The sequence below is a fragment of the Pyrus communis genome, chromosome 15 (genome assembly GCF_963583255.1).
Source record: "Pyrus communis chromosome 15, drPyrComm1.1, whole genome shotgun sequence".
In the NCBI taxonomy this organism is placed as follows: Eukaryota; Viridiplantae; Streptophyta; class Magnoliopsida; order Rosales; family Rosaceae; genus Pyrus; species Pyrus communis.
The window spans coordinates 23939905-24068662 of record NC_084817.1 but is presented as its reverse complement, the minus strand read 5'-3'; the positions used below and the strand labels follow the sequence as shown (position 1 = coordinate 24068662).

General features: G+C 37.0%; 15 protein-coding genes and 1 long non-coding RNA gene across 20 annotated transcripts in view; 12 read left to right on the top strand and 4 right to left on the bottom strand.

Annotated features, from left to right (window-relative positions):
- Nucleotides 1–3593: 3593 nt before the first annotated feature.
- LOC137717253 (septin and tuftelin-interacting protein 1 homolog 1-like) lies at nt 3594–8894 on the top strand. 2 transcript variants are annotated; one of them, XM_068456556.1, is made up of 3 exons: nt 3594–6603; nt 7946–8101; nt 8367–8894. In XM_068456556.1, the coding sequence occupies exon 1, from the start codon at nt 3802–3804 to the stop codon at nt 6427–6429; it is 2628 nt and encodes an 875-aa protein (XP_068312657.1). In that variant the 5' UTR covers nt 3594–3801; the 3' UTR covers nt 6430–6603; nt 7946–8101; nt 8367–8894. The 2 variants fall into 2 exon arrangements, with proteins under 2 accessions (XP_068312657.1, XP_068312659.1); XM_068456558.1 differs by lacking the exons at nt 7946–8101; nt 8367–8894 and adding an exon at nt 7454–7935.
- A 23188-nt stretch (nt 8895–32082) lies between these two features.
- On the top strand, nt 32083–32652 carry LOC137717226 (uncharacterized). Its single transcript, XM_068456519.1, has one exon. The coding sequence runs from the start codon at nt 32083–32085 to the stop codon at nt 32650–32652; it is 570 nt and encodes a 189-aa protein (XP_068312620.1).
- Nucleotides 32653–37238: 4586 nt separating this feature from the next.
- On the top strand, nt 37239–40059 carry LOC137718633 (NAC domain-containing protein 35-like). The gene is made up of 4 exons (XM_068458181.1): nt 37239–37467; nt 37577–37837; nt 38019–38287; nt 38896–40059. The coding sequence occupies exons 1-4, from the start codon at nt 37455–37457 to the stop codon at nt 39784–39786; spliced, it is 1434 nt and encodes a 477-aa protein (XP_068314282.1). The 5' UTR covers nt 37239–37454; the 3' UTR covers nt 39787–40059.
- Nucleotides 40060–49352: 9293 nt separating this feature from the next.
- Nucleotides 49353–54421, top strand: LOC137717950 (PHD finger protein ALFIN-LIKE 7-like). Its single transcript, XM_068457461.1, has 5 exons — nt 49353–49828; nt 49948–49980; nt 51128–51356; nt 53649–53775; nt 53913–54421. Exons 1-5 carry the CDS (start codon nt 49732–49734, stop codon nt 54186–54188), a joined length of 762 nt encoding a protein of 253 aa, XP_068313562.1. The 5' UTR covers nt 49353–49731; the 3' UTR covers nt 54189–54421.
- Nucleotides 54422–55869: 1448 nt separating this feature from the next.
- On the top strand, nt 55870–58436 carry LOC137718543 (uncharacterized). Of its 3 annotated transcripts, none has more exons than XM_068458094.1 (8): nt 55870–56007; nt 56121–56221; nt 56403–56461; nt 56533–56627; nt 57408–57516; nt 57782–57795; nt 57907–58008; nt 58109–58436. In XM_068458094.1, the coding sequence occupies exons 1-8, from the start codon at nt 55915–55917 to the stop codon at nt 58247–58249; spliced, it is 714 nt and encodes a 237-aa protein (XP_068314195.1). In that variant the 5' UTR covers nt 55870–55914; the 3' UTR covers nt 58250–58436. The 3 variants fall into 3 exon arrangements, with proteins under 3 accessions (XP_068314195.1, XP_068314197.1, XP_068314196.1); XM_068458096.1 differs by having other exon boundaries at nt 57777–57795; XM_068458095.1 differs by having other exon boundaries at nt 55878–56007; nt 56124–56221.
- A 150-nt stretch (nt 58437–58586) lies between these two features.
- Nucleotides 58587–61942, bottom strand: LOC137718542 (heptahelical transmembrane protein 2-like). The gene is made up of 4 exons (XM_068458093.1): nt 61616–61942; nt 61402–61488; nt 61204–61291; nt 58587–59485 (listed from the first exon to the last, which is right to left on the bottom strand). Exons 1-4 carry the CDS (start codon nt 61840–61842, stop codon nt 58796–58798), a joined length of 1092 nt encoding a protein of 363 aa, XP_068314194.1. The 5' UTR covers nt 61843–61942; the 3' UTR covers nt 58587–58795.
- A 1975-nt stretch (nt 61943–63917) lies between these two features.
- LOC137718714 (pentatricopeptide repeat-containing protein At1g14470) lies at nt 63918–66648 on the bottom strand. Its single transcript, XM_068458256.1, has one exon. The coding sequence runs from the start codon at nt 66533–66535 to the stop codon at nt 64223–64225; it is 2313 nt and encodes a 770-aa protein (XP_068314357.1). The 5' UTR covers nt 66536–66648; the 3' UTR covers nt 63918–64222.
- A 1233-nt stretch (nt 66649–67881) lies between these two features.
- LOC137717901 (protein STICHEL) lies at nt 67882–75229 on the top strand. The gene is made up of 6 exons (XM_068457406.1): nt 67882–70740; nt 70941–71157; nt 71755–72303; nt 73157–73862; nt 74477–74561; nt 74663–75229. The coding sequence occupies exons 1-6, from the start codon at nt 68566–68568 to the stop codon at nt 74768–74770; spliced, it is 3840 nt and encodes a 1279-aa protein (XP_068313507.1). The 5' UTR covers nt 67882–68565; the 3' UTR covers nt 74771–75229.
- Nucleotides 75230–75618: 389 nt separating this feature from the next.
- On the bottom strand, nt 75619–80775 carry LOC137718213 (2-C-methyl-D-erythritol 4-phosphate cytidylyltransferase, chloroplastic-like). Its single transcript, XM_068457714.1, has 12 exons — nt 80499–80775; nt 80281–80369; nt 80098–80178; nt 79841–79896; nt 79342–79421; nt 79132–79214; nt 78343–78420; nt 77699–77767; nt 76968–77036; nt 76845–76891; nt 76291–76381; nt 75619–76110 (listed from the first exon to the last, which is right to left on the bottom strand). The coding sequence occupies exons 1-12, from the start codon at nt 80641–80643 to the stop codon at nt 76036–76038; spliced, it is 963 nt and encodes a 320-aa protein (XP_068313815.1). The 5' UTR covers nt 80644–80775; the 3' UTR covers nt 75619–76035.
- A 262-nt stretch (nt 80776–81037) lies between these two features.
- LOC137717741 (uncharacterized) lies at nt 81038–82436 on the top strand. The gene is made up of 2 exons (XR_011065823.1): nt 81038–81343; nt 82159–82436. It is a non-coding gene; the product is annotated as an uncharacterized lncRNA (long non-coding RNA).
- Nucleotides 82437–85329: 2893 nt separating this feature from the next.
- On the top strand, nt 85330–93057 carry LOC137716754 (methionine S-methyltransferase-like). The gene is made up of 12 exons (XM_068456133.1): nt 85330–85576; nt 85858–86051; nt 86164–86370; nt 86515–86610; nt 87405–87593; nt 87671–87859; nt 87950–88186; nt 89160–89294; nt 89721–90041; nt 90217–90396; nt 91439–92404; nt 92525–93057. Exons 1-12 carry the CDS (start codon nt 85330–85332, stop codon nt 92789–92791), a joined length of 3228 nt encoding a protein of 1075 aa, XP_068312234.1. The 3' UTR covers nt 92792–93057.
- A 1270-nt stretch (nt 93058–94327) lies between these two features.
- Nucleotides 94328–95213, top strand: LOC137718802 (18.1 kDa class I heat shock protein-like). The gene has a single exon (XM_068458338.1). It carries the CDS (start codon nt 94514–94516, stop codon nt 95135–95137), a length of 624 nt encoding a protein of 207 aa, XP_068314439.1. The 5' UTR covers nt 94328–94513; the 3' UTR covers nt 95138–95213.
- A 1883-nt stretch (nt 95214–97096) lies between these two features.
- Nucleotides 97097–97471, top strand: LOC137717225 (uncharacterized). The gene has a single exon (XM_068456518.1). The coding sequence runs from the start codon at nt 97097–97099 to the stop codon at nt 97469–97471; it is 375 nt and encodes a 124-aa protein (XP_068312619.1).
- A 6786-nt stretch (nt 97472–104257) lies between these two features.
- Nucleotides 104258–113608, top strand: LOC137717969 (uncharacterized). 2 transcript variants are annotated; one of them, XM_068457492.1, is made up of 16 exons: nt 104258–104554; nt 104685–104818; nt 104984–105041; nt 105712–105927; nt 106614–106889; nt 107149–107283; nt 107373–107498; nt 108451–108492; nt 108591–108698; nt 109228–109370; nt 109475–109598; nt 110560–110634; nt 111443–111796; nt 111879–111971; nt 112805–112909; nt 113046–113608. In XM_068457492.1, exons 1-15 carry the CDS (start codon nt 104333–104335, stop codon nt 112865–112867), a joined length of 2169 nt encoding a protein of 722 aa, XP_068313593.1. In that variant the 5' UTR covers nt 104258–104332; the 3' UTR covers nt 112868–112909; nt 113046–113608. The 2 variants fall into 2 exon arrangements, with proteins under 2 accessions (XP_068313593.1, XP_068313592.1); XM_068457491.1 differs by having other exon boundaries at nt 112780–112909.
- Nucleotides 113609–123087: 9479 nt separating this feature from the next.
- On the top strand, nt 123088–125139 carry LOC137718771 (zinc-finger homeodomain protein 3-like). Its single transcript, XM_068458307.1, has one exon. The coding sequence runs from the start codon at nt 123711–123713 to the stop codon at nt 124827–124829; it is 1119 nt and encodes a 372-aa protein (XP_068314408.1). The 5' UTR covers nt 123088–123710; the 3' UTR covers nt 124830–125139.
- Nucleotides 125140–128158: 3019 nt separating this feature from the next.
- The window catches only part of LOC137717847 (protein root UVB sensitive 6-like), a 5698-nt gene continuing 5098 nt past the window's right edge, over nt 128159–128758 (bottom strand). Inside the window, exon 13 of the mRNA XM_068457334.1 lies at nt 128159–128687. Within this exon, the coding sequence (XP_068313435.1) occupies nt 128631–128687 (57 nt within the window). The 3' untranslated portion in view covers nt 128159–128630. The remainder of the gene's footprint in view (nt 128688–128758) is intronic.

Sequence of the window (128758 nt, the reverse complement as noted above, 5' to 3'; positions counted from 1 at the left end):
TTGTTTTTGGGAACTCACAAGCAACTTCCCAGTGGGTCACCCATCATGGAATTGCTCTAGCCTCCTTCTCGCTTAACTTCCGAGTTCCTACGGAACCCGAAGCCAGTGAGCTCCCAAAAGGCCTCGTGCTAAGTAGGGATGAGAATATACATTTAAGGATCACTCCCCTAGGCGATGTGGGATGTTATAATCCACCCCCCTTAGGGGCCCGACGTCCTCGTTGGCACACCACGGCCAGGGTTAGGCTCTGATACCAAATTGTCACATCCCGCCCCGGGGCGGATCACTTCCCAGACCCGCTCCACCACCGTAGCACGATATTGTCCGCTTTGGGCTTACCATTCCCTCATGGTTTTGTTTTTGGGAACTCACGAGCAACTTCCCAGTGGGTCACCCATCATGGGATTGCTCTAGCCCACTTCTCGCTTAACTTCGGAGTTCCTACGGAACCCGAAGCCAGTGAGCTCCCAAAATGCCTCGTGCTAAGTAGGGATGAGAATATACATTTAAGGATCACTCCCCTGGGCGATGTGGGATGTTATAGGATCCTACCCATGTGGGCATGTTACGTAGGATTTATTGAATCCAACGGCTGTGGTCGAATATCATCAAATTTAACAATAAAAAAAAATCTAACTACCCAAATTTAAATACAACGGCTAAAATAATTAAAAAAAATTATTTAACTTAAAATTCACCCAAATTTAGTGATTTTTCAATACTTATCGGAATCTAAATATTTTTGGGTTAAAATGTTCATAAATTTAAATTAGTATAGTGTACATATTTTTTTTTAATTACTTAAAAGAAAAAATTAGCCTAAATTTATTCTTTAATAATCTCAAACTAAAAAATTTAGGTCATAAGGGTTGGATCAGAAAAACCGTTTATGGGTTAAAACCTAAATTTTCTAAGCTAAAAATTTTAGATTTTAGGTTAAAACTTGGATGTGGTCTAAACATGGTAAACTATGATTTTGCTTTTCTATTATCATTCTCGAGAACATTTGTTGTATAACTATTTTTCCGTGATTGCTCCATTTGTAGCCATTATATTTGAGATGTGTAGATCCGACAGCCACAGAACACATGAATAACTAAACAAAAGAATTCTAGAATTGCATCCTTTCCTCTCATTATACATGGAGCACATTCTTTGTGTCACATCCCGGCTCGGGTGGATCACTTTTCGACCCCACTCCACCACAGTAGCACGATATTGTCCGCTTTGGGCCCTGACCACGCCCTCACGGTTTTGTTTCTGGGAACTTACACGAAAACTTCCCAGTGGGTCACCCATCATGGGATTGCTCTCACACGCTACTCGCTTAACTTCGGAGTTCCCATGGAACTCGAAGCCAGTGAGCTTGCTCCCAAAAGACCTCGTGCTAGGTAAGGATGAGAATGTACATATAAGGATCACTCCCTTGGGCGATGTGGGATGTCACAATCTACCCCCCTTAGAGGCCCGACGTCCTCGTCGGCACACCACGGTCAGGGTTAGGCTCTGATACGAAATTGTCACATCCCGCCCCATGGCGGATCACTTCCCGAGCTCGCTCTACTACTGTAGTACGATATTGTCCGTTTTGGGCCTCGATCACGCCCTCACGGTTTTGTTTCTGGGAACTCACACGAGAACTTCCCAGTAGATTACCCATCATGGGATTGCTCTTACGCGCTACTCACTTAACTTCGGAGTTCCTACGGAACTCGAAGCCAGTGAGCTCCCAAAAGGCCTCGTGCTAGGTAGGGATGAGAATATACATGTAAGGATCACTCCCCTGAACGATGTGGAATGTCACAATCCACTCTCTTTAGGGGCCCGACGTCCTCGTCGGCACATCACGGCCAGGGTTAGGCTTTGATACTAAATTGTCACATCCCGATCCGGGCAGGACCACTTCCCAGGCCCGACTCCACCGCCGTAGCACGATATTGTCCGCTTTGGGCTCCAACCAAGCCCTCACGGTTTTGTTTTTGAGAATTCACACGAGAACTTCCGGATGGATCACCCATCTTGGAATGCTCTCGTGCGCTACTCGCTTAACTTTGGAGTTCCTACAGAACCCGAAGCCAGTGAGCTCCCAAAAGACCTCGTACTAGGTAGGGATGAGGATATACATATAAGGATCACTCCCCTGAGCGATGTGGAATGTCACACTATGGAATTGGAGTTGCTTTGTTTTGAAAGATAACAACAGAATTCTGTAAACTTGTTAATCCAATAGTTAAATCACAACGAGCAATATTCATTAACTTAGGAGTTGCATTCAATCGTCATTTTGAAGGTTTGTGAAGTTAGATGGAGTTTTAGTGGAGTTTTATTTTAACGTTTTAGCATGAAAATGAATTTATTAATAATTTTTTTTTAATTGGTAGTAATGTCATATTATACTGGCTGTAAATTATAAGTTAAGATAAAAAAAATAATTTATATTTTAAATTTAAATTGAATGTGAAAAAAAAAGGTCTACGGGGCTCAAATAAAAGTTTTCATTATGAAAATCTTGTAGTTTTTATAAATAAATAAAAAAACAAAAGGAAAAACGGCGACAAGTTGGTGTAATCAGCAAACATAGCCTAATGTCTCTGGGAATCTCTTAGAGCATCCCCAGCGTGGGGTTTTGCTCGGGGGAAGGGGTCCAAAACGGAGGTCCGAGGGCCAGGCCCGTGAGGGATTGCCAGGCCTTGAGCCCGAGGTGGGGCTGACGCCAGGGTGGCGTCAGCGCATTATTTAATTTTTTTTGTGTCAGGCGCGTGCACCCCACCTGCGTGTGGGGGCGCGTCGCCGACACAAAAAAATTTAAAAAAGCAAGTGTCAGTTACTGTTGGGAAGCCACGTGGCTTCCCACGGTGCGTTAGATCCTAACGGTCACTTAATGTGGACTGTTAGATTTCAACGGTAAAAAAAGAAGAAGTCAGATTTAATATCCACCGTTCGATCTGAGATCAACGGTGGATATTAAAATGCTTTATAAATTAAAAAATAAATGAAAAAATAGTTTTAAAAATCTGAAAAGTTACCGTTGTGACACGTGGCACAATCTGGAGCGTTAGAATTCAAATTTTTTTATATCCAACGGCAGAGATTAATTAATTGAATAAAAATTTAAAAAAATTTGTAAAAAATTCAAAAAAATATCTGAAAAATCTGAAAAAAATTGTAAAAAAAATTGTTTTTACTTTTCTATAAATACCTTCTCATTATAATCTACCTTACACAACAATTTCATATTTTCTCAACTACTTTCAATCACACGTGGCGCAACGAGAACGATTAAATAATACTTCAGATAATGACACGTGGCTCAACGGCAGAGATTTAATAATACTTCGGATAATGACACGTGGCGCAACGATAACGATTAAAAATCTTATCCGATATTACAATTAAAATTATTTTGTATTATTTTATAAATAAAAAAAATACTAATATTTTATTGCCTATTGCCAGGCTATTGATGTGTAACGGTCGAGATGCAAATTCTATTGTCAGGGCTACTTACTGTTCATTAAGGGCAATTACTGTTCATCATTAGGTGGATTAAATAGTGTATTGTCAGGAGGGCTCCAACGCTGGAGTTGCTCTTAAGAACGGCCGAGACTGCCACCGAAACTTCTATGCTTCCACCCTAAATCACTGCATCCATAATTTGCTTTGAATTTACACTTTTATTCCAATTTATTCGGATTTATTTTTATTTTTTGGTCAAAATTTATTATGATTTGATTCCCCAATCACCAGTGTTAGGGTTTTGGTGATCGAAATCAGAGGTACAATTTTAGGGCAGGGAGGGTGATGGATGATTATCAGGAGATGGAGAGGTTTGGAATGGAGAAGGATTACGAGGACGGCCAGTGGATCGGCGGGGAGTTCTATTACCGCAAGCGCAAGGACAAGCGCGTCCAAACCAAAGACGACGTCCTCTACGGCATATTCACTGCCGATTCCGACGACGACGATGACAACGACGGCCCCAGAAAACGCAGGAAAGACCGAAAGGTCGACCTCACCAAGCCCGTCAGTTTCATCCCCACCGGAATCGTCATGCCCAACCAGGAGGTCGACGACAATTCAAAGCAGCAAAACGATGATAACCGGCCTGGCCTCGGCGCCACCATTGGCCTCGGCTTTGGTGCCGCTACCGGTTCCGGTTTAGGTTTTAAAGTTCCGAATTTGGATCCGTTGGGGGGCGAGGAGGAGGATGACGACGACGAGCAGAGTTTTTTGCCGACAGCGTTTGGGAAGAAGATAAAGGAGGGAGCGGAGAGGAGACACAAGGAGAGGGAAAAGCTGAAATTGCTCAAGCAGACTAGTAGTCAGTCTCAGGGTCGAGGAGGTTCTGAAGAAGGCCAATTTGCAGGATTAGGAGCAAAGGGCGGCGGGGATGGGGGTTTGGGGGCCTTCGAGAAGCACACCAAGGGCATTGGAATGAAGATGCTTAAGAACATGGGCTACAAAGGAGGCGGACTTGGGAAGAACGAGCAAGGCATTCTCGCTCCTATTGAAGCCAAGTTGAGGCCAAAGAATATGGGCATGGGTTTCAATGATTACAAGGAGACGGAAGTCAAGCGGCCTAGCTTGCAAGAATTGGAAGCTGAAAAGCCGAGCAAGCCTTTGCCGGATGCGACCTCCGCCAAAAAGAAGCCTTCCTGGAAGAAGAGGGCCGCTGCCGACAAGACTGACAAGGACCATTATGTCTCTGCCAAGGAGTTGTTAGCCCAGAAGCAGGAAGAGGGCACCGAGGTCCTTGTGCACAAGGTGGTTGATATGCGAGGACCTCAGGTTCGAGTCTTGACCAATCTGGAGAATTTGAATGCCGAAGAGAAAGCCAGGGAAGAGGACGTTCCCATGCCCGAGCTACAGCACAACGTCAGGTTGATTCTGGACTTAGCTGAGCTTGATATCCAGAAGATTGATAGGGACCTGAGGATTGAGCGGGACACGGCCATCAGCTTGAACCAGGAGAAAGAGAGGTTGAAGACGGAGGTGGCCAGGCAGAAGCAATACCTGGATAGCTTGGAGGATATTAGGACCGTCTTGGATCGACTGGGAGAAGAGAATAGCATGGGAACGTTGACGCTGGACTCCCTGACAAAGGGCTTTGGTGACCTGCAGAAGAGATACGCTGATGACTATAAGTTATGTAACTTGTCTTGCATTGCCTGCTCCTTTGCTCTGCCTCTATTTATTAGGATGTTTCAGGGCTGGAATCCTCTTAGAAACCCCTCGCATGGGTTGGATTTAGTATCTTCTTGGAAGGCTTTGCTTCATGGAGAGGGGGAGAGAGAACAGTACTTGGATATTTGGGATAACTCAATGTCCCCTTACACCCAATTGCTTTCCGAGGTTGTAGTACCTGCCGTTAGGATTGCTGGCGTGAATACATGGCAGCCCAAGGACCCTGAACCCATGCTTCGCTTTCTGGAGTCCTGGGAGAAATTGCTGCCTCCTTCTGTCCTTGATTCCTTATTGGATATGGTAATCTTTCCTAAATTGAAGGACGCAGTTGACTTGTGGGAACCTCACCGGGACACTGTTCCCATCCATGTGTGGGTGCATCCGTGGCTACCATTCTTGGGACACAAGTTGGAAGACTTATACCACACAATACGATTCAAGTTGAGTAATGTTCTGGGTGCTTGGCACCCAAGTGATGGATCTGCCTATACTATACTCTCACCGTGGAAGAAGGTGTTTGATGCCGCGAGTTGGGAACAGCTTATGTATAGATTTATAGTACCCAAGTTGCAGCTTGTCTTACAAGAATTCCAAGTGAACCCTGCAGATCAGACGCTTGATCAATATAATTGGGTGATGAGTTGGGCTTCTGCCATTCCAATTCATCTAATGGTAGATATGATGGAGAAATTTTTCTTCACCAAGTGGCTACAGGTTTTGTATCACTGGTTATGTTCGAACCCGAACTTTGAAGAGGTTTTAAATTGGTATAAAGGTTGGAAGGAACTCATTCCTGAGGAGCTTCATGCTAATGAAAGTATCCGGTATCAGCTTAATTGTGGTCTTGACATGATGAATCGGGCTGTTGAGGGTATGGAGGTGGTCCAACCTGGTTTGAAGGAGAATATTAGCTACTTTAGGGTGCTTGAGCAAAGGCAATTTGAGGCACATCAGAAAGCAGCAGCACAGGCAAACTTGGGTGGTACTGCTCAAATGGATGGCATTGGTCACGAGATGAGTTTGAAAGATGTTATTGAAGCCCATGCGCAGCAGCATGGCCTGCTATTTAGGCCTAAGCCTGGGAGGATGCATAATGGTCATCAGATGTATGGCTTTGGTAATGTAAGCATAATAGTTGACTCTCTAAATCAAAAGGTATATGCCCAAACAGAGGAAACTTGGTCCCTTGCATCCCTTGAAAGGTTGCTGGACATGCACAAAAATTCACTTACAAGGAGACGCTGAGTTTGGTAAAGGCCTTTGAAGAGTTGAAGGTTTGTGGCGGCTCTGGGCTGAGAATGGAGCTGATGCATTAGGTTGTAATGCAGCTTGCCTAACCTTGGATCGAGAACTAAAAATTAACTTGTCATACTTTTTTCAGCTCGTCTTTGGAAGCCGGAATATCTGCTGTAGGGAATGGTATTGCAAACTCTAACTTTTTGATTTGTCATCTTAGTTTTGCAGTTGGATTCACACCAGTTACTAGGTTGTATTAGTACATCTTGCTATTATAGTACCAATGATTTTGAACATTGCCCAGTTTTCATTGAAATGCCCTGTTTTTGTGCTTATAATCCAACCTAACATGCATGCATGATTATCAATGTTTTGAGTGTGCTGTGATTTTTTTGGACGTCTTCATAATAGAGGAGCTTATGCAGTTTTTAAATGTAGCAAAAGGTTGAAGGTACAGTGCATGATTATCAATGTTTTGAATATGTTTATACTACCTCATCACTAGGAATGACCAGGAGCGAAGTTTTAGCAGATACTACTAGTCTTACTCATACAAGTTAAATATGTTTTGTTTTTATGTCAAAATTATATTATGACAAACGAAATTTAAAGGCTTAAAGTAAGATAAGGAGCCAAGTGAGTAAAGATTTGTGGGGGTATCGTGGGATTTTCGGCTTCTTTAGTCAGTCTATGTCTCAGACTCTCAATCTAAGCTTCTATTAGCTGATCAGTGCTCTAGTTTTCTGTTAATTGTTATGTTGAGTAGTCTTTTTGTGGTGCTGCTGTTTGATGTTGTGGTTTAGGGTTTGTACAATGAGGTTTGTACTTTCTTCTTTTATTTTTATAATACACGTTCTATGAGACACCTCTAGTTTAACTTTTTTGAGCTTTTAGCAGCTGCAGAGTAGTATGGGTACTTTAATTTAAAGTTAAACCTTAGCATGTAATGTGTTGGCATATACTACGCCTCTATACTTGCTGCACACACCTCAGATGTTCCTAAATTGTATAAATATTCTTAATTGGCTTGCAGTTACCGGATTATAGTTCGAAAAGGATCTAATTACAGTGCATCTGATTATTAAAGAGTTCAACCAGTTTGAACAGAGTGATATATTATCGGATACTGGCTTTAAGAACAAGGGATGAAAAGAACAACAATAAGGAGTCATATGGTGATTTGTGTTTGTAGTATTGATATGTTTTCTGTATGTATGTGATAGCAATGGTCCTCCTGATACATACATGCAGACACACACATATGTAATCCTAGTTTATGTATTAAAAATGTTTGTTTCTTTCTAATGGTTTATATATATTTTTTAGATTCAACAAGATTTGCTGTAAAACATGTTTAGAAAAGTTCTGCGATGACTTTTGTGAAAGAATCAAAGCTTGACTACGTTGGATGATTTGGAATGTAATGGTTTCTTGTTTTTTTTTATTTTTTATTTTTTTTCTTCTGTAATTGCTGGTCCGGCTCCTGCTGCTATCTGAAATGCCACCTCTGCTCCAATACATAAAGCAGCTCCAGCTTGAAGCTATTGTAGCAGCTCTGTCCCATTCATCACTGCTTTTTGTTAAAAAGAAAAGAGCTGCTGCTCTCCGATCTAAGTCCTCTCTCTAGTCAGAAATTGCATAAGTTAATCAGGATGGGTCGACAGGCTTTCCAAACCTCCAGGTATCTTCGTGGGATGTCATTACCTCTTTCTTTATTCCTGAGACATTTACAGAGGTGAAAGTGGTAGCAGACTAGTAGTATTTGTTGCCATGATGTCTCGACTCCCCACTCTAGGAAACTATCATTTGTGACCCTAAGCTGCAGTTATGTGTAGTGATCTGCCCTAGTTTATGGAAATCTTAACATCTACTGACCTTTTGCATGTTTATGTTTGTCGGTAAAATTCCCCTTGTTGATTCCTTCATCATCTTTCTCTTTTTGACAGCGGTACAGTATGTGCAATAGCTTTGAATTGGGATGTAAACTCGTAGGGACGTCACTTTGAATGCTCTGCCAAGACTGCCATTAAGTTTGATTGAAACCACACAAATCTAGTGGCATTGGTAAAAATTTGAGAAAGGCTCTGTGAATTGATTTTAGACTTTGGGAAATAATGCTATCAAGCGTTTATCCAATGTGTTTTGTTGGATGACGAGGGTCGAAACGTTTGGGTTAGTTGTGTTAAACAGTTTGACTCATTGGATGGGAAAATCCTTTGCTATGGTTGTTGCGGTCTCAGTTGAACGCATTTGGCTGGAAAGCAACCATATGTAGGATCTCAAGATCTCCAGTTTGTCTGAAAAATATCGTCTCAAGCATTCGTTATTGGTCGTGCTCTCTACACATTCTCGGAAAAAACATGGAAATTTTTGTTTTGTACAAGTTGGAAGATGGTTATTGATTAGGTACCAAGTAAACTTGTCCCTTATTTAATGACTAGTTTTGGAAGTTGCATTCTTCTCTTGCTCCGAAGATAGATGAATAGAATCTTTGGGTCAACTTGTCCCTTATTTAATGACTAGTTTTGGAAGTTGCATTCTTCTCTTGCTCCGAAGATAGATGAATAGAATCTTTGGGTCGGAGAAAACTTCATTTGAGGCCCAACGTCGCCAGGAATGAACAAAAACAAGACCAAAACGGTGTGAATCTAAGGCGGACCGGACAAAGGGGCCAGAACAACTAACGTAAAAGGATCCTTCTGGATTTTGGGGAAGGGAAAATTCAATCGGTATCCTCCCGTTGGCTCATCCCTCTCTAATATTCTGTTCTTTTCCCGAATGGGTAAAACTTGCATCCCCCGATTGGGTAATAAGATGTGCTAGTAATATTGTCTGGAAATTAAAAAAAAGTTGACTTAAACATGAAACCCCAAAAATATATCTCATGAACAGAATCAAATCTAGATCTTGCTAAAGATCATCTTTGCCTGAAAATTTCTCGAGCAATCCAAAATTCCCAAAAATGCATCATTTTTCCATTTTTTACACCATGCTTGATGCTTGAGATTGCATCATTTCATATCAAAATTGAATCACTCTATTTTCTTTGTTTTTCGGGAGTTATTATTGTCACCAAACTCCTTCCTGGTCTGAAAAGTAATAATGACCAAAAAGACGTGCAAATGACTATTTTGAAGTTCTAGCAACAATTGCTTATTTCTATTTGTAAGATTTGTTCATGTCTTCTCTACAATATATTAGTTAGTAAATTGAAGCGGAGGGGCATATAGTTATCACATAAGTACACGTGTTCTAGAACAACGGATGAGTCAATATTTTATTATATATTTTACCCTAATCTTAATATTATTTTATTGGTTATTTTGTGTAAATTTTGATACCTTGAATTATATTTCCAATGTAGGACATTCGATTTCCTCTTGAGCATAAAGCATTCAAACAGATGAATTTTGGAGTGATTCCAATTGGAGGATATTCGTTAGTCTTTCAACGTGTTTGTGTCAAAGTTTCAGACTTTTATATTAAGCGGTTTAATTATGGCGATGAAATAAATGAGCAATGCGCAATGTTGTCAAAGTGACGTTTTGAGCTTTCTAGCATCCATGATGATGTCTTTTGTGTTCGAGGCCTTTTGCAAATTATGTTCGGGACATCTTAAGTTTTAATTTTAGCCATTTTGGGCCTGTTTTGGAGCCCTAAAGATCCAGAAACGTGGAATTCTTTGTGGCTGGGTAGATTTTCCAAAGTTAGTATAGGAATGTATTTCCTAGTTATCTTATTCTACTATGTTTCCTAGTTTTTAGAAGATCTTTTAGGGTTTTATTTTGTAGTAGTATAAATAAAGATATTTAGCCATTAGGTTTTTAAAGAAGGAGAGGAGGATAACACACACTATTTTGGATTGACGATTGAAGTTTATTTTCAAGGTGTTTTCTTTCCATGTTCTTAATAATATTTTCTTTTATGATTGTTCGTAACTAGTTTCTTTTTAATTTGCTTATGATATTATGCATGCATGTTTTGAATTATTAATCACCGTTTTAAACTATCTAAGTGTCTTAGTGATTTGCGACCATTAGGATATTTAGAAAAGTAATTTGATGCAATTTTGGTCGGAAGGTTCCCTGAAATTGACGCTGGCTTCTTGTGGTTAATAATTGTAATTTCACTTAGGATGAACACCACGTCTTAAGGGTTGCATGGTTTTTCAAAGAGTTTTCATAAAATTTAATGAGTCCTTCATGTTCATATTTGATCTGAACGTCCGGACGGATTGCATGTTAGATATACGTTCTATGTTAGAGGTTCCAAGTAGGACATGTATTAGGAAAACCTGATCTTCAAATGTGCATGGATAATTCATAAGTAAATTGTTAAGGTGACGGCGGAACCCTAGTGTTTCTTTAAATTGGTTTCTAGTTGATTTATTTTATTTTATTTTATTTTATTTAAATTCGTTTTTATTATTTTAAATCTCAAAAGTAATATTTTCCAAACTTTGTTTTAAATAATTAATTAAGAGTTGATTTTAAACACAAATTATTCATTCAATCCCTGTGGAAAACGACCTTAATTAGCCGTTTATACTACAACTACCTTGTACTCTTACAAGTATTTTTAAGTGTTTTTATCTCTACTTTTGCAGGTGGTAAAAATCCTATCAACAACCAAAACTGCTATCTGACCAATTTCACTTTTTTTGGTTGATCGGGACATATACTCCACGTGTGAGACTAACCATGTCATTAGCACTAAAATGATCCTCCTCCACTTATAAATGAGAAATCTTATGTTAGACTCTCACGTATAACTTTAGCATATATCTCCACTTTCTTGTACAGATTATTATATAAGAAAAAAACTATTGGCTTCACCTTTTAAATGGTTGTCAAGTATTATTGTCTCGACCACCAATAATTAATGAACTTTATATAGAAAAGTAAAAACACACTGCTAGTCCCTCACATCGCAAGTTAGGCCCATTAATTTAAGAGGTGAAACTACCACCACCGCTGCTAGGAGAATTCATGAATGCTTCTTTTTGGCTGTCAAACCAGGTATGCTTTGTATTCAATTTGCAATTGTGAAGTTTTTCTATACTACCGCTGATGATTCAACCATTTATGAATCATCAGCATCATCAGGATCGATGCTTACCAACAATATCTAAGCATGAAACGGCATTGCATTAATCAGCACCATCCTCTTTCTCTACTCACTGCATGCAGATTAAGCTGCTGACTTAAGAGACTACGTATATATACGTACATTTAAAAACGATCAAAGTTACATAAACTTTTAAGGGCACTAACCAGTAAACTAATTAGTTGAAAGATTTCTCAACTCAACCACGATGGCTCTCAACTATTTCTTTCTTTTTTATATTGCATGTCAATACTTCTGTTCAAATTAAAATTTTATTTTGATTGTAATAAGAAAACATTTCATTATTGAGTGTGTTCTGGTGGTGATGGCATGATGTATACATATCAACACAATCATCTTTTTTACTCGATCTTCTACAAAAAGCAGTAGTTACGTTCCTACAAAAGTAATTAATTGCTTTGTATACATATAATCAAACACAAACCTGGCTAAACAAACTGCCTAGAGGGTAAGTCAGTTCATCATCAGCTCCAGATTTTTGGATTTAAATATGACATTTTCTGTCAAGTTGACATTGCTAGTACGAATTAATCACACTTTGCATCATGAGAAAAGACATGATACCGATGGAGTATAATTGGCAAAAAAGGAGGAAGCCAAGCAATGCAGCGGTATAGCAGTGTCAAGTGTTAAAAAATTGATTACAAACTATAAATTATTCTTCTGTTGACACAAATGAAGGAAGAATATTATGTATCTGCTAAGACCAATAGTGGTAACCAACTTTTACTGGTATAAGAGGAGAGGCCACGAGTACTGAAGCAGACCTAGTTAACAAAATTATTTATAGGGTTTCGTTAGCATTTATTCATTGTGTTGGTTGATCATTAAATGCGAGGGGACGTCTCTCCGTAAATTACGCTCAACAAAGGTTACACCTTTACTAGGTTAGCGTGTTTTCCACGCCTCACCTAATGGTGTCCCTCATGCGGGATAACGTTCCTTAACCAAGAAATTCATAGCTTCTCAATGTGACAAGACTTTGTCTTTTCTTTCTTTGTTTAAGGGGTACCCAATAGTAATCTACGCTTGTACAAAATTTGTTCATCGCATGATATATTACAAAAAGATTGCATTTTGTCAGTACTTTTTTACTTCAGAGTTGCAAAAAGTGTTTTTATAAAGACCTGATTCTAAAAATAAAAAAATAGAAGAAAAACGGATAAGCAAGCCTAAACTCAAATAGAAAAAGGGAAGATGTCATATTTCATTCTAGTAGAGAAACCCTAATCCATAAAATATATAAATAAAAAAAATCCTAACATAAAGCTGTAAATAAAACTCACGGGAATCCTACCTGCATATATTATTAACAAAACAAACAACCGAAAGAGGCCACCGATCGCTCCCTCCGGTAATTTCTCAATACTTACAATGGTTCCGAAAACGCAAGAAGATTGATATCGATCCTCGGCCTGCTTAGTTAGGTTGCTTGCACCTTTTTTTAGCCCAAACAACAACTTTAAATGGTTTGTCAGAAAGTCAACACGAGATCAGGGTCTGGCTCTGGTCAGATGGTCAAACAAGCACTTGACTGTTTAATTAATTAAGTCTATAAATACCCAATAAATGAATGGATGAATGGATGGTTGGATGGATAGATGGATAAATCAAACGGTGCCTGTGGACCCTCCCATGTTCTCTTGATCGCGATCATAACCTGTCAAGTCACCTTCCCGGTCTTTTGTTTTTTGTCCTCGCATCTTTCTGTTCGATCGGGTTGTGTATCAGTGTATGTGTGTACAAAATGGCAACAACAGGGACAGGGTATCTAATCGCAACCCCCACTCCACTGGTCACCGCACAAAATCAATGCAGTCCATTTGCAGAGGTGCACTAGTTATTAGTCGGCAGATATATGATAAAGTTATTATTATTATAATTTTGTAGAGCTACGCCTCTGCGTACGTACAATGACATATCTCAAAGAGAGGAGATAACTACTATTGTACTACAGAATGCTTCCTCTTTTTCCTCTACTTCATGCGTGTGTCAGTGTGTGTACACACATATATATATGACGAGGAAGTTGTGCGTACAAATATATATGGTAGTGATTTTGTAACTGACAAGTCCTTTTGTTTTCCAATTCTGCAGTTTTGTTGGGCATATGTGCATGGATTGCGCACACATTTATTTCAACAGTCAGGTCTGGTCTTCCTGGTGGGGTTCTCGTCACCGCGTTTGGATTGTGATTAATTGGCTCCAAGCTGTGGTCTTAGACGACTGGGATTAGAAGTGAACTACCAAACTTTGATATATTAAGTGCCATTATGATACTACCAAACTTCACCGATCCTTCACCGATCCCTTCCCCTAGCAAAGCTTGTACAATCTTTAATATCTAAAATACTGCGAGGACAACCATACTTCCACCTCTTACTTTAACTGCATTGATGTAATGATGTTGGCTATTACTACAGGGATGTGCATCCCCACATAGACTTATTTCAAATTTAAATCCACCGGTTAAAAAAATTAAAATAATTTTTTTCATAGTGTCGGTTTAGTGTCTTTCAATATTTATCAGAATCTAAATATTTTTAAATTAAAATGTTCATAAAATTAAATTATGATAGTCTACATCATTTTTTTACTTTTTTTAAAGTTACTTTAAGAAAAAAAAATTATCCTAAATTCATTCTTTAATAATCTTGTACTAAAAATTTACACATAAGGGTTAGAGCAGAAAAATTGTTTTTAGGTTAAAAATTTTATATTTTAACTCAAGAGTTGGAAATGGTCTTATAACATAAAATAAAGAACAAAATAATTTCTCCCGCACTGTTTTTTGCTCATTTTCTTTGTAGGCTCTGTATTTTTTGTAAGAAAAAAAAATTCTTACATAGAGAACTCTCTATAAATCATATTGTCAAAATGTAACCTAGGAAGTAAAAACAATTTGTGATGAAAATTATCAAACCAAATACAATTTTGGCTATAATTGTGTGTCAAATTAATTACCAAAATTATGCATATGTTGAAGAATAAAAAAAACCTCGCATAATAAATAAATAAATACATATATATAATGAATAATTTCACTTTTGATACCATTTTGATGAAATTCTACACATGTACTGTTGTGCATGTGGTCATATGTGAGTTGGGGGACGATGTCGATGTTCTTCGTCTCTATAGAATCTTCACATATGCTTCTTACCTGGTGAATTACAACAGGAAGTTTATATGAGGCAACCACAAAGTTTTGTCAATGCTATCAACATCCAAATCACGAGTGTAAGTTAGTCAAATCACTTTATGGACTTAAACAAGCACCAATGCTTGGAATTCCTAGTTTACTAGTCATTTACCCTCTCTTGATTTTCAGGCTTCTCAATCAGATTCTAGTCTATTTGTCAAATATGATGGTGATAATCTGGTAGTGCCATTAATATATGTTGATGTTATTATACTGGCAAGTTCCAATTCTTCCAAAGTGCAGATAGTTATCCAAAATCTCAATGAGGTGTTTAAGCTTAAGGATACGTGAAAATTGAAATTCAATACATTAAACACTTGGATTGTGATTAAAATTTTATCAGGGAAAGAGTACAAAAAGGTGAAATTTAGTGGTTCAATTTTTGCCTACTTTAGAGTGGATTGCATATGTTCTTACCAAAGGACTTCACAGCCATGTTTTTGCTAAACAATGTTCCAATCTTAAGCTAGGTTACTCTAGTTACGATTGAGAAAGGGGGGGGGGGGTTGTTAACATATTTACAAGTGTCTGTTTGTCATTGGTTGTTTGTAAAATGATAGGATTGCCACAATGGCAGTTATCCTGTTATACATGAGGTGTTCATGAGAGATTGGTTGCCTAAATTGTAAACAGCCTTAGGCGCGTGCTTAGGTTGGCTTTGCATAGCTTAGTATATAAGGAAATCTCTCATTCTTCTTTTTTTGAACAACCTATATTATCTACACTAGATGGGTGGGGGAGTGAACTAAGCCTCACAAAATGAGCTAGCAGTAATTTAGTTCAAATTCGGCTGTGGCATGAATCGAACCTAAAACCTCTCACGTACAAGTTACAAGTAAAACGGAATACCAATAGACCGTAGTAGTAAGTGGTAAGGAAATCTCTCTTTTATTTGTGCAAGGTTGTTGTTTTCAATTAATCGAAAAATGTATAAATTTGTAAACTAAATGATGTGTCACTAATAAGAAATAAGCATTAATTAACACTTAAGTAATAACTTGATCATCAACTTTCATATCATTTGGTTTATTAAATTTAGTCTCCCTAGCATGACTCCTTAATCACAATATAAGGAGAAGTTAAAAATTTCATCTCATATCATATTCTCTATTATGCTCCTAGGATAGGAAAACATTTTTTTTGGTCAAAGGATAGGAAAACATTTAGGAGCTCCCAAATTTAAGGAGTGAGAAATAAGCTTTTAGCATTAGTTATGAATGTTTCAATAATATTTTAAATAAGAACTTAATTTCTGTCGGTTAACTACTATGACTACCTAGTTTACAAAGTATGGTTGGAGTAGAAAATTTTTAGAGAGCTCCTAAAATTTTTAGTATTTTTAACTAAATTTTGACTTAAAATAGAAAGTATGATTAAAGATGCTTTGAACTTTCTATCTTTACTGGAAAAGTTAAGAGCATGTTTACTTATTTTCTAATGTATGAGAATGATACCTATAGTTTCTCAGGTATGGGACAAACCCCTCTTGATAATGATACAGGATTAAAATTGGATATCGCATAACTAATTTTAACATGAGACTTATTTACTTTTACAATTTTTGCGTGCTAGTGAATGCAAGATGTCAATAAAATGATACCATACCTCTCGAACTCATTCCTCGTAAATGAAAGATTTTTCAATGCAATCAGAAAACGGGATGGTACACCACGTGTCTTTATACAAGTGGTAAGATTTTTGTGTTAAAATATTAGTAATTTAAAAAATAAAAATTTTCACCACTTATATAATAACACGTGGTGTACCATTTGTGTTACGAACACAAAAAAAAATTTCTCTAAATAAATGGATATGCCATTAAAGAAGAGAGAATGAGTGGTGGGAAAAGTTTTCTCTTTTCAAATGAAACATTATTGTTTATTATTTGATTGTCGTTCTATTTATTGTCTTCTTTTATCTTGATGTAGCTACATATACATTTGTAACTTTGAAAAAAGAAGTGTTTGAAAAGCGGATTTTCTTAATAGAAATAAGATGAATCTATAAATATATGCGTGACCACAAGGTATCGGATATAAACGAAATAAAAAGAAAAAAAGAAAAAAAAAGAGGAACGATCTAGCACGCAAAACAAACGAAAAAAGTAGGAAAGATCTTCATATACATAACAATTAAGTTGTGGTCATATACTAATTATGTGTATGTTGTAGTGCACAAATACAGACTAGTTAGTAAGTTACAATTAAAACGTACATATCACTTCATTTTCATCAACTTCACAATCTTCTTTTTGGACAATGAACCACTCCATAATTCATTTTCTATATGTCCTCAGTCAAGATAATCCTTAATTGCAAAAAACAATACTTAGCCATTTTATTATAGTATCACTAGTTCATTCTATATATTGGAATTGTTTCTCCACTTATTTGGTTACAAGTACATACGTCCATAACTACATATATTATTTCAATTTTGGTGAATCACTAGTAGAAAAAAGTTCATCTACCACGGTCAATACCCGTGATAGATTGCAATCCACCATGGGCACTGTGCCCTTAGTAATTTGGATGTGATAAAAAGTCTTAGTTTCTACCACGGACTATGCCCGTTGTCAAATATGAGATAAACATAGATTGTGCCCGTGGTAGATTGACCGTCATAAAAAAATTTCCAAAAATAATAATAATAATAATAATAAATCATTTAATATATAAACAAATTTACTACACTATAATAATTACATAAACAAATCGCAAAATTAAATATTACAAACTGCACACTAAAGCTAACGATGAGTTATATACTAGAAATATCAAACTATCCACAAAGTATCAAATAGGCCTCCAATAACAAGAACACTTGAAGACTTCAGATTTCTTTCAACATCACCAAACAAAGGACCTTGAGAGTGAACTACTGCCACTAATACTTGAGCCTCAACAATTGCTGCCTCTCTCTATTTGCATGGACATAAGCATATGGATCACAAGAAAAAAAATGTTGTACTCGTATAGGTGGAAATGTACATTTGATCTCAATCAAGAAAAGTCAATAGAGTTTCTGCCTCTAAACCTTTCTACTCATGCATTCCATTGCAATTGAACTCTTACAAAATTATAATAAGAGGAGTCCCTTGAGAAAAGATAAACACATGATTAGATTATGAACCTACTAAATAAAGCCACTACGTATAATTCTACAAATATATACTATACAAGATTAACCAAACCAATGCCATAAACAAAGATTTTTTTTATAAACCATAAACAATAGTAACCATATCAAAAGTAAAATCTAATAAACAATAGCAAATTGAGAAATTGAAATTATAAAAATATACAAAGGACGCACTTGTAGAAGTTAAACATAGAATCACAATTTCATCAATGGTGAAGATTCGCCGCCCAAAATTTAATTGATCTATATGATTCACTGTAGTGCAAAATAGCATACATATCAAATATACCTCAATTCATTGTTTTTCCTTCCTTGTTTTATTTATTTTTTAAATGAAAGCTTAATAATTCAAGAGTAACTTGCAAATTGTAATAACCCTGAATTAACAAAAGCAACAGTAAAAGAAAAAGAAGCATTAAGACCTTAAACTAGAAAAACCCAGCCACTTGCAAAACATCTATATTGGCAGAATTAGCCAAATTTCAACCCCTTTTTCCTTCTTTCTACTTCTATTAGTCACTATAATAGCAGTTCGCCTACAAAAGGCCAAAAAATTAGGAACAAACAAAAATAGGTTCAAAGATAGCATCGTTGAGTCTTCGAGGACATCAAAATTGAAAATGAGAGCGGGACAAATTGAGGGAGATCCTTCACATATAAATTTGTCAGAAACCAAAACTATACAAACAATTCACTTATCAAAGAAAAACAATGTCTCACATCAGTAATTCAAAGTTAGAATCCCATTATCGTACCCCGGTTAGCACCATTTTCATACTAATCAGAATCCTCAAAGCAAATTCTTTACCAATCAGTGCATACCAACGTCAATTTAAGTTCACAATTCATCAAGAATGCCACTTTTAATAACAAACCAGTTCCGAAAAACAACAGAAAGTGTGAATGTAAATGTACCTCAGTCAGGTCGAGATGCAAATCATCTTTTAAATGGAAAGTTAAAAACTGACAGCAAGCCCTGCAAGGCCTAGGACACCTTGAACAGAATACCATGACAACAGCCACATTGTCAGGGCACAATTCGACCCAATTTCACACTGCTCGTTCTATGCTTGGAGAAGGCATGCTTGCCTCCTAGTTATCAACATATCCCTTTCTCTTGCACCTTATCGTATTGAACCAAAACTAAGTAAAGCTTTAATCTTTATCACATTTAGCCAAAATCGAATTGTAAAAAAAAACATACTTATTCATAATTACACTTTAATTGCAGAAGACGGTTGCGATTTCGAAGAAGAGGGGGGCAGGGCTTTGCAGAGAGAAATGAGTAGTTTGGAGATTTCAGAGAAACCGCCGAAGGAAGCGAATGGGTGAGACTGGGTGGTTGGTGGTATCAGATCTGGAATTGGTATATAGATTGGGTTTAAGATAGAGTTGGTTCTGATAACAAATTTGAGAGTAATATTAAATAAATTAACCTACAACATTCATATACCGTGATTGATTTCAAGAAGGCGCTGTGATTAAATTTATTTCAACAACGGGCTACTCTCGTGGTCATATAAATTAACTGCAACGAGCTTTACTTGCGCGTTATTATTCTAACATGTTCTATTACGGGCCAGTTTTGCCCGTTGTTAAAACCATTTACTCACAACGGACATTAAATGTCCTTGGCAATATTGGATATTCTACAACAAGTCTTTTATGTCCGTGGTGAATTAACTGTGATAAATGTGGTGCTGTCTTGTAGTGAATCTATGCAGTAATAATCTTTCAGCAAGGACTTAAGAAACATAAATAGTTTGGATCTTAAAGTGTATCGTGAAGGGAGCCAAAATTGTAGCACTTAATCACTACATTGTGCGTATATTTTACCTAAAATTGTGGAGGTCTCTCACGGTGAAGCTTAGTATTAACTCATGCTGTAACCCTAAACCCTAAAAGGTGCATGAAATGCATATATTATCATGTTGTCAAACGCGCGTCTTAGCCCTCTCGTTGGGAGCTTTTTGACATGCATTATCATGTAGTTGTTAAACTTTAAACGCAGTGGTAGATATATATAACTTAGGGTAGATTCACACTTAACCACAATTAACTGAAGTCAGAAAACTCTCTCCGCGATAGCCAAAAAACCCTAAGCTCCCCTCTCGCCGCCGACTCCTGCTCTAGGGTGGGGGTCGGTGGCAGCCCCCCCTTTTTAATGACAATCCCAGCTACCTCTTCGGCTCTTCCTCTTCTCCCTTGCCTTCTGCATTTCTATTCCTTTTGACCCTCAATTTCTAGTGTTCTTTGAGCCTTTGTCTCAACTTCCTGAACTTGTCTCAAATTTGGGCTTTCATGCCCCTTGCTTCCTCAGATGTGTCTTCCCGTGGTCAGTCCTTCGCCACCGACTTCTGCTACTTGGCTCATTGTGTGTCTCCTCTCGGTGGCGCTCTTTGGTGTTGGGTGGTTATTAAAGTACTATTCACACTATTTGGTAGGACTATGAGCATTGTTTGAGCAGGTGGCTCGTTAACCCCCATTTTTCGTTCATCCAGTTTGTTCATGGGTCCCTCCTCTTGATGGTGGGGGCACATCTGTGACGGCGACACATTTGCTATGGTGGTGGCAGTTGTCTTCCAAATTTAGGGATCAAGATCCTCTCCTGAGCTAAGGGTGAGGATCCTCCTGAGCAAGCTCATTAGGCCGTTCAAATTTTATTTAACGACTACAAACAGGGGGTCCCTCTAAAAGTTATAATAATTGTAACCATTGGATAAAATTTGAACGGCCCCAGAGGCTTGCTCAGAAAGATCCTCACCCTTAGCTCAGGAGAGGATTCTGATCCCAAATTTAGAGCTTTTATTGTCGGGGTTGCCTCTTTGGGCTTTTTGTTGTATTTTCTTTTAGGTCATATTTGTATTTGGTTTGCCTTTTAACTTTCTATCTCGTGTACTAACTTTTTTAATTAACGAAAGTTATCAAGTTTGAAAAAAAAGGGTAGATTCACACTTAAACTCCTGTGATCTTGATTTGAAGAGAAAGAAGAAAACAGTACTATAGTGGTTTTGGTTTTGTTTGTTTTATCGTGTGGCTGACAGGATCATGAGCGTCCTTTACAAAAGCAGATTGGGCAGACGGTTTAAAGCCAAAACCCTAGAAAAGACATGCAGCGCCATGCAGCGCCATGCATGCGTTTTCATTCTCATATATATATGGTCGGTGATTGATGCGTTTAACTTTCATTATTCATTTATTTTTATGACATTATTAGAATTAGTTATATGTACATATATAGAGATATATACATCAAGATCAAGTTGTGGTTTGTATAGTTTGTACATATATGAAATATGCATGGCTCTTAGAATCTCGGTCAGTCTCAGTCACATTGGTGACATGCCCATCCAAAGAAGTGGGTTGACAACCGCCAAACTGGTCCAAGCCACGAGATGCCTGTGGTGTTGAAAATTATTAATAATGTATCCTCAGTCGTCAATAGTAAGTCCCAAGAATGAACCCAAATGGGTCCATACTCCGTATATATATCTTGCTAGAAGGGCGGCCCCATAAATAAGCATCAGCTAGTTGCAAGAGAGCGCAGGCGCATCCCTGGCTAAACCTAACCCTAATTAAGCTAGGATCATAAGTATATCATATGTCTGGAAGATGAGAGAAATCTAGCTACTTACTCTCATTTAGTTTTACAATAATATTTGTACTTTTACGTAACGAGCTCATGACTTGCAATTACCTATCTAAATTTAAATTAAAGGCCACATGCAATTCAACTCTATACCAAGTACAAGAAAATTCACCAAACATATTTTGAATTGTATTTATATTTGCATATATATATATATATATATATATTAATCAAGAAGGTGTAAATTCATAAAATGACAAATTGAAAATACTGTTAAATCCCAAAGTAATGTTAAATCATGATGATAAACCTTCTGACTTGGTGTTTCCATCCATCATGCATGTAGATGAAGTCAATATCCTATATGCATGTGTATGTGAAATATCTAAAACGTTAAAAGGAAAAGAGAGAATCATCAAAATAAAGTTAAACATATATAAAAAAAATGGTGAGAAAATGCGAGGTCAATGGCCTGGATCTGGAAGAAATTAAACAAGTGGGCAGCTAGCGCTACAACTTTCCAGTGAGGACTAAACAGGACAAGATTTCATACATATAACAGAATGTAAGATTTATCTGTATCTGAGTAGGGGGGCCAAATGGTCGGTCCACCCTGAAAAGGACTCGAGTGCATATATATATATATGTGTGTGTGTGTGTGTGTGTGTGTGTATTATTTATTTATATAGACTATGGTATTAGGTTAAGTATATATAATAATTCGTGGCATTAAGATAAAGTCAATGTTGATCGGCTTGGTGATGCATATGACATTGGAAGTGGGTGAAAATTATAAGCCTAACTTTCTTCATTTTTGTTAAATTAAGCTCATCACCTACCTGCAATTTGATAGCCAATTATATCACCAAATTGGAAACCAAATCTCTATACCTATGGATTCTAGTTAGAAAAATATATAGGCCTCTTACCACTGATTTCTTGCTGATTCGTTAGCTAGGTTTCAGCTTATTCCAGTACAGTATACAATAATAATAATAATCAATATTTATAGTTTCATCTTCTTACTAATTATGTACGCTGCTGGGCTCTACTTCTTTGTGTTTTGGTGGAAAACATTCAATTTTTATTAAATTAGTAAAGATACAATTTTTGTGATGGAAGAGCGTAGCAAGGTTTGAGTGAACTTGGTTTTTTCGAGGGCAGTTCAATAAAATTACGTAGATAGAGGATAGGAGGGCCGTTCTATTGGAGAGTCAGCCATTTCTAATTGCTCTAAGCGGGAAGGAAGCAGTCTATTTTATAGTTGATAGCTAAACCTCGAGGTCTTGATTCTTTCTCTCTTGTGTGGATTTGGAGAATAAGGCTACTATGGTTGTGAAATCCAGTCCTCAGATTTCACTATTCAATTTTTCCAATTTCATATTTTTGGGGAATTATTATTATTTTTCAATAACTTTTGGTTTTTTTCATTAGTTAGTTGAATTCGATTTTTCTTGGTTATCCATGAAAAATTTGTAAACCTTTCAAGGTCAATCCTAGTATTTTCCAATACAGCTCAATCCCACATGCGCGTACACAAAAACTGTTGGCGAAACGAAGTTATAATGAAAGAGAAATAAGCAAGCAAAGGCATGTGCAGTTTCATCATTGGACTGCCATAAATAGAAGGCCCCAACAAAGCTGTAAAGCTGGAGCAACCTTTCTATTTCTGGAAAAGCGACCTCGATACCTGTACTTGACCCGTAAACATGACTCGTTCCTAGAGTTTGTTCGACGCTGATTTCGGTGATTTTCGATGATGATGAACCTACCCACCACCCTAGATCGACTTAGCATCATTCCAGCTTTCTTTTCCACCTAACCTTGCCCCCGTTTGGACATTTTTCTAGTGAGTCAAACTCGAAGGGTGTCCGAGCTCCTCAAAGGCAAACTGCTCGTCTCTGGCCACCCCGATGTCAACACCACCATCAGTTGACAGCCTAGTAACCCAGTAGGAGATCATTGGGTCCCGATCACTTATCGATGCAACAACGACAGTGAGGTGAGGCCACGAAGTTCTGACGATCCGTGACTTTCACAACGGTTTTCACTGTCTTTCATCCACAACAAGGCTCTATCGAATGTATGAAAGTTACTCCACTCATTGTAATCAATCTTCTGGTGAAACTCAAGCCATTTTGGAGTTGGTCGGAAATTGCATCGAGGCTCGGCCACCAGTCACAACGTGCAGTGACATGTGGTGGCGCTGTGTGGCCAGTGACTCAACCTTGTGTTTCTAAGCTAATATTGATGCCTTGAATCCATTTGATGTGATTCCATTATTTGGGCCTAGTTTCCTAAAGGACTACTATTTGACCTCTGTGGTAGGCGGAGATCCGATCGTTGGATTGTTATGAATTTTAGTATGTTGTTGTGTAAACAATGTGTTGCTCTTAGGAACTTGTGGTTCGAAAGTCCGATGTGCAAATCTTACGAATGAGAATAATTAGGAGGGTTGACCTTAGCGGAAATCACTTTAATTGAGGATTGACTTTTTGTCAACATGTTCTGAATCATTCTAAAAATGCTAAGGTTAGCAAGCATTTTTAAAGACCTACTACCTTGGTCAGTGTGCCATCCAAGGGACGTGCACCTTAGTTTGCGTACAACTGGCACTTTATCGGGATTTACATGTTTATTAGGCTTCTAAATGAGAGTAATGATATTGCACAATTGCTAGTATGATGAGATGAGAAGGGATCATAATAGAATTATTCCATATAACTTGCACGTCTGCGTGACCATATATTTGTTTGTCATGTGTATGATAGGGTAACTGTTTATCATGCAAACCTTGTGGGTTGATGTTTAATGTATGACGAGTGATAGTAAGACTGCATGTAGCAGTGTGGTACATGGATGGTCTCGCTTGGTTAATATGCATTAGAGGACCACACTATTGTACGTATGTCTATGGTCATGTTCAGTTAATCCACATTGGGGGCCTATACGCATTCTAGGAGTGGTTTCCTTAAGTTTATCCAGAATCCTATATTCTTTAGATTCCACTGAGTTGATCTGGAATCTTACTTCAAATATGGTTTAGTTGAGTTGGTTTGGAACCCTATATTCTTTGGATTCCATTGAGTTGGTCTAAAATCCTACTTCGTGCATAATTCCGTCGAGTTGGTCTAGAACTCTATATTCCTTGGATTCATTTAAGTTGGTATGGAATCCTACTTTGTGCATAGTTTCATTGAGTTGGTCTAGAACTATATATTCTTTGGATTCAATTAAGTTGGTTTGGATTCCTAATTCGTGCATGGTTCAGTTACATTGTTCCAAAACCTTATATTCTTTGGAGTCCGTTGAGTTGGTCTATAATCCTACTTCATGCATGGTTTCATTGAGTTGGTCTGGAACCCTATATTCTTTGGATTCCATTAAGTTGGTCTGGAAATTGGAATCCTACTTCCTGCATGGTTTCGTTGAGTTGACCCGAAACATCATATTCTTTGGATTTCTAAATTGGTTTGGGATCCTACTTCGTGCATGGGTCAGTTGAGTTGGTCTGAAACCCTCTATTCTTTGGATTCCATTGAGTTGGTGTAGATCCTATTTTGTGCATGGTTTCGTTGAGTTGGTTCTGAACTCTATATTCTTGGGATTCCATCGAGTTCGTTTGGAATCCTAGTTGTTAGATGGTTTCGTTGAGTAGTCTAGAGTCTAATGAATCATGCTTGTTAAGTTCCATTGAGTGATTCTAGAACTCTATGTTTTCCTGCTAGTTAATGTCATGAGAAATTTGGAAGTCATTTCAAATACAAGATTGATTTTTTTTTCTTATGCTTAACAAAATAGAGAACTATGATTGGCTTGATATATTCACATGGTACATAGGCAATCTAACCCGAAGGTTAGGTGCAGCCATATAATGAAATAAAATAAAATAAAATGTTATTACATTGTTGAACTAATGGTTTGTTTTTAGTCATGTCCCAAAATTGGGGTGTGGCAATAATAAACTGATGCCCCAGCTTTTTGTGAAGCTCGACTCGCCTGATCCATCATTTATTTAAAAAAAAAAAACTAAAAAAAAAAACTTAGATTGCATATTTTCTAATAAATAAGAAAGTACATAGCCAAATGCCACAAACCTCAGATGAACAATAAAAGAATGCCACAAACCTTGTATATTAAGCTTTGCTTCTTTAAATTAAACAAGGAGTTGGCAAAATGTATTGTCAAACATAAGATTATCTTATAATCGTCAAAGTTTATTGTCTCACATATTAGATAATAATGGTTAGGCGACAAAATGTATTACACTGCCAATGTTGTTGATCGTTATGCCAGGGATATCTTCATCTTGTTACAATGCATACGTAAATTATTATTGTTAGTGGATGTCATAGAATCATGGATCATCTTTATTCACTTTTGGGCTTCCTAACTTCACGCTAAATACAACGTGTAACGTTACACTGTCACATACAAAGTTCATAGTCCAAGGCAACATATTAATAATAGGGTTATAGTTAATAAAAAAAATTACATAGGTATTATTATGACAAAGTTGGTGTTTACATTGTAAAGGAACTAACAAAGTAAGATATTATACTGTAAAACATCTCTATAGTGATACTCTAAATGAATAACCACCTAATAATCATAAAAAATTCTAGTCCCAACTTAGGCAAGTTATATATAGTAATAAACTCCACATCGTAATAAGTTATAATTTTTCTACATCACATCTTAAGGAAACTTGCCTCCACAGTAATAATTGTCAATAAGTCCAAAAGTATGTAACGTCACAAATAAAAGTTTTAGATAACCAAAATATTTTTTCTAAATTTTGTTGGGATAATGCTTTATTGTTTAAGAGTTGATCTCACGTCCTTGAGCTTGCAGGTACATAATACCTTGTCAACATGAATATCTTTTTGTTGAAGTTAAAATGTTTCCAACGGTTCAAGTATGTTCACAAATTCTTTGGTATGTAACTTTTGGTATGCCTTTAAAGATTAGGTGTCTCTATTTTTTCAAAGTTACATTTCAAAAATTGGTGTGCTTCATTAATTATTGATGTAGTGCTTTGCATCCATAAAATTTTCATAAGAATAATTAAGTAAAGAACTAAAATTAAGTGATGACCTCCGAATGATAAGAAAGTTGATTTGGTCTTAATATGATTGTATAGAGATTTTATAGTATGTAGATGTGATTGTCATCGTTCAAATTAAAGGGTGCTGGTATATATATTTTTTCTTTCTAAGGTACCGTACATGCATGTACATTGCAGCTTCCTAGGATCCCACGGTGAAAGAGTCAAGTGATCTTTCTGGAAGGCAGGCATCGTTATTTTCTTTCAACCCATTTGCGACTTGGAAAGAAAAGGACAAAATTCATTTCGCTTGTTCCATTGTTGCAGATGAGATAACTCATAACCACCCCTCTAATTCCAAGATTTCTTCACTTCTTCTTTACGCGTTCAAATATCAAAATTGTTGGGTGTCTACTTTGTAGCTAGCTAGTTAGCTAGCTATGAGAAAATCGATCACTACTAAGATATCCAGAGTAGCCTTAGCTTATAATTTGCCCTTTCTTCTTTTTTCTTGGATTCCTCCGGACCCATTTTATGATGTATTTAGTCCTCTAATACGACACGGTTTGGCTTTTACATACAAAGGCTAAAAACAAAAACCCAAAAAGTTTTGTTTACCAAACTTAATTGTAAATGACTGGATGCATCCACTGGAGAAAGAAAGAGAGATGGTGATGTTGATGATGACAGGACAGGATAGGATGAGGACGAGGACTCATCATCATGCAAGTGGTCATTGCAGTGAATTCATAACTTGTCAACAAATTAAGGTTAGCTTTAGGGCGGCACGTTACAAACCCGTCATCAAAATGAGAAGCAATTGAATTGAGGAGTAGTTAAATTGATGATGAATCAAAATTAACTTCTAATTGAAGTTGTTTACTAAATTGTTTGAAATTGAAGTAAAAATGATGTTGCTTCCATACAAGCTGTTTATCAAACACCTTGAATTGGAATTAAAACTAATTTAATTACTAAACTGCCCATGTTCTAAATAAGTTCATTTTTGTGTTAGTTAATGCATTTTAATTTCCAAAATAACATGTACGTAGACCTAATTTTTTTACAAAAAATTTAAATAAATTAGTAAATAAACAAACAAATAAGATAAAGTAATCCAAGCCAATGAGAATATACAATTACAGGTTTGTCAACCATGAACAGGTGGCTGCGGTGTTGGGCATGTGCAGGAGCAGAAGTGACTAGGGTGGCTGCGGTGGTCAGGGAAAGGCAGGGGTGTCGCTGGGCTGCGGCGGTGGGGTGAGCTTAGTTTTACAATGGGCTAGTAATAATGTGGTTCAAATTCGCCTTTGGCGAGAATTGAACCTAAGATCTCTCATTTAGAAGTGAAGAGGAGTACCACTAGACCATAGCACTAAGTGGCATTTTGGAGTTTTAAAAGTCGAGTGAGCGTAAAAGGCTTCCATTCCGTATCCACATCCGCCGGAATAGGGTTACCACCTATATTTAGGGAGATCAATTACTCCTAAATGAGGAATTCAATTTCAAAATCCATATGAATTCCACCACCTTTTTTATTTCCTATTATTTAGTAAATACGGGAATACTTCGTAATCGAAATTCAACTTCTCCTTTTTATTTTGATTACGGTTAAGTAAACATGCCCTTAGTCCAATATTAATTTAACAAATTTTTGGACTTAGGCGAACAAATGGTCGGTATTAAAGTATGTGACCACTACTACATTCCCTACATTTGTCTGTCAAAATCTTATTCATTGATTTTTTTTTTCCTACAGTTATTTGTTGAATTTCCCATCACATGTTGTGTGGTTTCCAATTTTAGATCTCGTTTAACATAAAAAACTCGATGAAGTATATATTATGGCCGGGGCATGAATTTTACACAAGCGTTGAATTACTTGAATATCTCTAAAACTAAGAAAGCAGTAGACTTATAGACCTTGTCACATTGTTGTCACGTGATTCAAGGGTTCTTTGATGTTTAAGTTAGACTTAGAGAATGAATGAGAATTTAAGAACTTGAGTATCTTAATAGAGTAACAGTTACCTCTCATGGTCAGAGGCCATGTAATTATATATAATATATGCTGATATGATTAAGCTTGAAGATGATTCATTTGGGCACGCGTAGTATACTATGATTGAATAGTTTAAAATCAGTTATATCTCGCCCATCAAGTCAATTAGCTGTTTGATTAGAAAAGACGTGATGAATGATGCCAATAAGAGTTCCAATGGTGGATGATCGCCATAACGAAGATCAGATATATTGTTATCTCATTACTGATCTTGTGGGATGATTCTTGATCTAGCCTTATTAAGCTAATCCCCTTATATCAGACCTTGCTAAGTCTGAAGAGGGATTTGTCCTCGCTATGCCTTCGCAACAAACTTACGTACTCTCCCGAGTTATATACTTTTATTTATTTGCTGCCTGACTACCGCTTAGGCGCTTGGCCTGATTAGACTAAATTGCGGCAGTTGCCCACCTTTTAGGAATCTAATTAACGCCTAAACGGTTATTTAGGCCGTTTTTTAGAAAAGAGTTTGGGCTCTAGGTGTTAGGCTTCTACTCGCCGCCCGATTACTGCCTAATACTTTTTACAACATTGCTAATATAACCCCATATAAAGACATCATGTCTTTCATAAAAATAATTTTAATGACAATAATTAGATGACTCTGGCATTTTTATTTCATTCATGAAAATGGCACAAAATGAAGAACATGACCCAATAGGAACCTGCAAATAAAGATGTGAAACTATACGATAATAATATCAGGAGTAATGCTAGGAAGACTGAATTTGTAAACTAAATTTTGAAAACTAAAAGACATAGAAGTTGATAATTAGTTTATTACTTAAAAGTTGGTAAACGTGCTCATTCCTATTGATGACACATCATTTAGTTTGTAAATTTTGTCTTCAAATTTAGTCTTCTTAACATACCCATATCAGATATAGCAAGAAAATGAAAGAGACGGAAATTTAGTGTTGCAAGATCATATGAGATATGAGAACTCTCAAAGTAATTGTGGGATCGGAAAATATGACTCTATAACTTTATTATAAATATCTTTACAAACAATTTTTTTTTTAACAAGCGATATTATCTATACTAAGGAGATGGGGGAGTGGGTTAAGCCTCACAATGAGCTGATAAGGAGTGAAAGAGTGGGCTAAGCCTCACAATAGATGATCCATAATAATGTGGTTCAAATTCGTTTTTGGCGAGAATCGAATCTAAGACCTCTCACTTACAAATGAAAAGGAATACCACTGAACTGTAGTACTAAACGGCCTACAAATGATAGTAAAGGAGAGGAATTTGAACTTTATATATAACTCGAGCACAGAGGTTAATACTGTTGTGGTTATGACTCGATTATTATTAGATTTTTATTTGAGAAATTATTACTATTAGATAATATACTGTAATTTCGATATCTGAATACCGTATGTTATTATCAGACATAAGGAAAAAGAGAATGGTCACGCGTTTCGCTTGACTCACATATATGCACTCAGCATATCATCACAATTACGTATAATAAAACATATATATGACCACATAAGACCCACTCCAAGTCTCTAACCGTGTATAACCAATTAGTTTAATGGTAGAACCTCAAATTTTTTTATAGTATCAAAGTAAATTGTCTCATGTGTAAGCTTAACAGCTACACGTGCTTCAAGTCACCCAATTAGTGTTGTCTACGTATTAAGCTTGAAAATTCAACATACGTGATGATGTATGTTGAGACTATGACTCCCATATCAAAAAAATAAAACAGAACCTTACATATGCTTATAAACAGTTAAACTACTCTCTATTTCTAATTAATAAAACCTCAACTTTCTTTCAATCTATAAACAGTAATAAAATTGAGATATGTTATTACCCACAACGCCAAATATTTTGACGCCCAGAATATGTGAAAGTTATCCCACATTATGAACCTCCTTATATGTACATGTCCCATCCCCAACCTATGCATAATGCTTATGCATGCGTTACCCCTCTCCAGCCCCACATCACCACCTCCCAGCCAATTACTTTCAGACAAGTTTGGATGCAAGAAACGAGATATATTCCTTGATTATTCTTAACATGTATATATGCATCTTCCTACTTCATGAGTACATGTGTGAGTATAGCCCTTTATACTCACGGGTTCATGAGTATACGTGTGAGTATAGCCATTTAGTAAATATGCATAAATGCTTAGTAACTTGCTAACTTGTTCTTAATTATGTTGGTTTTTCTACTCATTTTGTAAGAGATCTCAAATTTAACTCTTATGTTACCCGTTAAACAGAATAATAATGTTTTGTAAGTTTATTACATTGTATAATTCACATAGTCAATAATTAACTTACAATCATATTTCTCTTATTGAAATTGGAAGCAGTTTCAGTTACAACATTTGTAATCAATTAGTTCTTGATTTGGCAATTTATATTCCCATACCAAGCTCTAATGCCCCACCCTTGTTGATGAAGATAAAAAGATACGACAATGTTCCATAAAGAAAATGGTAAAAGAAAAATAACGTTACACATAAACAGAAAAGATAATGATAATAACTAAGCTTGAGGAGTTATTCAATTTATAGATGTGGGACATTATGTGTGTTTTCGCATTGTGATGTGACTTTTGTAATCTGTTTCTATTTCTTTCCGTGCACTCGTAGCCTTATTTTTCTTAACTTTGAAAATCAATGAATGAAAGGTGAGTCAATATATAAAGTTAAAAGCAAAAGTGCACAAAAAAAAAAAAAAAAGGAGTGGAAATCCTACTTTTTAACGAGTGACACTCATGGTTTAAGTTGTGCACGTGAGTCAAAAGCATATTTTTTTGAAAATGCTGGACTAAAAAAAAATTGTAAGTGAATTCTCCTTCAAAACACTTCATGATCGATTTACAAAACTCTATACCTAGGAACAAAATTGTCTGTTCACATAATAAAAGATTATGTAAATATTATCTTTACAAAAAATTAATTTAACTAAGGTTATACATTTATTTAATAAACTGTAGCATATAAGTAAATGGTTCTGAAAGTTTTTACTAATTTTGACCATCTACTTTATACAATTCGATAACTAAAAGATCTCATATTTATCAATTTTTTTACAAAAATAATATTTAAATAATGATTTAAAATATGAGCTGTTATAATCACAATCACAAAATTCCATAAATTGCCTACGAAAGTGTTTTAAGGAGAAATTCCCTTCACAAAATTAAATGTTATATTAGCTACTAATAGGGTTGAACCCACGCCGTCATGCAGGACTCAACACCTTTTTACCATTGTGGTAAAGAGTCACTTGCAAATGTTTAGTACTTGACTCTTATATCTTTTTGTGTCTCTCTATGAATGTAATGTAGGCTTTAAACTATTATAATTAGTTAGAACATGAATATTCTACCACTCTAGGCTTTAAACTATTATAATTAGTTAGAACATGAATATTCTACCTCTCTCTCTCTCTCTCTCTCTCCCCCCCCCCCCTTTGTTTACATGGGAGAGCCTACTCAACCCAAATGTGAAAAACTGAATCCAAATGTCTAAGTGTAAGGAAGCACAACGGGGAAGCAGAACAACCATAAATGCAATTGAAGGAACCAATAAACTGGAATTTGCAGGAAGAAAGGTGACATGGAAAATACCACAGTTTGGGACACTTAAGGTGAATTGTGATGCAGCTTGGAATCCACAATCACACAAAGGTGGTGTGGGATGGGTTATAAGGAACTTTGCCGGCCTGCTGCACTCTGCAGGAGGATGGGAAAACCTGCACCGTTCCGTTGAAATTGTTGAAGCTACCGCGTTGAGGGCAGCGCTGCAGGAGTGTGCAAAGAAAGACATCCATTCTATTGAGATTGAAACTGATGCAAAGACAATCATGCAGATGATCAATAAGGAAACTGGAACAGAAGCATCTTTGGAGGATATCATTCATGACATCTGGAAACTCGCTCAAACATTCCAAAATGCAACGTTGACGTATGCCCATCGGGAGTGCAACCACACTGCTCGTGCTGTTGCCTCTTATGTCTCTAAGGATGGAAGTGTCCATTTATGGTATTGTATTGGCCCACATTTTATTTTCAGTATCATAGCGAAGATGTAAACATTTCAATTAGAATCTAATAAATTCCATTTTTCAGACCAAAAAAAAAAAGAAAAAAGGAAATGACACTGCATTACAGTGTCTAAATCAAAATGTAAAAAATAGAGCTAGGAATTGACACTGCATTACAATGTCTGAATCCAAATGTAAAAATCAAGAGTTGCGCGAGATATGAAGTGTAGGAGGTGTGTAAGTGATGGAAAGAAAGAAAAAAAAAACACACTAGGAAATGAACACTGCAACGCAACGTTTGAATCCAACAGTAAAAGACTGAACCAAGAAACAGACATTGCATTGTAGTGTCTGAATCCAAATGTAAAAAAGGACATGGAGGCGTGTGAGTGATGGAAAATGAAATCAGAAAATGGACAATGCAACACAGTGTTTGAATCTAAATGTAGAAAACAGAATCACTGCAGTGTCTGATCTGTATTGACTTATTCCAAAATATAAAAACTATGAGAAACGAGTGTCAGTTGAGGTGGGTGCCATTTGTAGTGGTAGATTTTGTAATTTTTGTTTATTTTAAAGGCATTTAGGTATCACAATACATGATTGACCTATTTATAATTAATATAAATATTGTTGAGATATTGTAATATTGTGACTTTTAATTGATTTTGTGGAACCAAAAATAATCGAGAAAAATATGAAGGCGACGCTTGAATTATTGGGTTAAAAAGACAAAATTACCCTTGAGGAACACCGGAACTCCTACGCACAAGCAACAAACAATCACAACTCAATCAAGGTCAAATGTGATCAAAATAGGTATTTATTCAAAACCTATTTCATTCATCCTCATCAAATCCTCCCCACAAATTATTCATTCAAAATAGGATTAATTACCTAAATTAATTGATTAATTTCTTAATTAATTAATTTTTTAATTGATTGCAAGATATTATTTTGACATAATATCTTGCAATTACACCCAAAAACCACCATAAGTGGTTGTACCCCTTTTCTCCAAATAGCGGCCACACCCCTATAAATAGCTCACATTTCTCCCAAAAACCTAATTCCAACTCTCTTGCAAAATTCTCTAAATTTATCTAAACAAACACTTTTCCTTCAAATTCTAACTTTGGCATTGGAGGTTCTTCGCCCAAAGCACCCCCCCATTAATCATGGGCGCGTGAGACTCTTAGCCTTGACCTAAGGTGTTAATTTTTTTGCAAGTGCATTTTCGTCCGAGAGGAAGAAGTTGAAAATTTGCATCCACGGATTTTATACAAAATCATCCATAAATAAATGTCTACTTATATTTCAAACAAAAAATTATAGTTGTATTGGGAAACAAAAAAAAAAAGTAGGATATATAAAGAATTTGTATATTAATTAGAAAATTAAAAAAAAGCTGATTACTAAGAGAGATAGGTTGTGAATGAGAGAAAAAAGAGTGAGGAGAGAGAGAGAGGCTGGGAAGAAGAGAAAAAGAAACCCAAAGAAAAATTGATTCATTAACTCACTTTTTATATAATAAAATAGATGAGACAAAGACATGCCCGATTAGCTCGTCAAGTGCCCGTCTAGGCACCGCCTAACAAATTTTTTGATTTTTTTTAACAATTATTGATTAATCGAAATTATGGCTAGCCGAATAGCGTCATGAAATTTTCATACAAGCAATTAACATTTGTAGAACCTACTCCAACCTTTGGAGTAAAACTCAAATTTTAGGTTCTAAACTCACCCCAACTTACTTCAACCCTTGGGGCAAATATGAGTTTTGACCCAAAACCCATTTCTTGGGTAAATTTAGACTATGATTCCCCTATTGGTTAGTGGGCTGAGCCATCATATATGTGTATTTTTTTTTGTTTTATATTTATAAATTCATTGAATCCAACAGTATATGAAGAGAGAATCTAATGGTCCAAATTTAAACTCAACGACTAAAGTAATTAAAAAAAAATTCTTTCATGTGTTTCATATTTTTTAATAGTGTTCCACGAGTTTCATGGTGTCGGTTTAGTGATTTTTCAATAATTATCCAAATCTAAATATTTTTAAGTTCAAATGTTCATAAAATTAAATTAGGATATTCTACATAATTTTTTTTAACAAAAAAGTTACTTTAAGAAAAAAATTATCTTAAATTCATTCTTTAATAATTTCAAGCTAAAAATTTAACCCATAACAGTTAGAGCAGAAAAACTATTTCTGGGTTAAAACCTATAATTCTATAGAAAAAACTATTTTTGGGTTAAAACCTAAATTTCTAGGTTAAAAATATTAGGTTTTAACCCAAGAGTTGGAGATGGTCTAAAAAAGGAACACCAAGTTTTTTACAAAACTATAATATTTGTTACTTAATTTCTGTTAAAGAATAGAGTCGAAAATATAACAACATTGTCACATCCCGGCTCGGGGCGGATCACTTCCAGGGCCCGCTCCACCACCGTAGCACGATATTGTCCGCTTTGGGCTTACCATTCCCTCACGGTTAAAACCTATCATGGGATTGCTCTAGCCCCCTTCTCGCTTAACTTCGAAGTTCCGATGGAACCCGAAGCCAGTGAACTCCCAAAAGGCCTCTGCTAGGTAGGGATGGGAATATACATTTAAGGATCACTCCCTTGGGCGATGTGGGATGTTACAATCCACCCCCCTTAGGGGCTCGACATCCTCGTCGGCACACACGCGACCAGGTTAGGCTCTGATACCAAAGTGTCACATCCCGGCCCGGGGCGGATCACTTCCTGGGCCCGCTCCACCATCATAGCACGATATTGTCCACTTTGGGCTTACCATTCCCTCACGGTTTTGTTTTTGGGAACTCACGAGCAACTTCCCAGTGGGTCACCCATCATGGGATTGCTTTAGCCCCCTTCTCGCTTAACTTCGAAGTTCAGATGGAACCCGAAGCCAGTGAGCTCCCAAAAGGCCTCGTGCTAGGTAGAGATGAGAATATACATTTAAGGATCACTCCCCTGGGCGATGTGGGATGTTACAAACATAATATGCAATTTATAAATGAAAATTTTATACTTAATATCTTTTGTGATAAAATCCAACACCTAGCAATATGTGGTTAAGTTGAGACAACATCGACGATGTTATTGATAGACAATGATGGGCCTAAATTTATATGGTATCAGAACAGATTATTTCTTTGATACATTCTAGCTTGAATTACTGGGTTTGAATTTATCTCCTTAAGTTGGACTTTTGAAAAAGTTGTGCTAGCTCCAAATTAAGGCTACTAGATGACCGCATCTTCAAAAAGATTGGCGTTAACTCTATGACTAAATATTGACTAGACTCTCAAAAAATTTGATATTAGTTCCATTATAATGACTTGACCAATTCTCGATGTGAGAATTAATTTTTTGGAATGAGGATCCTCTTTGTGAGGATTCCGTTCATCGTACATTGCGGCCAATTTTCATTAGGTATTATTTATATTTAATTTTAAATAAAAAGATTTATAATAATTTCTAACCTCACGATATACGATATACGATAAACAGATGTGATTGGAGGATCCTCAAGATCCTCACAAAAAAAATTATTAGGATCCTCACAAGAGGATCCAAAGAGAATCCTCATTTGATTTTTTGTGTGACAACGCATCAAAAATACAATAAAATAATGTATTTATATATAATGTTAGTGGCGGGTCATGATGGGCATAAAAAGATTATCACATCCTGGTTACAACTTTTTACGTGGCCTTGACAGGAAAACATTGGCATGATTCATGAAGATATTGCATTCTGGACCTTATTAAGTAAATTAGATTATTATTCCTGAGTAGGATAAAAAAAATTCACATTAAAATCTTGTGCTGCATTGAATTTTTGTTGCAGACCTTTCAATAATCAGTAATCTTAAATATATATAAATAACCATGTTAGTTATGTCAGTCAGTAACTTTCTTATACACATCAACCGTGACACTATGTATAGAGAATAAAACCGTGAATCCGGATCCTCTTTGTGAGGATTTCGAGGATTCGTGAATCGTGTTCGTTCATCGTACATCGTACATCGTGCATAAAAAATCATTTTAAATATTTTTATTTAAAATTAAATACAAATAGTATTTGATAAAAACTAATCGTACGATAAATGAATACGATTCACGGATCCCCATAATCCTCACCAAAAAAAATCCGGAGAGGATCCTGCACGTAAAACCGCCCTAGCATCGCATCATTACGCTTTGAGCATGTTCAAGTGCAGAGTGAAAAATAGGCCTAGCTTTAGAGAGATTGTTCAGAGTATAACAAACACGGGACAGTACATCATATATAAAGAAATACTTTTAAAAAAAAAATTCTTTATTTATATAATAATATATGGTGTATTGTATTGTAAGTATTAAAAAATCTCTCAAATCTCTCTGCTTGTTGAAGATTATAATAAGAAAAGAAAGGAATTATAAATATAAAATCAATTTTCTAATGACGATGAAGGAAAAGTCCAGGGGCACCGCTAAGGGGACTGTGGCCACCCTGTCTTGTTTTTGAAATGTCACTTTCTCATCTTAAACACCTTAGCGCATACATCTTCCATGTAGGGCCTCAAAGCTTTGTAGATATTTCTATTAACTCCGCTCTTTTTCCTTCTTCTTCTTCTTCTGCTTCTCTCTCTAGTTTATTTCCCTCCTTGTTACTTTCCTCACCCTGTTAAACTGGAGAGAGAGAGAGACAGAGAAAGAAAGAGAGAGAAACTTTTAATTAAGGGTATGGAATGACATATTAACCTCTCTTATCTCGCCTACCACTTGCGCGCAGTTGCATATACCAGTTAATAACTCGTACAAAAGTTTTTGGTATAAAGAGGGCAGCGGGATGCCCAATCTAGGTATAGGAGGAATTACTAGTACTGAGTGCTTGACGAACTAGCTTGCTTTAATTAGTTACGAACTGGCTAGCTTTAATTAGTTAGTTAGTTTCTAATCAGTTTATGGCAGTTGCAGAAACAACAACAACCTCATCATCATCAACAATGAGCCACGACGAATCCAACAAGGCCGACCATGATCATGAGCATGAGCATGATGAGTATGTTGATGAGCATGAGCACGACATGGTGATGCCGGGCTTTCGCTTCCACCCTACTGAGGAGGAACTTGTAGAGTTCTACCTTCGCCGTAAGGTTGAGGGCAAGCGCTTCAATGTTGAACTCATTACTTTTCTCGATCTTTATCGCTATGACCCTTGGGAACTTCCAGGTATAAACCACACACAAATCGATCCAAATAGTCATTTGGATTCGCCATATACAAAGCAGTACATATATGTGAAATTCAACACCTTGACCTTCTTTAAGATAATTTTATTTTATCTTAACTTGTATGAATGATTGTGTGCAGCTATTGCAGTAATTTAAATTGTATGAATGATTGTGTACAGCTATGGCAGCAATTGGGGAGAAGGAATGGTTCTTTTATGTGCCAAGAGACCGCAAGTACCGCAACGGCGATAGGCCAAACCGGGTAACTACTTCTGGGTATTGGAAGGCAACTGGAGCCGACCGCATGATTCGAAGCGAAAACTTCCGCTCAATCGGCCTCAAGAAAACCCTAGTCTTTTACTCCGGGAAAGCTCCCAAAGGCATTCGAACTAGTTGGATCATGAACGAATATCGCTTGCCGCATCATGAAACTGAACGATATCAAAAGGTACATATATACATATAGATTAAAACTAAATTTCCAAACTCATCTGGAAATGATTACTCTTTGGGACTTCTTTCTCGATTTACCTACAGACCCTTTGGGACTTCTCGAGTACTGATGGTGAGCGAGTAGGATTGCTCCTTGTTATACCTCAACTCACAATCTTCAACATATATGAGAGATACCTACCTACATAGAGATATTGTCTTCACTAAGCCTAAACTTTGATCAGTTTACTCAATATATATATATATATATATATGCCTAGCTTAATTAATATAATTAGCTAGTTTTCAGTCTCCAAATTATAGATCTTGAGTTTATTCCAATTCTTTTTTATATACACCACAGATAATTGGGCATAAGAGGAACAGCTTATAAGCAAAGAAACAAGATAAGAAAATTTCTAAGAACACAGCTCAAAATTGATCATCACTTCCCTTATTTGTTATATAAATTAATTATTTTAGCATGCACGATCTAGTTTGATATATATCATGTATTTTCTCCAAATAAACCAATATCGCTTCCTAATTATTCAATATATGGATTGATCCTTCGATTCTGCTTTGGGTGGATCGACGTCTAATTTGCATTAATTTAAATTTCAGGGAGAAATATCACTATGCCGAGTATACAAGAGAGCCGGAGTTGAAGACCACCCATCACTCCCTCGTTGTCTCCCAGCATCCAGGGCATCCACATCTAGATCATCAGTACTAGTGGCTCAATCGACGACCAGGTCAGACAATAAAAAGCAGCACACCAATAATATCAACACAGTTGATAGTGTGATTGAAAAACTCCAAGCTTTTAATGAAGGCCAATCGCAGCAGATTCATCATGATCATGAACATCAGATGGATCAAAAGATGAACATCGAAACTGAAGGTAGCAGCAGAAATTCTGATGTGACAACAGTTTTGCGGCTTTCCAAGCATAAAGCGTACCCTCAGGGCCACCACCAGCACCACAACATTGAGAGTAGTACCGCTGCCGCACTTGGACAACCGGGTGCTCCAACTCATCCTGTGGATCAGGAAGAAGGGATGGCTGCTTTCTCGCACCACTCAGCAAACTCAAAGCAATCTGCTGCTAATTGCTCTTCGGTGATCTCGAGTACTGGCAATTCATGTGCAGCACTCTTCACGAGTGGTTCTTCTGTTTTGTCTTCCAATATGAATGCGATTGATGATCTTCATAGACTTTTGAATTACCAACCTGTAAACGTACAGCAGCAGGCTGCTTCCAATCATCACCAACATCAACAATATGTACATCATCATCTAGTGCAATACTATGATCATCATCATCATCATCCCCAACCCAGCAACCTGTTCTCAACAAATTTCCCTTCAGCAGCGGCAGCACTATCAACTATACAGCCACAGCAGCAGCAGCTCCCCTCCAACACACTTCCGACTGCTTTCTCTGACCGCCTATGGGACTGGAATCCAATATCAGAGCCAACCCGGCCGGACTACAACAATCTGTTCAAGTAATCCAATTACATCAGTACATATTTATAGTACTGATTACCATGGATATTCTTACATATAGATCCATAATAGTTCCATCGATAAACTTCTTAATTAGTTATGCTATTAGCTAGCTACTCTAATGAATGATTTATCTAGCTAGCTAGCTAGCTTGCCCCTTAATAAGTTCTAGGTCTAGTAATCTAATTGCTTAATGTTCTAGCTCATTAAGCTTATATATACTTGATTTTTTCTTTTAATGTTATGACTTATATATATAATATGTTTCATTGTTTCTCTTCAGGGTTTTTGGTTAAAGTATTAAACGCACAACTGCCCTTTGTTTATGTCACTATATATATAAGAGTAATGCTAAGTAGACCAACCTTTTAGACTAAATTTACAAACCAGTATTGTTTCACCAATAAAAAAATAAGCACGTTAATCAACAATTGAGTAATAATCCAATTAATCATCACTAACCACGTTATATAGTTTATAAATTTGATCTAAATAGTCGGTCTCCCTAGCATTACTCTATAATATGTGATATCGCTAGCCTTAGAACTGTGTTTGGATTAATTAATATATGAGTACCATACTACTGCATGCATTGGTGAAGGTGCTTAATTAATTACTAATTAGGGTTTCAAAGTAAATCGTATGGGTGAATCTTCTTTTTCCTTTTGTGAACGTCGTCTTTTATTCTCTTTATGATTTCAAGTAGTTCAGAGTTCCTACAAATGAAGAACAAGTTAATTGGAGATCAAGTGATGATTAGGGATCCCGATCCATGTGTTATTTTCTAAGTTCCTCAACATCACTTCTTTGTTTTATCAAAAGTTACATTGTGTACAATTCAAAGTGTAAATGTTTATTTCCAATGACGATAATTAAAAAAAAAACAAGAAAATTATAGGTATATATATGTATGTTTATAAGCATTATGATACGTACTATATATATATAAACATGTGAGATACACCTATACTTTGTATTCTGGCTATTGAGTGCCGAGCAGAAAATGGAGGCGCGATGACAATCTTAAATTACATTGATTAATATCAGGGTTGATAATGTTTATATTACACTATAATACTTTTATATTACCGAGATATTTTTTTTCCAAACGATAAACTGATTTATTAATGATAAAATACGAATCAAAACATTAACATCAACAACTAGGATATTAAAGAGCCAAATTGGCTTCCAATTATCCCAGTGAAACACACCACTCTCCTTAAAAACATAAGCAACCACCTTAGGGGCGACTTTGTACACTTCTGAGGATAGAACCTAAGTGCAACGGACCTCAAAAGGGAAGCTAGCTAGAAAACGAATGTCATGGACAATGCTTTCCACCCACATCTCCGTAGTCCCGCTGACGTTAACATATCTATCACCGCCCTTGCGTATGTCTTTTCCTCCACCATATCGAAACCCCACTCCACACAGGCCACTAACCCAGCACGTATGGCCTCCGCCACTGCCATGATACTTGAGTTGCTATAAAAATCCAGCAGCCGTGACTGTACATAAGAAGGTTCAATTATTCTTGGTGCTGTGATAATACATGTGCGTGGGCGTGTGTGTGAATATAAATTGTAAGGAGAAGATGTAAATCAAACATTATTTGATGGGTCGGAGTTGCATGGATGAGGCCTGCATTCTAGTGCAACTCCAAGCCTCCTATATTCGTCATATTATAATTAATTTTTAGGGTGTTCATTGATGTATTATTCTTCATGTGATATATAGAGGAAGCTGGATTCAGGCCGTCTCTCACGTACACGTACACTACATCCGAAGCATGTGAGAAGGGGGTAGGGCCGGTATAGGCATCAGTAGCCAGCATTCTCATTGGGATCTGGTCTAGGCGCAGTGGTGTACTGGACTACTATAGCTAGTACTACTAGAGCTGAATATTACAGTGTAACTGTGAATTAGCAGGTGTGTGCAACTTTGCGGGCGAATGTGCATCATGCTGAGCTAGGCTTTCGTGGATTTGTTAGAGGAAAAAGACTTATGATCCGGCAACACCATCATGGACTCATGATGGCTTCTTATACTAATAATACAATAATTTGTTAATTTTCTCCACATATCATTGCATAATTGACACAGAAAAGCCACTGTAACTGTGTGCAATGCCCAGCACTCTCCGTACAAGTTCTTCTCTTGTTGTTAGAGAGACTAGTTTAGACAGATCCATGCATATGATGGTAGAGCCACGCTAGCTAGATTGGTACTGGTATTGCACACTACTCTTACTGTGAGCAATGCACAGCGCAAATATAAATACAATGCTTCTCTAGTTCTTCATGTGACCTAATTAGTTGTTGGCCTCTCCAGTTCTTTGTACGTTGCTAAAAAGTCACGACAACAGAAACACCCACTTTTGTGCCATTAGAACTGCAACATCAAAACATATTTAAGCCATAACAGATAATTAGGATACAGTCAATTTATTTGGAGACTGAATTTTAGTTGAAATTCTGTGGAGAGGTTTTCCCCTAGTCTTTTTGGCTAGTTCTACATTTTCCTTGCATTTGCTAGGTTTTGCTTTTCGTTCCATAGTTGTTTTAGGGTCTCTCTTTGGCGCTTTTTGTCGGATCTATGATGATTCCATCATCTAGCCTCTTCTAATTAATTCCGGTATTGATTTATGGTGTGGAGTTCTATGTCGGCTTAGTTCATTTCGGTAGATCTTGGGCTTGGTATGGAAGCTCTACCATGGAAGGAGGAGGAGATGCTAACAATCTTGGTAGATTTTTTTTATTGTTCGTGCTTTGGGCCATGGTGGGGGATATGAGGCGTCTGAACCTTCTTTGGTCTTCCATAATGTTTGAGCGGTTGTTTACCCTCCTCATATAATAGCGTTTTTCTTAATCTGATCTAATGAGATCTTCTTCGCTCTTTGGGTCTTTCTACAAGACTGGCATTGCATGTTGAAGTAAATCCTTGCATGCATGCTTAATCTAATTTTTACTTAATTAGAAACCATTCTAATTTAGCCTTATAAGAATATTCACAAACCGAATAGTAACATCTAGCAATGGCTTTTGACTATCCAAATTAATTAAAATATGTTTAAATTCATGCACATATATTTGAACCTTAGTTATGGTTACAATGCTATTCAGTTCTTCTGTCTACTATATTTTGATCACATACTTTAGAGCATGGTACATTTGTCAAATTCTACATATAGATATGATCACCCTGATGTATTTCTTGTACATTGCTTTGGTCAAAGACTTTTGAAATTGTCAAGGGGCTACATGAATATCTACCTTCATGATTACTTAGAAGGTGACATATTCCTTATTGTGCATTCACGTATCTCCATATTAATGTACATGATATTGAACCTCACACTATAAGGCTCTACTATCGTTTGAGGGCTTTGTAGTGAGGCCAAAGATCATATTCATTAATATGAGACAGCCAATTATACCTTATGCCAAAGAACTAGTTACATTCATAACTTTGAAGTGTAGTACAATTGACAAGTAGGTAATCTTCTATTCTAACACTTCTATGGTTGGTCAACGTTCAGTGAACTCAATCCCATAGATAAGCACCTTTATATCTATTCGAGGTAGTGTTTAAAATATCGATATCGGTGGAAATATCGATAGGCAAATTTGTGGAAATATCAATGGATATGTCAAATATTGATATCGATATCGATTGCCTTCAATAGAAATGATGAAAATTTGCTCAAAAACATGAAAATTAATTTAAAATTATTTTTTAGGAAATGTCATATGAAGCCACGACATACGTATGAATCAAGAATTAATTATTAGATATTGTGTAAACAGTAAGTATGTGATATGTGAGAAGAAAAACTTCCTTTTAATGACATGTAATAAAATAAAGCATTTCACTAGAAAGAATAAATTATACATAACTTAATTGAAATTTTCGTCACGAAAGCAACACAAGTTTTATTGAAGTAAACTAATACCATAAAGAAAGAAACTAAAAAAATAAAGAATGCATAGGTCCATGGATATTTCCTGCAACTTTTTGCAAATTGTCTGCAGACCCTTGATATTTCCTTAAAATATCGAAAATATCGAGGAAATTGACTGATTTTCAGAAATATCGCGGATATGGGTGAAGTTTAGACTTCACACCCTCTTTCCATATCATTCCTTGAATTTTTGGATACTTCCGTGGAAACATCGAGCGTCTCCAGGATATTTCAGACACTGATTCTATGTGATCACTAGCTACATGCTTAGTCTAACGCATACTATTGAATACGGTATAAACCGGCCTTTACGGATGTTCGGTTTGCCGTTTGGTCATCATATGGCTAGGAACATAATTTAGGACTTAAGATTCACAGGGTACGTATCTTAGGATTGAAACTTTTGTCCTATCCCATCCCTACAACTGAAGGTATTCCTCAGACTCACCATAATAAAAAATGAACCTTCTTAATCCGCTATTAGGTCACGTACTGAATTAATGGATGTTCTCACTTGCCCTTGTCATAAATGACTCGATATTTGATTGTCACGAATAACCATGGACGTGTTGCCACATCATTTGCTCTACTCCAACATTTCCAACTTAGATCTCTTTTGCGGTGTGGGTCTCGACATCAAGTAAAGCATTCCTTACATTTAATTTTTATATAGTTGATGATGTATCACACACATCTTGTTCAGAAGATAGCAAATTGATATCACACCTATGATATGGGTGGCTAATAAAATTGATATCATACCTTTGATAGGGCCTAAATTTAAATAAAACAAAATTTAAAAAAAAAAAAAAAAAACCCTTTCAGATGAATCCCAAACAAATTTCAAGTTAACGAAGGTTCGGCCCAGCAAAGGGCATGTAGGCAACCTAAAGACTAAATCTAGATGCACTCACAATAACAAATTGAATTCTTGGTTTATTTAACCAAATTCATCCAAATACCCATCTAAATAAATTCTCCACAAATTTCTTCTTTGTAGTGGGCCACTCATTCACTGAAAATCCCAAATTAAACATTCAAGAAGTACGAGTGGTTTGATCCCTCAAACTTAGAAGAGATACGTAAACAATCTAAGATTCGACCTAAGTTCAACCACAAAATTAAATAAGCACCCAAACCCCTACTTACATTTTATTCATACTTGGAATCAAAGGGTATTTCTAACTAGGAAAAAGGAGAATCAAAGCATGTTCCCTTTTAACAAGTAATTGTAATTGAGGAACACAGTATCTTGAATAAGTCGTGCCTAAAATTATTAAAAACTTGAGTCTATAAGACTATAACAAACAAGACTAGAATTATATTGGGTGAAGGCTCATTCAAGAAATATTTTGCAATTTTTACTCAACATAGAGTATGATGGCTGATTTTTTTTAGAATGTAAGACTTAATTACTTGTGTTGATGCATAAAATCAGCGAGACTTTGGAATAATGTAAAGTGTCAAGTTTGTGACCTTCGCTCGGTTCCTCCGGTCACCTAGTGATAATAATATGTAAAGAGATAGAGATAGGGAAGCAAACACAAGATGTACGTGGTTCACCGTAAGTTTGGTTATGTCCACGAAGTAGAGGAGTTCTCATTAATAGTGAAGGGTTTACACAAATACATAGGTTCAAGTATAATCATCATTAGTGGGTTCTAATGACTAGTTTAAGTACAATAATGACATTAGTTATTAATTAAGGGAGAATTGATCTTCTTTTATAGTTGAGGACAATCTCCGACTTTCATGCGCGGTCGATGTGGGACTCTAGGAGCTTTATTCTGATGGTGACACGTGTTGTGTTGTGATTGACCTCCTAGGTAGAGGGAAACTCTTGTGCTTCGGCAAGGGTGCCTCAGAATGGACCCCTCACTGGGTTCTTGAATGTATGAAGTTGACCCGGCTTGGTAGTTTCGGGATTAGTCAAGTATGGTACAAACAACATGTATTGTGTATTTATACTTATGTGTTTCATAGGCTACGTAAAACTAAATGAACTTTTTTCCGGACGATGTATAGTTTTGTTTGGATAAAATATTAATAGATATTCATCATGTCTAAATCTTAGTTTCCTCAAATCTTGATTTTAATTCAGAGTTGCTAACTAGAATTGAGATCTGATTCATTCCCTAACTCGAGAATATTATGGCCCGTTTGGTATACTCAAAAACTCTAACTTGAAAACTATTATTCTTTATAAAAATATATGTTTTCAATTAGTAATTTTAAAATCTAAAAACTATTTGGTATGAAATTCAAAATCATTTTTCAATCTTAAGAATTTCAACAAAAAATAAAAAATAAAAAATAGGGTTAATCTCAGCTTACTATCTTAAAGTTTCTTGGTTTTCAACATTTGATACATCAAGTTTTCTTCATCCCAGAGTGGTACCTAAAGTCATAATTTTGGGACAATTTCATACCTCTGTTAAGGTTGTTGTTAAGTGAGCCGTTAACTTGTGACGTGGCGCTCACGTGGACAATGATTGGATGCCACGTGTCAATATGGGTCCACGTGGATATTATAAAATTAAAAAAAAAATTCACTTCCCTCCCTCTTCGACTCCACTCTCCTCCATTCCTGACCTACCTCACTTCACCAGCCCCTTCCTCCTAAACCACAGTGGCGCCAATACCATTTTCCCCACCGCAACTATAGTTGCCGCCGCACCGCCACCTACCCCAGCCCCAGATTTCTTCAATGATGTACCCCGGGCTCGACCCCAATAAGCTACATGACTTAATGAAGAAATGAAGGGACAGAAGTTTGATTTATAGATATACCAAGAACCATGAATTTTTCTATCTAAATCAAAACGAAGAAGGTACACCAAATCCATACAAATTTACCAAGAAAATCCACCCTACATATATTTATATGACAAAAACTTCAAATTTATTATACCATCTTCGCCTAGTGCACGATCTAATTACGATGTGGGGGAGGTAGATAGGTTCAACCGCGAGCGGCGACAACAGCTGAGGATGTGCTGAAAACGACATGGGGTGCGACACTGTTGAGGATGGAAAGGAAGCTAGTGGAGGCGGAAGGCTCTTGCTCGTCAAGGAAGAGGTCTTAGGGAACCTTAAAGGCTCCATGCACAAAGACAACTCCGACACCGACGACAAGAGCGGAGATGAGGACGGATCTGACAGATGTAAGGAAGACGACGAAAACAGAGAGGCGATGAGGCCCTAGAAGGTTTGGGTTTCAGAGAATGTGTGGCCGAAGATGACGAGGAGCTGATCAGAGGTGCGGCGACATCAGTGGTTGTGGTTGGGGAAAATGGTACTGCGCCACCGTGGTGTAGGAGGAAAAGGCTGGGTTATACATAGAGGACATGTTCGTGAGGGAGGGCTATAAGAGGAAGGGGTTAGGGAAGTGAGGGAGATGTGGGTTGGGTATGGAGGAGAGTGGAGTCGAAGATAAGGGGAAGAGAAAAAAAATTTTTGATTTTTGATTTTTTTTGAATTTTTAAAGTTTTAAATTTTTTTAATATCCACTTGGACCCATATTGACATATGGCGTCCAATTATTGTTCACGTGGGCGCCACGTCACAAGTTAATGGCTAATTTAACAGCAACCTTAATGGAGGTATAAAGTTGTCCCAAAATTATAACTTCAGATACCATTTTGAGATGAAAAAAACTTGATTTATCAAATGTTAAAAATCAAGAAATGTTAGGGTAGTAAACTGAGATTAACCCTAAAAAATAAATCTACACCCACAAAGAACTCCCTTCATACCTTTCCTCTTCTCTTAACCTCTCATATTGTCACTTAGTACTACGATCTAGTGGTATTCCTCTTCACTTGTAAGTGAGAAATCTTAGGTTCGATTCTCACCAAAGACGAATTTAAACCACATTATTGCTAGCCTATTGCGAGACTAAGCCCACCCCCTAGTGTAGTTTGGTCAAAAAAAAATTAAAAAATTAAAAAATTAAAACCTCCCATATTAAGCCGTTTCTCTTGAACTCCATTTTCCCCGAACTCTCTTTTTCTTCGTAGCGCCAAGATCCATTGACACTCACTCAACCTCATTCCCCCTAAGCCTTAATCCACCATTAATAGATGAGATATACACCACATCTCTAGATCTCATGATCTTTTCACATTGACTCGTAAAGGCACAACAATGAAGAGAGAGGGGTAAGACTGGTTTTTGGAATCTCACAATGCAACATTCGAAGCAATGGCGAAGCCATTAGGGGACCAGAATGATCCCTAACCCATCCTGCCTTTTTTCTTCTTGCTACTATAACAGATGTTGTTGCTACATATCAGTATTAAAATTCAAGTGTATCCTAAATCCAAACTCTTTTTCATTCCAAGTCAGGACTCATTTTTCTCTCTCCATGCTTCATATTGTTGTGTAATCTTCACTTCCCTTCTTTGTTCTTTCAACTTTTCCTTGGCTTTAACTTGTGTTTTAAAAAATTCTTGCATACTTTTGACTTCATACTCGGGTTTCTAGGTTTGTGCAATATTTTTAGTGTTATCTAATGAATTTAAGATCTTTTAATTTTTATGCAGATAACTACAATCTCTCATGTTATGGGTTCAAATTACCTATGTATGTGAGAGCCTCCCCGCATATGAAATCCTTACTCCACCATTGATTCGGAGTAGCCGGAATGGGTAGTAAATTTAGGTGTGGGTGATTGATATCGAATTAAGTTCACGAAACCAGATTATCGGACCAAATTACTCTGATATGCTCCAAATTGGTAGGCATGATTCATTTTACCAAGAAAGATCTGCTTGATCCTCCAAGAAGGGAAAACCTAATCAAACCTTGATTAGGGAAGTCTCGCGAGTATTTAGGATCCCTATTATAATGAGATTGACATGCGTCTCAAGCAATTATCAGCCTAAAAGGAAGAGATTTTCTCTAGGATTCACCTGGTTGATTAAGGATTACTATTATTGTAAGGTGTCTTCTCTAACTAGTATAAATATACACCCCAGGGTTCAGATAAAATGTATCACGTACTACCTGCTACCTAGGTTCTTAAAATAATTTTACTAACTTGATCGTTGGAGAGTTCTTGACCAGTACCATACCAGTGCATTACAATCTCTACTTTCTTTTGCCGGTTTTTTATTATGGTCGTTAAATCTAAGGAGGTGCGAAAATTTGGTTCCAACAAGAGGTAAATCAAGCGTAGTCAAATTATGTAGTGTGCCAAGATTTTGATTAGTCTGAAGGACAACTCTACAATTGAAAGAAAAAAATTGCAAAAACACATTTTTTGTCTTCTCGAGAAAATAGGTTGTTTTTGAGTTTTTCCCCTTTGGGTACAAGTGTGGGGGTTTTAAAATAGGTTAACCAAACAAAAATTTTGAGTTTGTGTTTTAAGTTGAAAAGTTATATTCGAGTAAAATACTAAACATCCACTAAGAATTTATCGGAGTAGTTGTCAGGAGTAAACTCGAAGGACTACACTTTTAATCAATTTGGAACGTTAGAGAGAAAAATGATGAATTTCTAAAACGTCATGGACCTTTTGTGTTAGATGAATGAAAAAAGTGAACAAAAACATTACGGACCATATGTGATTGATAAAATGAAAGGCTGTTCTAGGAAACATAACCAAACGGGCCCTTACCGCTAGCATTGCAAATCGGCGAGTAAAACCCACCCGAATATGAAATATCAACCCTTCCTTTAAATCCCCCCCCCATCATCCTATCCACCTCGTATTTGTATTTCTCTTCGATTCAGTCTCCGTTTGGTTGCAACACCTTTCTGGCTGTCTAAAACAAAATTAAATTTTATTTATCAACAGCGACAAATAATTAGAATCCCCAATTCACCAAACCAGCAAACCCTAATTTCCTAATCAGAAGTAGAAAATCCAATTCAATTCCACCATCATATCCCTCTGATTTTCCCTTGGCGACCCATTTCTCTCCAATAGGTAGCATTTGAGATTGAGTTGAAGAAATTGAAATTGAGGCAGAGGGAGCACAATGGAGGGCATACCGCACCCAATACCTCGAACAGTGGAGGAAGTCTTCAGCGACTTCAGAGGCAGACGCGCCGGCTTGATTAAGGCCCTCACCAATGGTTCGCCCGCTTCTCATTTTTTATGTTTTTTAACCTCTTAATTCTTTTACATATCTCTCTACTTGCGTATGTGAATTTCCTTTCATGGTTTAACTTAAATTTTTGGTTCATTTTTGCAGACGTTCAGAAGTTTTATCAACTGTGCGATCCTGGTGGGTTATCTTTTCTTTTTCTTACGTATATCTTCTCTGTTTTTTGTGGTATAAGGCCCATTTTTGTGGTCCTTTCCATTCATATGTTTGTTTGTTTTAATTTCTAACTGTTGAAGCTTGATTTATAAAGTGAATTTGCTGCACCATGATCATGAATAAAAAAAAATACTTAATCGTTTTAGCTGTATTTTGTGCTGTATAACAAAATAAAAAAGTAACTGCTATTGTGCAGCACTTCGAACACGAAACATCCTCTTATGCCCGTTTTCTATTACTAGATACCCCATCTTGATACATAGAGGCAAAGACACCATTCTTAGTGATAAGAAGTTTACTTACCAAAATTAACCTCTTCGAAGGGGCATTGAATTTTATGGCCTCCGAAACCCACTACACATGCCTACCGTTGCGGAGTAATGGTGCCAAAGGAAAATGACATAGTTTCCTGGTTGCTTTTGGTTGTTTGACTTCTGGCTATGGTATTGCAAATGTTCTATAAACTTAAGTCTAAATACATAAACTTAAGTCCAAAAGTAGGTATTTTTCAGATTTATCTTGCCTTTTGGGATGAGTTTCTGTATAGATGGAATACCTACTTTTCAAGTCAATCAGGGAACCAAGTTCATTGGCAGTAAATCAATTAGATCATTGGAGGAGAATTTTCCACCTGTGTCGTGTTTTTCTCTCTTTTTCATTTGGTTACAGTAGTGTATACATTTAATTTTTCAGTGGATCTTTCTGCATCATGCTTTCTTATTGGATGTTGAGCAGAACCACAAATTTTCCTTTTCTTTGGAGCAATATATGCTCTTTGCCTCGAGCTATGAAAATTTCTCGCCACTGGGATTTGAGAATTTTATATTACATGCAATTCTATGTTGTTCGGTACCTCTTACCTTATGTATTTGGACTTTGGAGTTATTAAGTGTTGACAAATTTAATAAATTAGTTTTGATAATTATCAAATTCCTCTCTTTTCTTCTATATGTAAGAAAATGCTTTCTGCATTCCTTTTTTAATTTATAGTTGTACACATAACCAAAATAGTATTTGTTGGATGTTGAATCAGTTACAAGTTACAACGCGGTTAAGAAAGACTATCTTCCCTTTTGTTTGTTTCTTTTTAACACAAATGTTGTGCTTGCAGAGAAGGAGAACTTGTGCCTGTATGGACTACCAAATGAGACATGGGAAGTTAACCTGCCTGTTGAGGAGGTTCCTCCTGAACTTCCCGAGCCAGCATTAGGTATAAACTTTGCTAGGGATGGGATGCAGGAGAAGGACTGGTTGTCACTGGTTGCAGTTCACAGTGATTCATGGTTGCTTGCTGTTGCATTCTATTTTGGTGCACGTTTTGGGTTTGGTAAGAATGAAAGGTATGAACTTGGTTTTTCTCTGTATTTGCACAACTTATATTAGAAAATTTTAGTTAAAACAACTCACCTCTTAAACATATTCTATTATAATTGGGAAATGCACAAGCTGTATTCATGAGTTATAATCTTTTGTTATCATATTTCTATGTAGCACCAAGTATTGAATATATTTATTCGTCCTGAGTTATTCTTCTGCAGTATAGAGATCAAGCTGTTGTCTGGTGTATTGAATTTTATTTGTTACAGAACTTTTTCTACTTTAACAACAGTTGCTAGAACCCCAATTTAATTATTATTTTTTAAATCTCCATATTACAACCTCTAATGACTGTTTTCAAAAGCAGTAGAGAAAAGAGTTACCTGCCATATGAAACTTCAAGTCAGCTTTTTCTGTTGACATAACTATCAGCTGAATACTATGTCTTTTTGGTGCATCAGTTTGTGCAGGTTGTGGTATCTTATTATTGATAGTTACCTTGCATATGACTGCTAAGCTGTTTACATATTTTGTATGCATATTTGAATGAGTTGTTACTTTATCCGCATATGACATTAAGTGGCTGGTTAAACTAAAGAAGATTTAGAAGCTCTCTTTAAAGTTAATTCATAAATTCAATGCATCTACTTATAATAACCACGTTTTCTACCTCCTCCTTTTTATTTCTAGGCTATTCCAAGGAAAATGCTTTTGTTTGCTATCCTCATGGTTTATATAGCCTATCCATTAGATACTAGCATTTGATTATGTTGAATCAACTAATGCTAGGTATGTAGCAATACTGATAGACTTCTTGCATGGACTGTGTTCAAGTGGATGAAAGTGGAGGTCCCTTGCTGCTTCCTAATATGTTCTGCTCTTTGTTACACAGAAACGTCGTTTAATATAAGATATCTGCATATACTTTTGCGGTGCCTTTTTCACTCGCTCCACTGCAAAGCTATTTTGGGCTGCATTGGAAACCATGGAATTTTTTTATTGCATTATCTAGAAAGGTTGTCAGTATCTTCCTTGCCATAATGAAGTCTTCCTGATTGTAGTAGGTGAAAAATCATGTTCTTGGAGCAATCGCGTGCCTCTTTCACAAACCCCCCCCCCCCCCCCCCCCCCCCCCCCCCTTTCTCTTCTCTTTGATTCAGGATGCTAAAAGGGTTTTAACCGTGGATAATTTTGAATTATTAAACAAACCTTCTGTAGTCCTGCAACCAAACTGCTTAGAATAAGTCCTAGTGTCCTTTCATTACGACTACAAGGGCTTCTATCTTTTTTCCTTTAGTAATTTCGAGGTTTTCCTGTCTTCATATCTAAGTAGCTCAAGTTGATGCTATGAGCTACCTGCATTAGACAAGAGTGCTGACATGCGAGAATGATAGACGAATTGAGCAGAGATTGTTATGGTATTTTTATCTTACCTTATGATATTTGTGGTTTTTTCTTCTACCGAGAAGAGATTTAATTTCTTATAATATAGAAAATTGGTGGCTGGGATTCAATTTTGCTTGAACCAGCATTTGAGAATTTCATTGCTTGGGTACCTGAAAAGCCTTTAAATCCAATTGTTTTGCTGCAATATCTCGCTATATACGAGCATGTGTGTGTGTGTGTGTGTGTGTGTGACTCTGTGTATATGTGTATGTGGGTATGCATTCCTGTATGGGCAGGGAACTTGGGGGTTTAGATCATTTGCATAACTATATTGATGATTGATTTCAGATGATCTTTCTCCATCCACTTCCAATCTATTTTCCTCATTTTTGACTGTCTGTCATTGAATATTCTTGTGGATACCTTACTGGCCTAGCCTTAAATCTTGTCTGAAGACACATAGTTTGATGTCTGCATTGTTCTAAATTATTTACCTCATCATACATCTGTGATTTTTGGCTATCGTCTACAATCATGTTTGCTTGGTAATAATGGGTATTCTGAAGATATCCTAGAGGTTGAGAATGTCATAAAGAAGTGGTTTGCAAACTTCTTTTTTCTGGGGTCGGTGGTGTGGGAACTGATTGCAGATGAATACGTTATTGGGAGTAAAGTTGACATGCAAAATTTTTACTTCAAGTTAATTATTTCATGATTAATCAAGATAGTTTCTATTCAGTACCAGTTATATGCAATCCCTAAGGTGTTGGACCAGTGGATTTCATTGACGTTGATGGGATTGAGAATGTCAGAGTAGAGCTGTTCATGCTGTAGGATATGGAAATATACCCATTCTGCAAAAGCCAAGTGATAGTTGGATAATATCATATGAAGGTGGTTCTAATTTTATTTGGCTTTGAAACTTGCAGGAAGAGACTTTTTCAGATGATAAATGATCTCCCCACCATATTTGAAGTTGTGACAGGAAATGCTAAACAACCAAAAGACCAATCTACTCCTCACAACAGTAGCAAGAACAAATCCAGTGGAAAGGGGGTAAGATGTGGACTAGTTTTCGTGATATGATTTTTTTTGTTTTGTTTTGTTTTGTTTATATGTCTTCCTTCTATAGCCATTGTTTTCCCTTTATAATTAATCCTAGCTCTTTCTTTGTTGGTGCTGCCTTTAAACAGTCTCGGCAGTCTGAGCACCCCCAGAGCAAAGGAGTAAAAATGTCTCCGCTGCCTAAAGAAGAGGATGAAAGCGGGGAAGAAGAAGAAGAAGATGATGAACAAGGCGCAACTTGCGGGGCTTGCGGAGACAACTATGGGGCTGATGAGTTCTGGATTTGCTGTGATGTGTGCGAGAGATGGTTCCATGGAAAATGTGTAAAGATTACACCTGCAAAGGCTGAGCATATCAAGCAGTACAAGTGCCCAAGTTGCAGTAGCAAGAGGGCTAGAGTTTAAATCTAGGTTCTGAACGTGGAGAAGAAAACCAATCAAAGAAAGCAGATGAGGGTTTACAACTATCATTACAATTTGGAGTAAAACAGAGTCAGTTGTCTATCTTAGTTGATGAATTTGAATGATTGCAAATGGGATTCTTCTAAGTTTTGCTACTCTTTGCTATTGTTCTTCTAATTTTCTCAGGAATTTGTTTCTAATATGAATAGTCAGCTATAAATATGTTCGTGCGGTCACCTGGTTTGAGTTTTGATGCATTTATTTGACGTCTATATGCTTTGTTGTCCATGCTGTTTTCTAATCTTCTTGGCGGCTAGCGTTACATTTTAGTAGTATTGGTACAATAACGTGTTTTACAAGAAAGCACAGATGTTGAGCGAGTTCTTTGTGCAGTCGTGGAGTAACCGTGCATGCTGCCTCTCTGGTAAGTTTCTCCAAGAGATCTAGTTGTGCTTGTGCTGGAGGATTTGGCTTGGTTACTGAGGCACCAAAGTTGGGGGAAAAGGTGGATCATGTTTACTTGGAATTGCTCTGCTCCAACGTTAGGGAGGGGACTTGGGATGAGGAGTACCATCTCCGAGTATAGCTCTTTGATTACATTTGTATCATGTTTATTAGGATTAAACTTCTCTGTCTTTTCACAATTCACAATTGATGAACTCCGACTCTCTCAAGAATGCAATGAAAATTGCAAATTGAATCAAACAGGTCGCACACATGTTGTGCAATTGCAAATTGCGATTATTTATATGCCTAAAACCATCATTTCGTGTACACATCATTACCTGATGATCACCATATTACCACGTACGGCAATCAATCATTTCGTGTCTCCGTTACGCAATTGGTAAATGAAATCCGCACACATTGTTTTCTCTCTCTCATTTTTGCACATTTTGTCCATTAATTATCATTTTATTCATCCAATTTCAAGTTAAAAAAATAAATAAGGGTGTACGAGCAAAAAAACATCGCTTTTATTGAAATTATAGGGGCAGCATCTATTTGTACATTAATATTGGAACTTTTGTTTACACAAGAGACAATCTACACCAAACAAATCTAGATTGCAAGGATGACGTTTCAACTTGAGTGCAAAGCAAAGAGCACGTTGCCCTTGCGAACTTAACCAAGTTCGTTGATTTTTTTTATTTTGACAAACTATAGTATAGTCTATATTAAATTTATTCAAACTAGGACAAGTAGAATTCAAACTTGGGTGCAGAAAAAGAAACTAGAATGTACTCAGTACTTTTGACTAAATTAAAGAAGATCAAACGACATAAATTAACAAGGAATGTGTAGATAGCACACCCCTAGTAAAAATATTAGACATGTGAATTAAGAAAATGATAAACACGTATCATGTTTAGTCTCTTACACACTTACTAATCTTGGATGTTGATTATGTTTGATTATGGTTGACATATTCAATTCAATAGCTAGAAAGATTTTACACACTAAAATTTTGTGTGAAAATCATTTATCTTAATTAAAGAATTATTTGTGGCTATTATGTTACATAATGTGTGCCTCACGATTTACCCGTCAGCGGTCACGATTAAATTATGAAAAAGTTGATTCCTGACAGCAGGATCTAAGGTCAACGGCCAGGATCTAAAGGCTTGGTAAAGGTCAGAAAAAAGCGATAAGAAAAAGATTGACCGTCCCTATGTCTAGACAAACAGAGACTCTAGTTGCAACCCGCATTTTACAACACCAAAGCGGCATGGCGATGGCGTCAATGTCTTTGACGATGAACACCACCACGACGATGACGACATCAAAAGTATCTGGATTCCAGCCCCTTCGGCTTCCCAAAGTAAGAAACTTTCAATTAACTTCGCTCGGCAATGTTCAACGGTTCAAGTGAGTGAGACATATCATGGTCAAGGTTGTGTGCGCCAATTTTAATGGTTTATTGATTTTCTGCAGCAGCGGCATTTTTCTGTTTCTAATCCTGTCAGAAGATACTGCTGTTCCCTTCTTCCATCATGCCAATACGCTTCACAGAATCCCAATCTTACGGTTGAGAAGTATACTGCTTATGCTTATCTCTGCAAACTGCAAACTTTTTCTGTTTTTTTCTTTCCCTTCTCCTTTTACTTATCTACATCGTATAGCTTATTACAATTTACATGCTAATTGAAATTTTCTTGTGTGAAACCCTTTTTCGAATAATATTTCAATCTTTTTGAGTTGATTATCGTGTTGCAGTCCTAATAACTCTGGCCACGCTCGTTTATCCAGCCCGATATATGCAGCTGCTGGTTCAGGTTCTGTTTCTTCATGTTTTCTTGTGTTTTTAATTAATTTGAGAGAGTTATTCATTGTTGTCGTTTTGCAGGTTTAGAGGCATCAATTGGAGATGCACAAGGCAATCTGATAACCTTGAAAACAGCAAAGATTGTTGTAGAGTCCCAAGACGACAATAAGATACAGGTGACTTTGCCGTGCAACATCATATTGATACAGAATTACAGCATGCATGCATTTTGTCACTGTAACAAGTGACATTTTTTTTTCTTCTGATTAATTGTAATACCTTATGCATGTATGCGAAGGAAGGATACAATGAGGTAGGTTTATGTTGGTTTAGGAAAACACAAGTAACATTCAAGGTAACCGGGAAATTTGATTCTAGAACAATCTGTAGAAAATCTTTTACGTTGGATGCGCATTGGAACTAAGGTGGTCCCAAGGCCACCCAGAGTCCGGGAAATGTACATGTGAAGGTCTTTCAAGGACTATTTGAATGTTCGGTATTGGTCTTTTTTGTGCCCACCAAGTGTTTGATGTAATGCCTGCTAGGCATGTTTTGGCAGCATAGGGCAGGTTGCGTCGAGAGCGCTTGAAGAATTCTCTTGATAACACTCATCAAATTGTTTCAGCATACGTCGTTATTTGTTGACATGTGTGCAACATTCGGCTGTCGACAACAAGTTCACCAAGTGTTCTAGGAAATGCCTCAGTGTATAACTGAATTTTTTTTGCGCGCTTCGCCCTCTGTTTCTATTTTAAAACTTAGACTTTTAACACTAGGACCCCCAGTGTTTGAATTCTCTTGGAGTTAGAGGCTGCAGATAAATTGTTCCCATTATCGTGGAAAAGTTTATAGCAATATAATTGCCTGATTGTGGCTACGTTTTTTGCACTTTATGTTTCAAAGGCCTCAGGAGTCAGGACCTTATATTGCAAGTTGTTGTGATGTTCCATTGCCAGGTTAGAGTAGACTTGACTGGAGACGACACACAAAAAGTTTTTGATAGGGTTTTGACAAATTTGGCACGCACAGCACCACCAGTTCCTGGATTTCGCAGACAAAAAGGAGGTAATAGTCTTAATGTTCCCCTGCCACCGTTGGATTAATAGTAACCTACTTACCTAATGGCTCTGCTGCATGCTGATACTGCTGCAGGAGATAGATAAGAGAAAGTGTATCTTATATTTTGAATCATTGTGGAAAGAAGCTCCAGAAATGGCTCTCCAATTTGGATAATGTCTTCTTTATATACATGCTTAGCAACTTTTGAAATTTTGAGTCCATAAGTTTTAACTATAAATTATCCTTTTCATGTGCTTTGGGACTAGTGCAGGAAAAACATCCAAGGTTGGTTGGCTTTATTCCTGATAACAGCTTAATGTTGAATTTCATCAGTTGGTTTCATTTGCAATTAAGCTAATTGTTCTTTGATGGCTAACTTAAAACTTTTCCGAGCAGGTCCCGAAAAGCTTTCTGTTGGATATACTTGGTAAGGAGCGTGTCACCAAGTTTGTCATACAAGAAATAATAAACTCTACTATGGCTGATTATGTAAACAAGGCAAGTCACCCACTTTCACTGCGTGCGTCTCTTTCTTATCGTATAATTCTCTGTCGCCAGCCAACCCGCCCAACATTGTCAAATCTCTGTTTGGTTTCAGGAAAACTTGACTGTGAAGGAAAACAAAGTCAGCACCACTCAAACAGCTGAGGAGCTCAAACTGTTGTTCACTCCAGGAAATGAATTTGGATTCAATGCTACACTCGAGCTTGAAACTTCAGAATTGGAGACGCCAAGCTGAATCTCGTGAGGGATGGTTATTGGTTAAACTTGCTACTTTCTAATATTTCAAAGTGTTTAATCATGATATCTTTTTGTTTTTTGGGACAATATCATGATATCTTTTTTGTAAATGGTTATGGTAGCATCCTCTAGTGATAATCCACGAAAGAAGAGGAAAGGAATGCCTCCTCGTCCCCGTCCCTTCGCAAATAGAAATATTTGGATGCTGACATGTTTACTTTAGCTGTTTTTTTTTTTGGGAATCTGTTGGAGCGATATTATTTTAAACTGTAACACGAAAAACATTACACAACTAAACAGTGTCGGAATTGAAATTGTATTCTGACCAGGAAAACTGAAAAACTGCTGGTGGTTGATATGAAATGATATCATCTGTTCTTAACATGTATAATCCATCAATTATGGATGTTAAAAGTACAACATTTTCAGTAAACATGCGTTGCGTGCAGCCATTTTCTTACTAATATGCAAGGCTAAAGAAACTAATACAAAACCTGGTGCCAGAATGATTGTACCCCTCACCAGTCACCACCCCAAATACCACCTAATATGAACAGGTTGGTGATCCTCGGCGAAAGTCCATTAAAACCAGAGTAGCAGCGCTATGTGTAAGTGCGCCTAGCACAACAAAGATGTGGAAGATCTGATGACTCTGCCCTACAATATCAAACTTACCGGGCTTCCACCGTTCTGGTATTCTAGCGACATAGAATGCTGCTCCCGAAGCATATAAGATGGCCATAACAAGTTCATAAGCCAAAGCAACAATTATATGTTGATTGCCCCAATGGATAACTAGGGCATGAAGCGCAGGAATGACTCCGGAGAAGCCCATGGAGAGGAAAAGGGTAGCCCTAAATGGGCGGAAACGGGGTCTAGAGAGACTAGGCGAAAGAAGCGTAACAATGACGAGGATCCCGAGCAGAGATATGGAAGAAAGGTAGAAAAAGCAAGAGCAAGGGTTGCAGGAGAAGACATAGTAAATGGGAGCAAAAAAAGAAGAGACGATCATAAGAGAGATGCCGACGTAGTCTAGGCGCCAGAAAAAAAAATTGAAGCGTTTAGAGTGACAAGCAAGGAGGTGGGAAAGGGAACTGCAGACCAAGCATCCCATAGCTCCACCTAGGAACACAAACCACGGCCACATTGTAAGCGGATTAATACCATCGTAACCAACTTCTTGGTTTGCATTCGCTTTCGCATGAATGATTGATGATGCATGTCCCTCTAAGTCCTGCCTCGAACAATAAAACCATACATATAATTAAGGACATGCTTGAAAATATTTTTAAATAACTTAAAGTGCTTTAAGAAAGCACTAATAATGAATTTAACCTTGTCAATTTAACTTCTTTTTGTCTAATATTCTAGTTACCCAAAGGGCAATCTATGGGGCCTATCTTTATTTTTAATTTGTTACAAAATATGATTAATTAGAAAAGCAATAATAGTGATTTTAAAATACAACAATACAATAATTCTAAACCAGACCACTTTAGGTTATTTCGCTATTTACCACTTTACTCAGCTAATACTATTGTATTTGCATGCACTCCAATATGTAGTACTTCTCTCCATAAATAAGTAAGAGGTTTGAAATTTGAATCACATAAATAACAAATTTTATTCCTTATTATTATGTCTACCTTCACTTAGACCAAATTTCCACTTTTTCTATAGAATATCATTATTTAAATTTAAAAAAAAAACAGAGTATTTATATGCACATAATTATATCAGAAAATGATTTCCAAACACTTATTTTATTGTTCTCCACATTCATATTTATGTTTATTTATTCAATAAGGAAGTAGAAATAAATGGAAGTGTATAGAAATAAATAAGAAAGTAGAAATATTCAATGAGTTTTGTATATTTTTTTTAGTATAACCAATTTGCTTACATTTTACTAGAGTGATTTTGTATCATTTTGTTACTTTTAGCTATATATAGAATCAGTTTTATATATTTTATTAGTAGAATCAGGTTGTATCATTTATTACTTCTAAATATCTGCAAAATCAATTTTGTATACTGTATTAATAGAATTAGCTTGTACACTTCAAAGAATATCTTGTGAAAGAAAAAAAGTTTAACTATTTATATAATCAGTTTAATTATACACGTGGAATTAGTTTAACTATATACGTGGAATCAGTTTTATATATTTAGTTAGTAAAATACATTTGTATACTTTCAGAAAATACTCAAACCAAAAACCAAAAACTTGAAATCACAATCGTTCTTCAAATAAAAAAAAATCATAAATTTACAGAATAGGAAGAACAATAGGAGGAGAGAGAGAGAGAAGTACGAAGGAGAAGAGCCAGAAAGAAAGCGATACGGAGGAGTAGGAGTAAGGGAGAGAGAACAGAAACGTACGAAGGAGGAGAGAGAAAATAAGTTACGCAAGAGAAATGAGAGGAAAGAAGAATGGAAGGAAAAGAGAGAGAAAGAGAGAGGAATCATCTTTAATATGTTATAAGAATAAAATTGTAAATGCAAAATAATAATAATAATAATAATAATAATAATAATAATAATAATAATAATAATAATAATACATCACATGCTACGAGAATAAGTTTGGTGCTCAAAGTTGGCAGGCAACACAAGACAAGCAAACGGGACAGACGTTGTGAGACCCACACCCCGCGTCGGATTCTTTATAATTGACTGATTCTAATTCCATGACCGCGTGGAGGTGGAAGGACTAAAATTAAAAGGCAGATTGTCTGTCCTCATATTACAATGTTTTTTCTATTTTTTTTTATATTGTATGGTTTAAATTACGTCAATATTTTATATTGATTTTTTTATAAAGATAATAAGACATATTGACTTGGTTTAATCGTATGAGAAGATGGGAAGGGCATGGTAAAACGAGGGCAGACAATCTGCCTAAATTATCCCCAACTCGTAAAAAAATTAAAAAAGAAAAGAGTGACTGACCGGCGAACGAGGAAGAAATGCATCCACATTGTGAGAGGAGGAAGAGGAGGAGGAGACATTGATCGACGGTCCAGGAACCGCCACAGCCCTGCTAACGTCGCCGGCCGGCATATTTACCCACCAAACAGAAAGCAGCAACAGTGAGTGAGTTGTTGTTGTTGTAATTACAAAAATGCCCGTGAAGTGAGCAATGGTTACCTGGAGAAAATGTGCAGCTCCAATAATGAGTTGTTGGTCAAGGTCATGACCGTCAGTCCCAGAAATATCAAAAACCCCACCAAGTGGCTGCAGCACAAGTAATTAGAAGTAGGCCAGATGTTAGAGGTAGTTAGGCAGAATTAAGCAAGTAAATGAGTTAATTAAATAAAGAATGGAGGGAAATGAATCAAGGCAGGGAATGAGCGTAGCGTACGTCCAGATGTTGAGGGTTTCGTTGTGGCAGGCAAAGACGCTGAACAAGAGATCCTTCAGGGGCCACTCGCATCTGTAATAATCCAATATGTACTCGTTGTCCTTCATGTAGGGCGGAAGCTCCTCGAACTTCCTCAACGCCATCGTCTTGGTCTTCTTCTTCTTCCTGCTACTAGTATTACTGGTACCAGTACCCCACCATTCCATTCGCTTCCTGTGATTGCACATGATCTCTCTTTCTCTCTCTCTCTCTCTTTCTCCACTCTCTTGTTTTCTTTGTTTCCTTTTCTTCTTCGAATTTCTGGTCTGGTCCCTCTCTCTCTTTCTCCTCTTTGATTTACATTCAAAGGGAAGTAAGTGGGTGGGCTGCTTTCTTGCGTGCCACTTGCCTGGTTAGACTTTGAATTCAAACTACATCGAAGTCAAGGGAGTTGAGCTAGCTTTAAGCTCTAGGCTGTACGTAGCCACACATTCTGTATTGGAATATTGTCAGGGACTTAAGCCATCTCCAATCGAAGAGTCCAAAGGATCAAAGGGTCGAAAATAATCCGAAAAGTGTCTCCAACCGAGTGCCAGGCTAGAGGGCTCATGGGCCCCATGGAATCTGAAAGGACGAAAAGGCTGGCCACATGCAGCCAGCTAGCCCTGGGTTGGCTAGAATTTTTTTACTGGTGTCAGTTTTGCTGTCAGTTATAAATGACAATAATGCTTCTAATAGTGTCAGTTCTATCCGACAAAAATTTAAAAAAAAAAAATGAATCCAACAACTAGCTGACGTCAATTAGCTAGCGCCAGTTACCATTGTATTCAATTTTTATTTTCTTTTCGATTTTTTGGGCCTTTTTTTTTTAATTCTTAAAAATTCTAAATTTTTTATTATAAATACCTAAACCATTCATTCACCATTCCTCACAATTTTTTCACCATTTCAATTCTCATATTTTCTTACCTCTTTAAAAAATATTTCCTTCAATTATTTAAATAATTTTCAAATGGTCTCATCTGCAATAAAAGGTAAGGCTTGGACCCGAAAAGAAGATGAAGCTCCTTGCAAGGCTTATAGATGGGTGTCGGAAGATAGTGTGAGGGGGAGTTCTCAAACAAGTAAAGGTGTTTGGACTCGTGTGTCCAAAAAATACTTAGAGTTCTATGAATGCACCACTCCATTGAATGTTCAAAACCACGAGAGTTGTTCTTCAAGATGGAAGAAACATCTTCACCCAAGTTTGAACAAATGGCATCAAGCACTGTTAACAGCCGCAAGTAAACATGAAAGCGGCGCTAAGTACTACGACGAAGTAAGTGTTTTCACAATTTATTTTAAATATTTAATTATATTACATTTACTTTCTTGAATTACTTTCCTTTAATTTTTGTAAATACATTTAATTTCATAAATTAATTTCCCTTTAATTTTTGTAATTATATTATTTTCTACATACGCCAAGTGGAGGAATTGTATATAGAGGGCAATTCGAAACTCTTTCAGTTTCACAGTTGTTGGGAAATTTGTAAAGGGTGGGTGTTATTTGAAGATCCACCTCAACATAGAGTAGGTCCTGCGCTGGTGTTCGGAACTGCATCCTCAGTTGTAGATATGGATGAAGTTGGATCTCCTACCATTCAACAAACAAGGGTAGAAAATCTGTCTTTGGGTGAAGGTTCCATACCTAGGGCTATGGAATGAAACAAGGCACGAAGGTTGAATGAAAAGGGCAAGGCAAATGATGATTATGCCGCTCAACACGAAGTGGCGGCCTCATTAAGCTTAATAGTGGAGCAAACTGCCCTTGAGGCAGAAGAAAGGAACCATATGCATGAATTACGGGCCAAACAAATACAATAAGAGATGGATGATAAGAATATGGAAAGGAACACTTCGAATTACACTCCAATGAGTAAAGCCTATTTTGATAGGAAAAAAACGAATAAATTATGACCCGATAACAGTTGTTTAGCTCTGACTATACTTCTACAATGGCTGATGAATATGATGTTGATTATGGATATTAAATTTAAGTTGATGTAGTTTTTAAATTTAAATAATAAATTATGTTTGGCCCTATGGCCTTTTGGCCCTCAGTTGGAGATGGAAGCAAATATGACCTTGTACTGTTTATTAAAGTATTAATTTCTTGGAGGGCTAGATGGCTAAAACGAGGTCTCTAGCCAGCCCTTGGTTGGAGATGGCCTTACAAGCCTTGTCCAAGCCAAGAGGCAATGCATTTACAAAGAGGGCAGGGCAGGGCGAGAGAGCAAAACATGTCTAAAGCATAAAGTCTCATTCACTATTTAATCCTTGTTTTAACATTCATCCATTTAAAACAGTACACATCAATCTCAATTCCCTATGGATTGCAGAGGCAATCGAATCAATGGTGTTCACCAGTAGTTGGACAACTTACTTGCTACAAAAGGTTCTCTCCAAAATCAGAAAAATTCCCAAACTACATTGCTGAGAGTGAGAATGCAGTAATCTACCTGTACAATGCGACAGGCTGGCCTAAAAGCCGAGGATATTGCTTTGCCATGTTGGCACATTTGCTATGAGCAATAGCCATTTGGTATGTCCTCATTAGCATGAAAATGGAAAATTTATCGAAACCCGTTACCAATAATCTCCGCAAGAACACACCCCATCACTGAAACAGTGGAACCTGTTATTATCCCTCAAAATAATTTTCCTTCCGTCCAACTTAGATATCATCTTGATAACTGTGTGGCAATCCCAGCACACCCTCAGATTCTTCACTACCCTAATCACTGCCTCTGCATCAGTAACAAGAAGAGCGAAACAAACTGCCAATTTTTCACTATGGGTACCCACCATCTCTTCTTTCTCTTCCTCCTCAACATCTCTTAGCACACAGGTCTTATCAGCCATGTACCCAGCATTTCTCATTTTCCTCCCTAATTCTGCCAATAGCCTATAAATGTCTTCCGACCGCTCATGTGATCTGTCTCCCACAATGAACTTGTGCATCTTGCCTTTGTATTCAACCCAACTCCACCCCGTTGCTTTCTTCACGCCTATTTTTCTCATTGATTCTCTAACTCTCACAACATCATCCCACCTACCCGCTGAGGCGTATATGTTTGAAAGTAAAATGTAATTCCCTGAATTATGTGGTTCAAGCTCAAACAGCTTGCTTGCAGCAAACTCCCCAAGATCAATTCTTTTGTGGATTCGGCTAGCATTTAAAAGAGACCCATAAACTCCAGCATGCGGTTCCTTCAGCATGCCATCGATTATTTCTTTCGCTTCATCTAGTTTGCCCACTCGACCTAACAAATCAACCACACATGCATAATGATGTACATCAGGAGCTTTGATTGACTCAAAAACCTTCCATCCTTCTTCTAACAACCCTGCATGGCTACATGCTGTAAGAATACCAATATATGTTACACGGTCTGGTTCAATAAACTCTCCCTTCATCTTCAACAGTAGTTTGACGGCTTCCATCCCATGACCATGAGCTGCAAACCCTGCAATCAATGTGTTGTAGGAAACCACGTCTCTTGTTTTCATTTCTTGGAATGTCATCTTGGCATCTTCCATGCTTCCACATTTAGAGTACAAGAATATCAAGGAATTATATCCTGATACACTTAGCTTGATATGGTGTTTCCTGACAATACTGATGACCCAATTACCGATGTCTAAGGCCCCAAGATGTCCACATGCTGAGATGACACTCACCATAGTTACCTCATCTGGTTTGAGACCATCAGCAGCATTAATCATATCTTTAAAGAGATCAATTGCAAGAGCGGACTGCCCATTTTGAGCATAACCAGAAATCATCGAGTTCCACGAGACAACGTCCTTTTGTGGCATCTTATCAAAGAGCTCTCTAGCAGAAGCCAAATCCCCGACCCTTGTATATGCTGATATCATGGCATTCCAGGTAATGGTGTTCCTATACGCCCCCAATTCATCAAAAATTTGTCTAGCAGTCTGGAGGCTCCCACGCTTTGCATACATATCAAGCAACGCCGTCTTGGAAAAATAGCTTAAATGGATCTGCTTTTGGTTGAGCTTTTGAACAAACGAATCAGCAAGGGAGCAATCACCGCATGACGAACATGATGAAATGACAATTGCCCAAGTAGTTTCATTTGGTTGATCTCCAGAGTTCATCATGTCATCAAACAATCTTAAAGCCTCTTCAGGACATCCATTCTGAGCATAAGCCGAAAGCATTGCATTCCAGGATACAACATTTTTCAGCGGAGTGTGATCAAAATACCCCCTTGCGTTCTCCAAATCCTTGATCCCAGCACATCCAGTAACCATGGAAGTCCAAGTAACAACGTTCCTTTCGGGCATCATATCGAAGAGTTTGCAGGCATCATCTTTATTCCCCCACTTCCAGTAGCCAAAAATCATATTATTCCAGTCCGCAAGAGTTGAGTCATGCATTTCAGCAAACAGATATCGGGCGTGCTCAACTGGGCCGTACTTAGCATAGAAGGCCAGGATGGCATTGCGCACGTAGTGATCAGAAGCAAGACCTAACTTGCGAACATGGGCATGGAACTGAATGCCGGCACTGCTGGCTGACTTGATCAAGACCGGGTAGACGAAGGTGCCGATGGTTAAGTCAGAGCGCTGCTGCATTTGTCGATAGAGAGAAGCAACTTGATCAAAGCCTCCTAAGTTGAAATTGGAATTGGAGTAGTACTTGAACATGGAGGTGAAGACGTGGACGTTGGGGCGAGGCGTGGAGTGGAAGATGAGGCGGGTATAGGAGGGCGGGGCGCGGAGGCGCGTGCATTGGGAGATGAGGAGTGAAACCCACTGGCACTGGGTGTGATGGTGGAGGGAAAGTTTAACGAGGAGGTGGGCATGAAGCTGCCTGAGCTGGCTCAAATTGCAGAGTTTGTATGCTAAACTCCCTAACTCTGCCAATGACATACTGTTACTGACATACACGCCCAATCCAATTTCCAAACATATAATTCAAATATAAGTTAAGTTGGACTGTCACTAGAGAAGCAGGAGCTGCAGGAATCACACTCACATGGGAGTTTTGCACCACCTCTGCACTGCACCGACTAGACCACTGACCATCAATATACTATGGTGACTAATTTGATGATATGCTTACGTGTGACTATAATAATTTAGTTCAAATTTATTTTTAACGAGAATCGAATTTAAGATCTATCACTTATAAGTTAAGAAAAATATCACTAAACTGTACTACTAAACAACAATAATTAATGAGTTAACACACCAAATCTTTTTATTAATATTCTTAAGATTTTATGTATATGATATGTCTATGTAACATATATTTATGTTTAACGATTGTTGATATTTGGATGGGTCGGCTTCAAATCAAATTAATATTACTTCAAGCCAACCCACTTATTGAATTGGCGATTAGGTTTCTACCCAATTTTATTTTATTTTATTTTTTATTTTATTTATTTTTTCTTTTACAACCCAATGAATTTCGGTTGGGTAATGGCCATTACAAAATTCATAATTTTTTTTAAGTACATTGATATTTTTTACATTAAGAGAAGGAAGAGTTCAGCTAAGTCACATAATAGGTAGCCTAAGTTAGTATCAAATTCGTCATTCACGGGATTCGAAACTAATACCTCTTATTTCTAAGTGAAGAAAAATATCACCAAACCGTAGTACTGAGTGACTACAAAATTCATAATTTGAGTAACATGAAAATGCAAGATTTGTGCAAAGAAGTTTCTTAATTTGGATATGGTAGTGAATTGTGAAAGATCTTTCAACTTAAAAAAGAAAGAACTGACCTTGTAACTATTTATTTATTTTTATTTCAAAGATGGATTTATCAACAATGATAAAATATATGCATGTAAATAGAAAGTGAACGTTATACAAATATATAATTTGAGTATCGTCGCTCGTATTTTTTTTATTAAGATGACGTGTTAAAGTAATAAATACATAGATCTCATGCAAGAGTAAAGGAAAATGCAAGATTTGTGCAAAGAAGTTTCTCGATATGAATATGGTATAGAATTGTGTAAGATCTTTGAACTTAAAGAAAGAAAAAAACCCGACCGCGTAATCTGTGGACAAGACAACACCTACGGAAATGTTTTTGTGCAATGCAAATTGCAATACAACATAACGGAGAGGTACAGGAGAAGAGCATCCGTGTTTGGGGGGAGTTTTCTAATTTTCATTTTATTTTTCCGTTTAGATATTATTAATTAATAATTTGATACGAGAAGTTGAGAGACAAAGACATAAGTAGAAGAGCCTCCTCACCCCACGCTTCACGGCTTACACAGAGACTGTCACTTGTGTTGCGCCACACATGATTTTTCATTTTTTTAATTTTTTTTAATTTTCTGGTTTAGAGATTCAAGATTTCAATTATTTCATTTTGAGGCGCCAAGTAAACCCTAATAAAACACAAACAAAAACACAGAAAGAAAGAAACTGTTTGATGCAGAGAGAGAGAGAGGCAGGAGAGGAGAGGAGAGTAGAGGAGAGCTATTTATTGTATTATTTACAAAATTGCATTCCTTGAAGATTGAGTGTTGAATGAAATAAATCTGTCAGATCTGAACCAGTCATTCATTCTTCCTTCTTCTCTTAAACAGATCTGCACCTCCAGTTCCTCCACCCTTGTGCAAATCCCCATTTTCTTCACCTGTCTACCACCGCCGCCCCAACGTTCTGCAATTTCCCAACACCCCAATCACCTTTCCACTACCACCCTTCTGGACTTTCGGAGGGTCTTTATAGCCGTTTTTCCCGGCCTCCGGAGGGTAAATGAAGCTTCTTTGTGCTCTGTAAGATTGGGATGTGGGTTTCTTCTTCTTGCTTCTGAGTGATCATGTCAAATGCTTTTCTTTTCATTTTCAACTTAAAATCAAAGCCTTTTACTTCAAATTGAATTCGATTCATTCATATATATATACATACATATATGTGTATATCTATATATGAAAATGTCGTCATCAGCAACAGCAGCAGCAGTGGGGGTCTCTGATCCAAGCCAACTTCACTTGAAGAGGGAGCTCACTCAGATTCGAAAAGCCGCCCGCGTTCTTCGTGATCCTGGCACCACTTCCTCCTGGCGCTCTCCGCTCGCCTCCTCCTCTTCTAGATCTGCGGCCGTGGCGGCAGCTGCCCAAGCAGCTATCACTACTGCTAAAACAACTACTACTTCCACTTGGAACAACAACAACAACATTGGGAATAATAGAAATGGCAGCGACAGGAGGGTCTTCTTGCACAACTGGAAGAACTCCAAACCCTCCTCCAGAAACGATGACTACAACGACGATGAAGATGACGATGAAGATTACAATGATGATGATGGCATTTACGTTATTGAAGATGGCATTGATGCTTCTTCTTCAGTTGCAGACTTGAGTGTTGATGATAGCTTGAGTGATGCGCGTACTGGAAGAGGAGGAGGAGGAGATGGAGGAGATTCGAGGAGTGACACTCAGACTCACAGCCGCTCCTCATCCACCATGCTCCGGCGTAGATATGCACACCTTTTGCCTCCTCGCAAAAACACTAACAAAACAAGTAAGAAAACCGATGCCCACTCCGACCTTTTATCCAAATATCAGAAGAAAGAGTTATTTCTTGGTAGGAACAGAAAACTAGTAGTGGACGGTAACCCAAGATCATCCGCCCGCCGTGACTTGGTCGACCAATCTGAAGACACCGAAGACTACTGCAACTCGGAGGATCTTAGGCCAATTTCAGGGGCTTCCCCATTATTGCTATCCAAACTTAAGCACAAGAATTGGCCTCACTCCTCCTCTAAGTTTAGGAGAGATAATAGTATTCCAAGAGAGGACTCTTCCTATTCTTATAGCACCCCTGCATTGTCAACTAGTTCTTATAACAGGTACGCTGGTGTTCGCAATCCTAGCACTGTTGGATCTTGGGATGGCACTACAACTTCCATGAATGATGGGGATGATGAGGTTGATGACCACTTGGAATTTCCCGGCCGCCAGGGATGTGGGATTCCTTGTTATTGGTCGAAAAGGACACCCAAACACAAAGGCATGTATGGAAGCTGCTGCTCCCCATCGCTTTCTGATACTTTGAGGAGGAAAGGAAGTATCATATTTTGTGGAAGTCAAAATATTTACCCTAGACAACGTCGATCATCATCAGGTTCCAATAAGCAGAGAATTGCATCTAGAAGTGCTCAGGGCGTCCTTCCATTGCTTACCAATAGTGGTGATGGCAGGGGAGGTTCATCCATAGGAACTGGGAGAAGTGATGACGAGCTTTCCACAAACTTTGGGGAACTTGATTTGGAGGCTCTGAGTCGATTAGATGGAAGGAGGTGGTCGTCAAGCTGCCGAAGTCAAGAAGGGTTGGAGATTGTAGCTGTGAATGGAGATGGAGAAGAGGAAGGCTCACCAGAAAATATTAGGAGTTTTAGCCAGAAGTACAAGCCAATGTTCTTTGGTGAGTTGATTGGGCAAAATATTGTGGTGCAATCACTCATAAATGCTATTGCAAGGGGTCGGATTGCCCCTGTTTATCTTTTCCAGGGGCCCCGCGGAACTGGAAAAACATCAGCAGCCAGGATTTTCACTGCTTCTTTGAATTGCCTATCTCCTGATGAAAATAAGCCATGTGGCTTTTGCAGGGAGTGCTCTGATTTTATGTCCGGTAAGAACAAGGATCTAATGGAAGTTGATGGCACCAATAAGAAAGGAATTGACAAAGTTAGGTACCTATTGAAAACTCTATCAGCAGCACCCCCATCAGCATCCTCGAGGTACAAGGTTTTTGTGATTGATGAGTGTCACTTGTTACCTTCTAAGACGTGGCTGGCATTTCTCAAATATCTAGAAGAACCGCCACAGAGAGTTGTCTTCATATTTATAACAACTGATTTGGACAATGTTCCCCGTACAATACAATCTCGGTGTCAGAAATACCTCTTTAACAAAATTAAAGAGAGTGACATTGTGGCCAGGCTAAGGAAAATATCTGTTGAAGAAAACCTGGATGTTGAATCAGATGCACTAGAATTAATTGCTTTGAATGCAGATGGTTCACTTCGCGATGCTGAAACTATGCTGGATCAGTTGAGTTTGCTGGGGAAAAGAATTTCAACATCCCTCGTGAATGAACTTGTGAGTCTGCTCAACAAATGGCTTCTTGACATGGTCTACTTCAATTTACGTTCACCATGCTACTAGCGATTTATCCTGCTTATTAAAAGAAGATAAAAGATGGATAGCTACTGGCAATATCCAAATAGCTGAATTTACTGTTTACAAACTTAAATTCAACTTTTCTAAAATTCATTAATCTAGTGCTTTGTGTTCTACAGGTGGGAGTTGTTTCTGATGAAAAGCTACTGGAACTTTTGGAATTAGCAATGTCATCAGACACTGCAGAAACAGTGAAAAGGGCCAGAGAGTTGATGGACTCCGGGGTAGATCCCATGGTTTTGATGTCTCAGTTGGCCAGCCTAATCATGGACATCATTGCTGGAACCTACAATATCAATGATATCAAACATGATTCATTCTTTGGTGACCGCAATTGTGAGTGCAACCCCTTAGTTTTCAACGCGTATAAAGTTGTTTGTACTATTGAACCAGTTGGAGTGTGATGTGGAGATGGTACCACAGTTAGCTAGATAACACAAATTAGGTTTGCTTGTCCACCCTTTCTGTATTTTCTGGTTTTTTCTTCTTCATGACAATCGTTTCTTTATAAAAACTAAAATAAAAATGGATTCAAGCAACACACATCTTCCCTATATGTGGTTGGTGCCATGATCTATCTGTTTTCTTAAAATACATTTAAGGATTGATTGGATGGCCATCTCCTCACCATAACCAAGTTTTTCGTAGATGTATAGTGCATGTCCAGATGGTGTTTCATCCATAGGAACACTTTAAGTTCTCTTGAAGTTTTATTTTGAAACATTCTGATCTATGTAGACTAATACTAGCTAGTATACTTTATAGAAAACAATAACTTTATCAATCCTGGAGACACATAAAAAATCTCCACTGACCGTTTATTATTTTGAATGAATTGTTGTTGCGTTATATTAAACTGTATATTTTGTACAGTAAACTCTTGTTTATGTTTAATTTTAGTTATTCTAATTATGGTTGGCTTCCATACTTCAGTGGCCGAAGCAGAACTGGAGAGACTAAAACATGCTTTGAAGATTCTTTCAGAGGCTGAAAAACAGCTTAGGGTTTCAAGTGAGCGCTCAACATGGTTTACAGCGACTCTATTACAGCTTGGTTCAGTGCCTTCTCCAGACCTTACTCGCTCATGCAGCAGGAGGCACAGTAGTAAGACTACTGAGGATGATTCGTCCAGTGCTTCAAGAGAAGCTGCCACCTACAAACAGAAGTCGAATGCCCAATATATGCTTCATAAATCAATTTCCCATGCTTTTGTTCAAAAAGCACTAAATGGAAATTCCAACCATCAGGGAGATTCTTTGTCGCGAAATAACAATGCCAAGCCCTTGCCTGGCCATTTCACGGACAGTGGTGCCTCAACTCCCTTGCATGATGATGTTACAACTGGAAATGCAATCCTCAGATGTGCTAACTCGGCGAAGTTGGAGGATGTCTGGGCACAGTGTATTGAGAGATGCCATTCAAAGACATTGAGGCAACTACTACACTCTCACGGAAAGCTAGTGTCTATATCTGAAGCTGAAGGTAATCTCTTAATCTCTTTATACACTTCATTCATCTTTGCTTTTTAAAATACAATGCACTAAATGATATGGACCTTTCTATAGAAGTTTCTGCAGTGATTTTGTGTCAATTGGGGAAACTGTGCGTATGCATAATGCAGAGATGTTGGTTGTGGTGTCTAAATAGCATTCTTGTGGAACTGATGGTTATTTGTACATAATTTTACTGTGACGCTGGTGTATTGCTTCGTGCTAGAGCAGGATGTACTTGTTTTATTTACATAAAAGGAAATGTGGGGAAGTGGTGGGGAAGGAAGAAGAATACAAGTCAGGTGGTCATACCATTTCACTTTCCCATAATTCCCATTCAGTTTGTTCACTGAAGTTCACAGTGAACAAACATAGGATCTCATGCTTGCACTTGATACAAGATACTGATGTGAAGCTGATTTCAGGTCCTAGTTTACGAGCTACACATATCAATTTTTGAGACCTGCCCCATATGATGAACTTATGGAGTGTATGCTGATTGTGCATGTTTCAGTTAAGATTGGTTGATGGAAAAACTATCAGTTTTGCCCCGAAATACCCCATTTTAATATATAGGTTTAAACTAATGGCAGAAATGTTAGGACAATGGTGGGCTAGTTGACAATTAACTCTGAGCTTTGTTAATAACTAGGTGTTGGGGGAATATAAAAGAAAGAAAATAGTAGTCTGAGCATTACAAAAAGTATTATTTAATTGGCTAGGTTTTGATAGTTAAGCTCAACAAGTCCTTCACAACAAGAAGCCTTGCGTGTGCTTTCTCTATAAATGTATATGTTCTTTTCCCTTTCTTTCCTTGTTTAAATGGATTTTTTTGTTTTGTTCAGGTGTTCTGGTTGCTTATGTCACATTTGAAGATGGAAGTATCAAATCTAGGGTAGAAAGGTTTGTGAGCAGTATCACAAATTCGATGGAAGTGGTTCTCAGACGCAATGTAGAGGTTAGAATTGTTCACTTGCCAGGTGGAGAGGCTTCTCTAAATGGTCCAAGTCCAGTTCACTTACAAGGAACCGTGGCGGCAATTCTTAGGGAAAGGAAAAGAGTCGGATCAAATGCCACAGATGGTTACTCAAATTGCTCTTTGTTTCTTGATGAGACCCACAAGTCCACTTCTGATTCATCAGACGTGATCGCTGAATGCAATGGCCAAGCAAGTGTTACAAGAGAGAGCAGACAGGAGATTCCAATGCAAAGGATAGAATCCATTATTCGTGACCAAAGGTTAGAGACTGCATGGCTACAGGTGGCAGAGAAAGGCACTCCTGGTTCTTTGAGTCATTTGAAACCTGAGAAGAATCAGGTCCTGCCGCAGGATGGCACTTATTACGAAGATCAGATGGAGTCATTGAATTCAATGAGGTTGTCCTCTCAGCATGGGGAAGATGGATTAAACCCTGAAGTCAAAATTTTGAAGGTTAATAGTGGAAGGGACGTCCTGAAGGACCCGTTAGGTAGAAGGGTTGACCGTTATCCTATGTCCCCAAGTTTACTACATGATAATAACTTTGTGGGAAATTCCAACAAAGATAACCAGTGAGTATTTTACTTCTTATTACCGGAGTATTTTGATTAAGCTCTTTTCTGCTCCCTACTTGACTTAAAAAACCAATAGTTACAGATTTATGGTGAACAAAATATGCTGCTTGAATTTAGTGAAAGCTTAGCTTGCATCCGCATTGATAAATATTCTAAGATATAAGTACTACATATTCTGGTGATCATAGAACAATGCATGTTCGAGTGATCATGGAACACTGTTAGTAGCTACTGATGTCATAATAATTTAGGATACAGGCGTTAAATTAGCTTAAACTGCAGACGCTGGCTTTTACATTGTTATATGGAATTTCCATTAGGAAGAAATGGCACACATTGAATTGACTGAATGCTAAAATTCTTCCTTGGGCACCAAATTGGATTAGAAAACAGAATCTCACTTTGATGCTCTATTTTCATTCAGTCAACAGGGGAACTGCAATTTCAATGGATATCACTTTTGTTGCTCTTCTATATATTTTAATTGTCTTTTTAATTGGCCTATTGAAATGCATTATTTCATGTAGTGGTATTCTTTTCTTTTGTTCAAATTTTGATGTCTGCATTTTTATATAATGTATACCACACTCTCATTCTTGGTATTTGTTTAGGGGTGATGAATCGGGATCTGGTAAAGGAGGAGGTTGTAGTGGATTTTTCCATTGTTATAAGACCAAACCTCGTAAAAGAGGAAAGGTAGGCTGTTATTGCAACTTTCTTTAGATATTTGTAATTTGATTCTGGAAAACCTGTTTGACCTGAAAAGAACCTCACTGCATATTTGTCTATGTAAACAGGTAAAGGGGGGGACGGCTGTTCAGGCACGCAAGGGCAGACGGTTTTTATTGTTTGGGGAGTGTGGGAAGAAGTCAAGGAAAACAGAGAGCAAACATAATACAAGGTGAAAATGAGATTTGTAGTTGGACGTCGGGAGTGGCGGCTGCGCAGCTGCTCTTTTGGCTGGTTACATAATTTTTTCCTCGTGTAATTTCTGTGCTCCAGTAGTGCTTGAGCGAGGCATTCTTCTGAGAGGATGTGAGAGAGAGAAGTAAAACAGATGATGTAAAGGTTTGCGGTTATCCATCTCCATTCAATTTTCATGTGGTCTGAATACAAATAAAAATGGTAAAACCTTGAATTGGTATCACTCATGTTAACTGATTTTCTAGCCTTGATGAGCTCAGGTAGGTTTTCCGAGATTCTTCAGGCTCATTGCTTTTGCGTCTGAATGTTGTGCTTGGGATGGTGCAAGTAAACCTTCAGATATGATGGTTTCATCTTAAACATGTAAATCCCGACAGCCGTTCATTCAAAAATGTATTGGATACGTTATTGGAATTTCATTTTATTAACTTGGCCTTCAATGTAACAACATGGCTGCGAAATCTTGCTCAATTGATTCACGTTCCCTGTGATGTATGATGTATCCATGGATCAGTGTTTGCGGTCCTTGTTAAAATACATATTAGGTTAGCTTTTTAGTCAAAATGGTCTATGAGATTAGCCTAACTCTTCACTTTAGTTTTTTATATTTAAAATCGATAGAGCTGGTTCCGAGTTTGTCCGTCGACAATTATTTTGGTTATTATGTGAAAAATCTTTGTTAAATGAGAATCAAAATGACAAAAATTATCTAACAGAGATTTTTTATGAAATGACCAAAATAATTGATGATGGATAAAATAATTGTCAAATATTTTATTTTTTGGTAACCGAAAACTATTTAGTTATTTTTATTATGTTCGGTTAGGACTTTTATTCTAGTAATAATTTACTCTAAATTAATCTCAAACAAAAAGAGATTCAATCTCTGGTGCAGAGGTCCCTTACCACGCAGTTATTTTCAAGTTCAGTTTTGGTTTAATTACGAATGATATTCAGCTTCTAATCAGGAATCACACACTCAAAAGCATGTTCAGGTGAAACATGACAAGCTCCTTAGCCTCCATTAATCACAGTATCTTCTCACAATTTCTACACAATTAATTTTAACTCATAAACATGATAATTTCTATTAGAACAACAAAACTACAAGCACTTGCACAAAATCACACCCCCTTTAATAATTTTTTTTGGATTTAAATGATTTTTCGGCTTTAGTTTCGCCTACACAAAGGAAAGAAGAACGAAAATACAAGCACTGGCACAAAATCAGCATACAGAGAGACGGCTATTCAGAAGAAGACTTTCCCGAGCTCATACTTAACATTCTTTCCGCGAGTAATAAATCATCCGGCGTTGTCACCTGCAAAACACCACCACATTGTTTGTAATTCAATGAATCACATCCTTTGATATTATGTGTTACGTTATAGAGACTGAATTTCCAAATACACTGAGAAACGTTTACGTCAGAGACTGGCACTGGACTGCTTAATATTGGTTTACAGTAAAGAATCAAGCTTCAGTTAGGATGTTTCACAACCTTGATGTTGGTATAAGATCCTTCGGTGATGTACACCGGATGCTGAAGGTGCTCCACAATAGACACGTCATCCGTCACTTCAAGGCCTTCCCTGTGGAAAGTACAATATGTTCAGAATTTGTATACCAAAAATATTTAAGATCAAACAACAGATATAATTACAATTACGAGCCCACATGAAAAAAGTAAACGATGGAGAAACCTAGAGATGACCAACAAAATATTATGTCTCACTCGTACGTTTTCCATTCACTGGAAAATTGAAGAAAGTTGAAAATTGAAAATTGATGAAAGTTGAGGTTCCACCATCAAACCAATTCGCAATATGGGGAGTAGCTCAATCATTTATAAGCACATGCAGGTCCCTTCTTTCTCCTGATATGGGATTGATTCTCTCAACAAAAATACATAACAAGAATCAGCCTCTCAAGGAAACACTCTGGTCTACTCAGTGCCTCAACATTTATCAACATGGACTCGTACAGTAGTTATGCATTATTTAACAATCAGTATACAACTAAATTGTGCAGCATGAGTTAGTTAGTGGTTAGTACCTATTGACAAGCTCAAAACCCTCTTTGAGTAACTGAGGTTTGATGACCTGTAAGAATTGATCGGCATTCAAAGTTAAAATGTCCTCAAATGATCAACTAAGAGATATAAGTTAAGCAGCAAACCTGGGGTGTCTGCATTTCCCAAAGTGTTCTCCTGTCAAGGGTTTTGACTACATAAGATTCACTGTTTGCCTGCATATAAAAATGGAAAAGAAAAATAAAGCACACGGATAAGCTTATCAAGTTTTGGATCAAACTAATCCATAGACGAAAGTACAAAAAAAAAAAAAAAAAAAACAAATCCATTGACAAAAGTAGTTTCATGGATGGAAGTCTTGTTATTTGGACACTGGAGCATTGACAGGGTGAATTGCTAGTTGGTCTAGCAACGTGTGGTTAGACTGGAAAGCAACAATAAAACAAAAGATTCTGCTACCCCCAATTAAGATTGCAATTCTATACACTTCCAATGTGCGCTTTCCGAATTTTAGACAATACTATTTCTGTGGTCATGAAGTAATGGCCATCCTAGAGTCAAGGAAGACAATTTCAAAGTCAAGTAATGGTGATCCACCACCGAAGAGTGGAACATCGTAACATTGTAAGAAAAGATGGGAACAGAAAACTACCACTATTTGAAAGAATCTTCTGTAAGTTCTATGTCATGTGTCAAGTGTGGAATTGAACTACTGAGTTAAACAAAGCATAATATCCTTCGATGCAACTAAACTACAGGAAAGTGTGAAAACTAGGAGCTTCAAGATACCTATTGAATGCGTTTCACTGAAAAGAAACCAAGGAGATACTAAACGGACACAACTTTAGCATAAATATTACTAAATTGAAGGTAGTACCTCTTTGATTGTAGCTTTTACTGGAACACCAAGTACAGCTGCACCATTTAAGCAACCATCTTTGAGAACCTAAAAGCATACAGTTCCAACTCTGATCATTCTTATAAATAGCTACTGGAAGCGTCCAACTTAAGAATACAAACAGATAAACAACCGTGCATAATTTAAATGTTTTACCCTATATATAAATGCCTAAATCTAGCAACTAGAACCCACATAAAAAATTCCCATTTCTTTTATTCTTCTTTATTTATTTTTGAAAGAGAGACCAACTATGACTGGACATATTGACACCAACAATCGGAATGTGTAAGGAAACAGCCAACTATGACGAACTATTTAGTTTCAGACACTGATGTATTTCAATAAGTAGCACTGCTCTAGACGAAACAATGTACTCTTGGTGAAATGCATTTCTGGATTCCCTAGTGCGACATATTTCATACACGTTCTTTTCCATATTGAACTCAATTGGTAGCATTGGTCTGTAGTATACCTGCCTAAACCATAATCCAAAGGGAACGTATAAGAACATAGTACACTACCTAATGATGATGAGAGGTGTTCTATTAAGTACGTATTGTAAGAGACAATAAAAGCCGATGCACTAGATGTGGGCAGGGAAAGAAATCTGCATCTCAAACCTTCTCTACATCTCCTGATGATACCAGAGGTCTAGCAGAATCATGAATACAGACAAGCTCAGATGTCAAATCAATTGCCTGTCCACAAAGTTGTATACTATGATAAGCAGATTAGTTTATGCTTCCCAATAATCATTATATATCACATTTAAGAAAAACAAATAAAAAAAACGAAATCATCTGTAGATATCAATGAGATTTCAATTATCAATAAGAAGAAATCATTGACTTTTGTCTCATTACCGGTCGGCTACAATGTGCAAGACGAGTACAAATATCTGTTCGCAAAAACGACGAACAAACTTCAAACTAAAAAAAATTGAGAGTAGGTCAATGGCACTAACACTCCGGAGATTTGGTCCAATGGCACTATCACTCCAGAGAGTTTTGTTACATACAAGTATTTTTTTGGCTCGTCTTGAAGAAGAATTTCAAAACCTGAAAAAGTTAAATTCAGGCTTGGGGCTACCCATATTAATCTCACATTTCTAACACTGAGGCTTAGGGATTAAAGTGGATATTGTTGCAATCCTCATGAGAAGAAAACTTTCAACAAACTTCAAGGATTGGACCAAAGTTTCACCATAGAAGCATGGTCCCGGAAAAAACAATAGACAGCCTTCTCAGTTTCATATATCAAGTAGCTGATGCAACAGACATTGGGATAAAGCAGGTTTCAGATAAAGCAGAGCCAAGAGCTTTACAAAATAAAAGAGACTTCTTTATGATTAAGGAGACTTTTTTTTAAAATTCTTGATTTACAAAGGAAAAGAAAGAATCTCTGTGCACCTGGAGTCCATTGTAAACGGAATCTTGTCTTTCCTTCCCTGGTAGTGTGAATTTAAGTTCCTTCTGGATCTTAGGTTTGGCGTCTGAGAACAATACATGACCAACTAAATTAGTTCAAATGTCTCGTGCATCACTACACCCAGTATATAAAACATGTCCAAGCCAAGAGGTAATGTATTTACAAGGAGGGCAAGAGAGCAAGGATTAAACCTTCAAAAACATCCTTATAGGAGGGATCACAAACTACAATTATCTCCCTTACTTCAATCATTTGGGAGAAAGTGTAGAAGCTGCATGGAGTCAGAAATAACAATCAGACGAGCATACGATTTGTATCCCCCGGAAAAATAAGAGAGTAGAAAGTTGATTAATATTTCCCTGAGAGGTGAATAAAAAACCTACACGAGGGAGTCTGAAAAGAATTATTGCAACTAGAAGTATAGACACAAATAGGTCAGGTTTCAGTCACAACAAAGTAACTGTGTCTAGAAAGTTGAAACTGGCATCCAAAGTCTAAAGCACAAAGCTTCATTCATTGTATAATCCTTCTAAAGGTACAGCATGAAAGTACATGTTCGTCATTATAATCAACCAGATAAACATTCAGCTAATTCAGATTAGTAACGCATTGTAGTTGGTTTGGTAGGTCGTGTACAAAAATTAGAAAATTTCCCCAGGTGGGTTGGCTGAGAAAGTGTCAGTCAATTACCTGTATAATGCAATTGGCTGGCCTAAAAGGGGAAGATATTGCTTTGGCATGCTGGCCTAGTTGCACAAACATAAAGAAAAAAACATGATCGTCTGTTGGAATGGGAATGAACGAAAAAATCCATAGATGAAGGTGATGGGGATTCTATTCCATTCATATGCACTATGCAGGCAAATGCAGATGAAGAAGGAGAATGGTTGATGAAGAAAAATGGGGAATGTGACCGATGTGAGAAAATGTTATCCAAGAAGACTAACCCCCATCCTTTTGCCCTGCCCTCCAGCCAAAAGAATCACTGACACGCTCTTCTCTTTCACAATTAGTCTAGACTCTGGTTTCTGCATCATCAAAAAAAAAAAAAAAAAAAAATCATTCACGCAAGTGCTGATAATTGTAAATGTTAACTGAACAAAAAAGAAAGGGAAATACGATGATTATACATCTGCATTGACTCTCGCAGAGAAACAAGTGAATGTTGCAATTCGAGTAGGTGGTGCCTTAGCCTTGTGCCTGAAACTGAATTGTTTGCCTGAGAGACAAAAGAAGCACGCAAGCTTATGGCTAATTAATTAATTATCAAGCAATTAAGCATACAAAAGAAATGTTTGAACTTGAATTGAATAACTTATTAATAAGATGAAAAAGACAAGAGCTTTGCCTGCATTTACAATGCCTGTTTCTGCTGCTGCAAGTTTAAGTCTAAGGCCTCCTCCTCCTGCTGCAGACTTCGGAAGTGGTGGGATTCCGAGGTTATCATTTGAAAAGGCTGCTGAGGAAGACACACTGAGACTGAGGACGTCCATGTCTCAACCCACCTTTCCTTCCTTCCTTGTGTCTCTCTGTCTCTGCAGCACCTCTCTCTATTTTATTCAACACGAGAGATGAGGAGGAATCTGTCTGTACATTCCCTGAACCTGGAGACAAAACACCACTCATCGCTTCTTGTATAATATTTCCTTTTTTCCTTTGCCAGAAACAGAATTATTGTGTATTTACACATGGCAGGAGGGTACTGGGTTGGTGGACTGATAATCACTAATGGGCCTGTACCAAGGCCCAGTATTTCACGATTGTAAGTCCAATTTAAGCCCACCCCCTACCCATCCTTTGTCCTCCCCTCTATGACAAAAACGACGAGAGAGAACCAAATCAAGAGAGAGATTCTCTTGAAGATTCAACCAAAAGCCTAGAACAGAAGAAGAAACAAGAGAGTAATCAATCGAGAAAGAAATGGGTGGGAGTAAGAAGGCGCTGGGGACGACAGGGGAGTTCTTCAGGAGGAGGGACGAGTGGAGGAAGCACCCCATGCTTTCCAATCAGCTCCGCCACGCCACTCCCGGCCTCGGCATCGCTCTCGTTGCATTCGGCGTCTACCTCGTCGGCGAGCAGGTCTACGACCGCCTCATCGCTTCCTCCCCCTCCTCCTCCTCCTCGCATCACGCCCACTCTCATTCTGTCTCTTCAACCTCCGCTACTCACTGAACAAAGAATTCTGCAGGTCAGGTCAGTCTCCAAGATCCAACCCTTTTCTTTTCTCAATTTATTTTCTGCACAAACATCAATTAATCAATTAGGGTTTTTGTCTGTTTGCAGTTACAGCTGAAAATGTTTGTCTGTTGGCAATCATTTGTAATTTATAAACTCTAAAAATTAAATTTTACATCTTGATTGTTGTTTTGTTCATCAAATTGGTCCTTATATTATGAATGCAAGGTAGGTATTTGCGGGATCCTGGTCCAATTGGATTTTCATTCTTGCCCTACATATCTTTTTCAAGTCATTCATGTCAATCTTTTCCTGTTTGTTTTTCTGGATGTAGTCTTTAAGTGGTCATATATATAATGTGGGAGTTTCAATTGAACAAGGAAATGGGAACAAGTACAGACATATGATTATGTAGTGTATGCATACACATACATGAAATGAAATGAAACGAACTACTAAACAACGGGCAGCTGTAAAGTTGTTGTCATCTCTCGGGCGATTTGTTTAGCTTCCTTTTAGTGGCAATTTAATTTGGATTTCTCCGCATTGGTTTGTTAGTTTTTGTGGTTGTGAATCTTGAGACTTGTGGTTTTCAAGAGTCGAATCTTCATAACTCCTTAATTTGGAAGGTTCATATTCTTTGAGTGAAATAAGTCTGGACTAGCTCTTTATACGTAAAGCTGAAATGGTGTCGAGGTATTTTAACTGAGACCTGATAAGGCTGGTGGTCACAAGCTAAAGTTGAGATGCAATGTATTTGTTTTCTCTCCTGCATATCAAAAATATGTGTAGTCCTTTTGTGTTCTTTAGTTGATAGTGAGCTGATCTTGCAGATGGGTGGTCGTGCTTAGCAGGAGGAAAGAATTGTGGCGTTTCTTATATTTCTCTGCCCTCTTTCTGCTTGATATTTGAATAAAATGTTTTCAGTTCACGACGGCCTTAACGAACTTGAAGGCTGTAAATTTATTCACGCAGAGTTTTAATATGTTGTCGCTGCTCCCAGAATGTCTACATTTGAAGGTTGCATCGCTTAAAGTTTATATTTAGTTTCTATTCGTATGTTCCTTTGAATTGCATATTCTACTTCTAAACTAAATTCATTTTAGGCTTATGATTAAATTTGGTTATGTTATGTGTGTGGTCATTGCCACGGTTCCTAATGCAACCTTTGGGAGTCTAATTGCTTATGAAGACTGAAGAGTTGAGAGTGTTCTTGCCTTCTTGGATGGTAGATAGATATGAAATACAAGCCATGTCTAAGTTCAAATAATAATGAAAACAAGCCTTTACTGTTTATAACGGTGTCACTGGTCGTTTCCTTTTTTAACAACACAGGAAGGTTTTGTGTCTGTTCTGTTTGTTCACGGCGTAAAGCAAGGATCATTAGGGACATAAACTAAGAAGCACTTCACCTTTTTTGTCATTGCATTATGCACAAAATGTTTGGATACAAGTGAGTAAGACATCTTCTGTGTTTCCTTCTTTTTCTCATGATGATCAGACTGACTGGATTAAGAATTTGCCCACTTTTTCGTAGTCGTAACTTGAAGGGGTTTGGGACTTTTACAGTCTGTTTGCAAATTTGTAAGCAGGGAAATAGTTTTGGTTGCCACAACAAAAATCCAAGCTCTTCATTCACTCATTCAGTGAGTGAGAAGGTTTCTGACTGTAAATTGTCAAATCCCCAGAAAATTCTATGGTGCTTCGGAGTATTTCAACCTTTAGATGTTGGATGTTGAAAAGTAACCAGAATCTAACTTTAAAAAAACATTGAGCACCATAGAAATTTCCTACTTTCCTGGATGCTCGTAATCGTACCTTTTATTGATGTCAAATTCTACAGGTGAGCTGAACCTCCTTATGCAATACATACTAGTCCATTATAGTTTTGGTTTGAGTCCATAAGTAAGTCAATTATTGGAGGCTTTTTGTAGTGGTGGCAAATGGGACGCTGAAACTTATTTGGGATGATGCTCAGCTTGGAGATATCATATATTTATCATAGACGGTGATGGGAGGGTCGGCTGCGGCTGCGGCTGCGGCGTAAGAAACAAGGTGGTTGGATTGGGTTGGGTTGGGTTGGGTTGGCAGCAGATGGCAGGTGGGTATGGTTATGGTATGGAATGGTATGTGTACTTTTGTAACGGAGCAATGCACGCAGAGAGTGACAGTGACCTCATGTGTATCTGTGCACCTCGAACTGAATTCATAATCTGGTGGGAAGCTTACTTATCTTTTTTTTGATCAGGGGAAGCTTACTTATCTAATTAACCCTTAGCGCATTTTGATCTACTCTACTGACAAACATATTTACTTGAACTTAGCATTTTACCCTTCTAACAATACGTCTGACATCTACACATATTTTTTTTACTTCTCATGCACTCTTGTTAATTTCTATTTTTTAATCATCTTCAATTCATTTGATTCGACAGTAAAAAAATTAAGAGATGTGTGTGACAGGTAAAAAAAAGTGTAAATAGCACTACTTGATTTCAAAAGAGACAAAAGGGTTTTTTTTTTTCTTCTTGATAAGAATAATATAATTTAGGTGACACATGCAAATCTTCTGTATAGGTTATTTCGGTTTTATTCATATTATTTTTAACGTGAAAAATGCATATAACCAAAATAAAAGCGAAGAAAATGTCATTCTATACAAAAGGAAAGGTCACGGATTGTTTAATTGACGCAACCAGAGGTTGTTTAGTGAGAAGTGTGTACATGTTAAAATATTTAATACAAACCATCAAGCGATGTCTCAATGACTGAGAATGAATTTCAGATCTGTATTTCATACAGCACGTTTTGGGTTTGATTTCTAGCGTTGGTAAATCGTACGATGGTGGGCATGGAGAGGCTGAAAGGCCTCTGTGAGTCTTCTCGACCTTCAAAATTATGACTGCAGTAGCGAAGCCATCAACTGATTCCTTTAAAAGAAAAAAAAAAATCTTTAATACGAGATTCGAAGTCCATGCACGTATTTTTTTGGGTCACTAGCGCTGCTCATGTTATTTCAATGATGCGTAGGGAGCGAATTAAATTTGTCATTGATCAAATATTTGATAAGATGCCTCTTATATTCAATTAAAATTTTGAGTTTAGGTGAAGCACATTCAACAAAAAGAGAAGTGCTTGGCTCCTTAAGGTTAGGAGGAGTTCATTTTCAAAATACTTGGTAATCTATTGATAGAATTTCGTGTTTATCATTAAAATCGTTTAAATTATAAATTACTCTATAAAGGTCATCTTTGAAAAAATCAATTAAAGCTAAGATCGTTTAATCAATCAATTGTAACAAATAGATTGACCATTCGTAAAAAGGGATGTCAATAAAGAGTAAGGTTTGGCTCCTTAAGATTGAGAAGAAGTTCCTCCTGCTCAAATTACGAAACTTCGTGTTTATGATCTATATCTTTCAGCTCGAATTACATAACTCCTACACTAAATCCTATTAAATTATTAACATAAAATTTCGTAAATCAGTTACGTAGTAAATTAAAGAGAAGTGTTATTAGCACTCCAAAAATTTCATTCTACACTCATCATAAGTGTATTTTTCTTTCTTAATATAGAAAGTTTGAAGTGTAGAATGAGATTTTTGGAGTGTTAATAACAATTCCCAAATTAAAAAAAGACTCATCTTTATTTACTGATCATTCATTGAAGAGCGAAGTTACTTTAGTCAATAAAACAACAAAGGGCCAAGAGGGGGAATCTTGGTATAACGAAAGAAATTAAGAAATTTTGTAAAGAAAAGAAAAAGAAAAAGAAATTAAATTTTTTTTTTTAAATAATGAAAAGGTCATGACGGACGAAAAAACCGCGAACAAACCTTCTCCCTGCTATAACAAAAAACAACCAAATTCCAATCCCACTCTCCGCCATCCAGCATTCTCTCTCTCTCTCTCTCTCTCTCATCTTATACAGAACAACAGAAGTTACAGAACCCTCATCGCTTGGCTTGCGTGACTCATTGTGTGAGTGACAGAGTAACTGAGTGAATGGCGAAGAACGAGGCGCCGTTGGGATCGGTGGACGACTTCTTGAAGCAATGTCAGCAGTCGGGCGATGCCGCGTACGCTGCCTTAAGATCAGTGCTGGAGCGTCTCGAGGATCCGAAAACCAGAACTCAAGCTCGGATCTTCCTCACGGACCTCCAGAACCGCTTCCCCTCCAAGGAGGCCTGCGATCAATGCTTTCGCACATACCATTTTCAGATCGAAGATATCTTCTTCGATCAGTATGAAGGTCTCTTTCTCTCTCTCTGTCTCTCTCATTCAGTTCTCTCCTTTTTGTTTTTTCATTCCTGTATCGATTCTGTTTGGTTACTGAGATAATGGAGGATATGGAAAATTGAATTATCCAGTGACTGACTGCAATTGTTTGTCTCATTTCTTTTGACTGTCCTTTTCTTTTTGTGCGTGTCTAAAATTGTGGTCGTTTTCGTATTGGCGAAAAATTGGTAAAGTGCCATTTGGGTTCTTTTTGCTTTTACTCGTCGGTCTGACCCTGTTATTGGGCTACTGCAGGTTACCAGGGTAGGAAGAAATTGACGATGATGGTTATCCCCAGTATCTTTGTTCCAGAAGACTGGTCTTTTACTTTTTTTGAAGGACTAAATAGACATTCCGATTCTATCTTCAAGGACAAGTCAGTTGCAGAGCTTGGTTGTGGAAATGGTTGGATATCCATTGCCATTGCTGAGAAGTGGTTGCCATTGAAGGTAGTTTTGTTGTTTGTTTGTCTTACTTTACCATGCATGGTATTCGTCTATATTCTGTTCACATTTCAACTTTTCGGCTTTATCTGACTGATGAAGAAACTATCCTTTTCAGGTGTATGGCCTTGAAATCAATCCTAGAGCAGTAAAGATGTCATGGATAAACTTGTACTTAAATGCGTTGGACGAAAGAGGTCAACCCATTTATGATGTGGAGAAGAAAACTTTGTTGGACAGGGTAGAGTTTCATGAATCGGATCTGCTATCTTATTGTAGAGATAATGACATTCAACTAGAACGAATTGTTGGATGCATACCTCAGGTATTGTCAACAGTACAATTTTAAAGTGCCTGACTTAGGATTTATATTTGATAAAGTTAGTTTGTCAAATGTCCATTCTGAAGGTTCCTCACTTGAACAATTATTTCAACTCCTCATTCATTTTCCTTGTATGTGTTCTTGCAGATTCTTAACCCAAATCCAGATGCTATGTCTAAAATGATTACAGAGAACGCAAGTGAGGAATTTCTACATTCATTGAGCAATTATTGTGCACTTCAGGTTAGGACGGAACCTTGATAGTGTGATGCATCGAATAGTTTGTATCTTAAGAGCAATGTATTAAAAGCGTGAGGCGTGGGCGAGGCGTCCGAGGGATAGCCCAGCCTAGGCGTGAGGCGTGAGACGTGAGCTAAATTTTTTAATATATCAACTGAGCGTACACATATATTATATTAAAAAAAAAAAGATTATTAATCAATAATCACCCTGAGCACACACATATATTGTAAATACATATACACACATATCTATACATATATTATATTATATATATAAAATAAAGGATGAAAAGCACAATGAGCACACATATAACAATGCACGCAGACGACATACACATCCTTTATATAAAAAATAAAATCAGAAAACAAGGCAGAGAGATGATAGTGCAAGGAAGAGGTATGAGGTAGTTAAAACCCTACCCAAAATTTGGGTTTGGGAGTATAAAAAAAAAAAAAAAAAAAAAAAATTCCCCTGAGGTGCGCCTAGGCGGCTCCGGCGATGCTTTCCGGCGCCTTCCGCCCACTCCCTCAAAACAGAGGCGGCAACCCTCAAGCCCAGCCTCACATGGCGCCTAGGCTCACCCTGAGGCGAGCCTTTTAAAACATTGTTAAGAGGCATCCAGTGCTACATAGATATTATCATAATTAGTTTTTCTAATTACATGGAAACTGTTTGCTAATGATATGTACCATGGCTTTCTGGCAACTGATCAACCGATTGCTAGTTCTTCCAGCTTCCGGTCATTATTAGAGACCATAATAGTAATTTTATGTACAATTTTCTTTTCAATGCAGGGTTTTCTTGAGGATCAGTTTGGCCTAGGCCTAATTGCTCGGGCAGTGGAGGAAGGAATAGCTGTCATTAAACCTATGGGAATAATGATCTTCAACATGGGGGGTCGTCCAGGACAAGCTGTTTGTAAGCGCTTGTTTGAACGCCGTGGTTTCCATGTTAACAAGCTTTGGCAAACCAAAATTCTCCAGGCAAGTATACCCCTAATTAGGGAAAACAATTTATCCTTCAAAGTTCTGCACTTCTCTTGAAATGTGCATTGTTACAGGCTGCAGACACAGATATCTCAGCCTTAGTTGAAATTGAAAACAACAGTCCACACCGTTTTGAGTTCTTTATGGGGCTTTCTGGAGATCAGCCTATTTGTGCTCGTACAGCCTGGGCTTATGGAAATGCTGGTGGGCGAATTTCTCATGCTTTATCAGTATACAGCTGTCAACTTCGGCAACCAAATCAGGTGTGCACTTCATATATCATTACAAAGTTGATGTTCATTGCAGCTGAAGACAGGAAAACTAAACTGATGCTGAATTAAATAAACTGACAGGTGAAGACAATTTTTGAGTTTCTTGAAAATGGCTTCCACGAGATAAGCAGTTCTTTAGACTTATCTTTTGAAGATGATGCTGTGGCTGATGAGAAGATTCCTTTCCTAGCTAACCTATCCAGTGTTCTGAAAGGGAGTTCTTTTGGCACATATGAGCCACCAGCTGGAAGCAAACATTTTCGTTGTCTCATTGCTGGGTTTATGAGAACATATCACCGCATTCCACTCAAAGCTGATGTAAGATGACAACACCTTCATGCTTATGCATCTAACTTTTCCTTTTTCTACCTTTAAGTCGGTTCTTAACTATAGTATGAAACATTTGTCAACTTTTTCTTCAATCGATGTTAGTGATTATCCTACTAAATCATGTTAATTAATAAGTGGTAGCAAGATCTCACAAACCTGCATGAGTATCATCATCACAGAAAAGAGAATATAATAAATGAAATGAAGAATACCATTGAATTAGACTTGTCAGGTGATAAATAGATGTCAATGTGAAAATTAGCATGAATTTACATCCTAGAATGTTGCTTGGGGAATTTAGAATACACAAGTCACCGTGATGTATCCCTTTGTTCTGTGTCCCCAAGTATTATATTGATTTAGTAAAGCGTATGATGTGAGGATTTCAAGATATTAGTTATCTTGGTACATAGGTCGATTAGCCTTTCATCCATGGTGGCCATGACGATTTCTCATTACCATTGTGAATATACTGGCTGCGGTTAGTGTCCTAAGTGCTTCAAAAAAAATCTGATTAGGGGGCTAACCAACTTTCATATGGCTCTTTGATGAATGAGAGAACATAAAATATGTAAATTAATCAATAATCACAAGAATGGTCATAATAATCAGATAGTTTCGATTAATTTAGATGGCCTGGTGATTTTTCTTTTTAGTGTAATTATATAAGTTCAAATATATTATGACACATATACACAGATTATCTGTAATTTGTTTTTCAAAATTTTATAGTGATCCTCTCCTTGCTTTCAAAAAAATATAGCCCAGAGTTATATATAGACAGACTTTACTTCAAAGCCTAATTTTTGTAGCAAAATAAAAGCAATAAATTATACCAAAAATCAAGGAAACCTACATATTTTTCATTCTTAAGTGTAACCTGCAGAAGTTCATGTTTGTGCTTTTCCTGTTGCGTAGTATAAGCTGCATTCTGACTTGTTTCTATCTTTTCTTGTACAAGAATGTGGTTGTCTTTCCTTCAAGGGCTGTGGCGATAGAAAATGCTCTTCGACTGTTCTCGCCTCGTCTTGCAATTGTTGATGAACATCTGACCCGACACCTTCCAAGGGAGTGGTTAACATCGTTAGCAATTGAGGTGTAGTATTTTGAAAGTTGTGGTGCTTTCATTTTAATTTGTTCTCTTTTTCTTTTGTGGTTAATTGTAATATAACCCAAAAGTCTGCCCTTGGCTTACCATACAAATTTAGAAGTACTTAGACAATGAAAGTGACGAGCTGGGTAAAATAATGATGATTGCAGTTTAGTGGAATATCTAAAATATTATTGGATCAACTGTGGGTAGTTGTAGATGTGACTGATATGGTATTCTGACATTTCCAGAGCATTGTGAGCTTTGAGGCTAAAAACTATTGAGAGGATATAGAACAAGAAGTATAAAAGGACCAAAAGTTATAATTGTAGTTTCCAATAAAAGTTTAAAGGTAATGAATTGCATAGTTCCATTTATTATCTTTATGTACTGGGGGCATCCTTCATAACTACGTTTATTTCTGAATCTTAGTGTGCTGGAACTGATAAACCTTCAGAAGATGTACTTACAGTTATTCAAGCGCCTCGCCAGTCTGACTTAATGATAGAGCTAATAAGGAAGCTGAAGCCACAGGTGGTGGTTACTGGGATTGCCGATTATGAGGCTGTTACTAGTTCAGCTTTTGTGCACCTTTTAGATGTCACCAGAGAAATTGGATCTCGTTTGTTCTTGGACATATCTGATCACTTTGAGCTATCCAGCCTTCCAGGTTCCAATGGAGTCCTCAAATATATTGGAGGAACTGCTCTGCCATCACATGCAGCAATTATATGCGGCTTAGTGAAAAATAAGGTATTGTTTCTTTCAACATGAATTCAGAAATTCCCCAACATAACCTGGGATCTCAGGCTTTCTATTTATCTAATTGAATAAAAAGGTTGAGATGTCGTCTTATGACTCTTATCAATTTATTAGCTTTTTATCATGCAAAATCTTCTCATGAAGAGTAGCCAAATCCTCTTTCCAGGTTTATTCGGATCTAGAAGTAGCTTTTGTAATTTCTGAAGAGGAGGCCATCTTCAAGGCATTGTCGAAGACTGTTGAACTACTAGAAGGGAATACGGCACCAATTAGTCAATTTTATTATGGTTGTCTTTTTCATGAACTTTTAGCTTTTCAGCTCGCTGACAGACATCCTCCTGCACAGGTATTTCAGTCGCTTTTCATTAAAAAGTTTATTTCACTTTAAGATATTCGCAGCCAAGAAAGTAACAAATTTACCATTTATTTTTTTGTCTATGCATACAGTCTTCCTTTTTTTTTTTTTTTTGGATAACCTTCTCAAGGACATTGTAAGTTGTTATTCTGGTTGGATTAGAAATGCAATTTTTTTTCTGCCTATTGTTATATGTCTATAATCTGTTTTCTGCTGAAGATTGTGTTGAGAATGAGTCCCACATTGATGGGAGGAGGGATCTTGCATGAGCTTATAAGAGGTTGGGCTACTCCCCATATTGCCAATTGGTTTTATGGTGGAACCCCAACTTTCTTCATGGTATCAGAGCAGGTTGTCCCACGTGTGAAGCCAAACGGCCACACGCGCTCCACGTCATCCCGTTGTGTTGTCCACGTGTTAGGCTTGAAATTTGACCACACGTGACGTGTTGAGAATGAGTCCCACATTGATGGGAGGAGGGACCTTGCATGAGTTTAAAAGAGGTTGGGCTACTCCCCATATTGCCAATTGGTTTTATGGTGGAACGTCAACTTTCTTCAAATTGTCTTCTGTTTATGATATTAGGAAGGGGATAAGGGAATGTTTAGTGAGGTTTAGCAATGTAAATTTTTGTTCTATAAAAATTCTTTTGAATGGTAAATCTCTCTGAAGTGTAAAAGTGCCGTTTACATAATATTTGATTTGTGACAAGAAAACCTGAAGAAGGTTTTGTGTACCAAGTGTCATAATTCGAGAACATAGTAGTTAAGACAATTCTGTGGTGTACCTGATATTTATGATGTTGAGATCTATCACTTTATCATAAGGACAAACTTTTCTCTCTTTGTCCTCCTTTAGGATGTTGAGATCTGCCACTGATTTATTTGATTTCACTTTCTAACGCGTCAAAAACTCTGGTGTATTTTATAACTTGTTCTTTAAAAAATTTATTGAAGTCTTCTCTAAAACCACATTTTCTCTATTCATGAAGACAAGTTTGCTTATCCAAATGGTTTTCATATATGTTCTTCAGAGGGAATCTGCATTGCCTAAATCAGCAGAGATGATCGGGTTTGCTAGTTCAGCAATCTCAGTCCTCAATAATGCAGAGTTGTCAATTAGCGAGGCGGAGAACTCTTCCCTCATTCACATGGATGTTGATCAAAGCTTCTTGCGTGTACCGTCACCTGTAAAGGCTGCTATTTTTGAAAGTTTTTCTAGACAGAATATAGCTGAGTCAGAAATAGATGTCACCACTAGCATCAAGCAGTTTATTAAGAGTACTTACGGTTACCCAGTTGACAGCAGCACCGAATTTATATATGCTGACAGCTCGCTAGCTCTGTTCAACAAGATGGTTCTTTGCTGCATTCAGGAAGGGGGTACATTGTGTTTTCCTGCTGGTGCAAATGGGAACTATGTTTCTGCTGCCAAATTTTTGAAAGCAAATATTGTAACCATACCTACTAACCCCGCAGATGGCTTTAAACTGACAGACAAGGTGCTTTCTGGAGCGCTAGGGACTGTGAATAAGCCATGGGTATACATTTCTGGGCCAACAATCAACCCAACTGGTTTGATATACAGCAACAAAGAGATTGAAAGTTTGCTGTCTGCATGCGCTAAAGTTGGGGCTAGAGTTGTGATTGATACTTCCTTCTCAGGCTTGGAATATGACATTGAGGGTTGGGGAGGCTGGAACCTGGTGGACAGTTTGTCAAAGCTAAACACTAGCAACACATGTTTTTGTGTCTCTCTGCTTGGGGGATTATCTTTAAAGATGTTGAGTGGGGCGCTCAAATTTGGGTTCCTTGTATTAAACCAGGCTGTTTTGGTGGATACATTTGATAGCTTTCCAGGATTGAGCAAACCTCACAACACTGTTAAATATGCTGTTAAGAAGCTGCTTAGTCTAAGAGAGCAGAAACCAGGAGGTCTGTGGGATGCTATTGCAGAACATATAAAAACTTTGAAGAGTCAATCCAAGCGCCTGAAAGAGGTGAGCGCTCTCTCTCTCACACACACATATTTGCATGCGACTCTATATATAATAATGTTTTACCTTGCACTTTCTTTCTTGTTTTAATTTGCCATGTCATCCTACTTTTGTTTGTAATAGACACTGGAGAAGTGTGGGTGGGATGTGGTTGAACCGTGTGGTGGTGTTTCCATGGTGGCCAAGCCGACGTCCTATCTGAACAAGAGTGTTAAGGTTGATGACTCGAACATCAGGGAAGTCATTCACAAGGCTACAGGGTTATGCATCAACAGTGGAGCCTGGACTGGAATTCCTGGCTACTGTCGGTTCACCGTTGCTCACGAAGATAGTGAATTTGAGCGCGCTTTGGATTGCATTGTTAAATTTAAGGACACAATCAACAACTGAAGTCTCTTATAATGTCTCGTAGATTCTGATTCTGATTTTTGCTTTTAATCGCTGGAGGCCGGAGCTGCTGTTGTGGCAGTGGCACAAGCCACTAATAAGTTTTTGGAACACGCGGAAGTCGAAGTCGGGTTTCTGTCATGTGTTTTTGCCCCTTTCCATTCACAATGAATGTACCAAAGGAGTCGTGCCTCCTATTTGAGTGAGGTCAAGTGTTATCCTATGTGAAACAATCTCAATCAAATACCTAATAAATTTTGTGTATTTTCTTTAGCACTTTATGCATCAAGACACCTTTATTTTACTACATGTTTTTTCTTTCTTGCGGGGATCGGATGGTTTTAGCTCCATCTCATATTGCATTGCTTGCTTTTTAATTTTATCCGCTGGTTGGTTCCCTTTCCTTGTCTCTCCGCTGTTTGGTTTCCCTACGTCCCTGGCCCCCTCACATGTATTTCTGTTTGCAGCGAGAAGGCCAAATAGGTGAAACATTCGAAATATCAAAAATATTCTCAATCTATGTACAAGATTAACTGATAACTGTCCAATAAATATAGGGTTAAAATTATAATTTAATACAACAAAATTCTCCAGTGCGAATAATATGTGCCCATCTCAACAATGACAATTGCCAACCAACAGATGAAAATATCCACACTTGAAATTTATTGTGACCCTTAGATCAATCCTCTCACAAATATTGCATCACATTCTATCTTTCCACCATAAACAAAATAATAAGTAAATCAATATAAATGACAAACACTCCATATATAAGTGAAACTGTCTAACACGTCGCCAGTGCCACACAAACTAGAGCATCAGTTGCAACAGTTGCAAAGATCGGAGATGGAACTGTCAACATACCACACGTTCTAGAGGAACAGAAACGAACTCACTTTCGTCTTCTGCACAGACATCCTCTCCTCCGTGTGTTTTTCCGGAGTTTCTTCTGCATCTGTACTCAATTTAAACAAGATACAAGTGATTTTTTTTCCTAATTTCTTCCCTCCAATTAAGTAATATTACCCACATGGATCTGTTTTTTTTGTTTTTTAAAATCATTGATGGCATAGGATGGGGATGTGCAAATGTTTTTAGATGTGATGGTCGGAGATGTCATTGTAGCGTCTGGAGTAAGTGTAAGCAAAGAGAAAGACTTGTATGAAATGAAGACGTCAAAATGATACAAGTGAGAATGTTAAAACACATTACAAATGGAAATAAATTTGTAATACCATCACGTTAGAGTAAAGACGTTTTGAGCAAGTCTCATCTCATTCGTAGTAGGCAAGTCGTCGCCTAAAAATAGTTGGTACTTACTAACTACTAATTAAGCAATAGTCCCTTGAGTTGTCTTTTACCATCTGGAACATTCCATAAACCTTCGATCTCAACTTGAGACTCGGCTAGACTGTTCTAGGACATTCCATAAATTGGATCCCAATCTTAAGACTTGGCTAGATTGTTCTGTATTTTTCCTCAAACATCAAGAACAATCCAGAAAGATAAAGAATCACCCCCCCCCCCCCCCAACTCCCTCCTTTTCGCTTTCCTATTTAACTCCGTACCCTCCCCCATCCACATTCATCCATAAGAATTACAAAGCTACCAACTCGCTCTCCCTCCTATATCTTGGAGCATTTCAGTTGTTTAACTCATCAAGCATCTCACTTGTTTAATTAGCCAATCATTTCCTGCTTTCTTGCCCATTAAACGATCACCATGCATGTGAAGAAGAATAATGCGATGATGGTGCTGCAGCCAGTACTACTTGTGATGATGATGTTAGGCCTCACTGCCCCCACCCAAACCAACGCCTTGATTCAGTTCAACCCAATATCCTCCTCCCCCTGGGACCACCACATGATCAATGATCCCTTCAGAATTCTCGAACAGACTCCCTTCACCGTCCCAAACCCTACTAAAGCCGTTCAAGAGGCGCTCGCTCTGGCACGTGCCGACTGGAAGGAGACGGCGACTGCGCACGTGATCTCATTGGACGTCCCCGGCCTGAAGAAGGAGGACGTGAAGATAGAGGTGGAGGAGAACAGGCTGCTGAGGATCAGCGGAGAGAGGAAGGCCGACGATCAGGAAGGGGATCAGGGCGACAATTACAAGTGGCACCGCGCTGAGAGGACAAATGGCAAGTTCTGGAGGCAATTCAGGCTGCCTGGGAACACCGACTTGGATCAGATCAAGGCTCATCTCGAGGACGGGGTGCTCAGGATTACGGTGCCAAAGTTTGCGGCGGAGAAGAAGAGGCAGCCCAAGCTTATCAGCATTGCCTCTTCTTCTTCCACGTCAGCTGCTCATGGGTCAGATGTGAACCCTACAAAGGTCGCATGAATTCGAGACAAAAACTAATTACATTATGAGTATGCAAAATGCATGGTTGCAAAAACGGATGAGATGTGTCGAGTTGTGTTGTAATGATGATTTGGGAATTTATTGAATAATATAAGTTTTTGTAATATGCATGCATGATCTGGATTATATATGATCTAGTAGCTAACACTTTACGTTTATGCATAATATGGATTAGTATTAATGAGTTCTAGTTTATCTTCTGCGTGATGATAGCATCGTCATCTTTAAGGTAAAATTTTCATTGTGATTAGAACAAGAATAGTACATCATGTGTAACACGTAATGTTTACTTCTTGTTCTAGTTACATTAAAAAAAAACTCTCTATCTTTTGGTTCTTCCGCTACCATGTGAAAGAAAAAGTGTGACCTATAATATATGAAGAATCAATTATTCCATTTGAGATCAAACAGTTACACCTCCCTTATATTGGAAGGTTTAGAATCTTGAACCTGGTTTATCCCTACTTACCTTTTACTAGCGGCAGATCCTTACCCACCATCCTATCCTGTCTGTCTTTTATACTGGCATTGGGTTACAACTTAGTGGCTTTATTTTTATCATGGTTGAGCATGAATTTTATGTTTTAATGGATCTACAAGAAATATATGTTCAGTACACATGTACCTGTACTATGTTACGAGAATTATAAAAAAGTATATTTTCAATATATATATGCACTTCTTGTAATTCGTTTAAAATCTGAAACACCATTCATCCACGATTACTCACAGCCTAACAATCTTTCTCGCAAGTCTTGTGACAATACAAGCGCATATATATATATATATATAAAGTGTTCTCTACACTTATATTGTGCTATATGATTAGCGGGGCATCGAGTTTTTATATTAAGTATATGTCATCTTATGTCGACAAGAAAATATTAATACACTCGTATGTTTCTAATTAAAGGGAGAGTTGTGTTTTTTCGACTCACGCCTTAAATCCTCATGCTTGTTGTAAACATTGAAGGATTAATGAATGCCCACACTGTAATGTGGACTTGGGAAAAGAGTGATGATTGTATTTGTGTGATACTTTCAAAAAGTGTGTGCTGTGCTTTTCAAGATATAATTATTATGTTCGTTTGGGGTTGCTTTATAAATAGAGCGTTTCGTGTGCTATCAAAATACACTGTGAAAAAGAAAAGATCAATAACATCAGTATCTCTTCCTCCCTCTTTTATCTGTCATCCTCTTGTGTTATAGTTACGATGTGATATTTTACACATGCTTCACTCCTGTCATTAGCAAAGGTTATCTCTCTAATTTTGCTTATTTATAACACGTTATCAGCACGACTCTCTAACCAATTCTCATCTCCCTTCACCGAAAAATGCTTTATCCAAGGATTTTACTATTCTTCTTCCTCCTTTACCTCATCTTCCTCATATATCCTCGTGAAGATTTGCTAGCATCATGCATGCTTCTAGTTCTCAATATAACGATTACATATATATTTGATTTCTTGTTTGGTGTAGTTCTTTATTACTAACCCAGTGTTTATTTTACTGTAGTCAAAGATTGTGCGGTACAATCGCCCATCTTGAACTGCAAATTTAATCTTACTGCAATCCAAGATGGTATGGTATCATCGTCTATCTTGAGTTGCAGATTTAATTTTATTGCAATTTTAGGTGGTGCAGTATAATCGCCCACCCTGCTTTGCATATTTAAATTTTCCTGCTTCTTGAGTGGTGCGAAATAATCGTCCATCCTATGCTATATTTTGTTTTCAATGAGAATGGTGCGGTACAATCACCCTCCTCATTAATCATGTAAATCTTAAGTATGAAGTTTCGAGTGCTCATCATTTTGGCCTGAAGATTAAAATGAAAAAAAAATTGTAAAAACCAGAAGTTCTAACACTACATCCCTCCAGAATACATATTATTGTAAGTTCTTACACATCTCATTTTTCTTTTAGAAAAAAAGAAAATGGCGAACTTGGCAAAGCTTGATTTTGTTGCCCTGGACATTACTGGGAAGAACTACCTTACCAGGGTAGTGGATGCCGAGATCCATCTGGAGGCAGGGAATCTTGGAGAAACAATCAAGGAGGAGAACAATGTATTTTCTCAAGATCAGGCAAAGACTATGATCTTTATCCGTTGCCACCTTGATGAAAGACTAAAGATCGAATATCTGATGGTTGAAGATCCATTAACCCTCTCGAAGGCACTGAGAAATAGATATAATTACCAGAAAACGATGATTCTTTCAATGGCTTGTTATGAGTGGACTCACCTGAGGATCCAGGATTTCAAGATGGTGGCTGAGTACAATTCTGCAGTGTTCAGAATTAGCTCCTAGATGAAACTCTGTGGGGAAAACATCATTGAGAAATATATGCTAGAAAAGACTTTCAACATCTTTCATGCCTTCAACGTACTCCTGCAACAGCAGTATAGAAAGCGATGCTTCACTAAATACAACCAGCTGATATCTGTGCTCTTGGTAGCTAAATAAAATAATGAGTTTCTGACGAAGAATCATCAATCCCGGCCTACTGGATATGCATCATTCCCATAAGTGAATGATGCTTCCCTCGAAATGAACATCATCCTCTCGTGGCAATAATTACAAACGAGGACGTGGCTACAAGCGAGGTCAGTGAAACGGGAAAGGCAAAAATCATGATGTTCAGTTTCACAACCAGATTCCAAGGCATAATTTAGGCCTGAGCTTCAAGAATGCAAATCGCCATAAAGGCAAAACTCATATGAATAACACTCCTAGAAATCCTGAAGGAGTTTGCCATAAGTGTAGTGACAATGGGCACTCGGGGCGTACCTGTCATACTCCAAAACATCTGGTGGATTTGTATCAAGCCTTCCTCAAAGAGAAGGGTGTCGAGACCAATTTCCTCGATCAGGCTAGACTAACGAATATACTTGATCCAATGTGCAACTTATCAAGATAATTGAACACAACCCACCTAGATGTCTCAGACTTCATTGTGGAAAGAGGGAATGAAGTGTAACAGTCTGATTGAATCATTTCTGTTTAAGGTATTCTTATTATTCTGAACTTGTAGCCTAAATGCTTGCATTTCAAAATCAATAAAAGTGGCATGTCAATTTCCTTTTATTATAAATAACTTAACTGTGATTTCCTTACTCAAAGAGTATGGATAAAAACTATGGTCATTCTCAAAACAAGAGCAATGACAAAGATATTTGTCTTGCAGACAACGCAACCACGCATACAATACTTCGAGATTGAAAGTATTTCTCAAGCTTGATGCTTACAAAAGTAAAGGTAACAACAATATCAGGCTAATCAGATGTAATTGAAAGCTTAGGAAAAGCCCAGATCATAAACAATATTGTCCATACAGAATGCGCTTTACGCTACTCAATCTACTGGAAATTTGTTGTGTTTTAAAGACATATGTTTAAATGGATACCACATTGAAACGAAAAGTGTAGAAAATGTGTAGTATCTATGCATTACCTCCAATGATACCCAGAAACGTATATTAGAGAAGTTGTGTGGTATGTCTAGTGGATTGTATTATACATACATAAAGACAATTTAATCACATATTGTCATGAACTAGAAGTTCATTGATTAAAAAATTTACATGTTTTGGCATAACCGTTTGGGTCATCCAGGATCCACCATGATACGTAGAATCATTACCAGCTCTAATAGACATCTATTATTGAGCAGACACATTGCTATATCAAATGATAACCCTTGTAAGGCTTGTTCATAAGGGAAGTTAGTGATTAGACCATCACAACTAAAGGTTGATACTGAGTCCCCGTCATTTCTGCAAGGAATTCAAGGGGATATTTGTGGACCTATTCAACCATTTTGTGGACCATTTCGATATTTAATGGTTTTGGTTGAGGCATCTACTCGATGGTCACATGTTTATCTTTTGTGTACTCGAAGTGTAGCTTTTACGAGACTTCTGCTCAGATAATTAAGTTACGAGCACAGTTTCCAAATTACCCCATTAAGTCAATTCGACTTAATAACGCTGGTGAATTTACGTTTCAAACCTTCGATGATTACTGCATGACATTGGGCATTGATGTTGAACACCCTGTTCATCATGTCCATACTCAAAATGGTCTAGCGAAGACATTTATCAAGTGGCTTCAATTAATAGCTTGCACTCTGCTCATGAAAACAAAATTGCCAGTTTCTGCATGGGGACATACCATCTTACATGCTGCATCATTGGTTCGATTGAGACCTATAACCAATAACCAATACTCATTAACATAACTCATGTTTGGGCATCAGCCAAGCATTTCACATTTACGAGTTTTGGTTGTGTTGTTTATATGCCTATTACACCGACACAACTCACTAAAGTGGGACCTCAGCGCAGGCTGGGAATTTATGTGGGTTTTGTTTAACCATCTATCATTAGATATTTGGAACTCTTGACAGGTGATATGTTTATAGCTCGTTTTGCTAATTGTCACTTTGATGAGACAGTATTCCCGTCATTAGGGGAAAAAAGACCGTTCCAGAAGAACGACAGGAGCTAACATGGGTTGTACCTGTAACACCCCGAAATTTCTAATTCGGAAGCTAATTACTAAGGTAGGTCTGAAATTTATCATGGTTAATCAATGTACTATTAACCACCAAAAAATTCAATTCGATCATATTATGGCTGCATCTAACATCCTGGTTAGATTGCTTACGTACCCTAAATGAAGGAATCAAGCCATTCATAGTTAAAATTATGCTTCTAGAACAACATACTAAAATTTCATTAAGATCTAATAGTCGGATCTCCGCTAATCACAATATTCGAGTGGTAGTCGACGTTTTAATTTACTAACTTGCAAATCTCATTCGGGAAGATCCATAAGTCGGATTCTCGATCCGTAAGTTCCTAAAGTCCTCAAATATTATGTACTATAATGTCTCAAAGTTTGGTGACAATCCAACGTTTGAATGGTTGTCAATTACAAAAATCGTACGACGGTACAATTATTCGAAAAATTTGAATATTCGAATCATTGTATAAAATTTCAACGAACGGACCTTGGATATGGGCTTAGGATATCAAGGATGTCCCCCTGTCCAAAATCCATGAAAACAGATTCTCCCCCACGCACTGTCGTGCATGGTGGTTTCCGGCGACAGGAAACCCACTTTTTCGTCTAACTCCAAATTCTACCAAAATTTACAGGAAGATAGAGCTCAACAAGAGAAACAAGTTTTATACCTACCACAAAGTTCGAAAGTGGATGGAAAAGGGTCAATTCCTCTGATAAAGCTGGCGGGTGCCTAAAGTTTTCCAGTGTTGATTCGTCGCCCACGGTGGTCCAACGGGATCAAAGCTGGTCGGGATTTACTCGTGGGATGATGGGCTATAAGACCCAAGTAGTGGCATTAGCCATTGCTTTGCCGATTCACAGGAAAAATGAAAAGGGTGGCCGGAACACCATTGGTTTTTATCAGTTTTTATGGCCTCACACCGCCACATACAGTGGTTAACCAAAGTGGTTCTTGATTGTATTTTGTAAAGGGGAGTGAGAGCTTCAAGATGGTGGTGGTGGCGTCGAAAAACTCCACCGGAGTTGACTGGAATCGACCTCAGAAAATGGGAGGTCACGGGAAGTTAAATGGGGGTTTTTCTGGATTCCCTGGGCCTCTAAACCCAATTTCTATATATGGGAACCTGCTAATTTTAGGCAAATAGACTTTGGAAACTTACTACTAATAGTAAGTTCACATGTCTAAAAGGTCTCACTACTTCCGAGGCTCGTAACTTCTCCGTTTTAACTCGGAATTAAGAATGGTTTTCGCCTACACGTTCGTAGGGTTGTCCTCTACTCAAATATGCCAAGAAATACGATAAAATATATGAGGATAAAATAAATCCTCGTATAATTACGTTAAGTCAACGAGGGACATTTTTGTCATTTCACTTTTCGATAAAAAAATTCAAAATAATCATATATTTAAAAAATTTCGGGGGTATTACAGTACCCACCTTGTCTCATTTGATACATGTAGCACTCAATGTGAAAATGAAGTGAAAATGATCGTTCATCTTCAAAGTATTGCTAATCAAATGTCAGATGCATTTAATAATGCTATGAAAGTGACAAAATCACATATATCAGCTGCAAATGCACCTGCAAGAATTGATGTCCCTATTGGACAAAATAAAGTGGCAGTAAATGATTTATCTGGTGCATGCCTGAAGCGTGGTAGACCTCCAGGTTCAAAAGATTCAGCCCCTCGAAAGAGAAAGACGAGGGCACAACTTAATCCGAATAAAATCATTCAGGAAGAAAAAATGAATGATAAATCCACAATTCATGACAAATCCACATGTCCCTGAAGAGACAGAGGTATATGAAAGCAAGGCAATCTCCATAAATTATGCATGTACTAATGAATTATGAGATTGAAATGAAATAATTATCGACGACATGTTCGCATTCACCGTAGCCACTGAAATCATATTAAGTAACGATATTGAGCCCCGCTCTGTTGATGAATGTAAACAGAGACATGATTGGCCTAAGTGGAAAGATGCAATCCAGACAGATTTAAATTCCTTGGAAAGACGAAATGTTTTTGGACTAGTAGTCCAAACCTTGCTTGGTGTAAACCCGGTGAGTTACAAATGGGTATTCACAAGAAAGCGCAATGAGAAAAACGAGATTGCGAGATATAAAGCACGACTCGTTGCACAAGGCTTTTCATAAAGACCTGGAATTGATTATGAGGAGACATACTCTCCTGTAATGGACACAATTACGTTCCGTTACTTAATAAGTTTAGTGGTTTTAGAAAAACTTGACATGCGACTTATAGATGTCATCATTGTGTATGTATATGGAGAATTAGATACTGACATATACATGAAGGTCCCAGAAGGACTTAAGTTGCCTAAAACAACTAACAAATCACGAGGTATGCTCTCAATCAAATTAAGGCGATCATTATATGGGTTGAAACAATCTAGATAAATGTGGTATAATCGTCTTAGTAAGTATTTGGTCAAAGAAGCATATACCAACAATGTCATTTGCCCTTGTGTGTTCATTAAGAAATCCAATTCTGGATTTGATGTAGTGGCAGTATATGTCGATGACATGAACCCAGTTGGAACCCCTGAAGAGCTCAATAAAACTGCTGAATATCTGAAAAACGAATTTGAAATGAAAGACCTTGGAAAAACAAAATATTGTCTTGCCCTGCAAATTGAGCATTGTGCTAGTGGAATGATGAAATGGTCATTGGTCCAGAAGTACTATATATGAGTGCTATATGTGCTTTATTGTATTTAGCACAGTGTACTTGGCTAGATATGGTCTTTTCAGTCAACTTGTTAGCAAGGTATAACTATACTCCAACAATTCGTTATTGCAAGGGAGTCAAAGATGTATTACGATACCTTCGTGGGACAACAGACATGGGTCTTTTCTATTTAGAGAAATCCACAAATGACCAGATCCTTACTGGATATGCAGATGTTGGTTTTCTCTCTAATCCGCGTCACAAATTGGATATGTGTTACTTAATGGAGATACAACAATCTCATGGCGCTCAACAAAGTAAACATTAGTTGTTACATCTTTAAATCACTCAGAAATATTTGTTTTACATGAAGCAAGTTGTGAATGTTCTTGGTTCAGATCAATGATCCATTATATTCGGAATTTATATAGTTCACCTTCAAAGACAGACACTCCAATTGTCCTTCATGAAGATAAAGTAGCCTGTGTTGCCCAAATGAAGGAAGGATTCATCAAGAGAGATAAGACTAAACACATATCTCCAAAGTTTTTCAATGCACATGAGTTTCAGAAGGCTAAAGTTGTTGAAGTTAGACAAATATGTTCCAATGAAAATCTGGCAGACCTATTCACCAAATCTCTGCCAAAGTGCACGTTTTAGAAGTTAATGCAGAGTATCGGATTACGTCGACTTACCAATCAGCTAAATTTGAAGAATGCGGAATCAATGAGAGCATTTATGATACATGCATGTTGTACTCTTTTTCCTTCAGTTAGGATTTTTCCCACTGAGTTGTTCCTATCAAGGTTTTAACGAGGCAACATAAGCATACATAGCACTATATCAATAATCCAGGTAAAGTTGTACACTTTTTCCTTCGCTATGGTTTTTTTCGACTAAGGTTTTAACGAGGCAACTGATATTGATATGTGGGCATCCAAAGGGAAGTATTGTAAACATTGGTGGATTAATGAATGCCCACATAGTAATGTGGACTTGGGAAAAGAATGATGATTGTATTTGTATGATACTTTCAAAAAGTGTGCGCTGTGCTTTTCAAGATGTAATTATTATGTTCGTTTGGGGTTGCTCTATAAATAGAGTGCTTGTTGTGCTATCAAAATATACTGTGAAAAAGAAAAGATCAATAATATCAGTATCTATCCCTCCCTCTTTTATCTATCATCCTCTTGTGTTATAGTTACAATGTGATATTTTACACCTGCTTCGTTCCTGTCACTAACAAATGTTGTCTATCTAACTTTTATCTATTTATAACAATGCCATATTTCAGTACATCATAGGGTATGACACATCCTATGAACCTTCGCAGTCAACAACACAAAAACATTGGAATGCACATGTTCATCTTGATTTTAATCCTCGGGCACAAGATGAATACCATGGGAGATGTCTTTTTTGCAGCAATTGCATCCCCAATTTTAAGAACAATAGTGTGAGCTGCCCTTAGAGGAAATTTTCAAAAGGAAACTAATTAAAATAACTCGAAGACTTTAACTTTTAAGAAAGATAAAATAAAGGATAAAATAAATAGTATTAAAATTAACTTTTTAGTGTAAAAATGTAATTTTCTATTAAAATGAATATGAATGTTTTCATTAAAATTCCCAATTTTCAATACAAAAAGTGAGATCTTCAAAAAACACGATTGGTGGTAAAATGGTTGGATTCTGTACTACTATCATTTTTACAATTTATCTAATAAAAGATGAGACCACATGCATTGACGATCATTTTTAATTAAAAAGTGGTAGAAATAAATGATAAATGTAATATTATTTGTAAAATTCCATTCCTCGTACCGGACAATAAAAAGGTGAACTTCCATCCCCGCTCGCAAAAGTAAAGGCCTCCATTTTGGTTTGTCTCGGTGCAAGAGAGAAGGAATTCCTATTCCAATTCCAGTTCAAATAGAGATCACAGATGGAAGAAGAAACCCTAAACCCCCTTACTTCTGAACAAGGCAACAATGACGACCAATCCATGCCGGACCTCTCTGACCAAGACCTTAGCTCTTCCGATTCCGATTCCGACTCCGACTCTGGCTCTGAGGATGGCGACGACCAAGCCCACCAAAACCTCCAACTCCAAACCCTAGAAGCCGAGCTCTCCACTAATCCTGCCAACTACGATACTCATGTCCAAGTAAGTATTCACCTTTGCCAATATCCTCTCTCCTTTTTTAATTTTTTTAGTCGGTTATGCATTGTTGTTCGAATACCGTCTGTGTGGTTGCCGAGAAAAACCTAAATTTGAATTCTTTTTGTGACTTTAGTACATAAAGATTCTGAGGCAAATGGCTGACATTGAAAAGCTGAGGCAAGCGAGGGAAGCTATGAACCAACTGTTTCCGTTAACCCCTTCTATGTGGCAGGATTGGGCTAAGGACGAAGCTTCTCTTTCCACTGGGTACTGTCTTTTCGTTACCAACGCTCTTCTTTTAGCCTAAAAATGCTTTTCATATTTATACTCAACACAGACACAATGAACACGTAAAAGGAAAAGTAGTCCCTTTTTCGGTGGCTTATTTAATCGTATATTATTTAAGAACAATCAATTTTGTCCAATTTGCAGGTCTGATGCTTTTTTGGCTATTGAAAAGCTTTACGAGCGAGGAGTCTTTGAATATCTGGTTGGTTATGCTTCTTTGTTCCAGAAAACGTGCAATTTAAAAATTGTTATTTTTTTTATATGCCATGCCATATTTATGTTATACTTATGGACAGCTTATGGCAAAAAGTGAAAATGAGAAGCAAAATAAACAAACTTAACTATGATTTTGAGTTGAATGGCATCCAAACTTTCAGTTATAACATCGTAATGCCTTATCAGCAATTTTGCTGTTTCATATGCATATAACTTGTTCTAACTTTTGTGCAAGAGGGTTTTCATTCTCTAAATGGACGTGTTCAGTTCCAAGTGATCTAGGTTTTATACCCCTTCTCTATAGTTGGATGAACTTAGGCTGTTTATGTTCTGGTTGTGCGAGAACATAGCTACCTCGAAACTTGTATTGAAACATCACCATTCTAGTTCTAGAAATTGTTCATTGGGTTACTTTAGTATAGAGGTTGTTCATTGAGTGAGCTAGTGCAATATCTATTCCCGTTAAGATTTGAGTAAAGTTAAAGCTTTCCTATAGAGTTTTTCTTTTGTATACCTAGTCATAATAGAATGTATAATGAAGACTTTGTGACTTTACCGAACATATAGATTCTTGATCGCTATACATGTTTTTCTGTTGTTAATGATCAAAGAATTGCGGGAATATTGACTTTTAACTTTGTAACCTTAAATTGCAGTCCATCTCTCTTTGGCGCGACTACTTAGATTTTGTTAAAGAAAATGATCCCTCAATAAGAGAATGTTCACCTGCTGGTATTTCGAAGGCAAGAGATCTATTTGAATGTGCTCTTACTGCAGCTGGTTTGCATGTTTCTGAAGGCAATAAACTATGGGAAGCCTACCGGTCATTTGAGCTTGCTATATTTCATGCTATGGATGAGAAAGATAATCAGGTTTGTAGTGGTATATTGATGGACCTCCTGGCCGTCTTTTCTTGCAGTACATCTTTGATTTTCTATACAAGTTTATGTTTCCTGTTATAAGAATAAAAGAGAATGAGACTGACAATCAAATGTTGAACTCCATCTTTGACTTTTCTCTTCTCATTGGTCAACATTTCGGTCTAACCTTTTTCTTTTATTATGCCAATTCTTATTACTCATTTCAAATTTACTTGTAAATAGTAATACTATGAATAAACTAATGGTTATTACAAGGCAAGCCATACAACTGTAAATATGCAGATCAGTATCTAATTTTGGTTATGAGTTAAGCCATCTCTTCTGTAAAAACCTTTAAGAGAATAACTAAAAGCCTGTAAGAGTTTTAAATTATATGTTGATCTGAATGCCCAACAGTTTACGTTAGGTATTCATATGATATTTGAATTATTGTTTTTGGGATAATTATAAGGAAAACTAATGAAAAGGGCTTGAAAACTTTGAGTTTTAACGATAAGGACAAAATAAAGGGTAAAGTGAATAGTACCATGATTGACTTTTCAGTGTAAAAATATGGTTTTTCGTTAAAGTGAACAGTACCGGGAGCTTTTTGTTAAAGTTCCCATAATTATATGCTGCTTTTAGATATTTAAATTATTTTTGAGATCTACATTCAAGAAATTCTTCTTACACTGCAGGCAAGAGAAAAGCAAATTCAGCGTATCCGCTCTTTATTCCACCGTCAGTTGTCGGTCCCCCATGTTAATATGAGGTCAACACTTTTGGATTACAAGGCATGGGAGGTGGAACGAGAAAACATTCTTGATGCTGGCTCCAGTGACCTCGATGGAATTTCATTCCAGGTTGCCTCAGCATATAAAAAGGCATTGGAAATGTATGATGCTCGCATTCATCTTGAAGAACAGATTTGTCGGCAGGATATGTTGGACTCGGAAAGACTTCAAAATTTCATGGTATGTATAATTTGGAACTAGTACTTAGTAGAACAGTAGAACAAATTATGTTTGAAATGACAGTTTTATTTTCCTTTTTATTCACTGGTTTGCCTTTACATATCCTCGCACCATTGTCTTGTTTGAACTTACGGTTTGTCTTTTCTACCTCCTTTCTACTTTCATTCGTATTGTTTGTCATTACGATCCTCCTGTTAGTTTATTTACTTAATGTGTAAATCTTCAGTTTCTGGAAAGAATAATTTATTCTATTCTGCAGAACTACTTGAAATTTGAACAGTCTTCTGGAGACCCAGCCCGGGTTCAGATGTTGTATGAACGTGCTATTACTGACTTTCCTATATCCAGTTATCTCTGGCTTGATTATACTCACTATTTGGACAAAACATTGAAGGTTTTTATCCCTTTTTATCTCTTATTACGTATTTTCTGTTCTAATTGCAACCCTGTGTTGTGTAAGTAATTATTTGTTAACCTTTTCAGGTTGGCAATGTCATAACCAACGTTTATTCCAGGGCTGTAATGAATTGCCCCTGTGTTGGAGAGCTTTGGGTCCGATATATGCTTTCCTTGGAGCGTGGTCATGCTTCTGAGAAAGAGATTGCCTCTGTATGTTTTAAATTTCAATTTTGTTTGGTAGGAGCTTTTGGTATTGACCTCTCCTTCTAATTTGTTTGATTAATTTCTTTTTGGAATACTTGCTTTTGACTTGGTTATTAAACTGCATCAGAGAGAAATGCATCTTTCACATGCAAGGCTTCGATTTTCTCTTCAAGACACGCTTCACATATTTAGTAGTTTTAAAGAATATGTTGTAAGAGAAAGAAAGAACTAGTATTGAAGAGTTACTTGGAGTATGCCAACGTGCTTGTTTTATATTAGTTGGTTTACTTACTGGACCGTTAATTCTAAATATGTGAACCTGTGTCCTGAATCAATTCTGTCGTAAGTAAATTTTCTCCGTTCATTTGGGCTTCATGGTGTTTTCTACTATCCATTTTCCCCCTTCTTCTGAGATTCTAGGAAGTACTATTTCAATGAGAAAATATGAATCTTGGCAATGTTTGTTTTTGGTATTGTTCATAAAGTTTTAATTTGGTATTCCTGATGTTGCTTTTATGTAATTGCCTTTTCTGTTCAAAATTTCCCTTAATATGATATATGTGTACGTTCTTGTAAGAAAAAGGAGGGCGAGGGTTTTGGTTTACAGTGAGGAATGAATGACACTATTGGGCTTTGATTTTAAAGAAAAGCCAAAAATTCTACTCTTGACACGTTTGAAGTGTTAAGGAACTAGTGCATCAAACTGTAGAGCAAATAGGTAACTTACCATTGGGCTTTGCTTGTCACTAGACTTAGTCTCTCTCTAGTTTCAGCCAGAATATTCTCCAATGAAGACTCAATTTTCAATACGACTCCAGTGGATGCCTTAACCAAACCAAAGTGAATAAATGTAAAAAGAACCAATAGAAATTGTGTTGGGAATTATATAGTGGCCCAATTCCTTTATAATTTCTTGAAAAATGTGTAGTTCACCTTCTAAATTGTTGCTCATTCTCAGGTATTTGAGAAGTCTCTGCTATGCACTTTAGCCCTTGATGAGGTACATTTATTCTTATAATCAATTTGTCTCTGTCTTTGCATCTAAATATGTGACACTGTTTTTTGAATATCTTTGTTCATTGAACTTCTTTTCTTTAGTACCTAGATTTGTACCTCACACGCGTAGATAGCTTAAGAAGAAGAATCTCGTGCGCCATTGAAGGAGAACATGGCTTGGAGTATTCATTAATCAGGGAAACCTTTCAGGTTTGTTATTATCTTTCACTTATATAAAAACGTAAGTCATTTGGGGTGAAGTTATAAGGAAAACTAGTTGGGAGTTAAACTTACCACAATTACTAAATTGCAATTAGACAGTATATGTCTCTTGGTCTTCTGAATTAAGTGAGGTTTGGTCAGGGTGGGATTACAGGTGTACGTCGTTGTTTGCATATTCAAAAATTGAAAAGAAAATGTTAGGTGCTATATAGTTGTACAAATACATGCATAGCCATGTTTGGATCAATTGAAGTCCTACTAAAATGATCGGTATGTTTCTCATAAGAAAAAGAAAATGGCAAGCCTGTTTTCTCTGTACATTCAAGGGTTAGCAATCACATTGGTTGTGTCCAGGGAAAATAACCCGTGCTGTTAGGATTCTGCCAAGGTTTTGCAGGCTTTTTCCATTTCGTGGAAAGAATGCATTGTCCATTTATCTCATAAAAATGTGTTGTCCATTTAAGAGAAATAATGTATTGTTCGTACACATGAAATTTCTGACAATTTATACCTTCAGAATGCATCAGATTACTTGTCAGCATACCTGAAGAATACGGATGGCTTGCTACGTTTGCATGCTTATTGGGCCCGTTTAGAGCTAAACTTGCACAAGGACCAACTGGCAGCTCGTGGAGTCTGGGAGACTTTACTTAAGCTCTGGTATGGTCATTTCTGGAATTTGTGAATTTGGGTTGTTATATTGGTATGCTTATTGTTATTTCGGTTTTCATTTGTATAATGCTTATTTTTTTATGTTCTGTTAGTGGTTCAATGCTGGAAGCCTGGCAAGGTTATATAACAATGGAAACTGAATTGGGTCATGTTAATGAAGCTCGGGCCCTATATAGGAGATGTTACAGTAAAAGATTTCTCGGAACTGGTTCAGAGGTAAGATCTACTTTCCTCGTCTATATTCTTGAATGAAACTTGTTTTTGACCACTTGGCCTCTCTCCCATTCCTGGGCTGTTTCTCCCTCAAATTTTGCACGACTTTGTTTATTCATTCAGTAGTTTGTGTTTTGCCTAGTTTTTGGGTTCTGATCTGTGTGATACACTCTGTCCTATTCCATATTCCCGTTCAAATATTGAGCACAGAAGAATGAAGTATAATATCTTGTTTGTCATAGCAGGCAGCGAGATTAGATAAAATGAGTAGTCCTGTTCCCTTGGTCACCTGGTGACCAAGGTTTCATGGTCACCCACCCTTGGAGTTGATATTAAGCACATCCATTTAATCCACACTTGATATCAAATACAATGGTGTGTGACCATGTATTTCTTGGTCACTAGGTGACCAAGAGAACATTTCTATAGATGAGTATTTGGTTACAGATTTCTTCAGCCTATTGTTTATCAAATTGTCAACATTCTCCCTTCGTTCCTAGCCACAATGTGCTATATAAATTATCAGAAGCCTCTTGGGGTTTTAAAACCCAGGTGAATTTTGATGTGATCAGTATGTTTCTGAAAAAGGATAAAACACCAACAATTAATTGACAAAGTTGAAAGTTACTTTTAGGAATTAAAAAGTTAAAAACTTAGTTGTAAAAATTATTTGAAGTAAAAGCTTTCTTCAGTAATTTGGCGTATTATCTAGCTTTCTTTTCAACAAATTATAAACCATATCACTGTGGGAAACTTGCCTTTTTTCCTAAAAGGCCTCGTGTCTTGAAATTTGATACTAGCTGTTTTCATTCTGTGTTCATACTGACCCATATTGTGTACTTGTAGTTTCTTGCAAAAATTTGGTTTGTTGCTTATTAATAGTAGTTTATTCACTTGTACATACTACATAATACATTGGGGGATTAGATGGTGCCTTCCTTTCCTAAAATACAGAATAATTCAGGACATCTGCCACTCGTGGTTACGTTTTGAGAGGGAGTTTGGTTCGTTGGATGATTTTGACCATGCAGTACAGAAGGTAAATTTCCTCTCTTTTGCACTTACCAATTGAATTTTGTATGAAATGTGAAATCATTAGAATATGTGAATGTGAAGGTAGTTTCTACTTTTCTACTCCATGTTCCTTCATTTCTGGGTTACAGAAAAATTAACAGTCAAAATAAAAAGTTTGCCACCATGCTGAGAATTGTGCTTCATAAGATTTGTCTAATGTTCTCAGCTTAGGTAATGTGAATGAAGATTCACCTAACAAATAATAATTTACTCGTCATATGAAAATGATAGAATTGAATATGAAATCATTTAGAATATGTGAATGTGAAGGTATTGGCCTTTATTTCTAGGTACATTGCAGTTTACAATAACATAAAGTCAGAAAGTTTGTCGAAAGAAAACTGTAATACGAGAGCCACCAGCTTATAAGGTTGGCATGATGTTGTCAGTTTAGGTACGGTAATGAAGCTTTATCACTAATGAATATCAAAGTACTCATCTTTTTAAAATCTGGAAACCAAATGTACTAGTACTAGTTCTACAATATCTTATATAGACCCGGGGGAGCCAGTTTTAAGTGTTAAAAGTTATCCTAATTTGCTCAGTTTAAGACTTTAAGTATAGGTATGCGTTGCCTTGATCATCTCAGCTAAGTCATTTTTCTTTTGTCAATCTATATGTTGAAGTTGATAATACTGTGGCATCTGCACAAATTTCTGTCTTATGAAACCTTGTTGTATCAGCTTGTGTATTCATTCTATAGCCTGCAAAAAAAAAGTGCTCATCACTCCAACAGATTGAAGGTCGATTGTTGACTTCTGCTTCTTTTTTAGGTCACTCCTCGTCTGGAAGAGCTAGAATTATTTAAGTCACAACAAGAATCCAAATTGACAGAAGAGAATCCTTTGAAGAAGAATGCTCGTGACAAGAGAAAGCAAGTTTCTGACATACCTAATGAACAACATCCAGCAAAGAGGCAAAAAGATGCAGCTCAAAAGCCTAAGCAAGCACATGGGAAGGATTCTGAGGTGATGAACTCAGTTGAACAAACTAAAGTGGAAAAGACCAAGGCCACGGGTGACCAACCAGATAGAGAAAATGAACAACAGATCAAAGAGCGTGTTCCAGAGAAAAGAAAAGTATATGCCGACCAGTGTACTGTTTTTGTTTCAAATATTAACTTTAAGGCAAGTACGCAACCCCTAAATCCCTTCTCATTCTCTTCTTTTATGCACAGGCATGATCTTAGAAGCTGTTCGTGTTTTGCAGGCAAATGATGAACATTTGCGTCAATTCTTCAGTGATGTCGGGGGAGTGGTTGCTATAAGAATACTACATGACAAGTTCACTGGAAAGTCAAGGGTCTCTCCCTCTCTCTCTCTCGGTTTACTGGTGTTTGTTTATATTGTGTGCAAACCTTTTTAGTTTAGCAATCTGTCTGATATTGCAAGTGGTATTTTAGGATTGGCTAATGTCCAGACGTTAGTTTGGTTCAAGGAGGGATTTTAGTACTCGTACATAGGTTGAAGCTTGACTATGTTAATGGTTTAGAGGCATAAAAGATAGATCTTGAAGTTGAAGCCATGTTGCTGGAAATTCTGGCAACTCTCTTTGATGATTTAGGGGCATTTGGGACACTTTAGAGTCATAATTTCCTCAGTACAGAAAGTAAGACTGAGATAAAATACTACTGGCACAAAATTATGTGCTGTATGTGAAGAAAGTTTCCATTCTTTTTTATTGATGATGGAACTAGTTTGACTCCAGAATAAGAAGACCAAATTATGTCTTTTGTGCTACAGTTGTGCTATTTATCTAATCTGAATGTTGCAACTCAATATATAAGGGGGAATGCTGGTATAATTTATGCCTGGTGGCAGGTTTAGAAGTTTCTTGTTTAAAAATCAATGATGTATCATCATTATCTGAATGTAAAAGTTATCTGTCACTGAGACCATTGTGAAAAGCATCCAGATTTTTTCTCTGTAAATCCTGGAGTTATCATACATGTATATGAAATGAATCTGATCCTCTCTGTCAGTATAAGAGTTAATTTATTGGACATGGTGCATAAATCAGAAGTAAAAATTACATGTAACTATACCTTTTTTTTTTACATCAAGTAGTTGACTTTATTATACTTTATTTCTCATCCTTTTAACTTGTGAAGGGACTGGCATATGTGGATTTCTCAGATGATGGCCACCTCATTGCAGCTGTTGCAAAAAATAAGCAGATGCTTCTCGGGAAGAAGCTGAGCATTGCACGATCAGATCCAAAGCATGGGAAGAAGGAACATGGTATGCCAAATTGGGTTTGTTTTAAATTAATTTTGTGTTGGGCATATATGTTCTTTGAAATTCTGTCTGAATTAAAAAAAAAAAAAAAAAAAAATCTTTTATCTGATGCTGGATACTTTCACTCTAACTGGTGCAGCCAGGGGAGCCGAGTCTAATAATTCTGCCGAGGCCTCCAATGCACCTATGGCACGTCAAGCACAGCAGTCTACTTATAACCGAGGAAGCGATAATGTACAGCTGAGGGGTAAGAACACATTTGCAACTCCCAGGAATATCCTTGCACTTGGTCATAGTAGGAATAAACCAAAATCTGAGGAACAGGATGATGAAAAGCCAAAATCCAATGATGAGTTCAGAAACATGTTCCGCAAAGATTAGGGCCTTCTTACTGGGTTCTGTAACTTTACTGCAAAGTACCAGCAACTTTCTTTATTTGGACACAACACAAATATGGCAAATCAAATACCTGTATTCAGAATCGCCAACCTCGGCCTTGCTTTGGGTTGACAGCCCTTTTTTGCTGAAGTAGGTATAAATTGAATCTGTTACCTGTTACAGAACGTAATTGAGGTTTAATTTTCCTAATGCATCTGTTCATAAGATGGTTGCCGATAATTCCGGCCATTTGTTTTATTCCCCGTCTTTATTTGGCTGTCTATGTCCGACTGGTAAATGAGTAGGATAATCCTTACTTGTTGAGATTGTGCATAGCTGATATTTTCTTTTCTTGACCATTGTTTCTTCATGATGGCATACCGATAATTCTTTCTTTTTAACGGTTTCATTTGGCTTGCACTCAAAAATTCTCGATGGCAAGCGGTTTGTAGCTCAAGTGGTTAATCTTAGAACATGTACCCATGCACCCTTAGGCTAGGTTCATATCCCCATTCCCTCAATATTGCTTTGTACCAAAAATTTTATAATATTAGCATAGGAATTAATGTTAAGTTGTGAGGTACCAGAGGAAATAGTTTAAAATAATAAATTGACTAAATGAGTTCGAGTCTTTTTAGCATTTCTCCTTTTTTTGATATTGCCTCAAGAGTTTTGGCAAACTCTCAACATAATGATATTGCTTACCAATATTAAACATTGTGCAAAAAACATGAGGTAGTGGAGAGTTCTACTTTAAAAAAGTCTTCATAGCATTTCCCTTGACATTTATTAGAATTTTGGGAAATTTTTTTTTTTTTGACTGAATTTAAATCAAAATACCGCTAGAAAAATAGCACCGCACTTAGTGGTGGATTATGTGTACAAGCCTTAATAAGAGTCCATTATTTTGAGGACAAGCTATGATTTAGATGCAAGTGTAATGGAAGATTATCCAAGTTGTAGGATTGTCTCTTCAACCAAATAAATATGGGATTCAAACCATCCCATTTCCCTTACCATTAATTAGAATAATCATATCAATTCCAATGAAAAAAATATGATTTTCAGAGAAAAATTGTGAGTAAACGCATGAACAAACCCGTGCACACACATAAGGAACCACGTAGTATCATCCCAGTGTTCATTGGTGGGATTTATCCCCTCCTTATGCTACAGCTGCTTATTCTCATACCTTTCGAAGCCTCCTTGTTATAGGTTTTGTTAAAAGAGGTTTTGACTTGTTTTTAAGAATTCTTTAATAGTCAAGGTTTGGCCTCATGTTCTCCTGACATATTGTATTTTTCTTGTTTATCAATAAATTCTCCTCAAAATCACTTCCCACATGATAGCAATGCTGGAGTGGGATGGATTTTGCGGCCAGATTAAAAAAATAAAAAATAAAAATCTTGTTTATCAACATATTTGATTTAGATAAGATCACTTTATAACTTCTTTATCATGTATATAATTATGAATAGATCCTAGATAACACAAAAAAGAAAAGTATAGCTAGTTGACTCTTGTTTTATCATCTCATCCATCCCTACGAGAAATCACAACGAAAATCTCCATTTTCAGCTTCTTAATAAAGTTTAAATAGTCATTAACAAACTCTAGATGTGAAGGGAAAATAAAATGGAGAAATTTCAAAAGTATCTTCAAAACTTAAAATATGTTGTTGACCAACTAAACGTCGTTAAAACCCCATAAACCATCTTTAAAAGCAACAAATAAGAGTCAATTTAGAATCATCTCATTTTGAAAAAGTTTCTTAGGTTGAGACAGACACGACAACTCAAAAGACGCTATTTAGTATCACGCTAGCATTTGCTTTGTTAATTTGATGTTCTAGTCTTGCGTCAAAGCACATATAGAATAGCGCATCAGATTAGTAAAATGATAGCGCAATAACTACACATTTGAGCTCATTTGACAAATTATATCATCTCCTGATGTGCCTAAATATGGAATAACAATGCATAGACGGATGAAAAAAGTTGGAAACAGAGGGAATTAGATGCAATTTTGTTTCTCTCTACATTTTCCCTCACTCCCCCCGCCTTTATCAATTTCTGAATCATGCGTGAGGACTTGGTGGTGGGGTTGGAAGGAAGGAGGTGGTGGATACTAACGGACTGTGTAAAAGGAAAGGTAGTCTCTCCGTTGTTTTTTCTTTCAGTTTTTGCTTGCTTTGAATCTTATACTTTACCCAAGGATAGATTAAGCTTTACTTTGATCCCTTGATATATATATATATATATATATTGTGTGTGTGTGTGTGTGGCATTCGGATCTAAGTCCAGACAAAATTATAAAGGGGAGGGAATGTTCCCAGCGACTGGCTGACTAGTCTTTTCCTTTACTATGTCAAAGCCGCAGTCTAAACTTCAAAAGAAAGTAAATGTGTTTGATTCTGCGATAAGATCATAAGAGTACGTAGGGCGCTGGAAAATCAATGTTCAAACCACACATTCTTAAAGCTTGGAAGTTACATGTCAATTAGAACTACAATCTAGTGGTATTCCTTTTCACTCCTAACTTGTAATTAAGTAAGGGGTCTAGGCTTGGAAGTTACAAACTTACAATGCATATATATGCACTCAACTTTTCAAATGCTTAATTACCAACGGAAGGAATAACGAAGCAGAAATGCCTAGGATTGATCATCACGCCTCTGAGATGATCCCCAAAAGCCCCCAAAGAAAACAAGAAGATGGTATCATTACCCACAACCCTCTATGTTGTTCCTCAAAGCAACCTAGAAGGATGTCATTATATGCAGACAACTCACCCACTCTCAATTACTGCAGAGTGCAGATCTATGCGTAACCACAATGAGGCTTCTAACTGGAAACACACCAGGTAATTAATCGGCCACACAATTTTAGGAAATGTGGACTCGGTTAAGACACTTGGATATCATTTCTATGCATAGATATTTGATATATACATATACATATACATATACATATATATATATACACGTGTGTGTATAACCTCCGTGGCTATATTACCAATTAATCGTTGCATGCCTTAATTTTATCAGATAAAATTTTCATAGATAATGCAGTATATATTTATAAGCATTGAAATTACTGTCAAATAACCTGACTTTGAAGCAAAAATCTTTAAAAAATATAAAAATTTGAATTGTGCGTTTTAGTTGTCAAAATGCCTTTATGAGCATCACATGTCGTTTCGGGTACAAGTGAATCAATCAAGGGCACGAAAATAATAAATGCGGTTGATCTAAGGAATGTGAAATATATAACTTACTTTGCTTTTAAAAATACGTAAGAAAGTAAATTTAGAAATAAACCATGTGATGTGAGTAGGGATATAGAATGATGGCCTGCAAGACTGCCAGTGCGAGTTTTGGATATATATCCTGGCATGCAGTTGAAGAAAAGAAACCGCTACCTATTTCTGCACAAAGGCAAATTAAGGGAACCAAAACACATTAAAGCAAGAGATATCTGCTCTGCTTTATGTTACTTATGCATGCTTTATAGTTTATAAGAATAAGACGACGATTCCAGTCCCAGTCCCACCCTCACCCTCTTATAAAGAAAGAAGGGGAGATCGAGAAAAGAAGCAAGAAAAAGTGTGTGCATGCATGAGTGTCAGGTTAGCAAGCATGATACCATCATTTTACCTGCATTACTGCCGGTGGTGGTGGTCACACTGATCAGCTTTGCACTCTTGCCTATCTCAATGACAAAGCTACCCTTAACTGGGTTGGTAAGGAAGATTGAACTAATTGCAGAAACAAAAATATGGGGATGGAGAGTCCAAAAAAATCTGATGATCATTAGTTGCAATAAACATTTACATGTATAATAAAGATAAACTCATAATTTTACATATTTTAAAATATTAGAATATGTTAAAGTGGGTTCACATTTTCTCCAACTTCTATCTCTTCCATTTTTTCAACTTTTTTCTTCCATGTGCATGCATATATAGCATGAGTATGACTGCTAGTTACAATAATTATAATTCTTAACGGGTGAAACATGTCATAGCATATAATTTGATGTTTTAAAGAGTCTTTTGTATTATCTATGTATGTATTAAGAGCGTATCTAATGTGTTGGGCAAGGTCTGGAGACTATGGGCAAAATCTAGCCCTTCAAGATGACATTGCCTACCAATATTTTTTTTATTATTCAGGATTATAGGATAGGATTCTAAATATTAAGTAGGTCTCACACTATTTAAGGCTTGGGCTGGATCTAATTTGGCCGCATAAGGTGCCTAAGCTTTAATTTAATTAGGCAAATTTTGTTACGTTAGTAATTGTTTTTTTCAATTTCAAAGCAAGATTATCAATTTACCTAGGCCATAAGCCTCCCATTAGATATGCTCTAACGGGTCGTGTAATTACAACGTCGACAAGGCACAACCCGTTTCCCAACATTACCAAATATTTACTTGGATTACATTTGGCCTATATTCTGTAAGTTGGCATCACTCGAGGATCATGCATGCATGTATGACAAAAAGCCACCTTTGTTGAATTTATCAGGTTATTGTTGATGAGAAGCATGCATGCCTTAGAGGAAAACCGAAAGGGAGATCAAAAGGGAAGCAAACTACGCAATTTGATTGGCAAGACGAATATGATTTAGCCGCCTAAAGGAAGATTTGGTTTCCAAAGACAAAGGGCATGTGCATCTCGAAATAGTAGGTGTTGAGATTATTAGCAAAAAGCAGCTGGTATCTTAGAAAGTATAAAATGTGAGGGACAGTTGAGCTCGTTGATTATTATTATTAAAGCATGCATGTGGGATATAACATCCAATCTAAGTTGACAAAGAATAATTTGCTTTAATTATTCCAAAAAGACTTAGTCCTCATTTCCCCAATTAAAGTGAACATTAGAATTATCTTTATGCGATATAGTACAGTAAAACTGATTTTTTATTTATTTAATTTTTTTTTACAAAAACTTGAATTTTTTTTGTGACATTTACTAATTTAGGCTTATTTCAAACGGTTAATAAATAATGTAACTTTTTAACATGCTTTAGTTGACCGACAGAAAAAAATTGAGATTTGTTTTTTAATTTTTTTATTAAGCAAATAAAACTATAAAGTCAAGTGTCAAAATTTTCAGAAAGATGCACCAACGGCTCATTACTTACTACACTGGTACTGTCTTGTAGCTTATAACTTACCACGCATATATGAGAGATAGTCTTATGCAAAAAATGCACGATGTTCACAAATTTAGCTATATTAGCAAAAATAATCATCTCCAGTCAGTTTTTTTTGAAAATGTGAGTTCAAGAAATATATTGAGATCCAAGGAACAGAGCAATGACCCAAAATGATGAATTAAAAAGGAGAAAGAAATGAAGAAATATAACAGAGCAATGGCCTTTAACAATAGAGAGAACTCAAAAAGGAGAAAGAAGAGCAACAAAGAAAAAAGTAGGGGAAAATTAAGATGAGAAGAAACATAAAAACTAAAAACTAAAGATGGATAAAGTCCTTAAATGTGGTGGGTAGAGTGTGGAATAAAGGAGGGATAATACAAGAATAAAGTGATTTGACTAAAGTTTAGTTCTCACAGATATTATAAACATGCATGTCAATTAATTCCTCCCTCCAGGGTCCAGACTGCTGTATAAAGCAAAACTTAATAGAACAAGAAGCCCTGTGCTAATATCCACATATATCATGCAGTTATTTAATATGGTGTTGCCCATATATATACACATATATATATTTATCTAATTTTTTTGCAAGAGTGATCGATAAATGATAAATTAAAATAGACGGTTGGGATTCTTAAAAAAAGTTAATTAAGTGGAAACCGCAAATTTTTGTGTTCCAAGATCCTAATCCTATTTTTAAGTGTTATATGTTACATATCATAAATGTTATCATGTAGTATGCAAATCTGGCATCACTTGCATTACTCATAAAAGTGAGTCTCATTATCAATACTAAATATACACTTTTTTAATCCAACCATATATTTGAGGTGTGGGAGATTTGAGTTAAGCTTACACAACAAGTTAGCTACAATAATTTTAATATCAAATTTGTTATTTGAGGGAGGCGAACGTAAAATTTCAAATTAAATTGTAGTATTAAATGACTAAAATATAAAATTTAAAGGAGCTGAAAGATAAAAAGCTATTTCCCGAGGGCACCCTAGACAAACTGTACTAGATATGGGCTAATATTCCACCAACTTATAAACACATATTAAGTGTAGTACAAAATATACTACGTACAGTTCAGATTACTTACTTCTACTAAGATTCATTAAAATCAAATTATAAAGTAATCGTATTGCTAAGATTCATGGTACCACATATCACTACTGGATTTGATACTTTCATAGTTTAACTATTAAAAGAACCATTGACTCTCTCTCTCTCTCTCTCTCTCTCTCTCTCTCTCACTACTGCATTAGATAGTTTAACTATTATGAAGAACTATTGACACACTGTCTCTCTATCAGTACTGGATTAGATAGTTTAACTATTATGAACTCTCTCTCCCTCTCTCTCCCTCTCTCTCTCTCTTCGTGTGAATGTGATGTATCATAATGAACTGAAATGGCAATGTCAAATGTCATGTCTTCTGCTTTCCAAGGAGACATTATTGTCGTATTGATTGATCCCTTATTTGACGCATGATACACCACTTGTGAGTTGTGATGAAGAATATTATGAGAGTAAATTGCATGAAACAAGTTTACTGATATATAAAATTTAAATTTAATAATATAATATTATCTAAAAAGAAATTTACACATCGTACAATATTATTATACCGGAACATACGATCATGGTGAACTTGTTTGCAGAGGAATGCATGCTTCCAATATCTTGAACAAAACAGACAGCTAGGGGAGGTGAAATATACAAATTAAGCAGCTTTGTCCGTAAGTAAGGACTAATTAGTTCCAATGGCCGAGGTGAATGTAGCTTTTAGTCCAATGCTAAATAAAAGGTGATGTCCTTTATCACCGATGCCACAGATGAGGGAAATGAATCATCTTCGGATGTCTTTCATCTAATTCTCTTCATCAAATTTCAAGAGTTTGAATTGTTTGATGAGTATAATTAGGTAGAAGAGATCTGGAGCTCATCCCTTTCAACAGATGAGAGGATCCCTCTGAGGCTCTGAGGAAGTGCCACAGTGGTGGTGCCTGTTTCGTCACAAACCGTGTGACATGGCTTGCTTAACAATAGCCACAGTAGCTACAGTAGTTGTGCCCATTGAGGCAAAATTTGTGGCCCCGCAAATCCATGACCATAACTCAAATTTCTAGTAGTGTAAGGATTATTATGTTAATAATGAATCTCACATTTATAGCAGGGATTTTGTCTATATTTATAATTAAGTTGCGTAACTCCCTATATTGCCGATTAGTTTTATGATAAATCTTAACTTTCTTTATAGTATTAGAGCAGGTTCTACACATGTGAAGCTCAATGGTCACACGTGCTTTACGTCACACTATTTGTGTTGTCTACATGTTTGGCTAAAAATTTATCATACGTAAGGCGTATTGAGAAAGAATTCCACATTTATACCAAGAGAGACCTTGCATGTATTTATAAGTAAGTTAGACTATTCTTATTTTTAATTGATTTTATAGTAGAATCTCAACTTTCTTCACAATATTCTTTTATTTAATTAGATAATTTGTTATGAAATGGTTCACATGAATAGCATGAGGCACTCAATTTCACTTTGAAGGGTTAACGACGAAACTTCAATTTAATAATTAAACACCCATTTGTAGCATGGAGCTGACCTGAGTGCCGGGGCAGTTGCTGTACTATATATAAAGTAGCATGCATGCCTGCATATATATATATATATATATATATATATATATATATATATATATATATATAGTTAAGTGTGGGACACACATTTTTTACATCTGTTTTTGGAGGGCTTACTCCATAATGTTTTTCAACAATGTAACTGTCTTTTTTTTTTATGTCTTACTTCAAATATCACATCTATAAAAAATACCTAAATCCAAAACTATATGATTGTTAGATACAATTTAATGTTTCTTTGTAGAACTATATTCGTCTATTTTCTTCACTATAAATGAATGTCTTGACGACTTTGAATTTATGTAATTTTTTGCAATAATGATATATGAATAATGCTAAAATATAGATGTTACGGATCATTGAAATACATTATCAACTGGGACCCTACAAAGTCAGTATCTAAATATGTGTCAAAAACATGTGTCTCCTGATCATAATCTTTATATGTATTAGTATCATTCATGTCATTAATTTATCAAGGCTTCAAGCTATACTTAAAGTAATAACTGGATCGAATTAATTAGAGCGCCTCCAATGAAAGATACAAAATGCCTTGAAATTGGCATTTTAAGTTTTCGGGAGGCTAGAAAACACTCCAATGGCTGGACGTAAAACATTCATATTAAGATGAAAATAAAAATGTAAGTTTACATATTCTTCTACATCATTTGGAAGTGAATGCCGCCAATAAAAAAGAAAGCAATAAATGGAATCTCAAATTTATATATCTCCCTCATTAAAATAGAATTAAAATTTACACTCCTCGGAAATATAAATTGAGATGTAAATATTGCTTTACATCTCAAATTTGTATCTCTCTGATGGAGATACTCTTAGGCCCTTGATTAAGAGTGCAATTTAAAAGTGAAAATTGAAGACAAAAAGGCTGGAGAAGGTGCATCAAGAACTCTTTGAGTTCAAATAAAGTTTGGATAATACTATTCACATACCTATTTTTATCTTCCACACATTCTTGTTAATTTTTTGTCATTAATTTTCTTCAATTCATTCGATAGGGCTGAAAATTGAGAGGGTATGAGAAATAAAAATGTGGGAGTGGAGCACTACCCTAAAGTTTAGGGCACTCATATTAAACTACGGTAATGATTTTCAAACTCTTATTTTCTCCTTCACCTTTTTATATTAATTTGTTCTTTAATTAATTTATTTGATTAATATGCTAGAATAAAATTGTGGAGTGTAAAATATAAACGAGAGTGCAAAAATAACTTCCCTGTATCATAAAAAGGAGAGATTTTGCTAATTTTCCATTGAGACAACATTACTTTTCATAAGCCTAATTCCCCTTGGCACTCTCTCTCTCTCTGTGGCAATTGGCATTGTATTCTGGCTTTCCTTTTGTCCTCTCCACTCTCTGACACGCACACGTCGCTGTATGTGGCGTAAACTTGCCTGATAGTGCAAGCAAGCACCCCACTTTTTTTTTTTTTTTTTTTTTTTTTTTTTTTTTTTTTTTAATTTTGTTGTTGTTGTTGTTGTATTATGGGTGCTCTCTCAGGTTTCAACTAGTTTGGTTTCTCCAAAAGCTCAGTGTATTCCTTTGTAAAAAAGCTATGCCTTTACTTCTCTCTCTCTCGTCTTTCCTAATTGGGCCCCTCATCAGGACTCATCACTAGTGACTGTATTGTAAGCTGATATTAATACTTAGTGCTTCACTGTCTAAACCCACCATCAAAACCAGTCTCTGGTCTCTCTACCGCTAAGCTTGGCTATACCTACTCTCACTCTCTCTCTCTGAGTGTGATTTCCTCAAACAACTGATCTCTTCTAATTTCTTGCTTTGTTTCTTTACCACCCACTAGCTCCACTAGTTCCCTTCCCCTTCTTGCTAACATAATCAATTATTCTTGTTTGTTCATAAACTAATCTACACTTCACCATTTTCATTTGATTAAGCTTCTCCCCCACCCCTCAACCCCCCCCCCCCCCCCAACAAAAAAAAAAAGCCAAAGAAAGACTGTTTTTCTTTTGCAGCTTCTTTGTGACTGGAAAATGGGAAAATGGAAGGTGCAGTTGGCGACGGTGCGTGAGCATGAACTAGCTATACACCAAGATATATTCTCCAAGGGAAGTTCATCCTCTTATTGTCTTCTTTCTTTATGATCTTCTCTACTTTATAGCTATTTCTCGACCGATTAATTTCTTTTTTGTTGATCATCCTTCTTGGGAGTCTTTGATGAGTGCATGGTGACCACCTTTACTCCCTCCCTCCCTCCTTCCCTCTGTCTATCTATCTATCTGTTTCAAATTAATGAAAGAGGAACACTAGTACTATTTGCTAGCTAGGTGCTACTACTGGTATATACATATTTAGGGAGATATATGTATATTCAAAGTGGATGTGGCTCAAGAGTGATCAAGACCCTTTTAATTAATTGCTATACTATGTTCTTTAATCAAAAGGATTAATTATATATTGGCCCCATATTCAAACCCTCCAATTCTCTTTCTCTCTCTCTTGTTCCTTCTCTTTTGGTCTCCAATTACCAAACAAACAAGACCCAAATCATTAAAATAATAGTTAGAGGAAAAAGAGAGAAAGATCCATCTGTCTATTCTAGCTAAAGGATAGATTAATTAATTAATTAATGATGGATCATCTTTCAAGTCAAGAAGGAGATATCCCAATCACAATCCCAAGCCCAATCCCGATCCTAATAAATACGTCCTTTGGAAGTGGTGGGCATGGACACTTGATCCATCATCATCACCAGCAGCGCCCCCATGACCCTACATCAGCAGCAGCAAGAGCACCAGTGCCCCAGAACAACAACAAGCACTCCAATTTTCTTCCCTCCTCAGCAGTGGTGCCCCAAAATCAAATCCCCCCCAACACTAATGGCTCTATTCCCATGCCCACAAGCCTGGATCATTCTCATGAGGAGGAGGTGGTGGAGGAGGTGGAGCATCATGTCAACAATGCAAATGCAAATGTTGTGCCCTACAAATACAGCACTTTTAATAATAAGAAAGTTGGGCACAATGGGGTGAGGTACAAGGAGTGCCTCAAGAACCATGCAGCAGCCATGGGAGGGACTGCCACGGATGGCTGTGGCGAATTCATGCCCAGTGGAGAAGAGGGTACCATTGAAGCCCTCAATTGCTCTGCCTGCAACTGCCACAGAAACTTCCACAGAAAAGAAGTTGAAGGTGAGCAGCAGCAGCTCTCCTCTTGGGATCATAATTTCCATCATACCATCAACAGGGCGGTTGGAATTGGGAGCAGGAAATTCTTATTAAATCATGGAGGAGGAGGAGGAGGAGGAGGAGGACATCACAAGAGTTTACTAGCACCACCCCAATACCCCCACCAACCCCAGATGCTAATGCCTAACTATAACATGGGGATGGGGATGCTGGGGATGCTGGGGTCCATCCCTTCAGATCAATCTGATGAGCCGGAAGATCATCATCATCTTCATCACGGTGGTGATGGTGGTGGTGGTGCAGTGGGCAGCAGGCCACCAGTAGGACAGGTAGCAAAGAAAAGGTTCAGGACAAAGTTTACACAGGAGCAGAAGGAAAAAATGCTAAACTTTGCAGAGAAAGTAGGGTGGAAGATTCAGAAGCAGGAAGACTCATTTGTCCAAAACTTCTGCCAAGAGATTGGGGTCAAGAGAAGGGTTCTCAAGGTTTGGATGCACAACAACAAACACAATCTAGCCAACAAGATCAAACCACCACCCCCTTCCCCACCTGCCCCTTAATCATCAATATTTAGCTAGTTTCTGCTTAACCCTACCCTTAAAAGTACTCTATCATTATTATCATCTTTAATTTACTGTCTTTTTTTTCTTCAGTCATGTTTTCCTTTTTCATCTCCAATTTACTTGGGTTTTCTTTATATATGTAATATCATTGGTTTATCCATGGTTATGCAATGTAGTTTGGGATATCTTGGTTTGGCAATGGGCAGTCAGTTTTGTTGGTAGTTTCATTATTTCACCATGGAAATAATGGATCGAGAGACTGATCTCTACTTAGAGGTGCAGGTTGCTTCAGCATTACCAATGTCCTTTCCCCCTTTACTATTACATTTTTGTAGTGAATATTATATTGATCAAGTGATATATGATATGGGAGGTGGATTGTGCCATCCTATTTCCATACTCTTTCTATGCTTTCTTATTTGTGTGGTCACGGTTAAGCTACGTTAACATTTTATATTTCTATTATTTTTTGTTTTATTATTTTTATAAAAAATTAATATAAATCGTGACCACACATAGGCATGGGGAGAGTATGAAAATGGAAGGGCAGACAATCCACCTCCTATGATATGTGTGTAAGTTTTGTACTATATAATAACCAGAACCTATAGGTTGACAGAAAAAAATTAAACAAAAAATAAAATATATTTTATGAATTCTATTAGCTATCTACTTAGTAATTAATTAACTCTTCCCTTTTACAAGTAATTAAAGTATTTCAACATGCAGACAAAAAAATGTGTTGAGTTTTGTTATGTTCTCCCAAAACTTTGGATCTATCCTTACGTTATACATACATATAAGAAAATCTATGTTGTCTGTTACAAGAACTTAAGAAGACATATATATATATATATATATATATATATATATATATATATAGCCATCTCCTTTTGGGGCTACTTCACTGGAATCGTTGCAAAGCTTCATTATGTTCATCGTTTAGATTTTGAAGAAATGTTTTTATGATTGTAATATTGTTTCGTGAGCTATTAAAACAGGTGATTGACAATAGTATTTGTGAATATATACTAATAAGGTCAGATTATACTATGTGCAACATTGTATAGATGTTCCAGCTATATCATATTGTGTCGACTCTCGCATATGCACAAACTTCAGTCGACATATTTTTATTTTTTTTTCCTTAATTTTTTTTCTCTTGAGATAATGCTTGATTCAAAGTCACCGGGCTGGGTTAGCCGGAGGTGAATGTGGATATGGTAATGGGAAGGAATTAGCTAAAAACTTAACCCTTTGTAACAACAAAAAAAAAAGGGCTTGATGCAGTCAAAAAGGTAACCATGCTCTTATATAAAGAGTAGAGTAATAAGTGCATTTTACTCTTTTTTTCCTCCTTTTTGACGCATGCAATATGCAGTGCATTTTACATTCTCATGCTAATCATACACAATCAAAATGGCTTCGATTTCTTGGTGAAGAAGGCTAATTTACTCGTCTGAAAGATTTGCTAGCTTATTATAATATTGTTTTCAGAAAAGAAGAAATTATAAATATACATGCACGTACATCATTTCCTTTGAGTGATTAAAGAAAAAGTAACGATATTTAAAGCATTTTATGTTTAGCTAGCAAATCTTTCAAATGAGTAAATTATCAAATCTTTTCCTGTCAAGATTTTAGCCTTCGTATCGGCCTTGTCTCTATTGACGACGGGTAGAAGGAATTCTAGTGTTGTGTCGTGCCTTAATTAAATGAATCAATGAATCATGCGTGTGACGTGCTCATGCTATTAATATTTTTTCCTGATTATAAAGTAATCTTCTTGTGTTATCTAACTGTGTTGTTGGAGGTGTTACCGTCAAAATTTAAGTTTTGCTCATGTGGATTAGTTGTACATGTGGCCATGTTTTATTAGAAAGCATCACCAATTAACAAAGATAGGTGGTAATACCGTATCATCGTCGATATTATCCTAACTTAATCATTTATTACTAGGTGTTGAGTTTTATTACTAAACACCTCGGTGATATTAGGGTGGAAAATCCCATGTATTAATTGTGTTTTTTTTTATTTTTTAAATACGACCGATATAAGATCTTATTCTCCGACAAAGTCAAATGCTACAGCTGAGATTATATGAGTTTTGGTTGGAAATTGAGATCGGAAAGCAGTTGGCAGCTGCAATGGAAAGGGATGATGTTGCTTTCGAAGGTATCAAACTGAGACTCGTATGCAGACTGATGGGGCGAGGAAGGAAAAATACAAGAGCTGGTTCGCAAGCTAGTCGACCGCGTCCTCTCGTAGGCTAGGAAATATACAGAGAGAAGTGTACAGATTGAAAGAGGGAGATGGGCAAAGAAGAGCTATCCTTTGGCCTTAAGATATTTTGTGTAAACACTTCGTCTATATGATCCGGTTGATTTTGGCTGCCCTGTCCAGGTTTTAAAACTAGTCTAAGCTCGATAAATTTTTCATTGTGTCGGGAATATGGATAGTATACCACATATCATTATATAAGTGGAGGGAAGTCTTATTTTTTAAGTAGTTAATTTTTTTAACACAAGTATCTTACTACTCATATAGTGACACGTGATTAACCACGTTACCACCCTGTGTTCCGGGCACATCGAAATATCTCAGCTCAAAATGTAAAGCTCTGTCTCGTTGATTTTGATCAAATTATCTGATATGTTTGAAAATTAAAATAATCACAAACGCTATAGTCTAAATTGTCTAATAGTATTTTTGTACACTTGCAAGCTAGAGGTTCATATTCGACTCATATGGGTGTCGAGTTTGATACTAAATTAATGTGGAAACCCTATTTTGTGGCTTAATCCAAATCCCTCTCACCCGTGATATATATTATTTTATTAAAAGAAGAAAATTAAAATATGTGGAAACGCATGATAGGTTTACGACCATAGTGTCCCAAAGGGTGTGTGAGCCATTTCCAATGGGAATGGGCTTGTTTCCTGCAATTGGTCAACAAGGCCCCATTGTTGAACGGGTTAGGACAATAGAATCCATATTTGGAAAAAGGCTTTTTATACAATGTAATACTGTATGTGACACAGGAGTCCAATTAAATTCAGTTCCACCATTCTTAAGTGAGACTACCCATTTCAAGTTTCGACTGAAGTTGCCATGTCCTGACCCTCTCAAGCGTCCAGAGTGGTACACAATTTTGGGAATTGTTTGATGCTCATTTCGTTTTTAATTTTGATTTTTCTGTCACGGATAGAGTAAAAGAATACTGAAAAAAGGAGGAATGAGCGAGGGTGAAAGTAATGTATACGGAAATGTCACAATATGAAAACTCAAAACATAAAACTGAAGACAAATTTAGTGGGTTGCTTACCTAAACAAGAAAGTGGCCCTTAACTCTTTTAAGTAATGGGCAAACGCATAAATTCATTGATATTTAGAAGGATTTCGTGGTTTCCACAGTACTATATATTTGACAAACGTGAAGAAGATAAGACGGAAAAAACCTACGACAGCAAAACCCAGGCCAGACTCTACATGGAAGGAAGAAAAAAACATGGACGTCACCTGTGCGTTAATACATCATCTAGTTACGACTCAAATACTGCAGCACGCCATGTCATCTTCATTTAAGTTTGTTCCACCAAGCACATCTTGGCACAGACCTGATCGGCATAATGACGCAAATGGTTCCCGCGGCCTCACTGATATTGTGGTAATTCCCATTTTTCCCTCCTTTACAAGCTTCTGTTTCTTTGATTTTAAGAGGAATTAAAACTATCCTTTCTTCAAATGTCAAAGCCAACCTTGCAGGGAAAGGGAGTACCGGTACATTGTCCAAATTAATCACTGAATCAGACGAGCTCGCCCAGGATTGAGATGTGCTTCTGACATCATCCATCCCTACAGGAAAATAGATTATTACTACCTTTAAAACAAACAATGTGCACTGTAATCTTTTCAAGCAACTATCT

Coding starts and splice junctions, on each gene's coding strand:
- LOC137717253 (XM_068456556.1), top strand. CDS start 3,802: ATGGATGATTATCAGGAGATGGAGAGGTTTGGAATGGAGAAGGATTAC.
- LOC137717226 (XM_068456519.1), top strand. CDS start 32,083: ATGTCTAAGTGTAAGGAAGCACAACGGGGAAGCAGAACAACCATAAAT.
- LOC137718633 (XM_068458181.1), top strand. Junction 37,838..38,018: donor TGACCCTTGGGAACTTCCAG/GTATAAACCACA, acceptor GATTGTGTACAG/CTATGGCAGCAATTGGGGAG. Junction 38,288..38,895: donor AAACTGAACGATATCAAAAG/GTACATATATAC, acceptor TTTAAATTTCAG/GGAGAAATATCACTATGCCG.
- LOC137717950 (XM_068457461.1), top strand. CDS start 49,732: ATGGAGGGCATACCGCACCCAATACCTCGAACAGTGGAGGAAGTCTTC. Junction 49,829..49,947: donor GATTAAGGCCCTCACCAATG/GTTCGCCCGCTT, acceptor TCATTTTTGCAG/ACGTTCAGAAGTTTTATCAA. Junction 49,981..51,127: donor TTATCAACTGTGCGATCCTG/GTGGGTTATCTT, acceptor TTGTGCTTGCAG/AGAAGGAGAACTTGTGCCTG.
- LOC137718543 (XM_068458094.1), top strand. CDS start 55,915: ATGGCGATGGCGTCAATGTCTTTGACGATGAACACCACCACGACGATG. Junction 56,222..56,402: donor CCCAATCTTACGGTTGAGAA/GTATACTGCTTA, acceptor ATCGTGTTGCAG/TCCTAATAACTCTGGCCACG. Junction 56,628..57,407: donor AAGACGACAATAAGATACAG/GTGACTTTGCCG, acceptor TTCCATTGCCAG/GTTAGAGTAGACTTGACTGG.
- LOC137718542 (XM_068458093.1), bottom strand. CDS start 61,842: ATGTGCAATCACAGGAAGCGAATGGAATGGTGGGGTACTGGTACCAGT. Junction 61,489..61,615: donor GAAACCCTCAACATCTGGAC/GTACGCTACGCT, acceptor CTTGTGCTGCAG/CCACTTGGTGGGGTTTTTGA. Junction 59,486..61,203: donor CATTTCTTCCTCGTTCGCCG/GTCAGTCACTCT, acceptor TGTTCGAGGCAG/GACTTAGAGGGACATGCATC.
- LOC137718714 (XM_068458256.1), bottom strand. CDS start 66,535: ATGTCATTGGCAGAGTTAGGGAGTTTAGCATACAAACTCTGCAATTTG.
- LOC137717901 (XM_068457406.1), top strand. CDS start 68,566: ATGAAAATGTCGTCATCAGCAACAGCAGCAGCAGTGGGGGTCTCTGAT. Junction 71,158..71,754: donor ATTCTTTGGTGACCGCAATT/GTGAGTGCAACC, acceptor TCCATACTTCAG/TGGCCGAAGCAGAACTGGAG. Junction 74,562..74,662: donor AACCTCGTAAAAGAGGAAAG/GTAGGCTGTTAT, acceptor CTATGTAAACAG/GTAAAGGGGGGGACGGCTGT.
- LOC137718213 (XM_068457714.1), bottom strand. CDS start 80,643: ATGGACGTCCTCAGTCTCAGTGTGTCTTCCTCAGCAGCCTTTTCAAAT. Junction 76,892..76,967: donor GGGAAATGCAGACACCCCAG/GTTTGCTGCTTA, acceptor CAATTCTTACAG/GTCATCAAACCTCAGTTACT. Junction 76,111..76,290: donor GATCTTATACCAACATCAAG/GTTGTGAAACAT, acceptor GGTGTTTTGCAG/GTGACAACGCCGGATGATTT.
- LOC137716754 (XM_068456133.1), top strand. CDS start 85,330: ATGGCGAAGAACGAGGCGCCGTTGGGATCGGTGGACGACTTCTTGAAG. Junction 85,577..85,857: donor CTTCTTCGATCAGTATGAAG/GTCTCTTTCTCT, acceptor GGGCTACTGCAG/GTTACCAGGGTAGGAAGAAA. Junction 90,397..91,438: donor ACAGACATCCTCCTGCACAG/GTATTTCAGTCG, acceptor TATGTTCTTCAG/AGGGAATCTGCATTGCCTAA.
- LOC137718802 (XM_068458338.1), top strand. CDS start 94,514: ATGCATGTGAAGAAGAATAATGCGATGATGGTGCTGCAGCCAGTACTA.
- LOC137717225 (XM_068456518.1), top strand. CDS start 97,097: ATGGCGAACTTGGCAAAGCTTGATTTTGTTGCCCTGGACATTACTGGG.
- LOC137717969 (XM_068457491.1), top strand. CDS start 104,333: ATGGAAGAAGAAACCCTAAACCCCCTTACTTCTGAACAAGGCAACAAT. Junction 105,928..106,613: donor TGGATGAGAAAGATAATCAG/GTTTGTAGTGGT, acceptor CTTACACTGCAG/GCAAGAGAAAAGCAAATTCA. Junction 106,890..107,148: donor AAAGACTTCAAAATTTCATG/GTATGTATAATT, acceptor TCTATTCTGCAG/AACTACTTGAAATTTGAACA.
- LOC137718771 (XM_068458307.1), top strand. CDS start 123,711: ATGATGGATCATCTTTCAAGTCAAGAAGGAGATATCCCAATCACAATC.